This window comes from Lutra lutra, chromosome 5 (assembly GCF_902655055.1).
Source record: "Lutra lutra chromosome 5, mLutLut1.2, whole genome shotgun sequence".
NCBI lineage: Eukaryota > Metazoa > Chordata > Mammalia > Carnivora > Mustelidae > Lutra > Lutra lutra.
Genome location: NC_062282.1, coordinates 8,380,690 through 8,524,536, shown reverse-complemented (window position 1 = coordinate 8,524,536; position 143,847 = coordinate 8,380,690). Strand labels below are relative to the sequence as shown.

The following is a 143,847-nucleotide window of genomic DNA, read 5'->3' as shown; positions in this document are numbered from 1 at the left end:
TATGGCATCTCATCTTTTTTGTGGCATTCTCCTTGTTTGTTAGGTCCAGCTCATGTTCAAAGGGTAGGAATTACACAAGGCCAAGAATACCAGAAGACAGAGATGATGGGGGGTCATCTTAGAAACTGCATAATTAACATAGTTATTGGTCTGGACCCATATACTCTTGCCCAGAAGTGGGGTTATGAGAACTTAGAATTTTGGAGGAGGATCCTTGCAGACCTAAGACCCAGAGGTTGAAGGAAGAAGTGCTACCCAGCTGATATTGGTATCTTGGGGTGACACTGGCATTGGTGGTAGAAAAAGAAACTAGAAGCTAGAACCATTGGATCACTGGGATGATGAACCATTGCCAAAATGATGCTTCAGGAACAGCGAGCAAACAGGAAGCATTTTCTCTCTCCTCCTGCCTTCTATTCTCTGTGAGGCCCCTTTGACAAAAGTTGAAAGATAGCCAGATGGTGGAGGGGAACTGCAGCTTGCAGAAACCCATTGCCAGCATCAGAAACAGAATATGGAAACAGGAGGTTAAAGCCGAAAGCCCATACCTGAATAACCAGCACATATGGCAATAAAAAAATATTCTCCAAGAAAGTGGCAAGACTTGTAGCACTAGGGTGCCTCAATCAATTAAGTGCCTGACTCTTGATTTTGGCTCAGGTCATGATTTCAGGGTTGTGAGACCAAGCCCTGCATCAGGCTAAGCATGGGCTCCATGCTCAGCATGAATCTGCTTGAGATTCTCTGCCTCTCCCTCTGCCCATCCCCCAACAGCATGCAAGCACACTCTCTCTCTCTCAAATAAATAAACAAATAAATAAAAAAATAGAAAGTGGCAAGGCTTATCTCTACCTAGGGATCTGAATGAAAAATAGTATCAAAGTCTCCAATGAAAAATCAAAACAGTAGTTTTGTACATGGCATAGATGTAGGGTCTAAATGTAACCATTTGAATAATACAGGAATCTCAACAAATAACAAAAATCTCAGACAAGTGAACTCCATGGTTACCCATGGGAACAAACTCACGACACTCAGCAGGAGCTCTTCTATAACTCAGGACACTTGGGCCTCCCATGGAAGGAAATAAACCTCCACTAAAGATGAGCTCATTGTCAAAAATTAAAGAACAGAGGAGGACCTGGTTCACCATAATGGTGATTCAGCAATCATGAAAGCAGAAGAAAAGAAAGAAAGAAATCGGAAGTAGCAGAGTCAAGAGCTTGAGAGGTTAGAAAAGTCTTAAAGAGATCATAAAGCACATCTGTTAAAAGGATAAAAGAGAAGACAGATGAAAGATAAAATAATCATAATGAAAAACATAAGAAAACATGGGGGGAGAGAAGTAGAATTTTCTAATAAGTGAAAAGGAAAAAAAAAACACTACCATTAAAATTAAAAAGTTAGTGGTCAGGTTACAGATATAAAACTCAAGATAGAATTTACCAACTGATGCCCCTAGTTCTGTTTTTCTTTTTTCAACATTTCCTTAGCAATTCAGAGTCTCTTCTGATTCCATACAAATTTTAGGATTATTTGCTCCAGCTCTTTGAAAAATGCCAGTGGAATTTTGATCAGAATGGTTTTGAAAGTATAGATTGCTCTAGGCAGTATAGACATTTTAACAATGTTTATTCTTCTGATCCATGAGCATGGAATAGTCTTCCATCTTTTTGTGTCTTCGTCAGTTTCTTTCATGAATGTTCTGTAGTTCCTCGAGTACAGATCCTTTACCTCTTTGGTTAGGTTTATTCCCAGGTATCTTATGGTTCTCGGTGCTATAGTAAATGGAATCAATTCTCTAATTTCCCTTTCTGTATTTTCATTGTTAGTGTATAAGAATGCAACTGATTTCTGTACATTGATTTTGTATCCTGCCACATTACTGAATTGCTGAATGAGTTCTAATAGTTTGGGGGTAGAGTCCATATAAAGTATCATGTCATCTGTGAAGAGAGAGAATGTGACTTCTTCATTGTCAGTTTGAATATCTTTTATTTTTCTTTGTTGTCTGATTGCTGTTGCTAGGACTTCTAATACTATGTGGAACAAGAGTGGTGAGAGTGGGCATCCTTGTCCTGTTCCTGATCTCAAAGGGAAGGCTGTCAGCTTTTTCCTTTTAAGGATGATATTTGCTGTGGGTTTTTCATAGATATTTCAAGCTTTACTACAAAGCTGTGATCACCAAGACAGCATGGTACTGGCATAAAAACAAACACATAGACCAGTGGAACAAAGTAGAGAGCCCAGGTATGGACCCTCAACTCTATGGTCAAATAATCTTCAACAAAGCAGGAAGAAATATACAGTAGAAAAAAGGTAGCCTCTTCAATAAATGGTGCTGGGAAAATTGGACAGCTATGTGTAGAAGAATAAAACTCAACCATTCTCTTACACCATACACAAAGATAAACTTGAAATGGATAAATTATCTCCACATGAGGCAGGAATCCATCAGAATCCTAGAGGAGAACATAGGCAGTAACCTCTTCAACATCAGCCACAGCAACTTCTTTCAAGATATGTCTCCAAAGGCAAAGGAAACAAAAGCAAAAATGAATTTGTGGGACTTCATCAAGATCAAAAGCTTTTCTGCACAGCAAAGGAAACAGTCAACAAAACAAAGAGGCAATCCATGGAATGGGAAAAGATATTTGCAAATGGCAATACAGACAAAGGGCTGATATCCAGGATCTATAAAGAACTCCTCAAACTCAACACACAAAACAGATAACCATGTAGAAAAATGGGCAGAAGACATGAACAGACACTTCTCCAATGAAGACATACAAATGGCTAATAGACACATGAAAAAATGTTCATCATCACTGGCCATCAGGGAGATTCAAATCAAAACCACATTGAGATACCACCTTAGACCAGGTAGAATGGCCAAAATTAACAAGACAGTAAACAACGTGTTTTTGGAGAGGATGTGGAGAAAGGGGAACCCTCTTACACTATTGGTGGGAATGAAAGTTGGTGCAGCCACTTTGGAAAACAGTGTGGAGATTTCCTTAAGAAATTAAAAATAGAGCTACTCTATGACCCTGCAATTGCACTACTGGGTATTTACTCCAAAGATATAGATGTAGTGAAAAGAAGGGCCATCTGTACCCCAGTGTTCATAGCAGCAATGGCCATAGTCGCCAAACTGTGGTAAGAACCAAGATGCCCTTCAATGGACAAATGGATAAGGAAGATGTAGTCCATATACACTATGGAGTATTATGCCTCCATCAGAAAGGATGACTACCCAACTTTTGTATCAACATGGATGGGACTGGAAGAGATTATGCTGAGTGAAATAAGTCAAGCAGAGAGAGTCAATTATCATATGGTTTTGCTTATTTGTGGAGCATAAGAAATAACATGGAGGACATGGGGAGATGGAGAGGAGAAGTGAATTGGGGGAAATCAGAGGGGAAGATGAACCATGAGAGACTGTGGTCTCTTGAGAAACAATCTGAGGGTTTTGAAGGGGCAGGGGATGGGAGGTTGGGTGAGCCTGGTGGTGGGTATTATGGAGGGCACGTATTGCTTGGAGCACTGGGTGTGATGCATAAACAATGAATTCTGGAACACTGAAAAGAAATTTAAAAAAATAAATTAAAAAAAAGAATTTACCAACTGAAAGCTCTAGATCTGGACAAATTATCCAGAATGCAGAAGAGAGATAAAGAGGTCTTTTCCAGAAATGGAGGGGGAGTGGATCGCTAGCTAAAAATGGCAGCTTTAACATAAGCATTTATCACCCCTGCTTCCTGAAAATTCCATTCAAGTGATAGTGGTAAAAGAAAGCAGGAACTCAAAAGGACAAATGCAATGGGAGAGAAGATGCAGTAATAAAATGTGAGTAATGTTGAATCACTAAGTTGTATACCTGAAAGTAATATTACACTGTATGTTAACTAACCAGAATTTTAAATAAAAACTTTTTTAAAAATGTGAGTAATAAACATTTAGCCCAGAGAAAGCTCAAATCTAAGCTAACAGTGGCAAAACCCGAATGCAGGCTGGTTCACACTGTGAAGCCTCTGGTACCTCTGAGAGCAGGGGTGTGTGTAGAATTCAGAATAGAACTGGCAGGAAGAGTGAATCAGAGAAGTTGGGATCCAGTTCCCTCTCATTCCTTAGCAGAAAACTCTCTGGAAAAGTTGAACCAGACAGACTCTGGACTCAGAAAAACCCAGCTCAACCTTGGGCAAAGACCATGCTTAATAAATGGAGTAAGTGAAATTCTGTACACTGCAAGATTGGCCGATGGCCCCTGTCCACATTTGAGTTTGAAAACCGGTAGCCAAGGTCTGACACTCAGAAGGGAAAGTGCAAGATGTGCCCTTTGAGAAACTGAGTAGCCTCAGAGAAAGCAACTACTCTTTTTTATATAAAACACTTTCCTCCATGGGCGCCTGGGTGGCTCAGTGAGTTAAAGCCTCTGCCTTTGCCTCAGGTCATGATCTCAGGGTCCTGGAATCAAGCCCCGCATCGGGCTCTCTGCTCAGCAGGGAGCCTGCTTCCTCCTCTCTCTCTCTCTCTCTCTCTCTCTGTCTGCCTCTCTGCCTACTTATGATCTCTGTCAAATAAGTAAATAAAATATTTTTTAAATGCTTTCTTCCAATAATCTGGTCATTTTGGGCTGGGTTCATATTTAAGACTGATAATTTCAAAGTTAATTGGAAGCTCTGTGTGTCAAAAAGAGGGAAGGAGAGGAAAGGAGAGCAGAGGAAGGAGGGGACGAGTAGGGAAGACTAAGGAAGGGAAGAGAAAAGGAAAACAGTGAGCAGAAGCAGAATAGAAAAAGAAGAAGCAAAGACAAAAAACATAACTATAACTAATATCCTCAGAGCTATAAGAGAAAACAGCACATACATTAAACAAGAATAGGACCCAATCAAAAAGGGAAAAAATAATTTCTTGGAAAATGAAAATATGATAGTAGAAAGAAAAACTTCCATGACAAGTTTGAAAGATAGTAGAAGGAAGAGAAAGACATCAAAGAAATTAATTTTTTTAAAAAAAGAGCTCATTCCCTTCAGTTTAGATATTGTATTATAGCAATACAGAGGCAAATATCAGAAGAAAGAAATAAAAGAGTTAGAAATGCTTGCATTTGGAAGCTGGAAGCTACTGTAAGGCAGGGACTTTTCCCTCTGTTGTCACAAGTCTTATAGAACCACTTGGCTTTAAATAGTGTACATATATTACTTTAACAAAAATGAATTTTTAAAAAATGAATTTTAAACTACATATATATATACACACGTGTGTGTGCACATGTATATAAACACATCATTAGGATTCATGAAGAACAAAATGAGAAAGTCCAACACGTCTAGAAAATAGTTTCAGAGGAAGAAATAGAGAAAACGGGGCAGATATAACATTTTGAAAGATACTGGCTAAGAACTCAGCAGTTCAGACTAAAAAAGCTCTCCAAGACTCCTGCAAGATAAAGTCGAGTGCACCTATTGCAAAAGATCGCTTTCCCTGTGTTCTGCATTTTACTTAATCATGAGCTTATCTCCCATGGAACTCCCACCTTCTCTGGGTTGTGGAAATGTCCCTGCCAAGTGGCTTGTCCTTTGTTTTGCTGAGCATCCTAAAGGTTTGCTGCCCAGGCATCTTTTTTTTTGTTTTTGTTTTTTTGTTGTTTTTTTTTAAAAGATTTTATTTATTTATTTATTTGACAGACAGAGATCACAAGCAGGCAGAGAGGCAGGCAGAGAGAGAGGAGGAAGCAGGCTCCCTGCCGAGCAGAGAGCCCGATGCGGGGCTCGATCCGAGGACCCTGAGATCATGACCTGAGCCGAAGGCAGCGGCTTAACCCACTGAGCCACCCAGGCGCCCCCCAGGCATCTGTTTTAAACTAATCTCTCAGCTTGGATTTCTCAACCATATCAAGAGTGTGTGTTTGGATGCTGTAGTCAGGCCACTTTATGGAAAAGATTTACTTTCTCTTAGGAGGCCTATAATTTTTTCCCATTCCCCACGCAGACGCCCAGGCTGTGTTTCAATGATAAAGGAGTGAGTAACTATGGAAAATATTGTTGACATTTGTGGAAAGGTCAAGTAAGAGGAGTCTTGAGACCATCAGTTTACCAGATTTAGGTTGTTGAACTTAACCAGCAGACGCCTGCACATGCAGAAACTCTAACATGATATAATGTATGATATAATATACAGACGGTTTGAAAGGAAAGGGATGGAAAAGACACACCAAGCTAAAAATAAGGAAAAGGAAGTTGGCATGGCAATGATAATATCAGAAAAGTAGCCTTCTTAAGGCGGACTTCTGTCCGGAAGGCACTGATCACCCAAGAGCCCCAGGAGATGGGAATGCCCTCCATTTATAATCCAGCCAGTGTCTAGGTGGCTGCCTGGCTGGCTGACTAGCCTGCCCCTCACTCCCAGCTGGGTCCCTCTTCCTTCTCCCCTCTGTCCGCAACACTGATACCTGTTTCTGTGTGCACCATTCCCCTGAAGCCCCCCACCAAAGCCTCAGGGCTATTAAATACAACAGCCATTCTTCCTTCCTTGTCTCATTTGTCCTGGAGGCAGGTTTGGCCATCACCTTAAGCCTCTGTCCTGCATGGGCTTTGGCGCCTCCATTCTCCCTGCTTTTCTCCGTAGCTGTGTTCAGTCTACTTCCTTAGACCCTTTCGTCCACTGGCTTCTTCAAGGTGTTGCTCAGAGCCCTTCCCTGGAGCCCTCTGTGCTTGGGCGAGGAATTCCATACAAACCCGGGGCTTCACTGAATGCTGGGTTCTCCCAAAACTGGATGTCTGTCAGGACTCACCAATAAAACGTTCTTCCTGGATGTTTTAGCAAATACTAAAACTGACTACATTGGGTCCCCCAGCCAAGTTCCACATCCTCCTCCCCAGTCCTCTGGGTCCACCCAGTCCCCAAACTGCTCTCCTTTCTGTTCTCTGTTAGGAAATGTCCTACCTTCCTCCTAGGGACAAAGTGAGGAACCTGGTAGTTCCCTGAACTGCTCCTTCATCCACCTATATCCAAGCCATGGGATCAGATCCTTACAATCTACCTACCTATAGCTCTTACAAATAATACATGACACCAATAAAAATATTAAAAATAGAAAATATGAAAGCCCAACAGAATGAGCATTAGTAATTAAATTTTTTAAAGGCGAGGGAGAGGGGCTTTCATTAATAAATATTAAAACATATTTTAAACTATAAACATTGAAAAGCGAGGTATGGTGAAAGAATTAAACAGATGAATGGAAGAGGAGACATAGAGTTTAAACAGATGCTGGAAATAGACAAAGGCCTATCAATTTCTCAATAAGTGGAACTCAAAGAAAATCAGGTACAGAAATCTTCATACTGAAAAGGTTGCTGATGTCCTCAAGAATTACATATGCAAGAGACATGAAACTCAAGAAAGTATGAGAAAAAAAAATGAGTCTGCACAAAGAATCACTGTCTGATCAACAAAAAAGCAATAGAAGAAGCTTCAACAACACGATCCACAGATCTGACATCATAAAAATGTAAACCCAGCATGTCAAGAACTCAAACATATAATTCACACATGAACAATAAACGAGTTTTTAGTAAGTAGGAGCCAAGGACCAAAATACATCCTAGCTCTATGTTGAAAAGACCTGCCTGTGGGCATCTTGCTGTGACAGGAGTGTCCACAGAGTGGCTTGTCTGCCAACTTCTGTCCTTCTCTCTGTCTGTTTGCCCTGGCCCCAGGGGGCCTTAGCATCACAGTTGCTGAAGTAGATGCATTGGCTGCATGAGAGCGAGGCCAGAGCAGAGATTGCCGTAATGACGCCAAGCCAGCTTCCCTTGGGGATGACTCCATCCTTTCACCACTGAAATGTCGAGGAACTTTCACACTGGCTGTTAAACTTCTCAGCCTTAAGAAAAATACAATCAAAATAGCAAACCAGGATCTTCTTTGCTGAAAGCCGGTAGAGTAGCCTTGACCTCCTTCCTCCACCTCGGGCCTCCTGCAGGTAAGATCAGTGGTTCCATAACTGCTCCGGGCTCCCTCCCCACATCATCCCCACCACCCCTGCCTCAATGCTAGTGCCCCCATCTTTGTCCCTGGCTCCACAAACCTTTCTCCTGCCTCTCGAGCCCCATTAATGTGCACTTGACACTATTCCCAAGTTCAGGAACAGCATAGGGATTCAGAGCATAGCCTCCGGAATAGAATGTGAGAGCTCGAATCCTGGATCCACTTCTTACCAGCTGCTACTGAACCCCTGTGCCTCAGTTGGCCCATCTGTGAACCAGGGGAAAAAAGAGTGCCTGCTTGATGAAGTCCTTGTGTGGGTTAAAGGAGCAAATACTTAGGAAGTGCTTAGCCACAGGGTAGCCATCGCTACGTGACATTTGTAAGTCTATGTTAGCCATCACTGATTCATACAGAGCAACGGGAACAACATCAGCCCTCTGGTCCAGTTTAATCTCCCTGGGCTGGCACCTAAGCCTTCACCATCTGCCCTCTCTTCCGGTCCTAACCCTTCAAACTCCCACACGAGTACATCTTCAGCCCCAGTGAACTGCCCAGCCAAGGGCCATGTCCTTGAAAGCAGGTTAGGTTTCAAAAAGCATGTATTCCTAAATCCATCAGTCTCCAGGAGCTGGGTGACCCAAGCGTATGGCTGTCGTGTCTCCAGCTAAAGACCAGAGGAGCAGAGGCATTTTTCTGGATTCAACTTTGTGCACACCATAAAAATTCAAGAGTGGAAAGCTCACACCTGCGGCACCTGAGGGTCGCTGAGGAGATCAAACCCAGACCTCTGTGAGCACTGTGTCCTGACCCACACTGCCATCTCCCCTCACTCAGATAATTCACACGTAGATAATATTCCCATGGCTTATTGTTTATGTTAGCACTTATTATTTGTTTTATGTTATTGTTACCCAATTCAAGCAAAGAGCACATTTTCTAGAAGCTTCCCTAACTCTTCCATTCACTCACTCACTCGCTCACCAGTTCGTGAGATCCTGCGCTAGATCCTGAGGACAGGGAGGGGAAAGACGATTCTCATCTTCCAAGTGTTTCCAGGCTGACTGGGCTGCCCCCTCCCTTCGGGGTTCTGGAAGCAGAATTTGAGTATCCGTCCGCCCTACCAAGCTGTAAGTGCCTTCAGGTGTTGACACGGCGCGACTGGATTTTATCAACAGGCATCAAGTTATCCTAGTTAACAGTTCTTCAGCACCAACACATGACACTTCCTCTGTTTTATGTGCGGTGTTTTATTTAGCCCTCCTGACAATCCTATGCAAGAGGCACTATTACAGTGCTCAATTTACAGATGAGGCAACTAAGTCACAGAGCGCTTAGTTAACCTACTTAGAAGACAGAGAATATAGACCCAGGGTTTGAATGTAAGTCTTTCCAGTTCCAAAGTGAAAAGATCATCAAGACCAGGGTGTCTCAGCCTCAGCACCATTGGCATTTTGAGCTGGCTCCTGCTTTCTTGTGGGGGCCGCCCTGGGCACCGTGGGATATCAAACAGCATTCCTGTCCTTGGACCCCCACATCCAAGGACGCAGGACTATGCAATCATGGCAGAAATGTCTCCAGACATTGCCAATCATCTGCTGAAGGTAAAGGGGGCCAAAATAAAAGCTCCTTGATTGAGAACCACCACTCCGGAGTATTTTCCTATATCCCCAAACTAAAGGCTACAGCTCTGTCCTTGAATCCATGAAAGCGCCATTAGGAGATGGGCTCAGGGGTGAGGACTGCAGTTTTGTGGTCTCCACGGGACTCTGAGCTCTCTCTCTCCACCTCCATCCTGTAGGCTTTGAAAGGAAAGTGGATCAGACATCATCTGATGATTCTACCAACTCTGAAGTCATGTGATGCTCTTAGAACATGGAAATAAGGTGGAGGGTGGAGATCCAGAAGCGGTATGTGTCTCTGAAGTACGAATTGCAGCTGCCTACTCCACCATGCCCCTGGTTTGACAGACTCGTCAAAATGGCCCCATAATGGGAGCCCCTGGAACAAACGGTCAGTGAAGCAGCTTGTTCATCCTCTCATTTGTAACCCAGTGAATGGGCCGGCTACTCCCTAGCACTCTGTCAATTTACTCAATACACGGCAACACCCAGAGGAACAGAAAGCAATAAACAGTATTATAGCACTCAATTATACTCGGAGAAGGCAGAGGATTACTAGAGAATTCTAAAACAGAACCTTTCTCCTTTGCCCGAAAGGATGAGCTATCTCATTTTTTTTTAACAACATGAATTCTTTAAGGAAAAGAAATAGCTTGTTTTCTAAAATAAAATCTGTGTTAAATTTAAGTGTTTTTCCACAGACCTTTGAGGTTCTCAGAGCAGGAACACATAGGACCCTGTTCTGCAGTGTCTATCTAGTATTTGCAGAGCGCTTTTTAATGGGTGACCCTGTTTTGTTACCTACATTTTAACTTCCCAACACTGAGTTGAACAGAAATATCTGAGCTATTATCACTCTTCAATGAAGAGCCTGAGGCCCGGAGAGTGTATTCTCACTGCCTCCCGTCACGTGATAAAACAGTGCCAAGGGGACAGCCATCTCGGGACCCGGACAGAGGCATCCATCACTTGACAAAGAGTGTGCGTTGGCCTGAGAGGGGGTCTTCTCCATGTGCTCCGTGGTGCCCGGGTCTGCATTCATTCGATGCCCTATTTCGAGACTGCTTCTCAATACAGACAGGGTTCGGGGTGTGGGAAGTGGTGGATTCCGGCTGAGTTTGAACAACGGGACCTAACAGAACACCTTAGAAAGAAGAAAGACAGGAAAGATGGGGAAGATAGGCAGAACGCAACTGTCCAGACAAAATCAGAATTAAAGAAAAAATTCTAGCTGCAATGAATATCCCCCAAATATCAACTCTAGACCAGAATGAGAACACTGACATCATGAAAGTTTGCAAATAGGGCCACAGTAAGCCCCGACCCGACTTGTAGATGGTACAGGGTCCTGGGGAGGATTCTCAGGAAGAAGTAGCTGAGGGACAGCTGGTAATTCATTACCCACCACCCTTCCATCCCTGTGAAGGGGCCCACCTTCTGTGCAAAGCTTTGGCAGGGAATGTGGCCCCTGGTGTTCACTTTGCCCTCACGGACATTGGAAACAACATACTGCAGTGAAAAGGGCACAGGACTGCCAATCAAGGTTGCTGCTCTCTGATGTACTTTGCCATTGACCGGCCTGATGACCCTGGGCAAAGCATTAACCTCTGGGGGCACATCATCCTCACTTGTAAAATGACTGTATTGAACCAGCTGGCCTTTAAGGTCACTTTTTGCCTTAAACATCAATAAGGCAGGCCAGGTGAAGAGAAGAGAGCTGGATCCTTGAAGTTTAACCGAGATCCCTACCATCTCTACTTTTTCCTTTCTCCCCCTTTCTGTCCAAGCAGTGCCTTCATTTTCCCCCAAATGATGGATCTGATTACATCATTTGCACCTTGGTGTGACACCTTTTATACCAACCCATGGTCTCCCATTATACTTCAGTAACAAATCTTTGTGTCTACTCTAATCCAGACAAAGGGAGTTTCGGCTGAAGCTAAGAGTGGAGATTTGATGTGCAAAAAGAATATTCTTCCAACACTTGTTAAGCTGTGTCCTTGGACAACCTGGCTAGTCAGTTCAGAAAGTCTGTGTGTTTGGGTCAAAAGAGGGAATGTGGAACATTGCCCTTTTTCCCTACCTCCCTGCCCTCCCTTTCTCTGAATCCACCTTTCTACCCAAAGGCTTGGGAGGATGGGACATGTGGGTGCAGTTCTGGGCATGTGAAGAATCTTGTTGGACCCTGAGCCTGCAAAGTCCACCATCCCTGGGATCCACCCATCTGGGAGACTCGTGTGCTTTTCTATACACCCAGGAGCTAGACACATGTAGAACGTTCCCCTGCAGACAAGTGAATTTGCTGCATGGTAAATCTAATGCACCACACCCATATTTGGGCTTCATGATAACTGGGAATAAACAGTAAGAACTCCACAAGTTTAGTGTATGAGTTTTGGTTATACTGGGGCTTGCTTTGCTGGCTCTCCAGTTACTGTACTCCCAATACCCCCAAACACACTCAGGGGACTTACCTCCATGCAGCAGGCATGTCCTTCTGGAAATCTGCTCCATGAGATAATCCAGGTTCTCAAGGCAAGTCCCACCCTTCACCTGCCCGGATCTCCGGAACTCCTCCACGTCCTCCCTGCCCATCCTCTCGCCTGGAGGGTCCCTCATCACCACCTAAGCCGGAGGCTCCCCCACCAGCTGCGAGTGTGGGCTATGATTACCAGATGAAGATGAAGGAAACAAGGAAGCTCAAGAGAGAGAAGGGAAGACCCCAAACATTCAGAATTCAGAGACACAGGCGGTCTCATTTTCTCTGATCTCTCCAAGGCCATTCCACTTCTCAGTTTATTTTACGTCTCTCACTTTTCTTCTGAATACAGTGGTTAAAAGTAAATGGAGGAAATCTCTAAAACAGAAACACATGAGTAACAAGAGCATGAACTCTAGCATCTGATGATTCCTGTGAACACTGTCCCCAACCGCGATCTCTTCTAGATGCAGTGGTTCAGCCTCGCCATGACGTTTAAAACCCCTCATGTTGGGTATGTTTCCAATGTCCATGAGCACGAGTAGGAAAGAAAAGGGATACAAGTTCACGGCCCAGATCAAGGGAGGTTGATCTGCAGGAAAACCAGTAAGTCAGAAAAAAGAAAAGAGAGAGAAGGAAGCTGGAATTTCAGGAGGAGGTGTTCTTCACGAAAGAATCAAGCAACTGAGCATAGACTCCCTTGTTCTGCCTCATTTCAAGAACTGCAGTAATAAATGAGCCTATGGACACTGCAGGTTGTATGCCCAGAAATCTTACCAATAAACAACCACCAAGGCTTCCTCTAAACAACAGTTTCTCCCTCCTACTAGAAATAGAATGTCCAGGGTCCCCTGTTTTCCAGCAGGAGAGGAGGGAAAGAGAGAGGAAGAGAACATGAATATTCAAGCCACTTGGCCCCCCAGTGGGATGCCATAAAATGCAGCAAAAATATTGACTCCATGTATTAATCAAGGAGAGGAGCAGCCCACATGCAATTTCCCAAATAAGAGGTAGTTATGGTTACTGCGCTCTGGAAAGCAGGAGTGGAGGGGAAGGGTCACTTCAGATAACTGCAGTGTAAGGAAAACAACAGCTTAGTCAAGTGGCAGCAGCTCCCTCACGGTTTAAAAACAGATGGGCTTTGCCACCCTGGAAGGAAGAATTTTTAGCCACGCCGCAATTTGGAGAGTCTGTCATCTCCTTTACTGAATCGTTAAAACTCTGAGAAGCTTCAAGAATGATAAAATTGCGCTCCAGGAACTTGGGTGCTCTATGTCTCATGTGGCCAGTCCTAGAAAACCTTCATCACTTTCAAATCATGATACAGAGAACAGACATTTGTGTATTTGCAAACTTTGAACAGGATTTTGGCTAAAGTATTTTTAGGATCTTTTTTATTTTTTTGTGTGATCCAGCATCTAGGATGCTAACTAGCTGGTTAACATTCCAGGGTTAGACCCTCGAATCTTACATGTGTGCGGGCACGTGTGAATTCCCAGTGCGAAATGTAGATTTCCTTCCCGCCACAGACAGGGCGAGCTGCCAGACCCAGTATGTCGAAAACCTTCCCAGTTTTAGCCCTGGGAAGTTCCAGTTTCCTGGAAAATTTCTCAATGCAAGGCAAACCAGGATGGATAGTTACCCTAGCCACAGGAGCCTTAGGCTCAACCCTTCCAGATGCTGCGATAAGTGGTAGTAGAGTCTTTTTCCAGCTTTATCAAGATACAATTGACGTAAGTATTGATTTGATACATTTATACATGGCAATGTGATTACCACTGCAGGCTTAGCTAACACCTCTATCTTATCACATAATTGCTAGTTCTTTTATGCAGTCAGAACATCTAAGATATACTCTCTTAGCAACTTTCAAATATATAAACACAGTATCCCCATCTATAATCACAATGCTGTGCATTAGATCTTCAGATCTTATGCATCTTCTAACTGAAAATTTGTACTTTTGGCCAACATTTCCCCATTTCCCCCACCCCTGGTAGCCACCATTTCTACTCCCTGTTTCTATAAGTTTGGCTTTTTAAAATTCCATATGTAATTATCTTTCTCTAACATTTCGCTTAGCATAAAGCCATCCATGACCATCTATGTTGCTCTTAAAAAATTAAAAATAGAATGACCATACAATCCAGCAATCCCACATCTGGGCATACCCCAAAGGAAGTGAAGCCAAGATCTTGAAGAAATGTCTACACCTCCATGTCTGTCACACCATCATTCACAATAGAGCCTTTTTTCTTGATAGAAGTCTCTGGCACCTTAAGGAAGCCATGGAAACCCATTTATCCCTGTTCCTGACATAAGAATTTTGCTTACTTTCCATTTGGAGCTGGAAGCCAAACCATTGAAGACAGAATACATAGTCCATAAACCAGTCCCACAAACAAACTTGGAATTAACAAGGCTTCTGCATGTTCCTTCATCACAGGCCCTGTAGGATGTTTAAGAGGCGTGACCATAACATTTTTTTAAAAGGTGGAGGAAGCCCTGACTAGCTCAGAAGACCTAGGTTCTTGTTCTGCTGCTGCTCAGATGCAGCGCCTAACCTTAAGAAACCTTGAAAAACTTCACCTATGTGGTTGACTAGCCAACTGGTTGACCAGCCAACTGATAGGTTGGGTTGGGGTTCTTTTCCCAAGAGTCCAAGTCTTTGTATCATTCCCTCCCAGCTGCATGCTGTTAACCCTGCTCCTCTCTAATAACCTTCATAAGCTTGTGTGTCTCAGATACTGGACAACATGAGTCAATAATCTAGAGCTTCAATAGGACATTTTTCTTCAGGCTAGGGATATGATAAGATTAGTGAACAACAGTTTTCTAGAACATTTACTCCCCGATAGGATTAACTTCGCTGCCCAAACTCTGAAACCCTTTTAGAATTCCTACCGCAGGGAAGTTAAGTTACTAAATGAGACTACACCTTTATGTTAAGTAACTCATGAAAAGAGAACAATACAGCATCATTTAATCAAACTAATAGGTAAGGTGCCTTTACGGGATAGAAGAAACTATGCTACAGTTTTCTTTTTAAGATTTTATTTATTTATTTGAGAGAGGTAAAGAGAGAGAGAGAGCATGAGCTGGGTGAAGGGCAGAGGGAGAAGCCGACTCCCTGCTTATCAGGGAGCCCGATGCAGGACTCAATCCCCTGGCCTCCAGGATCATGACCTGAGCTGAAGGCAGATGTTTAATCGACTGAGCCACCCAGGCGCCCCACTATGTTACAATTTTAACCTGTCTCCTTTAAATAGAGAGATCTCATGTATTTTATCAAAATGTTATGTGCTTCTTCCCATTAATACGTGATTCTCAGTTTTTGGTTGTTACTCCCATGATGGTATTTACTCAAAAAGTAAGATCTTTTCATACCCACACAGCCATAATAAGATAAGACAATACTGCATCCATTGTGGCTCATTATGAAAGTTGCAGAGCCTAACACAGCAAAGCTTTGTCCCAGACTTAAAGGAACAAATTTGTCTCCCTCATCTTCACCTTTTAACCTTGTAAGGCACTGTCAACAAGCCCAATTCTTTATATGCTCACACTTTTTTTGTGTTAAAGGGGGAGTAGGTCAGTAAAAATTAATTAAAAGAGTTGCTTGAGCAGAAAAAAGAAATTTACTGAGCAATTTCCCACTTCTCGGTGAAAAGCTCATCCCAGGCAATAGTGTCTCCTGAGCAAGTGGCTTTATTTCTGATTTAACAGTAGGATATTTCTTAGCTCCCTCATCCCATCTGCATCCATTTCACAATGACTGAACAAATGCAATTAGCTTGCAGTGAGCCAAGTAATGGTTTTCTTAAAGGACTGGGAACACTTTCTTAGACTAATACGTCTAAGGACGTCTGCCACAGCTGCTTCCAGACAGGCTCCCATCAGCAGCAACCACATGTGTTTCTCTAGTGCACCAAGGCAGGCATTTTTTATAAGAAAACAATGCCAGGACATTGAAGAGCCAGATGAGAGTGGGAATGGGGAGATGAGGGCCTCACTGCCATTTCTAGCTTGGGAGCTCTACCTGGAAAGAAAAGCGGCTAACATTCCTGGCATTCCTACTCAGTGCTGGGTAGTGCCCGAAGGTCTTTATGTGCATTACGAAGCATTTACATGCATTCCAGAACTTCAGTTCCGTCACAGTGGAGATGTCATCTGTCTTGCTCACCGCTATATCCCTAGCACACAGGGGAGGCATGCAAAAAATACTTGTTTGGGGAAGCGACCTGATGACCCTGTGGAGTCATCTCTCTCCATCCTTGGGTCCAGTAGAATCCAAAGTATTTTCTCCCTGCTGGGTGGTCCTAGAAACCAACTGGCTTCTCAGGAATCATCATACCTGGGAATCCCCTGGAAACTTGAAGGAAGACTTTCAGAGTTAGGGAAGTATGGAAACGTGTTCATGAGTACATTTCATTCAATACCAAGTCCATAAGCGGATAGTCCATGAAGAACCACTTACAGATAAAAGTATTTGAATGGGACTATCAATCTCCTCTAGAAATGGCCCTCTATTTGAATGGGTTAAATTAGCTAACAGCAATCTCTAGAGTAACCAGTCATCTAGAATTCTTCAGCCATAGCTCTTCAATCTTGGTCTTCAATAACGCATGCTTGAGAGCCTACTGTAGGTGCATAAGACAGTGGGAATTCCAAGCTGAGACAGACACCGCTGCATTTGATCAGCTGGTCGGCATCAAGATTCCCATATTCAAGGGACACCTGGGCGGCTCAGTCGGTTGAGCCTCTGACTCAATTTCAGTTCAGATCCTGATCTCAGGGTCCTGGGACAGAATCCCATGTCAGGCTCCCTGCTCAACAGGGAGTCTGCTTTTCTTTCTCTCCCTTTCCCCCTGCTCCCCCAATTCTCTTTCTTTCTGAAATAAAAAAATAAATGTTTTTTAAAAAGACTCCTGCATTCCAGCCACTGATAACTGTATTTCAACAAATCTAAGAAACATTTATTGTAAGACATAGTCTCATTTCAGAGATGGCATTTTCAACTCTTCCTGCATTTCGTTCCTCTCTGCTCTGTCTTCTATCACTACACTGCCACTGCCACACACAGAGGATCTGGATAGGAAATCTGAAAGAGCTTGCTGGTTCAGGGCAGCCCTGGGGCTGCTCTCACTGGAAAGGATAATGTAGTGCAAACCCCATTAAACCCTTCATCCCAAGCCTCACAATCCTTCTAGTACCACAATCTATTATGTCACTTTCATTTAAATACTCAGTTTGCACAGACACACAATTTAATTTGAATGGGAATTGACAGTAAAAATACATTTTTAATGACAAAGTGAAGTGATATGAGAATTGGAAAAAAACAAATTCTTATGCTTGTATACTCTTTGGTAGATCCACATCTAAATTCAATTGTTACACATTAAAAATTTTAATTTTTTTCATAATAAATGCGAAATTATTTGGCAGACTCAATTCTGCATGCTTCAAGTGTATTTCCAACTAGTTACTATAACACTCATATCTTCAGACTTATTTCAAAATGTGAAGCCAATATTGCTTTTATTTTTGGAGCCAAGAGGAACTTGAACAAACAACTTACTTAAAAAAAAAAAAAAAAAAAAAAAAAAACCTAAGGACGCCTGGGTGGCTCAGTCAGTTAAGTGTCTGCCTTGGCTTAGGTCATGATCCCAGGATTCAGGGACTGAGCCCCAAGTTGGTCTCCCTGCTCAGTGGGGAACCTGCTTCTCCCTCCTCCTCTCCCTCTACCCCTCCCCCTGCTCCTGCTCTCTCTCTCACTCTCTATCAATGAAATAAATAAGAAATCTTTTTTAAAAACTTAAAAGTAATTGTAAAAAATCATTTCTATCTTTTTTGATTTGGGGGAAGAGGAATGAAAATTCACCATTACTAAGTAGATATTTCCATACAAATAAATCAAGACTTCCTGATTGTAATGACTTCTAATGCCAAATCTTGGAGAATTTCTAAGGTATGGAAACTTGATGAGTGAAAAAACCATAGTTCCCTGGAAGACTTCCTGTTTGGTAGACTTACCAGAGCAAAGACACTCAAATAAGGAAGCAAATGGTATAAGTATGAATCCCTTGAACCATCAGCTTCCCAAAGGGAAGGGATGGATACCAGATTTCACAACACTCAGCAAGTAACAGGCTCTTAATAAATGTTTATTCATTGAGGGGCGCCTGGGTGGCTCAGTTGGTTAAGAGGCTGCCTTCAGCTCAGGTTGTGGTCCCAGGGTCCTGGGATCCAGCCCCACATGGGGCTCCCTGCTCAGCGAGAACCTGCTTCTCCCTCTCCCACTCCCCATGCTTGTGTTCCCTCTCTCACTGTGTCTCTCTCTGTCAAATGAATAAATAAAAATCTTTATAAAAATTTTTAAAAATGTTTATTCATCAACTAGACAGAGATATGGATGACCAGATGACTTGCATGACCATGGAAGAAGCTGTTGTGGTAAGCAAAGGACTCCAGGCCTACAGGACATTAAATAACAGCTCTAAGAAACCAGTGTGAAGACCCACTTAAAAGGACACATTATCTGAGAAAAAGTTAGATAAGATGAAGATTATTGTTTGTTTCCAGCAGAGGTCATGGATGTATTCTAATTTGTAAAGCTAGAGAGATTGTGCATGTTTCCACAGAACAGGAAGCAAACTCCACCAGAATCCAGATGGACTTTTTAAACTGGAATATTTTATGAGCTACAGAGCCCAGGTACAATTCTGTTGGCTTCCCATTGTGGACTTCACAAGACCTAAATAGAGCTCCTGTGGGTTACTTAAAAAACTGAATGACTTCCTTAAAAACCTGAATGACTCTATGAATCATTTCTTGGAGATTGGGCCATTTCCAGGCAGAATGCAGGGGCAGCAGACCTCAACCCCTTGCATGCTCAGTCGACACCCAGAGCTGGTTCTCTAAAGCATAATGCTTTCTGGAGTCTCCAGCAGGAAGGCCAGGGGAAGGGCTGACAGATTTATGTCCTGAAAACTACTGGTACAGTGGCCGAAGGCAAACGGAGCAGTCATTTGATCCAGCACCTGCCTTGTCACAGAGCGAGAGGGCAGGTTCTGATACTGAACATCTTTGCCTGCTGTGATGGAAGCTCTTCCCCGCAGCCCCAGTGAAGTGTTGGGAGGCCAAGGCAGCCCAGGGAACTTCTTGCTTTGATTCGTGCTCTGCCCCAGCAGCTCTGTGGCTGCAGAACTGCTGAGCTGGTATTTACTCGGACTCAGGGGTCACTGGCAACGTTGTTGGTTGGGCAGGGGTTGCTGAATCTTCATTCCTGGCAATGAGGTGAGACATAGCAGGTGCACAGCTGGGTTTTCGGGTCACAAGTTGGATTTGCGGAGGCTTAGGCCTGGGAAGTCGGGGAGTCATCTTTTCGTGTACTGAGTAGTCAAGCTGGAAGTCAAAATCTATAAAATCGAAGAGGAAATCCTATATTTTGTCTGTTTCCAGTTCTTAGATGAGGCTCTTCTTTAAAAAAAAAAAAAAAAGGCCATCTTCTTTTAGTGATTATATGAAACAAGTGAGATCCTCCTCCCAAATAAAAATTACTGGATTTAAATAATTTAAATACAAATCTGTCTTCTCTTTATAGCTCTCTATAAACATCATGTGAGTAGAGACCTGTCTTCCACCTCATTTATGTCCCCGAGCAGAATTTATGGGGCCATACACAGGGCAGGAAGTGAAAAAGACTTTTGGAAGGAGTGAAAGGACCCAGACTTAACACCACTTCACCCTCCATCAAGCCAAAATATGCGGGCCTGAAAGGAGGCATAAATGGGACGTTTAGAATAAAATCATAGCAACTAAAATATTTGGAAGGAAATATCCCTGGTAGAGACAGCAAGGACTTCTGAGTGAGAGCAGCTGGTTCCAAGTCCTGGCTCCACCACCTTCTCCCTGTGTGACCGTCAGGAAATTAGCACATTTCTGGGGCCTGAATCACTGACTTTGCACGGAGGTTACAATCCTGTGAAAAACTTAAGTCAGATTAATGTCACCCCTCTGCTCTAAGACCACCCTCCAACAGCTTCCCATCTTGTGCCAAGCAAAAGCCAATGTCCCTATGAGAATATTCTCCCAACTCTGGCCTCAACCTTTCCTTCATGGAGAAGCAGAACGAAGATGGAGCTTGTGTATTTTGTTGACTTATGTCATTTATTTTCTGTCTTCCTCCTACAATGTAAGCTCAGTGAGGACTGAGAATTCACACTTTATCCACAGCAGTTTGGATGGTTCCTGGAACTCAAAAAATATTTGTTAAATGAATGGATGAGTTTCTAGCACAATATCTGGCACGTGGGAGCTGCTTACTAAATGAAGATTTTTCACCATTATTCTTACCATCAAGGATCTGCAGGATAAGCTAAATTATGTACTGTGTGCTCTACATTACACACAAAAAGCAGCCTTTCTAGGAACAAAGCCTTAAACATGTATAGTAAAAAGTTTTCATATAATATTTTTAAGACCTCATTTCCTGGGTGGGAATTTATTTTTTTTATTTAGTCCTAATTACACTCCAGTGTGTTCGTCAATGGAATTATAAAGGAGAAAATGGGGAAAATAAAAGCATAAGACCAAAAGGGAGATTGAGAGAGAACAATAAAAGGAATCAGAGACACGGGCTGAAGAGTAAAGAAGGGCTACGAGAGAAACCTGTAAGGGTTTGTGCAGGAAAAGCATTTCTGGATGCATGTTATTATGTAAGAAAATGGGGTAAAGGACAGAGAGAAGGAAGAGCCATTGGAGAAGAGCCATCAAGGAAGCGGGGGAAAAAAAAACCACATTTCTGCAATGCCCAAGCCAACTTTATAACATCAAGATGCCAGTTTTGAACACTTAAAAAGCTATATTTTCTTTCTTTTCAGATTTTTCCTGGTTGCCAACAAGTTGTGGGAATTATTTTAATTCCATCTACATACTTTGTAAGAGGCGCACTCTCTCAGGAGTTTGGATTTCAAATATTTCCTCAGAGTGGTTAATATAAAAAAAGTTCACTTCATAATTACATATCTGGAAAACTGAAAAGAATCAAAGGAAAAGCTACTGTGACAATTAGAGATTTTGTAAGGTAGTGGTTTTGTTTAATTAACAAAAGAAAATAAATACCCATTACATATAAACAAACACTAGTACGAAGATATAAAAGAAGACCCCATTCAGGATAGCAAAAAGAGAAGAAAATATTTAGGCATAAATCCAGCCAAAGAATGTCTGAAACCCGTGTGAAGAAAACTAGAAAACACTCCTAATAGACACCAAAAAATAGTGTCAAACAAGTGGGAAGACATTCTACATGCTTGGATAGAAGATTTGGCATCAAAAAAGATACCAGTTGTCATTCAAATAATGTATAAATTTAATGTGGTTTAAATATGAAAAATTATCAGATTTTTTTCCTCTGGAGAGAGAAGTTGATTCTAGAATAACGAAGAAGCAAGCAGAACACTCTGAAAAAGAACAGGAATGGGGGAGGGGAGGGTGGGCCTATCCAATATTAAAACACACTATGGGGCGCCTGGGTGGCTCAGTGGGTTAAGCCGCTGCCTTCGGCTCAGGTCATGATCTCAGGGTCCTGGGATCGAGTCCCGCATCGGGTTCTCTGCTCGGCAGAGATCCTGCTTCCCTCTCTCTCTCTCTCTGCCTGCCTCTCCATCTACTTGTGATCTCTCTCTGTCAAATAAATAAATAAAATCTTTAAAAAAAAAATAAAAAATAAAACACACTATGAAGCTTCTATGATTTAACAGCCATTCTAGGGGTGCCTGGGTGGCTCAGTTGGCTGAGGGACCAACTCTTGATTTTGGCTCAGGTCATGATCTTGGGGTCCTGGGATTGAGCCCCGTGTCTGGCTCTGCGCTCAGCTCAGGGTTTCCTTGTCCCTCTCCCTCTGCTCCTCCTCTACTTGCTCTCCCTCTTTTAAATAAGTAAATAAATAATAAATAAAGGCCTTCTATTGGTGCTGGAATAAATATTATGACGCAGGATAGAAAATCCAGCAACGGACACACATGAATATGAAAACTTAGTATATGATAAAGACAACATCTTAAGACAGTAGGAAAAAAATGGGCTTTTTCATAAATGGTGTTGGGATAACTGCAGAGCCATCTGGGGGAGAAAATTCTCTACTTACGCTGTACACCAGGATAAATTGCAAATGGTGTTTATTGAAATGTTAAAAAAATAAAACACAGAACTCTAGAAGAAAAGATGGGTGAATTCCTTTTTAACCTCAGTGTGAATAAAACTTTTTAAATTATGATTTAAAATCCAGAAGCAATAAGTGAACAGACTGATTAATCTGATTATAAAAGGAAAAACTTTTTATGTAAAAAAAAAAAAAGCATAAGCCAAGTGGAAAGACAAATGATACATACAAAGATACATTAGAGAGTCAATAAGTCTAATGCATAAAGAGGTTCTAAAAATAAGTGGAGGGAGGCCAACAACTCTACTAAAAAGTATTCTAGGTGTATAAATAGATAGTTTGTGGAAAAATAAATGTGACTGACTCTTAGACAGATAAAAGGATGTTCAACCTTGCTTATAATAAGGGAAATGCAAATTGAAATTATACTGAAATACCATTGGATTGAAACACATTGGATATGGTTACATCTATATGTTCATAACGACACATACCGGCAAAAAGTCTTCCCTGTTCCTCCCTAGAGGATGCCTGAGAAGCAATTCATTCTGGAAAATACGCAAGCAAAGAGAAAGAATCAAGCATTTATCCTGCCTTTCCTAAATGGACTGTCATTCAGTATAATCAAAGAACTGATCAAGGGAATTTTCTCTTTACAGAACCATCCCAGCTAACACATGAAGAATGATGGAAATGAAATACCACTCTTTTGCAACCCCTAATGAATTAATGTATTGGCAAAATTCCCAAACCGGATAATCTGTGCTTCTCCTTTACCCGACCTATCCCACTTCTAGGATCTAGCCCAATGATACACTGACAAAAATTTGATAACTCTATTCAAAAGGTTATTCATTCCAGCACTATTTGTGAGATTGCTCAAAACTTGGAGGAACTCAATTGTCCATCAGTTAGATGCAAAGTGAATTAACCAGGTAGATCTATAAAACTCTAGGATACTCTGCAGTATTAAAAAAATTTTTTTAAATGAGGAAGATTTCCATTCTGAAGTGATCTCCAGGATGTATGATCAAATGGAAAAAGCAAGGTGGAGAATAGTAAATATGATACTCTAAGAAAAAAGGGTACTATAAATATATATATAGGAATTTGCTTAAAATTTTAAAAAATTTTGGTTGCCTGTAGAAGGAAGAGGACAGACGGGATAGAGATTAACGCTAGACTTCTCTGGCTAAATCTTATTGTTAGACCTAAAAGCATAGTTACAAAATAAAATTAACTTAACAGTTCCTAAGAATCAAATCAAAAATAAAGTGAACCAAATGAACTTAAATGATGCTGGGTAGATAGTATAACCACATAAAGGAACTATTCCATGTGCTGTTAAAACATATTCCCAGCTGTACAATCCAGTGACAACTCTGTAAGGCAAAAATAACTCCAAACAAATCTTAAAGTGTTTTCAGGAAATAAATTGCTCCTGCAAATGCTGATATTGTGATTTGAAATGTGTGTGTGCTATGGGATATTGGTGTCACTGAGATCCTGAATTTTAGCATCGAAGAACAGATCTGAATGTAAGATTGATGAGGCTAATGAAAAACATCATGGTCCTAAACTTTGAATTGGAAGTTTCAGCGTGAACTCTGGATAGAGTTTATCTTAAACAGCAAATAAGCACACAGAATATTTCCTATCTCTGTGTACTGCAAGTCTCAGAATCAGTGACCTGCCCAATAGCAGTAAGAATCTCCAGCACCCAGATTTTGGTCTTGACATCAATTTTCCCTCATAAGAGAATAAGTGCCCCTTGGAAAATGGGCTTTTATAGGTACAGAGCAGAATTGTATGAGATGAGTCCGAACATCTTATCATACCAGGAAAGCAAGGAAGCTATTAAGGACTGCTAAGTTTCTAGCAAAATAACTTGAGGTCCAAGTGGAAACAACCCAAATGTCCATCAAGGGATGAGTGGGTAAATGAAATTGTGTATATCCAGAGAATGAAATATTATTGAGCAATAAAAGGAAACAAAGTATAGAAGCCTGCTACAGCATGAATGAACTTCGAAAACATTTTGCCAAGTAGAAGAGTCCAGGCACAAAAGACCACATATCATATCATTCTGTTTATATGGACTGTCCAGAATAGGCTTATCCATAGAGACAAAAAGTCAAACAGTGGTTGCCTAGATCTGGGGGTGTGAGGGAGGAGGACACAGGTGGAGGGATATTGGGAGTGATTGCCAATGGATACAGGGCTTCCTTCTAGGGATGACAAAAATGTTCTAAACTGGATTGTAACCATGGCTGTGCAATTCTGAATACACTAAAAAACACTGAATTATAACCTTTAAATTGATAACTTGTACAGCATGTGAATTATATATCTCAATAAAGCTATTTTAAAAATTCAGGGACCGGGGCACCTGGGTGGCTCAGTGGTTAAGCCTCTGCCTTCCGCTCAGGTCATGATCTCAGGGTCCTGGGATCGAGTCCCGCATCGGGCTTTCCCCTCTGCAGGGAGCCTGCTTCTTCCTCTCTCTCTCTCTCTCTGCTTGCCTCTCTGCCCGCTTGTGATCTCTCTCTGTCAAATAAATAAAATCTTAAAAAAAAAAAAAATTCAGGGACTAACCTGGTCAAAGACAATCAAATTCAATTTTCAATAAGGACAATCAATACATTGGAATAAAACATGTGAAATGCGGCTAAACCCATCAGTTCATGATGATATTAAAAAACGTGTTGACTGTCTTTGAAAAAAACGTCTAGGAACTCATTATTATTAAAATCAGTAAGTAAAGAGAAAAAAATCAAGCATTTATCCTGCCCTTCCTAAATGAACAGTCCCTCGGGGTTATTAAATCAGTGATAAGGGGTAACTTTTACTTTATAGAAATAATCCAGCTAATGAATGAAGAGTGAAGAGTGAGACCATCACCCTTTCGCAGGCTCTAATAAAGTAATGGGTTTCGTTAATTAAGGGTTGTTTCCAACAGCCCTCCAGCTGTACTTGTTGTCAAAGAAAAAAACACGGAGACTCTCTTCCTCCCCGGTGTCCAGCACCAGAAGGAGCCAGGGAACTTTGCTTACTTCCGGCGCAAAAGAGCTCTCGGACCCAGCACACAAGCGCAAACTTGCCAAATAAACCAAATCCGAATCTGGCCCTCCGCCCTCCTACCACTTCATAGGAAGGACAGCAGACAGAGGGACCTGTTCAATGTCCCAGGGAGGATGAGTCCCCAAACGCCAGACTGCTGGAGAACCTACAGGATAAATGCTCAGTGGCACTGGCGAAGAACTGCAGGGGAACCCTGCGGATGGACACCAACATAGGGGAGATATCGCCCCTGTGCCTTGTTAGCGTCCTGACTGAAACGAACAAGAAACACACATCTGTAATGCATAGGGCGCTGGGCAACTGCAAGGAGCACAACCTAGGAATGTAATGATCCTAAGTCATTCCTGATACAAAGTCATTCCTATTATTTTGTTCAGGCGTGATGATACATGACGTACAATACACACATATATACTTTACCTATTTAAAACACCTAACACGAAGAAGAGTAAATGAAACAAAATGGGATTGGGAGGGAGACAAACCATAAGTGACTCTTAATCTCACAAAACAAACTGAGGGTTGATGGGGGGAGGGGGGCTGAGGGGGGTGGGATTATGGACATTGGGGAGGGTATGTGCTATGGTGAGTGCTGTGAAGTGTGTAAACCTGGCGATTCACAGACCTGTACCCCTGGGGATAAAAATATATTATATGTTTATAAAAAATAAAATTAAAAATATATATATTCCATAAAACACCTAACACATAATTGAAGTTCGGAGACCAGCTCTGTTACAGCTGTGAGCTCCTTTATACCACATCAACCCATCTCCGTTGGTTCCCTGCTGGCCTTTCCTGCACTTGCCCCCACATGCTCCATCCACTACGGTCTCCTTTTCACCAAATAGGAACCGAGAAAGGCCCCCTCAAAGAGAATCTTTTCTCTGCAAGAATCAGACCCCCAAGACTGTCTTCAATCAGAAATGCTGCTCCTTTTTCTCCCGAAAGAAGAGGGAAGCCGTTTCTACCTGATCAACATCAAATAAGGAGCCCGTGAGAATCTGCTTGTGCCCACTGTGCCCAAGAACTTCCCTCAGACCCTCCGAGGTGGCCGTGGTTACTGGTGTCCCATGTTTATGAACTGAGCAAAGCCCATAAGAAAGCTTTAAGCATGGATTCCCATGACGGCTGCCAACATCTTCCTCGGTTACCACCCTGGGATCTGACAAAGACAGAAGCCAGAGGGAGAGCCAGGGTGCAAGCAACGGATGGGACTGGGGAGCTGGGCAGCACTACCCACATAGGGAGAGATCTGGTGCCTTGGTACTTGGAGTCCAGTTGAGGCCAGCCCTCTCCATCCCACTGCTAACGTTGATCCTCAACTTTCCACCTTTTCGTCTCCACAATGACACTGTTTCTCCCCAAACTCAGATTTTCATTGTCCCTTCCCATCAGAGCAGGAACACCAGACTGCTTCATGATCCCCTCAGCTGGCCCGAGGCACCCTGGGGAGTCCGAAAAGCCTTGTCCTGTCCTCCCACCTTTGCCTCCCCCCATCCCCCACCCACCAACCCACACACACGGCCCCACACTTCTTCTTAGTCACCTGGTATCTTTGGAGAGAAAACTACTTTTCCAAACCAAACCCATGCTAAGATATGTGTGTTTAACAGCTGTTAGCGCTTTTTTAGAATCACCCACAGAGGCTGCTGCATTTGCAAAGCAGGTGCCAGGGGGGAACCAGTGGGCACAACTGAAATGACCCAACTCTGGAGCTTGCTTTCCGGGCTCCATGTGGGGTAGGGCCTGGGGGGCCCTGCCCAGATCCTACTTACTGGCAGGTGATACACCCACCCCCTGCTGCTGAAAAAATGCTGGCCAGTGTTTTGTGTTTTTCCCTTTCCTGCAAAAATAGTCCTGTGTTGAACTCCTAACCCCAGGGGTTCATATTGTGACTTTATAGGAAATGGGGTCCTTACAGAGATAATTGAGTTAAAACGACGTCACTAGGGTAGCCCCAATCCCATACGACTGGTGTCCTCTGGAAAGGGGGGATCTTGGCACAGACACACAGAGAGGGAAGAGGACATGAGGAAAAGCAGGGGAAGACAGTCGCATGCAAACCGCGGACAAAAGCCTGGAATAGATCTAGATCCTGCCTCAGTGCCCTCAGAAGAGACCAATCCCGCAGATACCTCGGTTTAGACTCCTGGCCTCCAGAAGCGGGAGACAATAAATGTCTGTTGTTTAAGCCCTCTGGTCTCTTTGATGAAAATGCTAGCAAACAAACAGAGAGAGTAACTCACTCCTGCCCCTTCTCCTGAGGATCCCTGTGGTCCGAGCGGATGTTCCCCACCACTGTCCCCCCTCAGAACTGGTGATCAGTGACCAAAGATGGAAATACGAGATACTGGCCTTCTTGCCTCAAAAGAAGTCAACTGGGAGGCATGACTGAGGCTCTAGAGCCTTCCATGGGATCAGGTTGAAGCTGGCCTCCAGTGGAGGAGGGAGCCTGACTTTACACTTAGCAATGAAGTTCGAGTGTCTGGGTGGGTGGAGATCTTTCTGGCCCCTACCGCAACCTCATACCATCGAGGCAGGTCCAGAATCCACCCCCCCACCCCCCATCTCCTTGTCTCCAGCTTGACTCCCTTCCTCCCAGAAACCTCATGGCTTTGACAGTTGGGACACGGGTGCGCCCCAGACATCCAATACCACTGGGCAAGTTCCAGGAACACGAAGTGCCCCTCCCCCCAACCCATTCCACTGAGCTGCAAAGCAGAGCACCAGGGACATCAGCCCATATGATTCCCCACTGAATTGTCACGCTGCTGCTATCGTCCTTCCCGTGTATTCAGCTCCTGCATGCATTTTAATGTGCACCGTGTCGGGGATGCCTGGGGATCATGGCAGAAGCTGTTCAAGTCCTTGTCTTCAAGTCTCACTAATGGGATGGATGAAGGAAGAAAGCAAAAAAGAAAAGGAAGGGAGAAAAAGTCTTACTGCTTTAAGATTCACTAGGGGAAGACATCCACCCATATTCCCACTAGATTTCTCGTGGCTAACAGCTTCATCTCCCAGTTTTCGCTTGCAACGAGAAGAAGGTATTTTTTTTTCTCACTTTGCCAGTGTCTGGAGCGGGGAGAGGTGGGACTCTCGTGTTTTGGTTTCCTTTTCTTTTTTTTTTTTTTTTTAACATTGATTGGGTTCCTCACTCCAGTAGAGCCCTAATAGCACAGGGGAAGGAGAGATTATATAAATCACTTCACTTTGATCGTGGTTTAGCAGGTCCAGGCAAACCCACGCTTACAATTTATAAATGGTTTCCACATGTTTGCACAGTTGATGGTTGTGAGGGCGTAGGCTCTCTCTTGGAAGCCTGCTTCCCGCTGAATACCACTGTGCACGTTTTAGCAACGCATCTCAAAGGCAAGTCAATTCCAGAGTACAAAGACTCTAGAAGCTCCTCCATCCAGCCAGCTTTCCAAGGCAAAGCTACTGGGGAGTTGTTCCCAGAGATCAAGTGTTTTCCTTTCAGAAAACATTCCAGAATATTCCTCCAAACTTCTATCTTAAGTCGTCTCTGTTTTAAAACACTGCTGCAATATTAGGAGAAGGAACTCAGTCCTTTTACTGTCCGGGTTTCTCTGTGCCAGCATTTCACTTCTTCCTCTGGGTCATCCCCAAATTGACACCATTTTAGTCCATCTTTTTTATTTCCTATTTTTTTTTAATGTACATGGTTTTCATGTTTGTGCCCTAATTTTGATCCAGTTTTTTAATCCGGCCTGTCACTGTAATTCCACTCATACTTGTGAAAATATGCTACTTGTCTAACCATCCTAGATTGGAGACTGAAGATGAGCAGGATGGAGAACCTACACCCAACAATTTTACAGTCAAATATGAGGTAAATCAAAAACCGCCTCAGTAGAATGTGGGGCAGAATACGATGCCACATTTGCTCCCACATTTGCAAAGTGATGTAGGGATGGATAAGAGAGACCCACTGGGGACGCTGAGGCTGGGCTTGAGGAATGGCCATGATTTCAACAGTTAGAAATGGGAGGGACATGGTTGGAAAATACAAACATATTTTCTATGGAGAGACAACCTGTGCAAATAGAGTAGGGGGACACAGGCCGTGTCCACTGCTTGGAAGCCAATCCAGTATGAGCAAAGCATGGGGGATGGATGGATAGTAGTGAAGACAGCCAAGGCAGGTCAGCTCTGGGTCATGAGACCCCTTAAAGGCGTGGGAGAAGAATTTTACTTTAATGTTAAGAAACTAGAAACCATTAAAACACTTTCTGAACAAGTGAGGGATTTGATTATATGTAGCCTGTGCTCCTTTTCTAGGACTTCTGTAGGTTCAAATTACAGAAACTTTCTCACATTCTGGAGGCCTGACGATTAAGCTGTGGGCAGAGTTGGTTTCTCCTGAGGTCTCTCTCCTTGGCCTTTCTCCAGCCACAGATGGACATCTTCTCCTGTGTCTCCTCACATGTTCTTCCCTGTGTGTACCTCTCTGTGTCCTACTCTACTCTTCTCATACGGACACCAGATGTGTCGGATTAAGATCACCCCAACAGCCTCAGTTTAACTTAACCACCTCTTTCAAGGCCTTATTTTCAAACACAGTCACATCCTAAGGACACTAGGGGTTGGGGCTTCAGCATGTGAACGGAGGTGGGGCACAATTCATCCCATGACACAGTCTATGTAAAAAATTCCCTTAAAGAGGATGGAGACAAAACAGAGCACGGAGGCAGTGGAGCACTGGAGGCTGCAAGGAGCTGGCCCAATGTGTCGGTGAGAAACAACGAGTGGACCAAGGGGTAGGACTTGGGGAAGTTCTGTAAAAATCAATTGTTGGGGAGGGTGATAGGAGCCAAAGATAACCCCATGAATCACTATGAGTAGATCTGAACCTGGCATGGACCCTTGCATATAATAGCTCATCAGTAAGTAGGAAGAAAAGAAGGAAGGAGGGAAGGAGAGAAGGAAGGAAGATGGAGGAGGAAGGGAGAGAGGAAAGGATAGAGGGAGGGAGGGTGGTGGAAGGAAGGGAATAGAATAGTGAGAGAGAAGATTTGGGCAAAAACTAGGGTAGAAGGCAAACTTACTTTTAACAATACTTTCGTTTTGTTTGGATTTTATAAAAACTATATGTATCAATCCAAAAACTCAAAAACAAAAATAAAAAAAATCAATAATTGTGAAACTTCAAAGGATTTTCCATTAATTGTGAAACTTCAAAGGATTTCCCATTGTTGGCTGGCTTTCCATATTACCGGACTCTCTCCCCTACATCCAGGCATGTATGTATGCTGAGGATGCCATCCCAGAAAACAACCCAGGGAAGAAATCATAGTGGTGAAAGGTGAGGTCAACTTCCAGAAGAAGAAGTTGAAATTGACCAGAACCACAACAAAACACATTTGGACAGAGCAATGGCTATAAACAAGGTGAATCCTGAGCTCTCCCAAGGAGATTCAGTTACTAAAGGTCCCTCCATCTCTCCCTCCCAAAAAAACTCATTACAAGGGGGCTTTGGGCAGATGGCATGACACCCCTACAGTTGTTAGCCCTCTCCCAGTGTAGAGTAACTGCCAGACACATGTTACTGGTCATTGTAGCACTGACAGCATCCTATCTGTCATGGATTACACTTTGAGGAAACTTGTCCATGGGTCACATGGACCAAAAGGGTATACAGCTCTCCCTGGCTGATGCCCCCAGCAGTTCCTCCCCCCCCCTTACTGGCCATCAGAATCCCAACTGTGTTGAGGAGTTAGAAGGCCCTGTTCTTCTGAGGACCAGGCTCTCTCTCCAGTCCCACGATAAATCTTGATTGGTCTAAGCCAGTCACTACCATTTTATACCCCTTGTAGGTGACTGCTTCAGGTATGGAAGGGATGCAGTCATGGTCAAGTGCCATGAGAGAGGGAATCTGCTGGGAAATACCTGGGAAATTATTCACTGTTCATAAAAAAGGACACAACTGCCATCCATGTGGCATGGCTGGAACTGTAGCAGCCTTCTTTGAACTGTGAAGGAAGCCAGCCTAACAGGACAAGCCAAGCCACCAAGGATAGCAGGGAGAGCAGGTGGGGTGAACTGAGTCCCAGTTGATTGTGTTGTTAGCTTACTCGTGGCTTCCAGCCCAAAGTACCCTAGTCTGTATAACGTCTTTGGTCCATGTGGAAGGGTTTGGCTCCTCTTCACGGGGCGCATCTGTTTCCTTCACCCAGATTAGGAGCAGAGTCTAGAGGTCCCCAGGGCTGGGCTCCATACACCAGCAGTTACCTATCCCGGAAACAGCTTCCTCTTGGAAGAACCTGGGGAAACAAGTATACATTCCTGGTAGCCAAAGCTCACACATTTCATGCTGACTCCCTCCCAAGTTGGGCCTTCTGTTCTGGAGTGACTCCCATTGCTTTTCCCTGGACTCCTTCCAAAGATTTCGGCATCCTAGTGCTCGTGTTTCTAAACCCCAGTGCAGAATTCCAACTGTGGGCTCATCAGCTTTCTCCAGACTATGTTCTTAGTATCTGCCAGGCTTCTTTTCTGATATAAGTCATAATGCTTTTCCTACTTTATCTGCCGATACAGAAGCAATTCAGCCTCTCCACCCTGCAACCCTGGGCTTTCTGCCAGGCTCCCCAGATCCAAGATCCCTGCCAGACCTGAAATAGTCGCCATTGTAACCGTGCCTTACAACGCACAACACAGTTCTTAATAGTTTACAAAGCATTTCCACACGTGTCATCTAATTTAATCCCTGCAGTGAAGGATGACATAAGGAGAGCAGACGGAATTATTCCTAGTTTATGGAAAGAGAAACACGTTTCGAGAGGATGACCGGTTGGCCAAGGTGAACTGGTGGTTAGCTGGCACAGGGAGGACCCAAATCCAGCTAGACTGAGTATCTCTGCGTCTCACTCAACTCTGTTCCACAGATATTACTCAGTCTTCCCTCAACCACGAGGATGGGGATTATGTTCGCGCCACACTTCAAAGACAGGGAAGGAGGTTCAACTGATGCCAAACACCAGTGCTTGGAAACGAGTCACCTTTCACTTTGTATTTTTTACATTTACATGCATTTACATTACATGTAAATGTAATGTGTAATGGGCCTATTTTACATTTACATTACACATAAATGTAATGTGGTCCCAGGAATTTGATATACTCTGCTCTTTCCTCTACTAGGAAGAAGGTCTTTGGTGTGTTTTTTCTTGGGTACTACACAGGGAAATGAAAGGCAGGAAGTGGGGGATGGTCATTGTATATGAAGCTGGTGCTTGGCCCAGAGAGCAGGGGTAAACGGCCACCGGAGAGGAGAGCCACACAGGAAGGAGGGCTCACACGGAGCTCTCGGGACTTCCTTGGTGAGCTGATATGAACTGAAAATATCAGCAACATGTACCAAACACTTATGATCCAAGTGTATCATTAAGTTATTGATGAGTAACAAAATGCTCCCAAAGTCCAGTGCCTTAAAACTACAAAACCATTTATCATTTCTGAGTTAGCTGTGTGGTTCCAGGGATCCGGGGTGAGCTGTTGTCGGCCTGGCATTCTCGTGAGTCTGTGATCAGTGGGTAGGGTGGCTGGGGATGGGCTGCTCTGGGATGGCTTTGGCTGGGACCGTTCTCCAACAGGATAGTCTAGGCATGTCCTTATGGCAAAACAGAGTAACATGAAAGGGAGCAGAAGGACCCAATGTCTCTGTCACCCTGTCACATCCACTGTGTCTCTGGGTGAAGTCACATCACAAGGCAGCCCACACGCAGGGGTGGAGAAATAGATGTCACACCTTGATAAGCAGTCGCTTGACAAAGGGCTTGGGAAAAAGGAGGGGTAAGGATTTGAGGCCCATTCCATGCGTTGAATTTTGAGGGCTGAGATAAAAGCCACTTATAAGTTTGTCTTAATTCTACCATGTGGAAAATAATTAGAGGTTGGTACCATGACCTGTTAATGCACACAGAGTAGGACCACTAGAAAAGCATCATTTGAGACATCGCTGGTGACTACAAGGTCAAGGGGATATTTTTGCATGAGAGAGGAAGGCAGTCCATGCACCTAGAAATTAAAGAGCAGACCAAGATCAATGGCTTTGGTCAAGGTCAGGGCTATCAGCACCTGAGGACAATGGCATTTGGGAGGTTTTGAACACTCACCATATCCAATAGCCTGTGCTCACCATCTGAAGATGGCTTTATACACATTGTTGCATGTAATTCCCACAACATCTAAAAGTAAGAACTATTCTGTGATTTACTGAGTTTTATTCAGCATACTTTTGAGAACTCTGATGGAGAGAGCAGATGTCACGTACATCTGAGATGTGTTGCGCAAGAAAACTTTTTTTCACTGGAGCAAAGAGAAAAGGAAGCTCTCTTCTACACTTTGTGTTCCACAAAGAACATCATTATCTCCAACCAGGCCCCTCAGAGCTATAGAATATTTTAAGGTTTGACATTCCTCTGTTCAAAGCTAAAATCAACCATTAGAAAAATATAATATCTGAAACTTAGTATTCTGAATATATTTTTGTAATTATCTAAATACTGATAGTCAAAATCTTCATGGAATGCTAAAGATCAGACTCATGTGACATCCATTAACAGTAAACAAGTGGGCCAAAAATGGACATCTCTTAATGATAAAAATCAAAAATTTATGAAATTCATAAACTTATAAAATTTTAGCATATTCCCTTTTACTAGCAAGCAGTAAGATGACAGCCATGCTCAAACAAACAGGAAATTCCAGTTAAGAAAAGGAACACAATCGTAGGCCCTATTTGATCCTTGCTAGGGTCAGAGTCATTAGAACAGCATCAAGGATATTGGCTGGTAATTCTCTGCTTCCGGGGAAAAAAGCCAATGAAGGCAGCCGGACCGATGAGCTGTCAAGAATGTTGCTGTACATGCCTGCCTTGCCTTCTTCATCTGTCACCACACATTTGGAGCATCTGCTTTCTGCAGAACGTGGCCTCAGAGGTAGAAATCTCTTGCTGGCCCCTGCCATAGCTGTGTGAAGTCTAGGCTCTCCGAGGAGGACAAGAGGCTCGTGCCCCAGCAGTCACTGGTTTTGATGTCACGTCAACAATGCCTGCATTTACATGGCTTCTGCAGCCCCATTGAGCACCAGGCCATTTCTGCATCTCAGGCATTCCTGTGGTTCTTCTACAGTGATAAACCCCTGTCACCTTGCAAGGGGTTCCATGCACCCACACTCCACCGCCAGCAGAGGTGGAGGTCTGTACTTTCAGGTGGAGGGAATGGTGCAAGGGGAGCCTTTGCTGAGCTGGTGGAGTACATTCTACCTTGGGCAAATCTCTGCACTCCCTTGGCTCTAGTTTCCCCCACAGTAGAACAGGGCCTGGATGGAGGGATGGACACCCTCCTGCAGCTTTGTCTGTCAAGTCTCAACAAGGTGCCGTCTCCCACCAAAGCTGGAGCATGGGGTGGAGCTAGAGGCAAAGGCCACACAGTGAAGCAGAACCTCTGCATAACAAATTCCACATCAAGACCCTCACATTGGCCTGGGAAGGAAGGATTCTGATGGTTGGGCTTGACGTACAAAATGGGTTGAAGGGAGAACCATGTCTAAGATCACAGAAACCTGCAAATAAGCTTAAAAAAAATTGCTTCTGGCCCCCAGACAAAATAGAAATGCGACTTGAACTTTGGCTTTCACCTCTGCTTCTGCTACTTTCTGGCTGTTAGATTTGGGGCAAGTTACTCCACGTCTTGGGACCTCAGTCTGCCCAACAGGGAAATGGGAATATGAGGGACCTACCCCAGTGGATCCCTGTGTAAAAACTGTAGAGCAAAGAGGCAAACCATAAGCACATGGAGGGGCTGGAGCAAGCCAACCTCGGGGCATGGAGAAGCCCCAGCTCCTACCCACATCTCTAACTCTGGGTGGTCACTCAGGCCTAACAGGCTAAACAGTAGCTACAGTGGCCAGAAAACAACCAAGAACTGCACAAGGCCACAGGTCCCTGGGTTCCGTCTTAGTTTCACTGGGGAGGAAGAGGAAGCCCAGATGGAAGGTTCTAGACAAGCCCCAAGGCTCTGACATATGGACAGCCCACAGACTCCCCCTCTTGCCAAGTAAACAGGCAGCATTAGTGCTCCCGCCTCTCCTACCCCACCAACCTCCCCATTGGCCACCATTTCCTGAATGTTAAGTTTAACAGACGGGAAAGAGCAATAGGTAAGAGAAGGGGAAGAATGGGATGGGAGTTGCCCCCATCCCCGATTCTCCCAGAGAGCCATTCCTCACTCCCACAAAGCCATGTACTGCCCTGAGCAGCTATTTGCCTTGGCTAATGAATGTCCAGACCCATCCAATGGGGGATGTTTTGTGAGCTTGCTGGCAGGAGCCTTAGGATACAAGTACACAAACACACACACACACACACACACACACACACACACACACGAATACACACAAGTGCACACACAGGGTCAATCAAACAAACATGCATGAATGCACACACGTGCACACATGCATACACACGGACACACACACACAGGCTCACACACACAGGTATAGCAACAACTTCCAGGTGACTGATGGAGGAGGTGGCAGTAGGAGTGCCCGGCTTACTCATCTGCTGATAAAGCCCAGACCAGTTTCTTCGACAGTGACTTTCTTTCCTGCTTTTCTTTTTAATATAACTCATTTATGATTAGTATCATTGTGACAGAAATATTTCTGAAGGAAGCAAAATATTCCAATCTAAGCCTACAGTTACTAAATTTAAGTAATATTCATTTGAATAACAACTAAAAATTTTTTTTTATTTTTTTGTTTCAACTTTTTATTTAAATTTCAGATAGTTAACATATAGCAGAATGTTAGTTTCAGGAGTCGACTGCAGTGATTCATCACTTACATACAACACCCAGTGCTCATCACAAGTGCCCGCCTGAATGCCCATCACCCATCTAGCCCATCCCCCACCGACCTCCCTCCAGCAACCCTCAGTGTGTTCTCTATGTTAATAGTGTCTCATGGTTTGTTTCCCTTTCTGTTTATGTCTTCTTTTATTTTTCCTTCCCTTCCCTTTGTTCATCTGTTTTGTTTTTTAAATTCTACATATAAGTGAAATCATATGGTATTTGTCTTTCTCTGACTTATTTCACTTAGCATTATACTCTTTAGCTCTGTCCATGTTATTGCAAATGGCAAGATTTCATTCTTTTTTATGACTCAGTAATAGTCCATTGTATATGTACACCACATCTTCTTCATCCATTCATCAGTTGATGGACATTTTAACTCTTTCCTTAATTTGGCTATTGTTGATAATGCTGCTATAAACATCAGGGTGCATGTGCCCCCTTTAAATCATCCAAAGGGGAACCCTCTTATACTGTTGGTGGGAATGCAATCTGGTATAGCTACTCTGGAGAACAGTATGGAGGTTCCTCAAAAAGTTAAAAATAGAGGTACCCTACCACCCAACAATTGTGCTACTAGGTATTTACCCAGAGGATACAAAAATACAGATTTGAAGGGTTACATGCACTGTGATGTTTATAGCAACATTATTTATGAATAGCTAAAGTCTGACTTTTCCTTGCCAAGTTGGATGCCTTTTATTTCTTTTGTTGTCCGATTGCTAAGGCTAGGACTTCCAGTACAATATGAAACAGTAATGGTGAGAGGGGACATTCCTGTCTTGTTCCTAACCATAGAGAAGAAGCTCTCAGTTTTTCCCCATGGAGGAAGATATTAGCTGTGGGTCTTTCATATATGGCCTTTGAGGGATGCTTTCTCTATCGCTACTTTGTTGAGGGTTTTTATCAAGAAATGATGCTGTACTTTGCCAAATGCTTTTTCTGCATCTCTTGAGAGAATCATATGGCTCTTATCCTTTGTTTTACTAATGTGGTTTATCACATTGATTGATTTGTAAATTTTAAACTATACTTGCAGCCCAGGAATAAATTCCGCTTGATTGTGATGAATGATTCTTTTAATGTATTATTGTATTAGATTTGCTAGTATTTTGTTAAGAATTTTTGCATTCATGTTCATCAAGGATATTGGCCTGTAATTCTTTTTAGTGGGGTCTTTATCTGGTTTTGGAATCAAGGTAATGTTGGCCTTGTAGAATGGGTTTGGAAGTTTTCCTTCCATTTCTGTTCTTTTGGAATAGCCTTGAGAATAGATATTAACTCTTCTTTAAATGTTTGGTAGAATCCCTCTGGGAAGCCATCTGGCCCTGGACTTTTGCTTGTTGGGAGATTTTTGATATACTGACTCAATTTCTTTGATGATTATGGGTCTGTTCAAATTTTCTATTTCTTCCTGTTTCAGTTTTGGTAGTTCATGTTTCTAGGAATTTATCCATCTCTTCCAGATCACCCAATTTGTTGGCATATAATTTTTCATAATATTCTCTTATAATTATTTGTATTTCTGTGGTGTTGATTGTGATCACTCCTCTCTCATCTGTAATTTTATTTATCTAGGTTCTTTCTCTTTTTGATGAATCTGGCTAGGAATTTATCAGTTTTATTAATTCTTTCAAAGAACCAGCTCCTAGTTTCATTGATCTATTCTACTGGACAGTTTTTGTTTTGTTTTGTTTTTACATCATTTATTTCTACTCCAAGCTTTATTATTTCCCTTCTTCTGCTGGCTTCAGGCTTCATTTGCTGTTCCTTTTCTATCTCCTTTAGGTGTAAATTTAGATTGTATATTTGAGATTTTTCTTGCTTCTTGAGGTAGGCCCTTATTGCTATATACTTCACTCTTAAGACCACTTTTGCTGCATCCCAAAGGTTTTGGACCATTTTGGTTTTCACCCTCATTTGTTTCCATGTACTTTTTTTAAATTTTTTTCTTTAATTTCCTAGTTAACCCATCCATTCTGTTTTTTTTTTAAGATTGTATTTATTGATTAAGAAAGAGAGAGAGAGAGAGAGCACAAAGTGGGAGGGGCTGGGTGGAGAAGCAGATGCCTGCTGAGCATGGAGCTCGATGTGGGGTTCCATCCCAGGACCCTGAGATCATGACCTGAGCCAAAGTCAGACACTTACCTGACTGAGTCACCCACGCTCCCTTCCCCTCCCCCATTCATTCTTTAGTAGAATATTCTTTAACCTCCATGTATTTGTGGTCTTTCCAAATTTTTTCTTGTGGTTGGCTTCACATTTCATAATGTTGTGGTTGGAAAATACACATAGTATGAACTCAATCTTTTTGCACTCATTGAGACCTGATTTGTGACCCAGTATTGATCTATTCTGGAGAATTTCCCATATGCACTTGAAAAGAATGTGTATTCTGCTCCTTTAGGATGAAATGTTCTGAATATATCTGTTAGGTCCATCTGGCCCTGTGTGTCATTCAAAGCCATTGTTTCCTGGTTGATTATTTCCTTAGATGATCTGTCCTTTTCAGTGAGTGGGGTATTAAAGTCCCCTACTGTTATTGTATTATTATTATTATCAATGAGTTCCTTTATTTTTTGTTTTAATTGTTTTATATATTTGGGTGCTTGCAAGTTAGGGGCATAAATATTTGCAATTGTTAGAGCTTCTTGTTGGATAGTCCTATTTATCATGATACAGTACCCTTCTTCATCTCTTGTTACTGTTTTTGGTTTAAAATCTAGTTCATCTGATGTAAGTATGGCTATTCTGGCTTTTTTTTTGACATCCATTAGCATAATAGGTGGTTCTCCATCCCCTCACTTTCAACCTACAGGTGTCTTTAGGTCTAAAATGAGTCTCTTATAGGCCCGGACAACATTTATAATGTGTCTTCTAGGGTTTGTCACCAAGATTCAATAGCCATAGGCACTGGAGAACCACAAATATTTAAGAATAGGATCTCAGGGTGGGAAAGGAGCAGGGAGAAGGCCCTGGTTTGTAGGATTTGTCAATTTCTGTGGTGTAAATACTTCTTTGAGCCTGGTTTCAAGCTACCAGCATGACATTGCTGAAAGCCAGGTTGGGAGAGACAAGAGTATGAGCAGCTCTTATAGACTCCCGTCAGCCGCTCAGCTGCTAGGGAAGCAACAGTATGAATCACAGGAACAACTTACCTTCCCAAAGACCTTAACACCAAACTCTAAGAAGGAACAGAAACAGATCACATTCCCAACTACTGGCCAAACTTTATTTGTTCATTTGACAATACTTACTCAAGCTAACTTAATACTATGGAGAAATATTAGGGGGAAAAGTAAAAACTTCCTTTTGGCGTTTGGAAAAATGTATAGTTAACAAATGCAGGGCATTTTTCTGTCCAGAGATTAGCAGAATAAATATTACGGGGTAAGCTCCAGGAGCCAACAACTTCTATGGAAATTTTTTTGGTCTGTTTGGGTTTGGTTTAAATAACTTCAAACAGCACATAAAGTCAGAAAAGAAGAACTGACTAGAAATGCATCCCAATCTAAGTGAGGCCAGTGTGGAAGGATCCTCTGCCTTATGTATGTAGTTTTCTTGAGGGATGAGGGGTCCTCAGAATCCTTGGGAATGACGACTGGGGTGAACAGACACAAACGCCCACTTTCCCAAGAAACCTCCAAGTCCTCCTGCAAGGACGCTCTGTGCCATTGTTCTGCAAATCCTCGTCAAACAACTTCTTTTCATTCCTCTGCTTTAGCTCAGTTGTTTGCTGCCCACATTTTTATTCCGTTTTCTGAATGTAAACCTGAGATGACTCCCAATGCAAACAGAGAAGCTTCTGTTACAGTCCATTTGAAAAACTGCCCACTGGAATAGAGAAAGAGAAAACACATTTTCATATTTATCCAAAAGCAATGGAGCCTCAAACAATAAGTTAAGATTATAATATTCTTGAGGGAGGCAAAATTCTCAATGCCAATATAAACTGTACAATTGGTTATCTCTATACCATTAAGGAAGTGTCCCAGTCGAATGAACTAGATACACTCTGGATGGCCAGGATCCTTTACAGAATAGCAATCAGAACAAAGGCAAAAGAGAGATAAAAATAGAACATCTCCCCGTGACAGCAACCTCCAAGCAGAAAGCTCTAAACCTATTAGGAGTGTGAGTTTAATATCTCATGCTCAGGAGTTTATTTTTTTTTTAAAGATTTTATTTAGTTATTTGACAGACAGAGATCACAAGTAGGCAGAGAGGCAGGCAGAGAGAGAGAGGAAGGGAAGCAGGCTCTCCGCTGAGCAGAGAGCCCGATGCGGGGCTCGATCCCAGGACCCTGAGACCGTGACCTGAGCCGAAGGCAGAGGCTTAACCCACTGAGCCACCCAGGTGCCCCCCTCAGGAGTTTATTAATGAATCTGGTGACTATGAGAGCCTGGATCTGTGATGCTTCAAGATAGGACACCAGAAAGGTGAACTTGGAGCCACGTTACCACTGCAGGTATGTGCAGGAGGGAGGACCAGACCCTCATCCTTCTGGCTTCAGGATAAATTCTCCTTCTACGGGATTAGGAGGGCATGGGGAGACTACACAACAAAGCATTCTTTCCATAGCCCCTCTTTAAGAAATAAAATTCCCCTTATGAATTTGAAAAATACAAGCTTCTTGTTTTGCGCCCTCTCTAGGAACTTGTATGCTAAGTGAACTGAGGTGGACCTGCTTTTTGGGGTAACTGGGAGTAGAAAAGAAGCAGAGGAAGATACAGCCTAGTGTTTACCAGAAGGCTGAGGCCTAAGAGCGCTGGAGTTTATCTTTCTTCCAACATTTTGGAGCTCTGCAACCCTGGGCAAGTTACTTAACCTCTGTGAATCTCAGTTGTCCTCATCTAAAAAATGGGGATAAGAAGTATCATTGCATGTAATAGGCATCACCCCATTGAAAGTGTTCAGTGAGATAAACCGGGCATGTGCGAAAGACTCAGAGGTTGTCAGGTATCATTTCTGCTCTTCATTGATCTTCATATGCACATTTTCCCACATTTTAACATTTCTTCATTGCGTCTGACAGTCTACAGCATCCCAGATTGTGTCAGATTTTAATGGCACATCTTACAATCAATGGATTGCTTTGATGAAATATGGCGTTGTAATTATCAATACTATTATCGCCAGAGATTTGACCATAAAATAATAATGAGACTGCTTCCACGAGCTGTGGACAATAAGCAGCCTTATTATTTTATAATAGCATGGCAGATTTCCCAGCTAGAAGACTCTCCTGGGGACAGCTGTACAATGGCTAAGATGGATGAATGTTGCCTTCTAGCAGTAACAGACTTTCAGTAGATCTGTCTGGCTTTTAAGCAAGCTCAAGATATGAAAATCCACCTTTCTATTGAAAAACTAATTAGAAGGTAATACTATAAAATAGAAGAATATGAAAAGTATCCATTGGGACAGTGTTTCTCAACCTTTTTTTTCCATATCCCACAATGAGCCTTTTAAAACATTTTAAAACATTTTTGCCCAAATGCCTCTCCCAGTGAAATTTTAATATTAAAGACATACTGTATATTTATTCATGTATTGAATGTATATCTATGCTTTACACATAAAAATCTACATAAACACTATATAAAGGAGTCTGATTTTCACGCTCTCTTGAGTACAATGTTGCTCCATTGAGAATGCATGCTTTAGAAACAGCTCTTAAAGGACCTTTGAAATCCTGTATGATGGGAAGTTTTCATTTGCACTCAATTTTTCCATGATGCATCAACTCTGGAAAAGAAGAAACACAAGTAGCCTGTTTGATAAAATGTCCACAGCGGGGTTCGTACTCCGCAGTCATTGCTCTCTCGAGTCACTGTCTCTCACGCGGTTCCTTAGACCGTGTTACCCCAATACACCAGGACGCTGGCACACGTATGAGAGAGATTTGACTATTTATAACTAAAGAAAACTTGCCTCCAAGTTAAGTAGACTTTTTTAAATGTACATGAGTTTTTATCTGCCCCGTGACAAACAGGCATGGGCCAGAAGAATTTCATTCAAATAACAGTTAGTGGAATTATCTCTACAAGAGTTCTCAGTATTTTTTTTTTTTCTTATTTCGCATTGTTATTTCTCTAGTAGCTGAAATCAGCGTCCTGGTCAGCAATTTTCCTGAATGTTCTCTACAGGTTAGCCCCAAGGGCAGGATTCTCGGCATCACTCATCTCCTTGCCCCTGGGCAAGCTAAAGTTTCTTGGACCCCAGAGGAAGAACACTTGAAGTAACACAAATAACTGCTTCCTGCTTTCCACTTCCTGCTTCCTGCTTCCCATTTCCTACTTCCTGCTTCCTGCTTTAGTTTTGGCCAGAAGTCCAAAGCAGCAGGAATGATGGACTCCAGGCACCTCTGCCTCAGAGTAGGTGGGAAACCCAGGCAGAGGCCTAAACAGAAGGTTCACAGGCAATGAGCTCTGCAGAGCTGGAACTCTTTACCCAGGGGGAGGGAAGAAAAGGGGCTAAAGGAAAGTTAATAAGGGGAGCCCCAGCTTCTGTGATGGCAACAAAGGGAGGGAGCCAGTGGGGGAAAGCCAGGAAGGAGGTGGCCAGCTCACAGAGCTAGAGCTCCAAGGAAATGGTAGCTTCAGTCCTGGGCTGCAGCAGAGGGAGCCTAGCTGCCCCCAGCCCATGCTTGGGGACGTGTGTGCAGAAACTTGGAGGCAGCAGCAATGGCTCACAAGTGAACCTGACCCCCATCCAGAGGCCACTCAGGAGCAGCCTGGGAGGTTCCTGTGAGGACTGCTCCAACCCAGGGTAAGATTTCAGAGGGACCTGAGGCTGTGCTCAGAGCAACTCCCATACCCTCACCCCACTGCCCAAGAGATAGGCCATTCCGTCTGCTAATGCCTGTTTAAAGAGGCCAGGGCCTTCCACTTCACAAATGAGATCGTTTACCTAAAATGTGGAAGGAGGATGGTAAGGAAGGGAGGGAGGGAAGGAGCGAGGATGAAGAGGGCTCGAAGGGGAAAATGGGCCTCACCGAGGAGATGAAGGGCAGAGAAACAGGAAGGAGGACCCCTTGCTCAATGCCCCGGCTTCTCCAGGCCCCACTTTGCTTCCACTGGCGCTCATGTGACAGAGGTGTTTTCAAACAGGTCATTTCATACCCAGTGTCCACAATCACGCACAACTCAACAAGAAGAACACTGACAAGAACCACTCTTAATTTTCAATTGGCTGAGTGCATATTTCATTACTTCTAATTCCACAATTGGGGTAAATTCAAAATTTACTTTGCACGATCTTTACCTGGCAAATGATGGGAGGTGACATAAGTGACCCAGGGCTGACATAAAGGTGTGTCAAGAGAATGTAGCTCTGCTACTGGCACATAAGCCAGAAACGGGAAAGATTAGTGTTGGAGGAACCTGGGAGGAGGAGGTTCACGTGCACACATGCACACGCAGATACACACTCGTGTACACACACATGCACATGTGCACACATCTTATTGTCCTGTCCACTTTCAACACTGCTGTTATCACAACTGAGCATACTTCATTGGTTTTCTTGCCTGTCACCAGGTGACCCACCATTAGAACGTCCCTGAGAGCAGGAACCTTGTCTGTCTCGTTCAACCCCAGGATCCCCAGGATCTAGAATAATGCCTGGAACCAGAGCCCATCCCTGTCGGTGAGGGAGTGAGGGAGGAAGGGAGGGTTTAGCGGTCAGGCACCTGTCCCATAATAAACAGGGAGACCAGCCAGGCTGTACGGCCACAATCAAACTCAAGCGCCACATGGGAGAGCAGAGGAAACTTGGCTTTATTAATGCCAGCGGGCTCAGTGGGATTCCTTCCCAAAGGCTGAGCACCCAACAGGGTTAGGAGTGAGTTTTTATGGTTACGGGTAATGGGGGATGGTAACGGGGTGTTTTCATGCTTAACCAGTCTCTCAAGGCCGAATGGCCCTTTCATGTGGCCGTATAATGTTTGTGGAGGTGTCTCAGGAGAGTGTTAAATCACCCCCCGGGATGGTTTCTTTTTCTTCTCTTATTCAAACAGGAAGGGCATCTGGTCTTTTTCTTCTGTCTCAGCAGGAGCAATGACTTGTTATCTTATCTTAGCCAAATGGGATGGCGATTTGGTCTTTTCTTGGCCTTAGCAGGAGCAAAGGGGAGCCGGGGCGGAAAGGGGCTGGAGCCGGAGTCTCTGTCCGCCTCATCTTTAGTCGTTCAGAATAGGAAACCACAAGTCTGGGACAATGACCATCTCTCAAACTCTGAAGTTATCTAAAGGGCAACTACATGAGCTAAAGTAAGACAGTAAGATGGAGAAAAGGAAAGTCCTCCCTGGTTTCAGATACACAGGAGACTTGCAGTCATGGAGGGGAGGGAGAAAACCAGCACACCATTGACCAAGCCTCGCTGCTGGCTTGCTCACCATAAGAGGCCTATCTAAGGGGGAGATATTTGATATTGGCACAGCCCCATGAGTTGGAAACGTGGGGAAGGGTCCTAACAGTAGGGCCTTTGCTCTGTCCCGAGCACTAGGGCTTGCGTGCCTTGGTTTCTAACTTTGCCCTGGTCTAGAGAGTGGGAACGTACTCTTTCAGCTGATAGGAAGTGGGCATCGAGTTCTGGCTTACAGTGTGTGCTTCACCTCTATTCCGATACACTTCCACAGAAGGGACAGAAACAGCATGTCATCTGCCTCGATAAGACACTAAACCCACGTAGCTGGGAGATTTTTGTGTACAATGAGCATGAACCAACACTTGGAGTACGACTGTGTCCAAACCCAGTTCCAGTCTACACTGCAGACAACACTTGAAGGTGCATCAGCAAACCGGAGAAGTCGGAGGACATGCAGCCACTGTGGTCAGAGGACTCAGGGTGTGTCACCCAGGAAAGAACAGGGTGTGTACCCTGCAATAGTGAACGCTTGGAAGGGCCTAGAACCCTTCTACAAGCTTCTGACAAAGAAGAGGAATACTGTCAATCTGCCCCCAAAAAAGGACAAAGGAATGAGACCAAGGGGATAGAGGAACAAATACTGGCTCAAAGCAGAGACTTGGGGGTGCCTGGGTGGCTCAGTAGTTTAAGCCTATGCTTTCGGCTCAGGTCATGATCTCAGGGTCCTGGGATCGAGCCCCACATCTGGCTCTCCAGAGAGCCTGCTTCCCCCTCTCTCTGCCTGCTTCTCTGCCTACTTGTGATCTCTCTCTCTGTCAAATAAATAAATAAAATCTTTAAAAAAAAAAAAAAGCAGAGACTTGGGCAACAATTAGAACCTCTGACAACCGAATATACAGCAGAAAAAAAGCATGGAGTTTGGCATCATTCCTCCACTGCCATCTGCTACTGGTGGGGCCTTGGGCAAGTTAGCTAGTTTCCATAAGCCTCAGTTTCATTGTCTCCAAATTGGGAAACATAACAACGTCTTGAAAGTCAGCCATGAAGTTTAAGATTAAATACTGGGTGTTATACACAACTGATAAGTTATTGAACCCTACATCTGAAACTAATGATGGCTAATGAGTATGTTGGCTAATTGAATTTATATAAATAAATAGTATATGTAAAGCACTTAGCATAGATCGTAAGCACCCCAAAACATTAGTTCTGATCGTGATAGTATCATGGGACGCTCACGACATAGTCATCTGTTATGGGAAGGGGTACTGCTATGGGTCGAATTGTGTCTCCTGGGAAAGGATATGTTGGAGCTCTAACCACTGGAATTTCAGACTAGGACTTTATTTGGAGACAGGGTCTTTACAGAAGTCATCTGATTAAACTAAGGTCATGAGGCTGACCAATCAAATACGACCCACGCCCTTATCAAAAGGGAAATGTGGACACAGACACACATAAATGGAAGACGGGCTTGCAGAGACATAGGGAGAAGGCGGCCTTTGACCAGCCACGGAGAGCAGCCTGGAGCAGACTCTCCCTTCAGTCTCCCTTCAGACTTCAGCCTCTGGAACTGGAAGGCAATAAATGTCTGTGGTTTAAGCCCTTGGTCTGCAGTTCTTTGTTACTGAGGGGCTAGGAAACCGAAACAGGTCCCCACTCACCAAACAGGAGAAAGGGAGGGCGGTGAACAGGGGAGGGGGTGTGACATTGTTATACAATATAACAGTATTGTGTTATAAACACACACTCCTGGGCCCTACCACCAGACACTTTGATTCAATTAGATCCAGACAGGACCCCCAAATCTTCATTTTGGAGAATGGGCCCAAGGTACAGTGAGCAGAGGCTTGGTTTAGAGCCTCTGGCTGGACAAGCCTCAAAGTTTTCTTCAGCTCTGTCTGCCATCCACAAGAGACAAAGCGTGACAAGGAAAGGTGTGTGTGCCCACAGGTGTGTGTGTGTCCATGTGTCCACGCCTGTGTCCCAAGCATATGTCCATATTCAGAAAGGAGCCTCATTTCCAGAGTCCACAAATGTAAATGAGAAAAGGTAAAGAATACAAGTCCAATGGATTTGTCTTGCCCACATTGGCTTCCATCCAGACCCAAGTAGCCTCAGCAGCGGTCCTGCCTCTGTCGCGGTCACGGTTCCCTCTGTCAGGCTTCCGGCATCCCCGGACACCGCCGCCACCCGACCCAGAGCAGCCGCGGGGCCCCAGGCCAGCCGCGGAGCAGGATCAGCCCCAGCAGGACCAGCCCGGGCAGCCATAGGCGGTCAGCGCCGGCCGCTCACCCCTCCTCTGCCGGACCGCGACGGGTCCTGGGAGCGGCGGGAGCACCAGGCTGGCCCGCAGCATGCCTACGGGTCCAAGTGCGGATTCTTACCAAGTCCAGATTGTATTTGTGATATGCCATAGGTTCACGTTCAAAGAAGGAACTAGCAGCTCAGTACAAACTGAGACTTTTCTGGCGTCTTGGTTTAGATACATATCGGGCAGTTCGGATACATGGAGACCATTTTCGCTCGGGAGCTATGGCAGCAGCTCTGGGCGTGAAGATCGGTGGACACCCGCCTGCACGGGCTGGCCGGCCCCAGAGCAGCAGGCTAACCTACACCAGGACCCAAAGGCTACTAGATGGGGACATCTGAACTCATGGAAAATAGCAGGACACTTGGAAGGAGCACTCATTTACCTGCTGTATCGCACGGGTGGGGGTATCTGCGACGTGTCCCGCATAACCGACCACCTGACCTGCACGTAGGCAGCCAGGCTAAAGCATGTTGTCCGTGAGACTCGCGCTACAGGAGGGACCTCGGGAGCCCAGTTAGTTGACATTAGCTGGCCTCCAGGTCACGAATGGCCCTTCTGATCTGGATGCCGAGAGCTGTCAATCTCGCCTTCCATCCCCTCCGGCTCCAGCCCAGCCTGGAGGAATGGAATCCGGGAGGGAAGGCAAACACACCTAAACCATCATCTTTGAAGATGTCAAGGTGTGATAACATAGGAATGCAGCTCGCTCCAAATTGCACGTCAGCATACAATTGTTTAACCTCAGACCCAGTCATTTGCAGTATGAAAAAGACCCACACGGAGATGGTCAGGAGACAGTCCGTTGGAAGTGTCCCCTGAGGGGAAGATGTTCCAACCAGGTTCTAAATCGAGACTCTAGCCTGGCTGTCTCTGGTGGGGCGGGGTGGAGGGGGGGTCCCCACAGCTAATGAGAGGCTTCCCCCGGCTTTCCCGGCTGATGAGGTGGGATGCTGTAAGCCCCTGATCTGCTGTAACTCTTAATCTTCACTGCTCACGGTTGCCCTCATCGATGCCAGACTGCCCTTTTCTTCTGTCTCCATGAGATTTTTATAACATCAATAATGTGGTTTTCCTCTTCGAAACTGAGAGTACGGCTGCCGTGAATCTTGTCTTAAGAACACCTGTGTAATGTTTTCCAATTTCATTTAACTTAAATAAAGCAGACGGAAAAAGTTACATCCGCCCAAAGTTGTATCATTTCCTAATTCAGCTCTGGTGTTTCTTTCCTGGTAATAGTTACCTATAGTAATAAGTAATAGTTATCCCCAAAATGTAGTGGCTTCAAACAACAAGGATTTGTTATCTCACTGTCTCTGTGGGTGGGAATCCAAGGTGGCGTAGCTGGGTTCCTGCCACTCAGCGTTTCTCAGGAGGCTACAGGCAAGCTGTGGGACGGGGCTGGGCTCTCGTCTGGGGTGGGGGCCCTGATTCAGCTTCCAGGTCACTCATGTGGTTGTTGGCAGGGCCCAGTCTCTTGCCCATGGGTCTCCTCACAGTACTGCTTCACGGGCCGGCTCTCCCAGAGGTAAGCAAACCAGGGGAGCAAGAGAGAATGAGAAACAGAAGTCACAGTCTTTTCATGAGCTGATCTCAGAAACAACATCCATCCCTTCTGCCACATTCTGTCCTAGAAGCCAGTCATCAGATCCAGCCCACAGTCAAGGGAAGCGTGCTTACACAAGGACATGACTGCAAGGAGGAGGGGATGGGGCATTATCTGGAAGACTACCTCCCATATTCTGACCCAAAGAAGAGTGTCAACATGGCCCCTGGGACAACGTCTTCCTACATTCTACCATAAACTCTTCTTTACAGCTCATATCACCATGTCACAGGTAGGAAAGATGGCACTCTCTCGAAGGATCTGTGTCATATTTCTAAACACAAAAGAAATAAAGGCTTAACATAAATCATGGAAAATCCTAAAGCAGTCCATTATCAAAATATTTACTGGGTGGCAAATCTCTTTGCTTCTACTTTTCTTTCCCCCCTGCACTCTATAGGGTCAGAAAACTTACTGCAAAAGATCAGACAGTAAATATTTTTTGGCTTAGAAGGCCCTATGACCTCTGTCACAGCCACTCAACCTTGCCATTATAGCACAAAAGTAGCATTAAGCAATTTGTAAGCAAACAGGCCAGGCTGTGTTCTGATAAAACTTTATTCACACAACAGACATCAGGCAAAATTTTACTCACAGGTTGTAGTTTGCCAAGTGTGCAGTAGAAAATAGCCTGTGGCCTATTTGAGAACAAAACAGAAATTAGCAACAAAAACGCAGTAGAACTAACATGTTACTATTTCTGACAAAGGCATTCAGGTGACACATGTATGAAATGCTTCATCATAAACACATGCAAATAATATTGAGTCCATACAGGCAATCACCATCCAGGTAGAGAACGTATGACCTGCAAACTCTCTTGTCATCTAGAATATTAGTAGTTGTGCAGCTGTTGAATCAATGGGGTGAGACGGGAAGTTTCTTTAACCATCTTAATGAACTTCTACCTAATCACTGGAACAGCACTTCAATTTATTTCTTTCGTTTAATGACACAACAAAAGAACATGGGGCTGGCCATGAACATCCCATCTGTTAGGCGGATACAGATAATCTAAATGGAAGGAAAAGCTCATAAACATAATTTCTGGCTCTGAAGTGAAGATGGAGAAAGAGCCTTCCTCTTCAAGTCAAGTTCTTCAAGTCTGAGCATCTGGAAACCAAAGCCAGACCAGCTACGAGTTCAAGGCAGTCAGATGACATTTTTTCTGCCTGTAATTGATTCATGTTCCTAGAGAAATGCCGAACAATGGGCTGAGAGCTCCTAGCTCTTACCTTCTATTTCATCATTGTCCCTGCATTTCAGAAATCCCAAACATTTAAACTCCATGTGCCCCCAGCTTAGGGTTTTGTCCTCTTTAGAGGAGGGCGAGAATGGGCAAGAGTCAGCAGCACCACTGGGTATTAGTACCCCAGGGAAGAAGGGGCGGCATCTGCACGCCCTTCTTGGGCCTCGCACAACAGCCGGTCCCCCTGGGATGATAATCGGCATGCATTGCTACCAACAATCAGTCAGCATCTTCTCAACAGTGATCAAAAATTAATTTAAAGAGATTTAATTTTAAAAGGAACATCGATGTGATGTTCATAAATCAATGAGCTAAATATTAGCCCCCTCTAAGTGTTATAAACTCAGTTAATGCTCCTTTGTGCCGTTCTTAATCATAATGCCATTAGATATGGCTTCTGTTAAAATGCCTCAGCCAATGCATCTCAGTGTGCGATGCTCCCTTCTTAAGCGATCCCATGAAAAAATAGGGAAAGATCAGGAATGTGGAAACTGCTGCTGGACTTTGACTACCCGGTAGGTAATGTATGGGTCCTTAAAATCATAGGGGAAAATCATATGTTGGGTGATTCTCAAGCTTTAGCTCAAATCAGGATCCCCTGGGAGGCTCACTAAAACACAGGTTGCTGGGCCCCAGCCAAGTCTCTGCCTGAGTACATTTTGCAGGGGGGCGGGGAGTGTGAACGTGCACTTCCTTACAAGGCTTCGGGGGATGCCAATGCTGCTGGAACAGGGACCACACCTGGGGAACCACTGCTCTAGAGAAGGAGTCTGCAGACCTTCTGAAAGAGCCAAATAATGAATACTGAGGCTTTGCAAGCCAGACCATATCTGAACTTTGCCACTGTAGCAGGAAAGCGGCCATAGATGGGACACAGATGAATGCAGGTGGTTTTGTTTCAGTAAAACTTAATGTACGAAACAGCTGGTGGGCTGGTGTTGGTCTGTTGGCCATAGCTGGCCCATCCCTGCTCCAGAGGATGAAGGACTCCTACCACCAGAGGTGCCCTAGATCCCAGGGCATACACCAATGCCTGAAAGGGGTAAGGGGTATACCAAGACAATCTCTCCCATCCTACGTTTCTTCCTGAAGGATCTTACCCACAGAGTAACAGAGAACCAGAAATGATATGACACCTGAATTTTGTCCTTTAAAATGTGTCCCAAGGACCTCTATGAAATATTTGTTCAGAAATAGTCCAGGATATTGACATTCCAAAGCTTCAGAAACTGGAGAGTTGTTCGGCATTTCAGCCTGTTTTAGAGGAGAACATGGAAGCCTACCTCCGCTGCTTGTCGCTATGCACAATTTCAGCCTCTAATAGACTACAGTGTAAGCTCTGAGAAAGCTGAGACCTTATCTCCAATTTCCAGAAAAGTACCTGGTATCAGGTAGGGCCTCAAAAATGGTTGTTGAGGGGCGCCTGGGTGGCTCAGTGGGTTAAGCCTCTGCCTTTGGCTCAGGTCATGATCCCAGGGTCCTGGGATTGAGCCCCACATCGGGTTCTCTGCTCAGTGGAGAGCCTGCTTCCTTCCCCCTCTCTCTGCCTACTTGTGATCTCTTTCTCTGTGTCAAATAAATAAATAAAATCTTTTAAAAAAATAATTGTTGAGTGAAGTAAAGTCTATAAAAGCAATAAATCACTTCCTAGTCTTGAGATTTCTAGATTGACCCTCAGAGCCTGGTAGCCAACAGTGCTTCCCCTGGGATGGTAGGAACAGGACAGGGACCCGAGGAAGGATATGTCTCCCAGGATCAACACATGCGTTGATGATAAGGACAGGGCTCCTTTCTGTCTCTCAGCTACCTCAGCAGACCCAGCTTGCTCCCTAGAGTCTCAAGGAACGCTCAGTTCTCCAGCCACCTCAGTGAAAGTTGGAGAAGTTGGAAATGAAGCCCAGGGAGACTGGGATAAAAGCAGAGAGCCTAGGGAAGTTGATGGATAGAGCCTACAATGAACGTTAGGTTTGATGAGATGGGACAGACTTTAGTATCAGAGGTAAACAGCAGGATAAAATAAGGGGAGAGGGTGAAGAGCGGGGGAGGGAGAAAGGGATGGAGAGTGAGACTTCTTGTTGTGTAAAGAATCCATTAGAGGCAGTTCTTTGAATTTATGTGCAATTCGTAAGTGTGCAAGGAAGAAACACTAGACCCCAGGGTCTGAGAATCTTCTGACAAGCAAGAGATTTTATGTAAGATACACATATTCTATGGTCATTGGTTAAACTGATACAAGGCCAGTGAGGTCATTTTGCAGCTGGAGTCACTAACAGTAGGCATAATAATGCTAGACCCAGCAAGCGGTAGCTTTAGAACCTGATGTAATTCTTGCTGTTACAGAAGGCATGGGGCTAAAGGGTTACAGTCACAATGAATAAACAATGGAGAACAGGAGTGTTCCTATCTCTTGACATCAAATTCCAGGAAAAACCTGCCAGAGAGGATCAGTAACATTTTACAAGAGGTAGCAGAGCATATTCAAACCTAATGCTACTTAAGTTCTTCTCAGCCTGGTTAGTCAGTTAACAGGGCTCCTCATTTAGCTCGCTGTGTTGGAAATGCTCTATCCCCTTCACCTTATTTAAAAATACCCAGAAAGGTCTTTGAAAACATAGCACCTGAGTTAAAGTAGCTTGAGACCAAAGGATGTTTCTTGTTCTCTGAATCAGGTCTCAAATGGAGATGGAAAATAAAACAGTTGTAGCTCAGGGTATGAGTCAAGGTTCTCCAGAGAAACAGAACTAGTAGGAGGTCTCACTGTCTCTCCATAGATAGATGATAGGTAGATGGATAGATAGATAGATGATAGATCGAGACCGAGAGAAACAGAAAGACAGAGAGGCAGAGATTTATTTTAAGGAAATGGCACGTGCAATCATGGTGGCTGACGAGTCCAAAATCTGTAGGATAGGCCAGCAGGCTAGAGACCCAGGGATGAGTTGCAGTTTGAGTTGGAAGGTGGTATGTTGGCAAAATTCTCTCTTCCTCCTGGGAGATCAGTCTTTTTTCTATTAAAGCTTCGACTAGTTGGATGAGGCCCACCCACATCATGGAGGATGAACTGCTTTACTCAGTTTACTGAGTTAAATGGTAGTCTCCTCTAAAAACCTTCAGGTCACCTGGGTGGGGCAGCTGGTTAACTGTTTGCCTTCAGCTCAGGTCATGATATTGGAGTCCTGGGATCGAGCCCCATGTCGGGCTCCCTGCTCAGCGGGGAGTCTGCTTCTCCCTCTAGCTCTGCCCTTCTCCCCACCCCCACTCGTGTGCGTTCGCTCTCTCTCTCTCTCTCTCTCTCTCTCTGCTCTCTCTCTCAAATAAATAAAATCTTTTTAAAAAGATAAAATAAAATGAAAAACCACCTTCACAGAAACATCTAGAATCACGTTTGACCAAATATCTGGGTGCGGCAGCCTTGCCAATCAACACACAAAATGCACCCTCGCACAGAGTCGTCCTCCAACAGCAGGCCAAAGAGGTTAGCCCTCCGTGGGTCCGGAGGTCCCCTGCTGTGCCTCCTTCCTGAAGCCACTGGCACCCTCTCCTTAATCCCATGAGCTCCACCATATCCCACATGTGTTCCAGTAACTATTCAGACTGGGTTCTCCTGAGGAGAGGAGGGGAGAGTAGAGGGGAGGAAGGGAGAATCACATCCTCAGCTGACGAGGAGCAAAAAGTAAGCCAAACACACCCAAGCCCAGTCCGGCGTGTTACTCTCTGCTATTTGTGGGTGTGACGTCACATCACACTTCACCTTTTCCAGGGACCATCAAGGAATAACCCAAGGGTAGCGTTTCTGTACCCAAACACGCCGTGGCTCTGTTAAGAGGATGAGTAGTTATACTGTAAGTCTTAACCGAGCTACGGAAACTCATATATTTCCTTTTATCTTTTCCATGGTCAAAGGCAGTTTGTTAATTTATGTCAGTAAAAAGGTCTGAATGGTGCCCCAGAGGGTCCCTCCAAGCCAGAAGGATGGACTTGAGATTTGTTCTTATCTGGATTAATCGCAGTTGTATTTCCCAAGCTCGGAGCTTTTCAAAAAAATCGAGCAAGAGCAGAACTGGCTTTTCTGAAAACAGAGGGAGAAGCAGCCCACTGAAATCCTGATTTACAGCCTGCTGCAGCCTGCGAAGTCACACACAGACACTTGAGCCTGAATGAAAGAGTTGATCAATTTTATTAAATCATTTCACTGAGAAGAAAGATGGCTTAAAAAGAAACCCTGGTAATTTCAGCAGGGAAATAGGCTCTAAGAGTATTAGGGAAATTATCTGCCATCTCTAACTTCAGAAGAGTGAGAGAGAATAAAACTCACTCCCTCTCACTAGTGAGCAAGTGAGAGAGAGAGAGAGAGAAGCCACCAAAGGTATCTTCCAGAATCAGGGACCTGCATTTGTTTATTGATACAGGCTCATCACTTGAAGGTTATGATGCAAAAAACTTAGCCCCTGTTCACACTGATTCCTAAGAGCTGAAATCACCAATAAACTAACTTAAAACCATAAAATAACCGTACTAAAGCCCTTTCTATCCACAACGTAATCCGGGTTAACATCAGCTGTGCTAAGTCACATTGATAACACGTGCCTTTGAAATTATGTGACAAAAATGGCACCTCACTTCTACGGTGTTCCTCCTAAAAACCCATAACCTTGATTTAACAATGAGGGAAGCATTAGACAAACATAAATTGAGGGACAGTGTACCTAATGAGGGAGTTCAGAAGAATCCTGATCTATTTTTTTCTGGAAGCCAGATGTCAGACGCCGCACACTCGAAGGCTGACAGGATTATTGAGAAGTGGTGACATGCTTTCTCATTTGGACACTGCTCTGTCATTTAGGTTTTCTAAAGTATATTAATTTTATTTATTTATTTATTTATTTATTTATTTTAGAGATTTTATTTATTTATTTATTTGACAGAGAGAGAGAGACAACAAGAGAGAGAACATACATGGGAGGGACGTGGAGAGGGAGAAGCAGGCTTCCCACGGAGCAGGGAGCCCAGTGCAGGGCTCGATCCAACGACCCTGGGATCATGACCTGAGCCAAAGGCAGACGCTTAATGGCTGAGCCACTGTTAAGCAAAATTAGGCTGCCCCTAGTTTTATTTTTTTTAATGTATTCATAAAAAGTGATTCTCACATGAAAGTCCCCCTTCTACTATGTAGTAGTCAAAACATCTACGCCTGCTGAGGTAAGTCACAACACGCAGCTTTGAAGGGAAAGAAACAGCTACCAGGCTCTTGAGATGGTTTGCCATTCCTCACATAAAAACCTGTCAGTTGTTTTTTCTGTTTCTGTAAGAAATGCCATTTGAATGTTGATGTGGATTGCATTCAATCTATAGATAGCTCTGGATTGTGGGTGGATGCTGGGGGACATTTCGACTATAGTAATTCTTCCAATCTATGAATATGGGCTATCTTTTCATTTGTTTGTGTCCTTAATTCCTTTTTTTTTTTAAGATTTTATTTATTTATTTGCCAGAGAGAGCATGCACAAGCAGGGGGAGCAGGAGAGGGAGAAGCAGGCTCCCCACCAAGCAGGGAGCCTGATGGGGGGCTTGATCCCAGGACCCTGGAATCACAACCTGAGCTGAAGGCAGACACTTAACCAACTGAGCGACCCAGACATCCCGGTGTCTTTCATTTCTTTTGTCAAAGTCTTGTAGTTTTCATTGTACAGAACTTTCACTTCCTTAGTTAGATTTGCTCCGGACAAATCTAATCAAATGGATGTTATTGTGAATGGGGTGGTTCTTGAGGGCATTATGCTATGGGAGATAAATCATCCAAAGACAAACACTGTATGATATCACTTATATGTGGAACCTAAAAGAACTGAATCATAGAAACAGAGAGTAGATTGGTGGTTACTAGGAGCTGGGGGTTGGAGGAATTGGGGAGATGTTTAGGAGTATAAACTTGCAACTAGCAGACAAATACATTCTGGAGAGCTAATGCATAGCACCGCGATTATAGTCAATAATTCTATATTGTAAATCTCATGTTGCTAAGAGACTAGGTCTTAAGTGTTCCCACCGCACACAAAAAAAAGGATAATTATGTGACCTGATAGAGATGTTAGCTAATGCTGAGATGGTGATCATATTGGAATATATAAATGTATCAAATCAACATCATACTGGTACAATGTTATCTGTCTCCGTCTTTTGAAAAGCCGGTGCAAACAGCTTTTTTGAAAACTCGTGTCTATAAGACTATCAACATTCTAAGATTGCTCAAACTGCCTTTTTGAAGGCAAGCGGCACAGCAGGCGGGCTTTGTGGATCTGGAAACAGCTGCGGTAAGCAGGGAAGCCCAGACTGTGGGGGCTCCGTCTGTCATTCAGGAAGCCGATCCCCACCACCTTCCCATCTGACCTGGCTGGCCCAGCACCTGCGAATCAGCCCAGAAGAGGGAACCCCTGAGTGTCCACCTGCTGATCCGGACCACCCCTGGGGGATGCCAGATGGCATTGCAGTCCAAGCCTATTGTAGGTCTGACGTCCCCACTAACGACAGAGTGATGGTTGGCTTTTCTTTTTAACCCAAATGCTTTTTTATCCTTACTCTTAAATCAATATGTGTCTAAACAATGATTTCAAACAGCAAACTTCAACATGTGGACCAGGGACCTCTGGAGGCTCCCTATACCCATTCAGAGGAACTGTGAGATCAAAACTGTTTGGTTTTTTTGGTTTTTTTATGATACTGAAATGCTTTATGCTTTTTTGCAATTTCATTCCCTCTTGAAAGTACAAGGAAGCGTTCCAGAGGCTACAGGATGTGATACTGCAGGAGACTGAATGCAAGAAACAGAGATGAGAATTCCACTGTCTTCTCTTCAGCCAGACCTTAACCCGGAACCTCTCGGTCTTCCATTACCTTCCCATGCCCATCCCGCCCTCAAGTCGGACTGGAGGAATCACTGTTTTGGGCACATGGACCACTGTCTCCCACTGCCAAGCTTCTCCTCTGTTCTTCCTCCATATGGTATGTCCTCCTTCTGCCTCCTGCCCCCTGGAAAGGCATTCTGCTCAACCTGCCAAGATCAACTCCATGTCCCCTATCCCTTGAAACCAGTTCGTTACCACCATTCCTACCCATCCACAAACCAGTAGGAACCTCGTATTGTTCCAGAATATTTCTCCCATCATGTTCTGTCTTGTGTACGTATACCTTGAATATTCATCATGTTCTGTCATGTGTGTTTTGCCGTTTCTCTAAAATCTCTAACAAGTAGGGTAATTTGGGTAGACTTGTATTTAGTTCCTTAAAGTTTACCCAGCAACTCCAACATGCTATCATATACACTTCTTGTAAAACTTCTAGAAAGGTGCATTATTACTCCCATCTTTTAAGAGGAGGGAGGCATCAAGACTCAGAGAGGATGGCATTTCCCCAGTGTCAAACACCGGTGTGATCAGGCTGGGTCTCAAACCTTGGTCTGGTCGCCTGAGTCCAGCCCTCCATCACCAGCAGATTCCCCTTCCCAGGCTGATCCCACGTGGAAAGTCTGAGCAGAGGCTCATGGCTGAAAGGCAGAAGCAGCCCCTCAACGTCCTGTTTGTCCTTCACTTTAGCTTTCTACAAATGACACACTCACCCTTGAAGAAATTTCTAATTTTTTTTAATGGGAAGAGGGTAAAATAATGTCCTAGTACCACTGAATCCTGGATAGATTAAGAAAAAGAAAGAAAGAGAGAGAGAGAGAAAGAAAGAAAGAAAGAAAACTAAGCAAAATATGTCATTCTTCAATTTCAGACTCCCTTGAGATGATTTTATCTTGCTGAAAGCCTCTTCATTCTTGATCTTTGTCATGTTTATTTTTTATATGTAGAGAAATTCATATACCCTTGTAAGAATTTTATATAAGGTGATAAATGTTAAGACTAATATTGAATAACTATTTGAATACCCGAGTAAGATTCATATTATTGCCTCCACTGTGGAACGATAATCCCAGAATGTGGAAGGAGCTTTGCACAAGGGCAAATCATGACTCCATGAAAGAGCCAGAAACGAAATTATCCCTGCCCCCGCCCCATGTCTCTCTGCTAAAACACATTTCTCATAAACAGCTCCTACAGCATCTGTGTTCCATGGGAAATCAGCATTCGTGGCCGTAGCCTTCTCATCTTTTTGCCTTTTCTATCTCTCACTTCCAAATACAGATAAGAAGAATATGTTGCCAAGATTCAGGCTGGTTATTTTTCCTCCAAATATCCTTAGCGAAAAGGTAACCTCCCATGTGACCAAAATTGATCACCATGTCCTTTATTGGCTATTGAATTACTTTTGAAAAATGCCCCCAAAGTGCTTCTAGATTATCCTGTGACTGACTGACAAGTCAAAGCCCAATGAAATCCCAAAGGATTCCCGTGTGTGTGTGTGTGTGTGTGTGTGTGTGTGTGTGTGTGTGTGTGACACATGATATTCTATTATTTTTATTTGTCTCTAGGATATGCATATTCTCCTCAAGTACTGTACATGTATGTGTGGGTGTCACATAAATTATCTTTAAACTAATATTCTTTAAAAAGTCCATAATAGGGACACCTGGGTGGCTCAGTGATTTAAGCCTCTGCCTTCAGCTCAGGTCATGATCTCAGGGTCCTGGGATCGAGCCCCGCATCGGGCTCTCTGCTCAGCGGGAAGGCTGCTTCCCCCCTCTCTCTCTCTGCCTGCCTCTCTGCCTACTTGCGATCACTCTCTCTGTCAAATAAATAAATAAAATCTTTTTTAAAAAAACCCTCCATAATAAAATAAGAAATCTCTTGGATGTTACACAGTCAAGAAGACTGCCCTCCCTTTCTGAGCAAAATCAACAATGGAAGAGCAATTCTGTGTAGTGAGTCATAAAAATCCTCATCCGTCAGACAAAGACTGCAAGAAGACGAAACTTATGGGCCAGTCTGGAATAAGGAGGGAACATTCATCAAACTGATTGACGGGTGGGGTTCTTTCAATACTCCCCAGGACAATTCATGTATTTCCTGAGTGCTAATAAAAACTCCCTTTGCAGTAGTAACACTACATGCAGCAGTATGTTACAGTTTACAGAGCAGGACGGTGACAAGCACAGGGTTCTCTCAGGTCTCCCCACACCCGCCATGTGTCCCTGTGCTTGGCCTTTCACAGGCTGGGCTTCTCCATCAGTGAGGACAGAGAAGCCCTTGGGTCTCAGGATCTTGTGGGCACTTAATGTGACCACAAACAGCGATGCAGCTTATAGGTAGCGCTTAATCCTGAATTCACATCAGGAAAAGGGGACGTGAGAGTTCACATCTCTGATGTGTCCTGCAGATGAGGAGACAGACCCAGAGAGTTTCAGTACTGTGGCTCAGAGTACAACATACATACATGGAGGAGAGGATGTGCACTTTCTGTTCCTTCCTTGAATACTTGTCCCAGTGCTTAAGTGTTCAGATTCAGAAGTATCTCACATTCAGCACCATTGGTAAAAATAAGTGAAACTGCCTTGCTCTCAGAATTAGAGTGAGCTTCAAATAAAATTAGTCACTTGGCAATTCTAATAATACCTGGGTGTGCATGGTGACATGGGAACCTTCCCATGGGTGTTACCTGGCATTTGTCCTCAGCATCTGGGACTGGTGGGCCTTAACACACCCACACGTACACATACACACTCACATACACATGTGCTTCCACAACCATGTGCACGGTGGAAGTAAATGTTAGAAAGGATATGTGGCCATCTGTATTGATGGTACCCTACATATTATGTATATTTTCATTCTCTGCATAGTCCTAATTTGCTGCTCTTCATTTTGGTAACAGCTGTGAGAAATTAAATGTATCCAGGCTCTGGAATTATGGGGGAGAACACACACTGAATGCTTTTTGGTTTTAGATGCTGTCCATGCAGTGGGCAAAGTGGACAAGGTCTCTCCCGTCGTGGGGCTGACGCTCAACCTGTGTTATAGTCAGGAGAGACAGAGAGCTAATGCCCACAAGATGGAAGAGGAATTTTGGATGAGGACAAAGTGCTGTGATCACAAGGGTTGAGAGTCGAGTACCTGGGTTGGCTTCTTCAGATCTGGTGGGCAGGGTAGGCCCTATGGAAAAGCTGACTCCAAATAAGAAGGAGCGAGTTGTGCAAGGATCTTGGAGAGGTGGTTCCTGGTGGAGGGAACAGCTAATGGTAAGATCCCAGAGGGAAGTATTGGCTTGGCACACTAAAGGAGTATCAGAAAGGCCAGGGTGGCCAGAGCGGGCAAGAGACATGAGCTCCTAGAGGCGGGCATGGTCCCCATCATGCAGGGCCTGGGAGACCATGTGTGTTGGGGCTGCATTTGCCTACATCTAAAGACACCAACCAAGGAGACTTGATCTAATAGGGGTTTGTTTTCCACACAACAGAATAGTCTAGAAGTGGGGCCCATTGTTCTGCAGAGCCTCCATGGGACCTCACATCCCACATGCCACATGCCTCTGATCGTCATTTGGCATGCAGAGCTTTACTTGCCTCCTGCTTGCAATGTGATTTCTCTGCCTTCCACGTTCTGTCTGAATTCAAGGCAATATGAACAGGGAAGTCAATGAGAGGAAGGTAGTCTGCATATCAAGCACGCAAAAAAATTTTTTTTAAAGATTTTATTTGTTTTAAGGGGGGCCAGAGAGAGAGAGAGAATCTCAAGCAGACTCTGTGCTGAGTGCATAGTCCCAACCCAGGGCTCGATCCCAAGACCCTGAAATTGTGACCTGAGCCGAAATCAAGAGTTAGACACTCAACCAACTGAACCACCCAGGTGCCCCTCAAGCATGCAAAATGTTGCCAGAAATCTCCCAACAAACTCTCACTTACATTCCAGTGGTAGAATTTGCCCCCAACCCCCAGCTGCAAGGGAGGCTGGGAAGCATGGGTGGTTTTCCCAAGCCAAGTTGCTTACACAACCACACCTTCTTCAATAGCAATGCTATTGATTAGGGAGTTACCCCACACTGTAGTTTGGATGCTATTCTAGGTGGGAAAGTATTGTGCGGTAGGTGAGTGAATCAGGAATTCTGCTTTGAACAAGTAAAACTAGACCTGATGATTATACCAGAGTGTTCCAATCAGTGTAGACCCAGAACAGGCCTTAGGCAAAGAAATGGATCCTCTGACGCCTCAGGGCAGCCCAGCAGGGCCAGCAAGGCCCACGGGTAACTTGACTCCCTCCTCAGAAGGCTCCTTCTTTTACCCAAGGATTCCCTAGGAAGGCCACATGTCACAGGAGAGAAAATGTTATCACTCTCAACGTGCGACTTTATATATCACTAAAGGCAAAAATGATGCCAATTAAACTATAACAAAATGTTTCGAACCTAGAAATGGTATACTTCTTAGAAATGGTTCTTTTAGACTTATTAAAACATGAGTTTTAAATGATACAGCACTCATTACACACATAAAAAAGAAAATATTCACACAATTAATTGGTTAGGTATCCTTAAAGGGCCTTTCCATTCAGAATCCAAATCAGTAGCATCCGTGGATTTTCTCACTCTATTCCACTAAGTGTGTTAGTGATGCAGCAAGTCTTAAAAAGAGTGCTCTGCTATTTATTTCAGATTTTCTTCTAAGCTGCTGACACCTGTGAGTTTTGATGTGAATGGATGTAAGGGAATGACAAGTATATCATGACTGTCATCTGGCCAACAGCTATCTTGCTATTAATGCCGTTGAAACGTGGGGAGAAAGCCTGGGACACAGAAGCAGAACATGCACTTCTATGCATGCTATGATGCGGAGTTGGGCAGTGCTGCATTAGACATCCAGAGGGAGGCAGTCTGAAGCTTAGTGAAGGCCAAGGGTAAAGAAATGGGTTTGCAGATTTGGTATTCATAAGCATATGGGTGATGGTCATACCCATGGGCCTGCAGGGGACCACTGAAGCCAAGTCCAGAGAAGAAAGCTGGTGCTGAGCCTTACAATACCCAAGTGTTTATGATCAAGAAGAGAAGCCAACACACCCCACAGAGTTAGCAGCCAACCACCAGCCAGAACACCCAACGTCAAGGAAAGGATGCGCATCCCTAAAGCTAAGGAGGTGGAGGGTCGTCTAAGTCAAGTACTGCGGAGAGGTCAAGAAGGGTAAGAGTGAAAGAGCGACCACTGGACCAGGCAGCATGGAGGTCGTTAAGTAACCCGGACAAAAGAAAAGTCCCTGTTTGGCGGCAGCCTCTGGGCAGCTGGGGGGATCACTAGATGGATTGGGCTGAGGGATAAGAGCGAATGAGGTGCTCAACCTCTTTGATCAGTTGTATCGTCAACAGTAGATGTAAAGCCAAGAGAGATGGTGGTGTTTCCTTCTCTAAAGACACTGGGCATGTCTGAACGCTAACTTAGCAAGGAGGGATTGATGGTGCGGGAAGGGAGATCTGTTCATTGCAAAGCACTTGAGAAGGCGGGAAGGATGCGAACCAGGGCAAGAGAGAGAAGGATCAGCTTTGGACAGAATCAAGAGATCCATCTCAACAAGAAGACAGCACCCAGGAGGCACGGACGCAACAGTCCAAGAACTCCTGGCTTCACAGCGCTGTCTTTCTCACGGGGGGGGGGGGGGGGGGGGGGGGCGGTGGCGGGGGGGACAGTCCCATTTGCAGCATCTTTTAACAAATCCCTGCTATCTTGAGACTCCTGGTCGGTCCCACCTGGGGTCTCATTTCCGCACGTGATTAGTCGCTCCAAGCGTGAGCCGGACGAAGGCATTTGGCAGACGGGCCGGTCGCCAGATGACCTACATCTGCCCGCGAGGGCGCCCCACCGCCGTCACCGTCCATCAGGCGGGTGGGTGGAGCGCAGCTCAGGGAAGGTGCCACTCTCCTGCTGGGCCATTTCAATCTCCAACAGCAACCCCGTGCCAGCAACAGCCCCGCCTCCTTCACGCACAACCCTCACCCTCCTTCCTCCTTCCGCGCCCCGAGCCACCGCTTCCAACGTGGCGCTGCCCACTGCGCAAGCTCAGCACACGGCAAGCTCAGGGAGCCGGCGGGGCGGGGCCAGGCGCAGTGACGACAACGCGCAGCCGCGGGTGGGCGGGACGCGCCACGTCGGCGCGCGCCGGCCGCGCCCCCTCCCGGCGGCGGCAGTCACCACCTCCGTGCGCGGCTCCGTCGCCTCCCGCGCGCGCCTCCTTGGCAGTCCGGCGCTCCCCCTCGCGCGCTCCTGTCGCCCGGCCCGCTGGCCCGCTGTCTCCGTCGCCGTCCCAGCCCCTCGGACACGCGGTCGCATCATGTCTTCGCCTCCCGAGGGGAAGCTAGAGACGAAAGCCGGACACCCGCCCGCCGGTATTGACTCGTTCCCACTTTCTGTCCTGCCGCGGGGCGCGGGGGCGGGCTCGAACCCGCGGGCGCGGGGCGCGGAGGGGGCAGCGGGTTCTGGGGGCAGCTCGGGGGCTTTGCGGACCAGCTCGGCCCACGCTGCCGAGACCCCGGGCGCGCGGGGTCCGCAGCCTCGCCAGCCTGTGGGAGTTTCATGCAGATCGGAACGACGTGAAGCAGCCGCGTGCCCGACTTCCCCAAAAGTTTGCGCCCAGCGCGCGCTCTGGTTGTCAGATGTCCTGGGGAACGAGCAGCCGGAACGATGAAAAGTCCGTGTTTATAGTGTCGTAGGGATGACGGATTGTGGGCTGACAGCATTTCGTACCGACAAAAGAACCAGAGGCGCAGAAATAATTTTTATCATTAATCACTCCCTGGGACGTTCCCCCTCGCTTGACTTTCTTTCGCATTCAGCTTTCTCTTAAGTGTTTTTTCCGTGAGCTTTATTTTCTTCAAGCCCTAAACTTCTGAGCCAAGGAAGTCAAATCCAGGAAAGAGCCATTTTTCTTAAAAACAAAAATGTATGCGAGTCTAAGCAGGCTTTCTGTCCGGGCCCCCTCCTTTCCGAGCGCGGTTCCGTTGGTTCTTCACTCTGTGCGAGCCCGACGATGTCTGCTCCTCCGCTCCTTTGGCAGGACCGTCCCTCCGCATGGAAGGACCCTGGTGGGGAAGCAGAGGCCACCCGCCGCAGAAATTTAGTCACTCAGTGCGTGGGCTTCTTTCAAGGGTCTTAGTTGCACCGTTAGTGTTACGGTCAGTCTCCCAGTAACAAGCCCTGTGGAAACGGGGCTGCTTTGGGGGCCGTCTGTGCCCCTTCTTGTTACACTGGAGGGCGCGATCTTCCTCTGCCCTCCCCACCATAAGGCTCTAACTCTGCCTCAACAGGGACAACAAAGCAGCTTTTAAATTAGTTGCATTCCAGAGTCGGTGGTATTTTTTCAGGGGTGCGGGAGGCTGTCCGCAGGAGTGAGTGGCACAGGGAAGAAGAATGGCTGACCGGTGTGTAAGGGGCTGGCAGGGCATGGGATTTCCGAAGACAGCTCTGCTGTGCTTTGGGGCCCTTTGCGTTGCTTTAGTTACAAAAAAGGGAGAGAGAAGCTCAGGGATTTCTTTTAAAGATGACTCTGACCTTTAGTTCTACTGCTGTTGATCCACACCCAGCTGCCCGCTGACCTGGGCCGTCCTGCAGGAGGAAACACCTCTAGTCACACTCCACTGCCTTGGACTACGTGGCAGGAGTCTGCCCATGACTCCCCTGTCCCTGGCTGTTGAGTGGCATTAAAGTTGGAGCCATACCAAATCAGAGTCGCCATAATTAAATTGCGTGGAGAGACACATCCATGTGCGATGGATAGATATCCAGATGAGACTTTTAAGATCAGAGGTATAAACTGTACATATTAACTCCCTGGGAGAAACTTCATAAAGAGCTCTGATTGTCTTTGAATTGTAATGGCTAGGCTTTGTGAATTACAGATTAAATAGCTTATTTATGCCCTGAGGATCAAGGAACCACCTTATTTGTGCTGGTGAGCAATGAACTTGGGTTCAAAGTTTTGAGGCCCATCTCTTCGTTAGGGCTCAGTTTTGTTATTCTTTCAAACGGAAGGTTTGGCCCAGCTGACCTTCCTCTGGGAAAGGCTCAGGACCAGCTCCAAAAGGGCATTTAATCCCATAGGTAAACTCCTCAAGTGACTTCAGTACAGGCCCCCTAGCCTTTGGGGCCCTAGTCAAGCAGATGCTACGTAGGGATCTGTCACTGTTATCCTGACAAGACCAGTCACTCTTGGCCAGAGTTGGAGGAAGGGCCTGGCATCCTGGCCCAGGGGTACAGGTTAGAAAGAGGCCCCTTTGCTGCTTGAAGCATTTTGCTTCCCAGCGGTGCCCCTCAGTGCATTTCCATGTGTCACAGAGGCCCCAGCAGGAAAGCTCAGGGTGTCTGTGCCGACTCTGGCACGGCCAGCAAGGAGGCAGTTCTGCGGAGTAGATGTTATTAAAAAATAAACCAAAAAACGACAACCCACTATAATAAAGAATAATCTTTTAAAGGTAGCCAAGAGCACAGTTCATAAATCAAAATAACAGCTTTAAAAACTTCGGGAACCCTTTCATTAAGTGCTTAAGCTGGGCAACAAAGACTCCTGCTTAAATCCTCAATTGGAAACAATAAAATGCTCTCTCATAACCATCTTCATGTCCTTTGATGTTTTCGCCTTCCTGCTGTCTGAGCCAGGTGCCCTCCTGTGCGTTCCCACTGCATCCCATTGCCTTATTATCACACTTAACCTCCGCCTATTTGCCTCTCTTCTCCTTGCTTCCGGGCTGAGTTGTTTTGTTTTTTTTTTTAAGATTTTATTTATTTGAAAGAAAGCACGCACACTCACGGGGCAGGGGGCGGGAGCAGCGGGTAGGAGCAGAGGGAGAGGGACAGGTAGACTCTGCACTCAGAGCCTGCAGGGTCCGCCCCGTCCCTCTACTTCTGAGCCCTGTCCAGTGTGTACTAGTGACGCAAGGGGCTCTCAGCCAGTTCAGGTAGCATGTTCGTGGTGGAAGCAGTGACTAACGGGTGCTGGGTGTTGCAGCGGGCTGGTGTTCCCCTCGACCCTTCTAGACTCATGACAGATTAACCAGAGAAAAACAGAAGTTTAGTAACATGTGGGCCTCCTGTTTTCATGGGAGAGACAGAGGGAAACTGAGTAACCCCCTGACGTGGCCCCGGGCCACCACCTTGAGTACCAGCTTGAGCTAAAGGGGCCGGAGGCTCTCCCTCATCCCGCAGGGCGCTGTCATCAGGGCTCTCAGTAAAAGTCATGACGTCGTAATGACTTGAAACCCCTCCACTGCTCTCCACTACAAAGCATCCTTGGAGAAATGGGCTGAGACGGCTTGTTTTATGAGCGTTATTGCAAATACAGATTAGCAAAGTGAGAATTTGCGAGCAAGGTTCTGTTCCATCAAGTAACGGGACCGGGATGCCTTGGCAGTGTGGGGAACAGAACTGTGAGCCATGCTGTTCCTCATTCCTGCCTGTCTTTGGGAGTTTGTGGTAACGACGTGGATAAAGTCTGTTAAATACATTTTGCTGGCCCCGTTCCCCTCCATTTCCCAGGGTAGCCAAAACCATATGTCAGTAAAGTTCTCCTAAGTCTAATATGTGGTAGCTCTGTGCATTACTAATTTTACATATGGTTCCCTTTCAAAAGTAGACTTTCTGTTCCTTCCAGAACTGAGTCAAGTGGAAATATAAACACGACTGTGTTTAGTTAAAATGAAACGGAAAACAGATTACTTTTTTCAGTAACTTCAGGATCATTAAATTCTGTTATATTAATCATTCAAACTTGAGTTAAGGATCCATTTAAAAGGTTGTGGGTGATAATTCTCCCTAAATCGTCTCCTGCAGGACGGTTTTCAGATTGTCTAGGCCACTCTCTGGCCAGCAGTGGACGACTAATGTGTCTTTTATTGTAGTAACCATTCAGTCACAGATTTGCTAAGCACGGTCCCAGTGCCCTCCATCCAGTCACTGACTAATGCTTACAGAGTATGGGAAAGTCGGCTTTTGCTCCCGACATGCCAAGAAAAAAAGAAAAAAAAAAAAAAAAAAAAGACCCTTCTGGTCACTGCATTTTTTTCAAAAAGTTCCCATCGGGGTGGAATGCAGCATTTCTAAAACATAGTTTAGATTTTTCTTTCTTCCGTACTTGGTGTCGTCCTCCTGCCTGCGCTCTGTCCATTCCACACGATGCCCCGTGCATTCTTTCGTGATTTGGGGAATGCTTTCCGCTTCCCAACGTAGGAAGTCTTCCCGTTTATGTAGGGAGCACTCAACGATTGTGTCGAGTGCTCTGTTGGTTACGGTCTCATCCAAGTACAAAGCACTAGTCACAGTTAGCTGAGTGAGTCCAGTGGGGCTCACTGTTGTTTACAGACGACCAGAACCTCAGGGGCTGGGCTGAACGAGGTCAGGCGTGTTTCCTTTCCCGGGAGCCTTCCTACAAGGAACAATGCGGAGGTCAAGGCCCTGCATGACCTGTGTGCAGGGGACGGTGAGTGGGGGGTTATGGGGACACCTGTGGCCTACATCTGTCACTGCATCGCTTTCCTGTGGCTGCTGTAGGCGCAGCACAAGAAACTTAGAGCCTTAAAATAACACAACTGCCCTATCTCTTCGTCCGGGAGGTGAGACCTGCCAGTAACATGCGGTCGCTCTTCTCCGGTAAGAACGAGGGTGGCACATACCTGCCGGTCATGCGGCGGCTCCGGCAGCCCGTGCTTCAGGGTCAGAAGCTGGGCTTGAGTCGTGAGCAACCCTAGGGGGAGCCTGCTTGTCCCCCGGCCCGACTTGCAGCTGTGGCTCTTTCCAGCCTGCTCCTGAATGCGACAGAGAAAGCTGTCAGTGACCTGCTTACAGCTGGACACCCTGACACCGACGGGATGCCCCAGCCGCAGGAGAACAAGTCAGCTGCCTCCCCAATACTCCTTACCTGGCAAAGGCCGACCAGGCAGGAGGCTTCCTCCCCTCCCTTCGCCCCGTAGGCAGGAAGCCGTCGTGCAGAGCTTTGAATGTCAAACTCCTCTCCCTCTCCTGACGGCCTGCCCTTGGCGGTCACTCTGTGTTTCTCTGAGGGGCGAGGATGCTCTCGGTTTCCCGGAAGGTCCAAGCCAGGAAAGGCCTGCGGGGTGTGACGAAGGGTGCAGGCTGCCAGGGTCCGATCCAGCGCCGGGCTTGCCACTTGTGCGGCTCCGACCTGGTGGCCTGCCCTCTTCACCCCCCGGGATCCTCTCCCTAGAGTCACGTGGTCAGCGGTGAGGAAGGGGCCTGCACGTAGCAGTGCTGTGTCGAAGCATTATCCAGAATCTGTGATTCTCCAGAAGCTTCCATCCTTGGCTGGCGATACACTGACGACAGTCCTAGGGCTGCTTAGCCGACCACGTCAGTGGAGGGCCACCAGGGGAGCAGTCTGCGGGCGTCTCGCTCCCCTCCATCCCCACAGGTCCTTGCTGCCATCCCCGTTTTACATCCGAGGAAACTGTCAAGAGGGACACGAAAGCACCAAGGACACAGACTATGGAGGTCTAAGTCCTAGATGCTAATTGTTAAAACCCATTTAATAAGAGTAGCGAACAGTCGAGAACTTGCCAGGTGCTGGGCCTGGAGGGAAGCGTTGCCCATGTGCTCACTCATTTAGTCCTTGGCACATCCCTGGCGGGGAGAGCGCGGTCACCCTTTCTTCACAGATGGAGCACCGGAGGCACCGAGGGCACCAGCAACGTGCCCAGCCGTACACACGTGCGCACACACACACACACCCACAGCCACACATGCACATGCGCGGGCAGAGCTAGGATTTGAGCCCGGGAGTCTGCCTCCGGGACCCGCGTCCCTGTCGTCTGCAGAGCATTTCTGCAAATACTAGATCCGGCGTTTGGTATCCTTTTCAGTTCAGAGCTCTTCTTTGAGTAACGACCACTACACCAACAATCCGAGTTCTTCTTTTTTTTTTTTTGCTAATGTCTCATAGAAATACTTATATTTGCAAGTCATTCTGCAAAGATTTTTGCAGAAATAACTCTGCCTTTGTATTTTTCACAAGCGAGAGTCCCTCCTCTGACGGGTAAAACAGTCACGATAAATATGTTGCCGTCATACATTTTGGCAGTATTGCAAGTCCAAATGAACCTGTCTCGGCGTTGAGTTATTACTAATATTGCCACTTTAAATTGCAGCATTAATCACCACACACTGTGAGGGATTGATGAAGTTAATTGTTTTTATAAGCCGAATTAAATGAAGCACTAATGGGGGGGGGTGACCGAGCCTTGACATGTGTAGTCAGTCGGGGGGCGGGTGCTGGGCTCCAGGCTTACTTCAAATGTCACTTGACCTTCATCATCGGTCTTCTTTGTAGTTAGTGACGCAGCTCTTTTTCCCTTCAGCCCCTTTACAGAGCATGTCTGTGAGTTGTTTTAGAGTTTGAGGTCTGCCAAGTTGAGATGATTCAGACATCCTCTTTTATTTTTTTTTTAAGATTTTATTTATTTATTTGATAGAGAAAGATCACAAGTAGGCAGAGAGGCAGGCAGAGAGAGAGGTGGGGGAAGCAGGCTCCCCGCTGAGCAGAGATCTGGATGCGGGGCTCCATCCCAGGACCCTGGGATCATGACCTGAGCTGAAGACAGAGGCTTTAACCCTCAGCCACCCGGGTGCCCCTGGACATCCTCTTTTAAAGGATATTCGTCTGCTCTGGCTGCTGTAACAAAGTCCGCCGGCTGGGAGGCTTAAACCACAGAAATCTGCAGTTCTAGAGGCTGGGGGACTAAGATCAGGGTACCCACAGGTCCGGTTTCTCCTCTGTCTGCAAATACAGTCACAGTCTGAGGTTATAGGGGTGAGGGCTTCAACCCATGAGTTTTTGGAACACAACTCAGCCCATAGCAGTGCCTCTAACCAGTTCTTAATGGGTGTGCGCTAAGGGTGGGAGGGATGGGAGGAAATGAATTTCTAAAAAAAAGTGTAAGGGACAATTCTTCCAGACCCCTCCTTTGGCCAGAGACACACTTACATTTCAAAAGAGTAGAAAATTATCTTAACATAGCTACAGAATTTTATTTCCGTTTCTGTTTCTTGAGGTTTGACTGACTACCCAACCGGAAATACCTTGATAAACCACCTGCAATGGTGTTTTTGTTTTCTTTCCTTTTGAAAAACATCTGAGCCCAGAGGGAGGGAAATCCCTAGGAACCACACCGGAAGAAACTGCAATTCAGTACTGTTAGCATAGATCGTAGGCCCACACAAGGCAGGGAGTGACCTGGTTTCTCTTCCTCCTCATGTAAAGACACCAGTATATTGGGTTAGGGCCCACCCCAACTGGCTTCATTTAACCGAAGACCCCATGGTGCAGCGTGGGGCTCAGAGGCCAAGCCTCTGGAGCGAGGCCGAGCATCTGCGCCCAGCAACACAGTGGGATGACGGGGCTCTGATCTCTTTCCACCTGGGCTCTAGGCAGCGGGACAAGAAAGTTTCCCTAAGACTTTGTCAACGCAGGCCTCCCTTTACGTGGGCTGTGGGTTCAAATATATACTGTTTCTCAGGTCCTGTTCTGAGAAATCGGACATAAAAAGGATTTCCAGGTGCCTCTACTCCTGGTTTGACAGAAGGATGTCGAGCATCTTTCCAAAGGGAGGCTGCGCACACTCCCGGCGCCAGAGGATCCCCGCAGAGAGAACCTTACCAAAGAAAAGCTCAGAATCTGCAGTCACCACCACGAGAGGGAGACTCAGCAGACAGAAGCAAGCAGTGGAATTAGACTCCCAGGGACCTCAGATCATAAAATAATCAAATGTACAACTACAAAACAAGTATGCCTAAAATGATTAAATATGGAAAAGAATTAAAACCATGAGGAATGACTAAGACCCTATCCAATAAAGATGGGGTGAATCTGACAGGGAAATAAAAGCTCTAGAAATGGAAAATAAAATGGTGTAAAATAAAAATCAATAGATGGGATAAAAAGCAGATTTGGGGAAGAATTAACCAAACAGGATTATATTTCCTTCTTTCCGAAGCAGAATGTCCCCTTCAAAAGGATTAGTGGTGGCAACAGATACATGGTTTTCCAGAGTCCTCTTCGTCACCTGTCCTCTGCCTTGGATCTTTGCAGCAGCCCGCCGCTAGCAACCATTAGCCACGCAACGGGCACCACCCACTTCCTGAAGGCAGGGGCCCGCAGACCCTCCCTGGGAAATTGAAAAACTGACAACCTCGAATTGTGTGAGCCTCGGGGTGTTATTCACCTTCTCCCTCCTTTTGCATCAGAAGGAGACTCGTCCTGGACTTTTCTTAATGCGGCAGGGTCCAACCCCATTTGTCACAGCAGAGGACGTGGCCTGACAGGCTGGCTGGCGGTCTGTGTGATTGGAGCTGTGCTGTGGCACCTGGGGGGATAGGTGACCCGAGGAGGGAGGATGCCACGAACCGGGGGGCCAGTGAATGCAGTTCACGCAGCTCTGCTTGCTCACCTGTGCCCAGAAGCTTCCAACACCTCTGTCTTAGTCCCTATAACACAGTACCACAGACTGGTGGTTTGTAAAGAACAGAGATTTCTCATACTTCTGGAGGGTAGAAGTCCAAGGTCAAGGCACCAGCAGATTTGGTGCCTCGTGAGGGCCCACTGCCTGGTTCATAGCTGTCTTTTTTCCACGTCCTTACATGGGAGAGAGGACAAGGTGCCCCTGGGGGGCCGGGGGTGCGGAGGGAGGGTTCTCTTTTACAAGGGCCCTAATCCCATTCAGGAGGGCTCTACCCTCATGACCTAATCACCTTCCAAAGGCCTCACCTCCAAATACCATCAGGGGGAGGGTTTCAACAGCTTCTCTTATTTAAAGATCTTAGGATGGGGCTCTTAACCCTTTCTGTGGATGAAGCAGCAAGGCTTTGAGGGACTGAACGTTCTGAGACCTATAGCTGAGGACGTGTTGTAGCTGACTGAGCCCAAAGCCCATGCTGGTGACAGTCACATGAAGCTGGCTTTTTGATACAAGGCCAGCATTTCCAAACTCTCTTCTATGGAACACTGAAGTCGTAAAGAATAATAACCAGCATTCCTGGGGTGGGGGGAGTTGTGGGGTCAGATGAGTTTGGGAAAGATGGTATGCTCTGTGTCCCCCATAAAGCTCACGAGGCATGCTAGAGGCCAAGGAAATATGTCTTGAGGAAACCCATATAATGTGTTCAACTGCGCATTTCCAACACCAAGAGGTCCTTGAATCCCCATTTTTGGGGGGGGTGGGGGTTGGTTAGTTTTCTTGCAAAGCAGTATTAACATATTAGCCATCAAGAAAACACAAATCAAACCACAGTAAGATAATATCCCATTCCCACTACAGTGGCCATAATTTGAAAGTCGGACAACAGCTAACATTGGCAAGCATGGGGAAAAATTGGAATGCTCAGATGGATTGGAATGTAAAATGATCCTGTGGCTTTGGAAAGGCATTGGGCAGCTCCCCAGAAGGATAGAGAGTTACCGTGTAGCCCAGCTCCTCCACTCGTAGGTCTGTACCTAAGGAAATGAACGTGTATGTCCATGTATCCACATAAAAACTCGTACACAAGTTCTTCACAGCTACCTTATGCATAATAGTCGAAAGGTGGAAACAGCCTAAATGTCCGTCCACAGATGAAGGGATAAATAAAGTGTGGTCGGTCCGTGCAGTAGACTGTGATTGTGCAACGAGAAGGAATGTTTGAAGGCCTGACCCAGGCTGCCTCCTGGGTAAACCTTGGAAACATGCAGAGTGAAAGAAGGGGGTCGAATACACAGAACGGGGCACCTGGGTGGCTCAGTGGGTTAAAGCCTCTGCCTTCGGCTCAGGTCATGATCCCAGGGTCCTGGGATCGAGCCCCGCATCAGGCTCTCTGCTCAGCAGGGAGTCCGCTTCCCCTTCTCTCTCTGCCTGCGTCTCTGCCTACTTGTCTGTCAAATAAATAAATAAAATTTTTAAAAAATGAATACGCAGAATAGGCAAACCCGGAGGAGGGGTTGCCAGGAGCTGGGGGAGGGGCTGGGGGAGCGACCGTTCATGGGGATGGGGTTTCTGTCTGGGCTCATGGCAGTGGGCTCGAACTGATTGTGGTGATGGTTGTGGTGACGGTTGCACAGCCCCGAGTACGTTCAGAGCCCTAGCACTGCACTCCCTAAATGAGTGACTCATATTGTATGTGAATTACATGTCCCTAAGGCCATGTTTAAAAGTTAACACATGCCAACACTGAGGCTTCCCAACACAGTTTGGGAAAGGCTGCCACAGACGTCCCTGGCTGCCGCCTGAATGGGCTCTGGGACTGTCCCATGTCCCCCAGGGGCTGTATTGCCCCATCAGAAGCATCATCGGTGTTTGAGAAAAGGTCACAGGGCGGGGATTAAGGGGGACCCCGTTGTATCGAAAACCTAAAGCAAGCAGCCACTTTCTCCACATGGTTGGTACTGCTCTTAGGAAGTCCTTGTAAGAAACAAACAGAGCCCGCAGGAGCCCCACGAGGTTTGTAAGTGGGTCTGGAGTAAAAGTTCACGTCGACTGCCACGTCCTACCGAATGTCCCTCAACAGCAGGAACCTCTGTGGCTCATCCCTGTTGCTGCCGGCTTATCTGGACCAGCTCGTGGCTCCGGGTCCGCTGAAAGCTTTCGGGGTTGTTCCCCTGGTCCCCTGCCAGGTCCATCACACCCCCCTCTGTTTTCGTTTTAGTGAAAGCTGGCGGAATGCGCATTGTGCAGAAACACCCGCATTCAGGAGACACCAAAGAAGAGAAAGACAAGGACGACCAGGAGTGGGAAAGCCCCAGGTGAGAATGCGGGCGCGCTCGGGTTTGTTCCCCAGACAGCCATGACTTGGTTAAACATTAACGTTTGTTCTTTTCTCTGGGCTTCTGATAACCTCTCGCATCGTGGGGCCCTGCACTGTGTGTTTTTCCTTTCCTAATCAGTGAGGCTCTGTCCCCCCAGACGGGAGACACCAGGCTCCTGGAGCACCTGCCGTCCCTCTGTGTGCAGTGGCCTCGACTTCCACGACATTACTGAAATCACCTTGAGACCTTCGAACATGCCATTCTAGTTGATTCTCTGGGGTGGGCATGGCATCTTGCAGCAAGAGAGGGAACTATTGGTTTAAAACCGTGCACACACGTCTGGACTCTTCCATTCGGCAGCCAAATCCAAACCAGGGAGGCCATGCCCTTATGAGTGCCCAGGTGTCCTTAAATGACATCTCTGTCCCTGGCTCCCCTGGTCCCCAACAGCTTGTCTGTCTGACGTGCCCCCGGCTCAGTTTACTCCCTGTTATCCTCAGAGCTTCTGGTGCCGGGTTTGGGTCCAGAACCTCCGTACACATCCATTTCCTTCCACCCAACGTAGGTAAATGCGTACCCCTCTGTCTGAGCTTGCCACGGAGAAGAAGGTGAACACTGAGCTCTCTGCCTTACACCTTGTCCCGAGAGTGTCTCCACCAGAGGAGGAAGCTAAGTGCGGGAAGGGTGTGGAAACCAGCTAACCTGTGTTTCTGTGGGCCAGGTGCATTATTTTGCATTATTTTGCTTCAGTCCAATAGCCCTGAACAGTAGGTAGTGTTCTCCCCAACTTTTGCAAGGGAAACTGAGTCCGCAGGGGCTATACACTTGCTCACACCAAGTGCCTTGCGAGTGAAGGGATCGGGAAATTAAACCAGGGTCTAACAGGGTCCAAAGAGGCCCGGCTTCCAAGAAAGAGTAGCTCCCAAGAATGTGCATCCCGTAAAAGGACATGAGCATCCCTGAGTGTGTGTACCACTGAGTGTTTTCTGTAGAATCTTATAGGATGTAAGTTCTAGTGCGGTCACCTGAGGGGCAAGCAAAATTGGGGACAAAGTCTTTTCTGAGTGATTATTGCCCATTTAAAATCACGAGATCCTCACTGTGGTTTTGCCCAAGTTCTGCTTTGAAAAGAAGGCGGCATTTAAGAGAAAATTCTAGAATTCCCTTTCTCACTGGCTGTTTTCACACAGCATCTATACAGAACAGAGCAGCATCTGTAGCTCTCCTAGAGGTCCACAGTCCCATACCTGAAAACCTTGGGACCCAGTTTATTTTAGATATGGGACATTTGGGGGAAGGGGGCTTATGAGAATTAAAGGGCGCGCATTCCATCCAGCGCCCATAGTGGGCCCTCGGGCATCTTACTCGATCTGTGTGTGATGTTCACAGCAAGGGAGGTAAGGTCTTCACTCTTATAGGCGTGGGCCAGTTCAGGTTGACTTTCGCCTCCATACAGGTTGTAAGGAAGTTTTCCGTTTTTAGAAAATTCTTGATCTCAGTATCAAGCATAAGAGAGTATGGGCCTGTGTCATTCCCCCTGCTGGAGAACCTGGGAGGGCCCGTCTGCGGATCCCGTGCTTCCATGGGGAGAAAGAGAACGAGAGAGAGAGAGAGAGCAAGAGAGAGAGAGCCTTGCCTGGGGAGTTAACGGAACACACTCGTCTGCGTGAGTTTAAGTGGAGTAAGGTACGGCGAGCTCTTTCCCTGTGAAACACAGTGTCAGTACAGTGAGAGTAGATAATTTATTAGCGTGTTTAGAAATAAAGACAAAACCGCCCACTCGTTTTCTTTCTATTGATTTCTTTTCATGAGGTGAAATACAGCCTTTATCCGAGACATGCAATTTGAATAAATATTTCAGAGGATGAGCGATTGCAAGACAAAGGAGCAAGCTCCCCAGCTCTCCAGATCTCGGCATCTTCTCACCTCTAAAGATCTGTTCTCTGTGGAACCAGGAACTCTATAGCAGGCTGACTGCAGGGTAGGGTTTGCGTAACACACGAGTAGGGGGTTTTTCCCTGCAGCCGAATGGCTGTAATGTGTTCCTTGTGAGTGTGTCAGCGGCTGTCTCGTGACTTTAGCTTTGCTCTTGATCGCTGTGGGTTGGACCACTGGACATGCCGTAGACAGATGGGGTGAGCCTCTGAGCACTCCGAAGCTGTGGACAGGTGTGGCCAGCGTATCTCCTTCCACACCTGCACCGGGCCAGTACTCTGTGTGAGAGATCACCCCCTCCACGATGGCCTCCTCGTCCGTCTGGCGGGCGGGCTGGATCAGTCTAGCTAACTGTCCTCGCCGGTCTTCGGAGTGTGGTACCTCTGGCCTCGTTCCCTATGGTCTGTCCGTATCAGCTCACCGAGTACTTGTACCCTCTCTGTTTGCTGCCCACGCTCTCTCAGGTTATTGATTATGATCCCCACTCCACATTACTGCTCCCTCTTCAGCAGCTCAGAAAGGTTCAGTGACTTTTCCAAGGTCACACAGCCAGTGAGTGGCAGGGCCAGCACTCCAGCAGAGCCCAGAGTCCTCCCTCAAATCAAGGGAGCACTTGATTTGCAGCGGGCGCTTACTGAGTTTTTCACGTCAGGTTCAGAGCTCACGCCACCACAGGTCGGTATCACTGTGCCCGTTATTGAGATGAAGAAACCAGAGTTTAGGGAGGTTGCCTGGCCCCATGATATGTAGCTGGTTAGTGAGAAGGCCGGCGTTCAGCCCCCATCTCGTCTTGACTCAGAGACTTGTGCCCCTACTAGGCTACGGGCTCCCCTGACGTGACACAAAATGCATCGCATATTGATAGGCGTAGCATGTCAATCCAGATCCCTTTATGAATTAAACTTGTTGACTCTGGATCACCCGTAACCTTTTCCATATCCTCAGGCCTGTGAGTCTGTCCGCGCGGCTTTGCTGTCAGTAGATGGTATGAGCATCGTTGTACAAGGTCTTGGAGGATGGGGATGTCTTTACATATAAAATGGCCTATTTCTTTGCAGAATTTGCCACACATTTAATTACTCGCTTGGAAATGTCATGGGATGTGACTTCACCATCTACATTACCCTAATCCTAAAGTTTTACTACTATTTTTCATGTTTTGATCCAAGTGTCCTCTGGATAAATGTAAAGTCTCAGATGCCAGTTTCCTCCTGGTCCGCATTTGCAAGACTCTTTGCTTTCCTTCCCAGATTTCTAGAACTGGCTTTACGTTCACTGACTCATCTCTGGTGACTTCCTTCCTCATTAGTCTAAAAATCAAATCCTGATTACAGAGAAAATGAACAGCTAGAGCCTTACTACGTGACAAAACAAAAAAACACAACCTTTACTCTTAATGATTTTTTCCCTGCAAATATTTGTGCTACTTAATTTTCCAGAGATTTACAATTCATCTCCTAGGCTGCCAAATTGTTTTGGAGATGCTACATTTTAAAAAGGAGGGAGAAAAGGAAGTAGAAGAAATTTTAAAATGTTACCTAAGAATTCCCGTCGAGCTGAGCGGTAGTCCGATGGCTCTTCATCTCCAAGAAGAGGACTGGGCTTCATTATTATTCGCCAGTACTTTCCTGAGTGGCTGCTGGATGGTGTGCACTGGGGCTGGTGGGAAAGCAGTGGAAGCAACGGGGAGATAGGGATGACAAGGTACAGAGTATGCAGTCCTTCTAGAGTGTGGCTCTCTTTTCAGCTCTGACTTAGAATCTCATGTACCAGGGCACCTGGATGGCTCAGTAGTTAAGCGTCTGCCTTCCCCTTCTGCTCAGGTCCTAGCAGGCTCAGTGGGGAGCCTGCTTCTCCCTCGCCCTCCATCCCTCCCCCGGCTTGTGCACTCTCTTTCTCTCTCTCTCTCTTGCTCACACTCTTTCAAATAAATAAATAAAATCTTTGAAAAAAAGAAGAAGGACCGCATGTACCCAAAAAATGAACAATTCATATTATCCAGTATGTGGGAGAAACCCAAAATGGACTCCGAATGGTAACAGACGAGCTTAATTATAATACAGATGATTACTATAACCCATTGCAAGGACTCGGGGAGAAAACACCTTACCCAAATAATTTTTGAAAACTGTGTTGACCGGATACTCTAAGACTAATGGCAAAAGACTGTCCCAAAATGCTGTATACTCCGGTTAGCCGATGTGTTTCTTACAGGGGCTTGGGTTAGCAATTCTGAAATGACTTTGTGTTTATAATGGGTTCAACAAGTATGTGAATGGGTGGTGAGTAATGAGACCCAAGTTTCTCGTGGCCCAAGAGCGGTTACAGCTAGAAAGGAGGAAGACCGGAACGGGCTTCGTGGTGCTGGGTCAGAATTGGTATTTGTCTGAACTCAGCTTTAAGTGGTGGATGGATGGAGAGTAGATACATGCAGACGTGTAAGTCCGTGCAGGGATAAGGTGGATGGGGCGGCTGGCGCACATACCAGGATGCGCTTGCTGTGTTCACCGAAAGAGCCGAAACACCCGTGAGGACCCGTGTAAGTTACCTGTAACCCATGTGAGTTACCGTGTAAGCATGAGCATCCCTAGAGCCCAGATCCTTGTTTCTAAACACTTTTCTCCCCATCGAAGGAACCAGGATTTCTTGGAGAAGCGGCAAATTCCAGGGCTGGGACAGGAGAAATTTAGATGAGCCTGGGTCAGCTCGTCGTGCCAAACATGAGGAAATGTGCTGTAAAGGTTGGGGCTTGTCCGAACAACAGAGAAGCCGAGCCGTAGGAGCTCCAAACGGCCAACGCCAGAGCAGTTTGCAACGAGATGATAGTATTGGATTATAACTCATAAAGTAAACATTCATGAGTGCATCCTGATATAAGCAATTGAATGTATGAATGAGGAGAAGGGGCAGCTCTTTGCAGAAGAATTTTAATTAATAGGGGCACCAGGGTGGCACAGATGGTTAAGTGTCTGCCTTTGGCTCAGGTCGTGATCCTGGGGTCCTGGGATGGAGCCCTGTGTCGGGGTCCTGGGATGGAGCCCTGTGTCAGGCTCCCTGCTCAGCGGGGAGTCTGCTTGTCTCTCGCCCTCTGCCCTTCCACTCCCCTCCCACTCATTCTCTCTCTTTCTCTCTCTCTCAAATAAATAAAATCTTAAAAGAGAGAGGGAGAAATGGAATATCACCCACAGGCAAACAGCTCGGTAACTTTTGCAAACAAGATCTCCCAAGTTCCTCCCCCCGTATCTTTATTAATTAAACAAGGAGTATCTGTACAGTGGAGACCCTGAAAAGGATGCTTGTTTGCAGTGTAAAAGCTGAAATAAGAAAGCCAAGCACCATCGTGTTCGACCTCCTGTGGGAGCCGGACCAGTTTTCCGCCGCTCTGCGCACATCTGGGGACCAGCACACAGACGCTGCGAGCCCCTGCTTCTCGTTGGGTCTCCACCACTGCTTTCACCATTCGCCCATAGCCCTTGCCTGAAACAGCCACTGCCTGTGGACACTCTGTTATTACAGGGCTGCCGTGACAACACAAACTGGGGGTCTGAGATACCGCACATGTAGTTCCTCACCGTGCTGGAGGCTAAAAGTCCAAGGTCAAGGTGTCACCAAGGTTGGTTCCCCCTGATGCTGCGAGGGAGGATCTGTTCCAGGCTCCCTCCTGGCTTCCGGCAGTTTGGTGGCAACCTTTGGCGTTCCCTGGCTCCTAGATGCCTCACCTCGCTCTGTCCCCATGGTGCTGCCCTGTGTCTGTTCACATCATCTCTCTCTGTGTCCAAGATGCCCTTTTTGTGGGGTATCAGTCATTGGGTTAGGGCTCACCCGATTGACTTCATTTAACTCAGTTACTTCTAGAAAGACCCTGTTTCCTACAGAGGTCAATTCTGAGGTCCAGGGGGTGAGGATTTTACATATCCTTTTGGGGGAAAGCAATTCAATCCTGACAGACACCAAATGGCTGTGTTTAATGGTTCTCTCAGTTGAAACGAATTCTTACAAAATAAAAATTTAAGGGACGCCTGGGTGCTTCGTCAGTTGGGTGTCTGCTTTTGGCTCAGGTTGTCGGGGTCCTGGGATTGAGTTGTGCATCAGGCTCCCTGCTGAGCAGGGAGCCTGCTTCTCCCTCTCCTGCTCCCCCTGCTTCTGCTCTCTCTCTCTGTCAAATAAATAAATAAAATCTTTAAAAAAAAAAAAAATAAAAATTTAAAACTCTGAAGTTAAGAGATGGCACAACCTATATACCTAGGGGTTTTTTCTGTAAGCCATTATCAGTGTTCTTAAACTTCAGTAAAACCATGTGATGAACCAATTTCAACACCATCCTTGCTCTCCAAGATCATCTTTTCTGTCCAGACTACTTGCTGGTTTGGAACAGATGTGTCCTTTCCCATGAGATGTGTGGAGATGCCAGTGGGCTAGGGGTGCTGAGCACCCACCAACCCCCAGCACCTCTTCTGGTCTGGGCGCCCTTGTTGGTTGGGCAGGGCCCATGACCCAGACATTGGGCTGCAGCAGGCCACAGACCCCTGCCCCGGGCCCAAGGCCGAGTGTTGATGTGGTGGGGCATCCAGTGATGTGGAATGTCCTTGGGAAGGGGCTAAGTGGTTGTCACCTGCTTATGGACAGATGCCTCCTCCAGGGAGAGGCAGTTCTGAAGGTGCCGTCAGAGCCTGGAGCAGAAAGCCTGAGAGGCACGATGCTGTGGTGGAGGGAATAGTGGAAAACGGCCCTGACTGCCCTGGGGAGGGAAACGGGAGATTCTAGGCGCCGTCGGCCACCTCTCACTGTCGGGTTTGCCCCCATGAGACTCGTAGCTCCGTGTTCTCTGTCTGCAGGCAGGATGGGGCACTGATGAAGGGCTTGCGTTCATACACCAGCAAGGGAGTGATGAAAGGGATTGTTCTGCCAGAGGCAGCTAGGGCAGCAGAAAGGTGGCAGAGAGGGGGCCGGTCCCCACATCCCTGTGTTCACAGAGCCTGCAGCCTGTCCCGATGTCTGCTCTCTTCCCTCCCTCCCTCCGTGAAGGCTCGAAAGAGCCCACGCTCACGTCCCCCAGGTTAGAGCAGGCAAACACCTGTGGGCTGGCTGCCTCCCGTAAGAGGCAGGGCGTTCATTTCCTAGGACTGCCAGAACCAAGTCCCACAAACAGAAACAGTCTCTCGCAGTTCTAGAGGCCAACGTTCGAGAGGAAGGTGTCAGCAGGGCCGTGCTCCCTCTGAAGCAACAGGGAAGGATGGATCCCAGGCCTCTGACCCAGCACCTGGTGCTCCTTACTGGGAACAGCGTGACAGCGATCTTCGTGTGGCCTTCCCCCTGTGTCCCCGTCTTATGAGAACACCAGTCCTGTTGGATCAGGGACCCATCCTACTCCAGGGCGACCTCATCTTAACTAATTACACCTGCAATAACCCCATTTCCAAATAAGAGCACATTTTGAGGTACTGAGGGTCAGGACTTTAAGTTAGAAATTTGGGGGGACACAGTTCAACCCATAATAAACAGACAGCATGTCGTGCCGTAGGCTTCGGTTGACAGTGCCCAGCTTCACCAACAACGTACCAACAATAACGGCGGCGTACTAATTTATTAAGCATGACAGTTACAAGGCGAGGGTCTCTTTTTTCCGTGCCAGCCTGCACCGTTGCCCGGGTTGAGCACTGCAGCAGTATTCCTGCCCAGCTGGGCAGACACTCTGACCCAGAGATGTGGAGCCCATACGTTGGTCACACGACCCATCAATTTAAAGACTGTTTTGGGCCTGCACCCGCAGTATGTGTCTATTCATTTTTAAATGTATACATGGGTACTCTACTAATGTTTTATAAATTATAAACTGGATCCAAAATGAGTATTTGTGTATTAGATAAATAAGCAATAGGTTCAATGTCTTGCTATCACTGTGACTTTGTATTAATATAAGCTAGTATCCAAGGTCCAAATACCCTTCAGGTGAGCTTTCTCATTAGTGATTCAGGATATAAATCTAACTTTCTAATGGCTTTCTTGGTGATTTTGGGTTTTGTAGGGGAGGGCTGCATCTTGTCACATCTGATCAGACCGTTGGTGTTTGTAACGTGGCTCATGAGGCCTTTACACGAGGAGGAGAAGGGTGAGCCCTTCTCCGTTATTACTGTTCACTTGGGCTTCTGTGGGTAGGGACTCCGCCACTGGAATTCTTCTGTGGGGAGCTTTTTAAGCCATCACATTAAGTTCATTTTGTAAAAGTTAGGTTAAATTCATTCCTAATACATTTGAGCACAGTTCTGGGTGTCGATATATCGAGGATGACACTAGAGAATTGAACTCGTTACCCCGTTAGCTGGTGTCCTGTATGTTGGAAGATGCTAGAAGCCGCTGAAGAGGCACAGGGTATTTGGGAGGGGCCCCCGCTCCTTCCTCCGGAGCCCTGAGGACTGTGAGGCCCAACAGAGCAGCCACACAGTAAACAGTGCGAAAGCGTAATTCATTTTGTTTGGGGTTTTTTTCAGATAAAAAATAAACATAAATAGAAGAGATGTGTGTGCTTATCACATTTTCCTGACAACACTGAGGCCCTGTGTTAAGCACAAAGGATGGCCTTTGTCGCTGATGGATTAGGAGCGGCCCCCTGTACCGGTTTTGCTGTTACGTGTGGTATGAATGAAACATTCCTTCCAAAAGCTGCAACTTCATGTGCGTTAGGGCGATCCACAGGAAGGCAGCTACGTACACGAGGAAGTTCGCGGAATCACCGGACGGACCCAGAGTGTGATGTGTGTGACCCAGACACTTTGTGTCCTAGAGCTCCCGGGCATCAGCCTCACCAGAAACTCGGTCTCTGAGTCCTCTTTTCACGTGGACAGGCACTAGTAGAACGCCTGAGTCTGGCAGGTCGTGAATCAAAGGCTCCCTGCTCTACCGAGGGACGGAGCATATGGGCGTCCATATGTCACGGGAGCTTGGCTGGACTCCTGCAGTTTGGGGATGAGAAGGAAGGTGCTAAAGGCCCGGCTTTCCTCCAGCGCCTGGTGCTGCCAGTGATGCGCTCGTGGGCAATGCTTCCACAGTGTCCGGTTCTCCGGCCCGTGCAGAAACCAGGTGTGATAGATTAGCTTCCGAATGCCCCGTTCCTGCTCCCTCTCCCTCCACGCGCCTCCAGCTCCTTACAAGGCTGTCACGATCCCCTCCACGCTGGAGGAGCGCTTCTTATCAGATGGAAGGAGGGAAGCAAGGAAATGGAGCTATCAGTTTCCCCTCCAGACACCGCTCCGTGCATCAGCACCGGAGTCAGCCTCTCGGAACGGATGACTCTCTTGTTTTTATGGTGTTACTCAAAGGGTTGCACTGTTTATCAGGAGTGTTTTCTTATTACATAAACATATGAACTGGATTTAAATCAACTCTCCAGTGCTTGGGTTCTATAGGATGAGAGATATAACAATAACTTCATAGAATAAGGTTACACATAAGAATAAGTATATAGAAACAAGAGCTCTTTATTGAGTTTATTACGTTACAATGATTACGCTTAAAATTCTTAAGCATTTACATCAACTCTGTTGACTTCAACTCTCTCAAACGCATAGCACTCAGAAAATACGTCAGTGAATCAGTAAGAAACAGCTTAGACTTTGATTCTTAAAGGCAAAGAGTTAACCAACTTTATTAACTTAATTACTTCTTACTTCCCAGCTAGAGAAAGAGGTCAGTGAGGTAAGGTCAGCGCAGAGGAAGAAAATTCTTTATACTTGTGGACATCTTCTGATTTACTTTGGTTTTTGGCTGTGTACACCCTCTAAGGCATTAGTGTAAAATGAATGTGGACTGGAATCATAGGGATGGTGTTCTAATACGGAAATTCTCAGAATTGTCAGAGTTAGAGCTGGACATGACCTGATAGGTCACCTAATCTAGGGAAGATGTCAGATTTGAGTAAAGATCTACAAGGGTCTAGATACCAAAAGCAAAACATCTGTGGGATAGAGACTCATAAAGTTTTTTATGTTAAAAAGAAGCCCATGCCATCTTCTGGGTGTATCTCCAAAAAAGTTGAAAACAAGGTCTCAAAGAGATGTTTGCACACCCAGGTTCACAACAGGACTATTCCTAATATCCAGCAAGTGAAAGCGACCCAAATGTCCATCGACGGATGAATGGAGAAACAGAATGTGGTCTGTCCGTACAGTGGATTACTACGCAACCTTAAAAAGGGACAGAAGTCCTGTCCCACACTACAACACGGAGGAACCTGGAGGGCATAATGCTAAGTGAAATAAACCAGCCACAAAAACAAAACTGCATAGATGAAACTGTGTGTGGTTCCATACACCACGCGGTGTCTAATGCAGGCAGATGCACAGAGATGGTAAAGACAACAGAGTTGCAGGGTCGGGGGGAAGAGGAAAAAGGGAGTTGCTGTTCAATGGGCATAGAGTTTTGGTTCTGGAAGATGAAAAGGTTGTGGAGATTTGTTTCACAGAAGTATAGATATTCTGAACACCGTTGAACTGTGCATCTAAGAATGGTGAAGACGGTCAGTTTTATCATGTATGTTTTTTACCACAGTAACGTAAACAATGAATCTTGGAACACTGCATCAAAAACTAATGATGTCTTTTATGGTGACTAACATAACACAATTAAAAAAAAATAAAGAACAAACAAAACATTTAGACCTCGGTGCTGTGGAAAGCAGTCTGGTGGCCCCTCAGAAGATTAAATATGGCCATGACATTTGACCCGGCAGTTCTCCCCAGGAGAACTGAAACAGGTGTTCACATGGAAGTGAGTACATGAACGTTCATCACATCATTATTTACCACAGTCAAAGAGTAGAAACAACCCAGATGTCTGCCAGGTGAGGAATGAATAAAGGAAACATGGCCTGGCCATACTGTGGAATATTATTCAGCCGTAAAGAAGAGCAAAGTGCTGACACATGTTACAACACCGAGTGAACCTTGGAAGTGAGTGAAAGAAGACAGACACGAAAGACCACAGATTCTGTGATTCCATCCATTTCTATGGAATGTCCAGAATAAGCAGATCCCAAGAGACAGAAGCAGATCCCTGGTGGCCAGGGGCTGGGGAGCGGAGGGGGCAGAAGGGAGTGCCTGCCTAATGGGTATGGGCTTTCTTTAGGGGATGGTAAACGTGTTCTGAAATTAGAAAGGAATAATGGCATGACATAGTCAGTGGATCAGACAAACCACTGAATTGTACATCAAAATGGTTAAAATGGTGAATTTTGTAATATGTGAATGTTGTCTCACATACAGAAAAAAAAATAGTCCCCACGCAAGAAAGGTTGGGAACCAGGACTGTAATCCAACTCCCACGTTTTTGTAGCTGGGAATGTGGAGAAGTGATGAGTCAAGGAGCCCTCAGGGGTCCATGCCTGTGATATTTGTGGGACACCCGGATGCTTCTGGGGGAGCTGGGGAGGGAGGCATTATGGGATGCTTTCCTGCAAACAGCAGCAGCAAATCCAGCTCAGACCGGATTGGGCAGCTAGAACACACGTGATCTCCTGTGAAGAGAGCCCGGATGGGGTTGGCTGCAGGTTGGGGAGAGGGCCCCCCGGGCTCTTCTATGCCCCATCTCGTTGCTCCACCTTCCTCCTGGAACAGCATCCCCCATGGGAGCGGGGAGATGTCTGCACATCCAGATGTGAATGCTGGACCTGCTGTGGCCAGCACGCAGGCAAACAGGTGCCCCAGGAGGGAAGGCCAGGGAAGCTGGCAGAACCTGAGGTCAGGACCTCAGCCTAGAGCCTGGAGGACAAGGCAGCAGGGTCCTAGGCCAACAAGGCTGGTGGCAGGAGGTCAGAGCTAGGACCAGGGTCTGAGTGAGGAGTGGCACCCAGCCAGTCCCAAGAGCTGTCAGTAGAGCCCCCTCTTATAGCCACATCCAGTCCCAAGAGCTCGTGTCTTTGAACCTGGAAGTTGGCACAAGTCGTGGATATACACATTTAGAATAAAACCTGAGGGATTTGTGAATAATCTAGAGGCGCCATCCAGACTACCAGAGGACACTGGCTAAATTACTAGAGTCGCACTGGCCCCCCATTCTTGTAGCAGATTTCTGTGAGACAGAGGATTTGTGTGCAGCCGTTTTTCAGAATGGCAGCCGTGAGCTGGTTTCCCAATACACAACGCATCCAAGTAGTGTACTTTCCCGCCAGCAGCATCCATTTGTGCACTGGATACCTGTAAGTTCCTGCTGTGTGCCAGGTTGGGATACCTCAGTGAACAAGGCGAAACCCTCTTCTCACAGAGCTCACATTCGAGTGGGAGTGCCAGACGATTTGTACACACACAGTTGAGCAGAAACTGTAGCAGGTGGAGTCATCAGTGCTAGGAAGAAAAAGCAGGAGGGCCTCAAGGGTCCTTCATCCCTTAGAAAAATTGCATGGAGGACAGCTCAGGGGATGTTCTCAGCCACCATTAGTGGCAGCCAGAGCCCTCTCAGAATCAGTGTGCTTGAGGTGTTCACAGAGAGGAGAGAGGACGTGGAGAGCAACACTGTATCACTGTCCCAGGACCTGGCTGCTCAGACTGTCCCTGTGAGCTCATGAGTGGGTCTGAGCTCGCTCAGTCCCCTGCTCATTGCCAAGATACCAGGCACTGTTGACATGGCATTTCTTGAAGGATGAGTTTTCTCCTAAGGGGAGGCCAGAGCAGGATCTTGATGGAAATTGCTTCAAGAATTATGGTCAAAAGGAAGCAAGGGCAAAAATGAACTGTTGGGATTTCATCAAGATCAAAAGTTTTTGCACAGCAAAGGAAACAGTTAACAAAACCAAAAGACAACTGACAGAATGGGAGAAGATATTTGCAAATGATATATCTGACAAAGGGCTGGTATCCAAAATCTATAAAGAGCTTAGCAAACTCAACACCCAAAGAACAAATAATCCAATCAAGAAATGGGCAGAGGACATGAACAGACATTTCTGCAAAGAAGACATCCAGATGGCCAACAGACACATGAAAAAATGCTCCACATCACTCGGCATCAGGGAAATACAAATCAAAACCACAATCAGATACCACCTCACAGCAGTCAGAAAGGCTAAAATTAACAAGTCAGGAAATGACAGAAGCTGGCGAGGATGCAGAGAAAGGGGAACCCTCCTACACTGTTGGTGGGAATGCAAGCTGGTGCAACCACTCTGGAAAACAGCATGGAGGATCCTCAAAAAGTTGAAAATAAAGCTACCCTATGACCCAGGAATTGTACTACTGGGGATTTACCCTAAAGATACAAACGTAGTGATCCGAAGGGGCACGTGCACCCGAATGTTTATAGCAGCAATGTCCACAATAGCCAGACTATGGAAAGAACCTAGATGTCCATCAACAGATAAATGGATAAAGAAGATGTGGTATAGATACCCAATGGAATACTATGCAGCCATCAAAAGAAATGAAATCTTGTCATTTGCAACGACATGGATGGAACTAGAGGGTATTATGCTTAGCAAAATAAGTCAATTGGAGAAAGAGAACTATCATATGATCTTCCTGATATGAGAAAGTGGAGATGCAACGTGGGGGCTTGGGGGGTAGGAAGGGAGGGAGCCAAACCATAAGAGACTCTTAATCTCACAAAACAAACTGAGTGTTGCTGGCGGGGGGGAGGGTGGTGGGGTAATGGACATTGGGGAGGGTATGTGCTATGGTGAGTGCTGTGAAGTGTGTAAACCTGGCGATTCACAGACCTATACCCCTGGGGCTAATAATACATTATATGTTTATAAAAATTTAAAAAAAAAAATTTTTTAAAGAATTATGGTCAAACTTGAGGTTAAGGATTTTGCAAATAAGGCACAGTGGTGGGTTGTTAGGTGTGCTGGTTGAGAGGTGATGTTCTGTGGCCTCCCTGGCTTTCTGCAAAGTACACCCTTCCCCAGGACAACTCCATAGCACTGGAGAAAAGAGTGTGTCTGGGGTAGTCCCAGAATGTGTCCAAAAGCGAGACTGCCACCACTGACTTATTCTAGATGACTTTGAATACGAATGTCAGGACGAAAGCTGAGAACTGGGTGAGCGAAGACGATAAATGACATCTGTTAAGGTTCCTTCATAGAGCAGGTTCTCGAAGCACGATGACAGTGGAATCTAGAGCGTCTTCGGCCAGTCTGACTAAATTTAGAGGAGTAATTGCTGTTTTCTTTTTCAGGGGGTGTCGTGGGAGGTGGGAAATGAAGGGAAGGACAGCTAGGATGACAGAGTAGAAACACGACGTTCTGACGTGGGCGCCTCCTTCCCAAGATGACAGTTGAGCGTGAAGTGGAAGTTTGGTTCTAGAAGTACTAATCCGTTCCACTGATGGAGCAACAGCCCTTCCTCCAGCGTAGCTTGACCCCTGCAGCTGAGCTCAGCTCTCAGCACACGCGGATTCTGGAGGAAGTGGACACGATGGGGTATCTGGGACCTTCGAAGCCTCCCCTCTTTGCGGGGAAAGGGTGTTTGCTCCCCTGCAATACTGGGTCACTCTGCAAGTTGACAGAAAAACTAGGACTGTTAACAACATGCATGCTGTTAATTAACGTGCTGTTCAATTAACAGGGAAGAGATGATATTCTTTGAACTAGAAGCACATACAGAAATGTGATAAGCAGAAATACGGGGAGTCTGAGTCAGGGGGACGATGTAAATGAGCATTTGGAGAAAGGTAAAGGAAGTGGTGAGATGGCCGATGCTGGAGGGAGGGCTGTGCTGGCTCGCTTGCTCTCGCCCCTGCCTCGTCCTCTCAGCATCCTTCTCTCAAGCAAGTACCTTGGCACAAGGGCTCCATCTCCCTAAGGCAGCGTCAAGGCGTGCCAGGGCGCGCATGCCCAGTGCTGTGGGCCACGGCCCCAGACTCCTGTCTTCGGGCAAGATATGTTCCTCCCGAGTTGCCGCTAATTTGAACCTGGGGGTGTGGTGGTGATACCCATTTACCTGGGCTTAGCGGCAGGTCAGGGAAACCTTGAACATTTGTAGATCAGTAAGATTATACACCAGTGTCACTGTTTCAATTTCTTGACCGCAGAATCTTCCACTCTGTACATCATCTCTTTCTATCTCGTGTCCCTGAGGTGCTGGAAAACAAGGCAAAGCTCTTCATTGTCTTTTTTGCCAGTCCCTTGAGCTAAGTCTGAATTTGCTCCCTGGCGTTTTAAGGGTGTGGGAGGGGGTGGATTTCTGGACTCATGATTCTGTCCCATTGGTCTGTGTACGTTCTTAATGTTGGTACCATACTGTTCTGATGACCGTAGCTTTGTAATGTGGCTTGAAGTCAGGAAGGGCAATGGCTCCAGCTTTGTTCTTCCTTAGGTCACTTTCGCTCCTTGGGGTCTCTGTGGGTCCATGCCAAGTTTAGGATCATGTTTTTCTGTTCCTGCGAAAAGTGCCATTGGAATTTCAATAAGGATTGCATTGAACCTGTGGATTGCTCTGAGCAGTCTGGACATTTTAACAGTATTAATTCTTCCAATCCATGGACACAGGCTATCTTTCCATTTATTTGCATCTTCACTTTCTTTCATCAACTTTTCATAGTTTTCTGTGTAAAGATCTTTAACCTCCTTGGCTAAATGTATTCCTAAGTATTTTATTTTTGATGCTGTTGTAAGGGGGATTTTTAAAAAGTTTCTTTTTGAGCTAGTTTGCTGTTTGTGTCTAGAAAGGTCATCCCTTTCTGCATGTTGATTTCATATCCTGCAACCTTACTGAATTTGTTTATTAGTTCCAACAGTTTTTGGTAGAGCCTTTCATATTTCTTAAGATCGTATCATCTGTATACATCCTTGCTGACTTACATGTCTGTTATTTGTGTTTCGTGACTAATTACTTGCTCTGGCTAGGACTTCCAGTACTGTTGACTAGGAATTTTGAGAGTGGGCGTCCTTGTCTTGCTTCTGATCTTAGCAGGAAAGCTTTTAGTCTTTTGCTATTGAATATTATGTTAGCTGTGGAATTATCCCAGACGTCTGTGTCTGGTGCGGGGGCATGGATGCACACGCACGTATGTGTACACACACACACACACACACACACACACAGTGGCAGGCTACCTGGTTAAATGACAGGTAAGATAAAAGCTCTGACCCTTTCCAGTTCCTGATTTAACAGGGGGATGGAAGGGAGAAGTACGTAAAGTGATGTGATTGCCCAGTGGCGCTCTGCTAAGCAGAAGTGGCAGGGGCTGAGTAGCAGTCAGCAAGATCCTGGTCTCCCAAGGCCCCAGCCAGTCCCACAGCCTGTCTCCTGTGAGTGCCCAAGGAGTGAGCAGAGCCCCTCCAGCTTCAGTGTGTTTGCAGATCACCCAGGGGCCGGCGGGGCGGGGGGGGGGGGCGGGCGCAGCTGAGACTCCCATTTCTCAGAGGCTCCCAGGGCTTGGCACTGCTTGCTCCTACCACACTGAGTACAGAGACTCTGTCCCAGGCTCTATAATGCTAATAACATCCATGTGCTTTTCAGAAATGTATCACTACTATGTAAAATGTAGAGAATGTTATATGAATAATTTACCCTTTAGCTCTCTATAAACTTAACTTCCTAATTGACCCCCATATTTGTCAGTACTCCAGGGAGGAGAAGGGAGACTGTAAATGTGAGACCTGTGTATAGGACTTTTTATGGGACTTTAATCTACTTGGAATGTGAGCGTCATTCCGCCTGTTGAGTCTCTGATCTGTCTCATCCTAATTGGGCCTTGGGGAGTAAGATGCTCAGGTGATTGGCCCGGCTGCCAAACAATGATCAGCATCATTCAGAAAGTCTACTGCCAGATAAAGTCTAACAGCCGGATAATGACAGGTGCAAGCCACCGTTAGACCAGGTGCTTTATATACTTAGTCTTACTTTGTCTTCACCACCTACAAAGGGAGGCAGTGGTCCCTCATTTTAAGCATGAGGAAGTCTGCCAAGAAAGGCTGATGCCATGCCTGGGGTCCTTCCCGTAGGAAGTGACACAAGGAAGATTTGAACCCAAATCTGTCTGATTCCAAAGACTGGCCACTCTGTGGCCCACTGCTTACATTGTAGCAACCAGCCCTCTATTCCCAAAGAGTTTGAGAGGGAGTGACAGCCTAAAATGTTACTTTGAATTTTAAAGTTCAAAGATGTAAATTGTAGCCTGAGGGTTATCTTGCTGGACACTGGTTTCTATCCAAGCTCCTTTAAGATGGAAGAGTTCTTATCATTTCTTTTTTCTTCGAGCCCCATTGTCAGCTCAGGCTTTGCTCTTGTCCAAGCCCAGTGCTGGGGTGGCTCGGGCTGCCCACGAGGGCGTCCCCCACTCCCTCAGGTGGCATGATGGTGGCTCTGCTCCTGCAAGTGCTGACATCTCTGTGACGGGAGCCACAGAGCCGGGAGCCTGACCACTGGCCTTGGAACGGAGACACGGACGAGGATTGGGTCCACCTTGATGTCACAGGCCATAGATTGCAGATTCCTAAAGTCAGCAAAGAGAGGAAATCAGACCCGAAAAGCTCAAATCAGAGGAAGTTGGCATGGAGGTAAAACCTATGACTCATGGCTACTGAATTCATTATGACTTTAAGTGGAAAAAAGAAATAAAAAGTCTTAAATGGGTGGTGCCGCATGGGCCCAGAAAAAAAATACTGCTAAAGAATGGGAGGGTCTGTTTTCATCTTGCCAGAAGTCTGGAATGTGATTATAGATAGAAACGAAGGCAAACCCTTTCCAGCTCTGGCACGGCTGAGCCTGTGGGGTGGATTTCCACGAGAAATGCCTTCATTGCCTCTGTTGGGTCTGCGGGGACCCTGAAGCCGATAGTCTGGGGGGAAGGAGGCTCAGGGCAGCAAGAGTCCAACGACCCTCCAGCATCTTCTGGGCACCGGGAGCTCAAGACTTTGCCGGTCTGGCTGTGGTCCCTGAATGGGAGGTGTTGGAAACCCACACCCACTGGGGCAGGGAGGGGGTGAGCGGTGAGCATGAGGGCTCCTCCCTCTGAGTCACTGAGTCACTGAGCCGGCCTCCCTTAGGGGACAACAGAATCAGGAAAGAGAAATGTTTCCACTTGAAGCTTGAGCTTGATCCAACTCAGCCGGGCTTTTTATCTGTTAGTTTATCTGTTGGCCTTGGTAGCTTTCTTTTTTAATCTTAGGCCATATTTAGGACTGTGACACCAAACAGTATAGGGACATGGAGTCCCCTAGGCTCAGCCTTCCACTGTCTCCATGAAATGGACATGAAGCAGCTTGGCCAGGAAAAGCCTCATGCTGGGGATGGAGCTGGGGCTCCCCGAGTCCTGGCCCAGAGCTCCTGGTGGTCCCAGGCATGGCACTCACCTTCGGGACCTGACTCTTCATCTGTAGCATGACATTTATAGATAAGTCTTTTCTCTAATGGGACCTTGATGATGAAAACGGAATGAGGGAGAATGAGTATCTGTAGGCTTTGAAGATAATGAAAAGCACACGTGAATTGATAACAGTCGTGGGGTCTTGGTGATCACAGCTTTGTAGTAAAGCTTAAAATCAGGTAACGTGATGCCCCCAGTTTTATTTTTGTTTTTCAACATTTCTTAGGAGATTCCTCAAGATATTAAAAATAGAACTTCCGGGGCGCCTGGGTGGCTCAGTGGGTTAAGCCGCTGCCTTCGGCTCAGGTCATGATCTCGGAGTCCTGGGATCGAGCCCCGCATCGGGCTCTCTGCTCTCTCGGGGAGCCTGCTTCCTCCTCTCTCTCTGCCTGCCTCTCTGCCTACTTGTGATCTCTCTGTCAAATTAAAAAAAAAAAAAACCTAGCCAAAAAAAAAAAAAAAAAATAGAACTTCCCTATGACCCTGCAATTGCACTACTGGGTATTTACCGCAAAGATACAGATGTAGTGAAAAGAAGGGCCATCTGTACCCCAATGTTCATAGCAACAATGGCCACGGTCGCCAAACTGTGGAAAGAACCAGGATGCCCTTCAACGGACGAATGGATAAGGAAGATGTGGTCCATATACACTATGGAGTATTATGCCTCCATCAGAAAGGAGGAATACCCAACTTTTGTAGCAACATGGACAGGACTGGAAGAGATGATGCTGAGTGAAATAAGTCAAGCAGAGAGAGTCAAGTATCATATGGTTTCACTCATTTGTGGAGCATAACAAATAGCATGGAGGACAAGGGGAGTTAGAGGGGAGAAGGGAGTTGGGGGAAATTGGAAGGGGAGGTGAACCATGAGAGACTATGGACTCTGAAAAACAATCTGAAGGGTTTGTAGAGGTGGGGGGGTGGGAGGTTGGGGGAGCCAGGTGGTGGGTATTAGAGAGGGCACGGATTTCATGGAGCACTGGGTGTGGTACAAAAAACAATGAATATTGTTGTGCTGAAAATAAATTTTAAAAAATGATTTAAAAAATTTGACAGAAAAAAAAAATAACAGTCGTGCGTTTATGGAATTCCTGTTACGTGGCTGGGACTTCACTGGACAATGGAGGAGACACAAGTCAGCCCTTGAGACCCCCTAGGCAGGTGGACCGGCCCTTGTCTGCATTGTGTTGGTGGTAGAGTGGCTCCTGGGTAGGTAATGACTCATTTCAGACTTAAACAGGATTAAAGGTGCTGCGCCTGTAAATCTTTTTAGAGTTTTTACTAAGAATTATTGTATGACATTTTTAGGACAGCACAAGGAAATGGACTGCTGGTGCGCTATGGTTCGTGGAAAAAAAATCTCTTGGGTTTTCTTTTGTATTCTCTGGGTTTTTTTCCTGCACCCAAACAATGCATCCTTTGTATTTCAGTATTTGCTTCAATAATCTTCCAAATGAACACCCTGGAAATGCACTCAGATAACACACAGTCCCGACAAAGATGCAGAGCAAGAGGGACGAGTCTCCTTTTCATATTTCCTTGGGAGCTCTGTCACTGCTGAAGGTGTCACAGTATAATGAGGAGAAAGATAATGGCATACAATAAAATGTATGGCCAACTCAGACCAAGATTTTTAATGAGGAAGGAGCTTGGTTTCACACATTCTTTACCTTAGTGTCTGGCCCAGAGCCTGCCATATAAGCTCTCCTCGTGAAGAGCCGTGTGTTAATTAGGGACTGTAGCATGCTGTGTTTTTCTTTACTAAAATTGCTTGAGAACTGCTTTGTTTTATTTCTTGCCTGGGTATTCTTAATGATCATTCCTATATGTGCCTCCATTCGTCATCTGTTCGTTCTTCCCAAGAGTCCCCAGGACATGGACTTAACAGGACTCACGTTAGGAGGCCCCAGAGGCACTGAGTATCATTTCCAGCGTTCGGTAGCCACGGGGTTGTTCTTACGCAACACCAGGATGCGTGAGAAGGACCCAGGCGGGAGACCTGAGCTGGGCCAGCTGCACCGCTCCCTAGCTGAGCGAGCTTCGCAACTCAAATTGTATCTCTAGGAGAGGGGATCCATACATATGTAGAAGGGTGACTGGATTCTTCTTCATAGTTTTTAACATTTTTGTCTTCTGTTTGCATCTAATGGGCTATTAATACTGTATCTTCCCTCCCCTCTCGGCTTGAGAGTTTGTGTCCATAAGTGCTGTTTTCGAGGGACTGAGAGTTTAGCTTGCTTTCTTTCGTAAACTGCTTACCCTTTCGAGGGGACCGTGGCGGCGGAGGCGGCGAGGCTGCAGGTATGTACGGTGTATCTGTCTGTGTGTCTTGGGCATTGACGTTTGATCAAGGGACGTGGCTGTGAAGAATTACCATGTCTTCTAATGGCCAGGACTTTGTCGCCCCAATTGCCAGAAGCATGAAGATATGCAAAGAGGATTTTTCGGAACGTTGATGATTGGGTGTCTTGCCACGCAGCTTGTGATGGCTCCTCAGTTCTGTGGGCTCCTTTCTATCCGCAGTGTAAAGGGTGGGGGGGGATAGTCACTGCAGGAAAGAATCACCATGAGCATTAGCTGCTGGGTGGCGGCTGGGAGCACGGTACCGCTGTCTGGGGCTAAGCGTCACCATGTCGACGTCGACGTCGACATCTTCCCAGTGGCTTTCCCTAGGGTGACTGGTGCGCCCTCATGGCCACTGGGCCTGGTGGGGTGTGGCAGCCAGCAGCCGGTGCCCTGGCAGCAGGGCCCAGGTTTAGAGCTGACAGCTGCTTGTGGGAGGGATGGGGGAGGGAGGAGAAAAGATTTCCTGTCACTATCCGGGGACATACAGGCTTCAGAAGGAGTTTACTTGGCACAGTTGATGTGTTCTGAAACATTCATCATAAATCCCCGTTTCTCTTAATCAAACTTGATTTCCCTGTCGACATGACTTCAGGACTCTTTGAGCCCCATTTGCCCTGACTCTCCGCTGATGGCACTCGCTTTCTCCTGCTCCCGTTCACGCTGTCGTCTCTGAAAACTGAATGGCCAGTAAGCACGCCGGGAGGCCGTGCTTCCGAAAACTGGCCACAGCTGTCGGGCAGAGGGGCACGGTCACTGTGGGGTGGGCGCTGAGTCGAGCGGGATGGAAATGACTGAGAGCAACCCCGGTCCGTCTCGCATCCTCTGCTGGAGAAATGAACAGCCGTGCTCATCTCTGCTGAATCCAGGCCCGCTGCGTCCGCAAGAGCATTCCTGTCGGGTCCGATTTGGGATCACGCAGTTAATTGTTGCATGCGACACACTGACGTGTAAGGTGATCAGCACCTGGGTGCAGCCTCACGGTTAGAATTCGCGGGAGTTTCCGCGGCCGGCCGGGGGCTCGGAGGATGGACGGGACGGTGAGAGCTCCCCTCCTCCAGCAGCCTGCCCTGTTCCTTTTCCCAGCCTGTTTGCCGGGAAACCTTCGTTAACCCATCTACCTCCTGGCGGGTGTGTAAATTCCCCGCATTTTCCTTCTGCCCGCTCCCCAGATGAACTCTGCGGAGTTGCTCCGGAGGGGCGCCCTCCCCTGCCACTCTCCCAAGCATCCCTACCCCCACGAGGTTTTAAGACCTGAAGTAAAAGTCAGCTTGATCTCACCAAGATCCTTCTGTCACCTGTGAACCCCTTAGCAGACACCCGTGACTCAGAGCTACAGCCCCTGAGTCTGACAAAGTCCGGCAGCTGACACTTGTTTGCCGGACTTGAGGGCTGTCTGACACGCAGCGCCCGAGGACCAGCGTATACAGCAGGTGCCGGGTGAAGGGCGCCCCTCCGGAGCAAGGAGCGGGATGTGGGACTCGATCCCAAGACGCTGGGATCATGACCTGAGCCGAAGGCAGCCGCTTAACCAACTGAACCACCCAGGCGTCCCCGTTCAGAGGATTTTTTAGAGGATTTCATGTCCTAGAGGCTGGGGAAAGGGTTCCACGTGGTGCTGGCCAGTCGCAGCACTCGGAAATACCAACGTGCTTTGCTCCCCCTAAGACCTCTGACTGAATTGTCCTAGATGGGCATGGGGGGTTGTTTTTGCACTGTGTGTGTGTGTGTGTGTGTGAATGTAGATTAAAACCTGTTTCCTTGCCTGTCCGAATCGCCTCAGCATATGGTCCTGAGTTTTCCCTAGGTTGTTTCTGAAGGCGGACGTGAGCAGGCCTCCGGGCCTCCCACACCCCTCCCACCTTCAGGCACAGCCTTGAGTCCTGCCAGCACCTCTTGGGGGAGGGGGTTGAGACTCAGCTCGCCAGCATGTCCCCCCTCCAGGTTCAGATTGAGTAGGTCTGGGTGGGCCCCGAGAGCGTGCGTTTCCGGTCATCGCTCAGACAAACCAGCGCCTCTGGGTAGGGACCACACTTGGAACCGGCCTCCAGAATGCCAGCAGCACGTCTGTGCACTGTCTGGAGACACCACTCTTCCCCTTTGAGGGCCTCACCTGGGACTTGTCACAAGTAGTTAAATGTCAGCTGATGTCGTCAGCCACGTTGTCAGTGGCAGTGTGAGCCATGGGAACAGTGCAGGTGGCATTGTTCAAAGCCTGCTTCCTAGCATGCCCGTCCTGTAAATACTCCGATCATGAGTCCCATGGTCAGAGAGGTCAGGCTGTCATCCTCCTGTGGTCCCCAACTGGGAACCTATGACCTGGCTGGAGAGACCCACGTGACCCCACATGCTCCCCTGTGCACCATGCCGTGGCCCGTCTGTGAAGACGACTGGCCTGCGGGATGGGAGAGGAAACCTTCCCCAATGGTGGGATTTCTCGAGCACGTTAGCTCTTTACCCCTTCCTCTCTGGGCGTACATTCTGTGTGGGTCTTCACCTCGAGCAGCCGTCACTCTGTCTTAACCAGACTGTTATGGGAGCTCATGAAACTAGGCTTTGGTCATCGGTCCTCCCCCGTGATTTGCTTGACTTCGTAGGCACGTGTGTGCACAGTCTGAGTAGCAAAACTAAGGAAACTCACCCGTTTGTGTTAATTCTAGCAAGTGGTCATGTGATAGTTTTTTAAATTTCCAAATTATAAAACATTTATTTAAAAAAACAGGGTATTGTTACTTTCCTCATCATCCCATAACTCGGATGTGTCTAATTAGTGCTGCCAGTAAATTCTCATCGCAGAGACATGACTTAATGCCTAAGTGAGATTATTTGCAACAAACATATCAATTATTGGTGTATAAGTTTTCACTGTACGGTGTTTTGGGTTTCTTCCCAAAATCTTATTTGCTTAAGGGGTTAATATTCTTCCTGCCATCTCGTCTCTGTTGCCTGTGTGTCTGCCCCTTTCTTCTGATGAACACAGATGTCACATGAGTGAAGCCCAGCTACTGGGAAAACCACTCACACAAACACACACAAGCAGCCCCAGCGCCCACCAGCCGCTGCCCTGCATATCTGGTCTGAGGACCTGTGACTGTGGTCAGAGCCTTAGCTGTTTGTCTCGAAACCCCGTTCCTTCAGCTGACCCGTAACACAAGGGCAGCCTGTGTGAGCCTGCTGTGCCTTTCACTCATTGGTTACGGTTACAGGGAAAAAATGGAAGCATGGGAGGCTTTATCTTTTAATGCATTTCATCAGAGAAAACTGTTTTCCAAACTGTGGGTGAATCATGAAATCAGGTCAGTAGGTGGAGACCAGCATTTTTTTTTTTTTAATGGACTAGGCTTGAGCAGAGAAGATCGGAGTGCGTTCCAGGCTGTAAGCATCAGACTCTGTGTTTTATGTATGTGTGTCTGTCCATGCACTGGGTCACAGCGTTATAAGACGCAAGTTTTTATTGTGGATCATGGTCAAAATACAGGACAGCCGTTTGAAAGAACACAGTTCAAGCCGTTCCGGATAGAGGAGGGTGACTAACGTAAGATGACACTTGTCCTCCTCAATGTCACACTGGGGCCCCCACGCCCTGCATCCTCTCTGGGCTTTGGCGGTGCCACGCCTTGTGACCCACCTGCTAAAAGAGCTCCAGCAGCTCCAAGTTGGTGCCGTGCGTGGAATTCCTTCCCACCGTGGAAGGTTGATTCGTGCTTTGGGGCAGCGTCCAGCTCTCAGGACCCTAGAAGACAGAGCCGCCTGCAATCCTCTTTCCCTGCCCCGCCACCTCGTGTGTGGTGCTCACCTGGACCTAGGCCCCCTCACTGCGGAAATGTCACTGTCTTCCAAACCAGCGCCCCCTGCTGTTCACATTCCTTGTCCTTCCCCCGCCCGCTCTGCCTGAATGAATGTAGGCCTTCAAGTCCACGTTGTCTGCTCCGCGTTGGCCCCCACCTTCCTCAGAAGACGTGTGCAGCCTGGCCCACTGCTCAGTCCGATCGCTGGCTTCTCTTTAAAGCCCCCTTTGACTTCTCTGTGTAGGTTTCGGACTTAGCCTACCCCTTTGCATCTTACAGTTGTGGGAATCCCGATGAGGGAAAGAGAAATCATGTGGTCGAGGTTCCGTGGTTAGGGGAAGATGGGGTGGTTTGCACCCCGTTGTTCCCGAAGAAAGACTAGAATACCGTCAGTGCGTGGGGGTTCCTGACCTCGCGGTGCTTTTCCCCACACCGGCTCTGTGACCTTCAGTGTGGGGCTGATGTGCACACAGCTGGCCGCCTCTTAGACGCAATTCAATGTATTAAATTCGGAAAAGTACCTCATGCTCTTGGCTGCTGTTCTCAGGTTAGAAAAAATACTTTTACTTTTTTCTGGATAAAATTCTCTTATGGTTTTGTCTCACAAACTATTAAATTCTCCTTGGAAAAAATGTTTCTTATCTGCCTAGGCATTGATTAGTAAAGTCAGTCTTAACCAGCCTGTCTGACTTTCTTGTAAACCCAGCAGCGTTTGGGTGAATTCACACAGTTGCCTTCGCCACAAAAGGCCTCCAGGGAGTTCAGGGTTTCGGCTCCGAAGGGCACCGGCTGCCGTTAGGGGCCCAGGCTCCTGAGCTGGGATCCAGGCTCCCCCTCTTACTGGCTGTGTCGCCTTGGGCAGCTTGCTAACCCTCCCTGTGCCTTGGTGTCCTCACCTGTAAATTGCGAGTGATGACAGCACTTACCTGAGCGGGCTGTCGTGAAGATGACTTCAGTCGTTGCGTTGACGGCACCTGCAGGCGTAGAGCAAGAGAGAAATACTAGCACTCACCAGTAGTAGTGCGTTATGACTCAGTCTCTCATTTTACAGTCAAAACCCTGGAACTAAGGTAACCTCACCGGCTGTAAGTGGCTAGAATGGTGGAGGCCCAGCGTGTCTGGAAGGTTCATGCAGTTGCTGATGCCGAGCTCCAGCTCCCAGTGCAACATCTGGGATGACTGTGGCTACTCCCTCGTCCCCCCTCACGATGCACGTCTCAGAAATGCTTTGTTTTCAGGGAGCTCACGTGATGTCAAGGTCAGTCGTTGCCCAAACTATGTCACTTGGGGCTGGCTCCCGAAACTGATCTGCCACCAAGGGCACTAAGGCCAGCTCGCTCTCCCACCTGACCAAGGATTTCAGAACTTCTGGAATTTCCTAACATGTGCGTCTGTTGAAGAACTGCAGGGGGGAGTCAGAGCGCAGAGGTATGACGTCCCCTGACTTTTAAGTCTGCCTTCCCATCCCCTTGCTCATAAAAAGCTGTACTGAGTTGGACAGGAAAATCGGAGGAGAGCAGAAAGCGTTTTTAGACCGAAGCTGAGTTCTCCTTACTTCACTAAGAATGCCCGCTGTCCACCAGGTTTTGCACAGACCGTGCAGGCCGGCAAGGGCATCGGCCCTGGAGGTGACGCTCTTGTCCCACCACAGATGACAAGGTGCCAGGCCCGCTCTCAAGACAGCAGCGGCGTGCGCTCAGGCTCGTCCATCCAGGGATCCCATGGCCCGTGGCTCGGAGGGAGCCGGCGGTGGTGGTGGAGGAAAGGGAGGAGGACGGAGAACTAGGTTCCTCGGACGGGGTCTCCTGATCATCCCGATGGATTCCGTTGCAGCCTTTGAGGTAAAACACTCTCCCAAATGGATAAGCTGCTCTCGACTCTGCGTCAAATCTAAATTCAACAGCAGAACGGGCCTTTGATCAGTGTTCCCAAGTGTGCTAGTCTGCCCTCAAAGGGTTCCAGACTCGAATGCTTCTAGGAAACACAGGTTCAGTGAAGTTAATCCTCTTTCTGTAAGTTGTCTCCAGGCCCTAGTATCTCAAGGGCATCTAATTCCCAGGAAGAGAAATGATGGAGCCAGAACCCGGTCAACCAAGGTCACATAAATAATGCTGCAGGACTGGAGATGGGCTGATGAGACGCGGGACCACAGTCCTGAGGTCTGTGCATGTGGCAGGTGTCAGGGCAATAGTTTGCCGGAGAATTTGAGGACCCAGGTTCTTGTCCCAGCTCCCCAGCCCCCTGACCATGGGGGGACGTGACCGCCTCCACCTCTCTGCTACTTTCTCATGTGAAATCAGGAGGCCAGTGTTTCCCCTGTGCCGGCTGCCCTGCACACCCCGCAGTAGAGACGCTGGGACGCGGGCAGAATGGGTTCTGTGATCAGCAAAAGGCCTGCAGACGGAAGTCGGAGTGTTCGTACACCATTCCCTCCGCCAGGAAAGCCCTGGAGGGAGCTGACCCACCACTGTGGGGAAGTCTCTGCTTGCATTTGTTTTCTGCCTGGCGGAAGGTTTTGCTTCTGCGCGTGGATCGTGCTTGCTCTGTAGAGATAAATTACCGAGCTGCCCACAGCTGCTCCGTGCCATCCGGAGTAAGGCCGGTAATGTTTCTTACCCGTTGACAGATGCGCTGTCTCATTTCTTCCAAATCCATTTCTCTTTCTTGGTGATGGAAGGAGCGGTAACCAGAGCTTGGTGGGAAGCCCTCATCAGAAAGTGGCCAGGTGTCCCCAGGACAGGCAAAGTGCACAGTCCAGAGGCCTCGGGAAACTGCGAAGGTTTTCTGTCTTCATGCTAAAACTCCTACGGTGGCAAAAATTGAAGTGACAAGAGGCTATTTATAGTCCTTATTTATCCTACTTCATGTAACATGCATACATTTTGCTGTAGAAGATATTAACAGGTTTAAATACGGGTGTTGCCTCAGAGCCCTCTGGGAGTGGTCATTATACAGGGTCTCTGTAACATGTTGTCTTTATAAAATTTGCGGGGGGAGTCTGAATTCTGAAACCTGTCTGGCCCCAAGGGTTCTAGGTAAGAGGTCAGGGGCTGTCATGGAAACTGAGGCACAGAAGCACATTGGAAGACGAATGGCACTCTCGCTGGCCACGGGTTTGAGGGGCAGGTCACACGGTTGCTGGTTGGAGGCGACAGGCAGCCACACCCGAAGGAATGCCCGTCACCATCATAGCCCCGGCGAGATGCCTCCCTCCTCCCTCCTGTGGCTTCCCTCTTGAAGCCGTAGACCAGGTGGTGCCAGGCCTTGGAACGGGGTGGTGGGGACCCAGCTCTCCTCCATCAGGGCCACCGGGAAGAAGCCTCCTTGGGACCTGCTCACCCAGGCTGTTCAGTAAAGAAGCAGTTGGCACACGCCCTGGGAAGCTAGCTACCGCCAAAGGCCAGTGGTATTTCCCGAGCCCCAGAAATCTCGCTGCACCCGTCCATTATAAATTATTGAATTAACACTGCATATTTATAGCAGCTTCTTGATAGTTGAATAATTTACTCATCCCTTATGGAGACTTTGGTAGATTTCTTTTAATTGGTGGGAAAGAGAATCCTCTTAGAGCTGACTTCACTGGGCTCCTCCCTTGGCGATGCTTCTGGAACACAGCAGATCGCCCCGACCACCTGGAGGGCGGCACTTACCTCCTTTTGCCTGCCCCCGGCCTTCTGCTGCCACACTGCAGAAGCCGGCCAGCCGGGCTCCTCCCAGTGCTGAGACGCGGGTCACTGGCATTGAGCGTCCAACACTTGGGTTACGTGGTTACAAGGATGTGACATCACGAATACTGTTTCTAAGGGGAAAAAAATTCTTCCCATGTGCAAAGACATGCCCACTCTGCACATGAAGCCCTCTCCTTCGTGAGGTGCGAGCTGCTGCCCTACAGTGGGCAGAGCCCCCATTCCCCTTATGCCCATCAGTGCTTGGTGATGACAGGAAGTCAGTAGAAGCCGGCTGTGTGTCCTAATACAGACTCACGGGTGAGAAAACCTGGTCACTGGGGGACAGCAGTAGGGAAGGGAGAAGGCCCTGGGTCCTCCAGGCATTGGAGAACCCAGCTGTGGAGGCAGAGTCGGCCAGACTGTCCGTGTGGAGGGGAAGGATGGTGGCCACACATCTTTATCTTCTCCAAGCTCCTGAGACAGCGCCTGGGACAGCAGAGTCTCTATGTCATGGAGCTGGGCTTTTGCCAGGAGTGAAGTCACACTTCATAAAGAAGACGCTGGTTTCTTTCCACGGTCCGCTGCCTTGGAGCCTGGGCCACAGTCTCGTCACGTGCTCATTCTGAACCATTCTTGATTTTTAGGGAAGTATGGCAGGAGTCCTGCAAAGAAATCGAGGCTTTGTTGCCAGGAGTCACCGTATAGAAAGATGGTGGGCATTTTCTGATAATTTCTTAGTTCAGACTCCCAAAAACGGACGGACCCTGTAAGGAGGACGTACACTCCCTCCTCCTCATCCTGCCCCAGCACACTGATGGTTGAAGATTCAGCAGATGGTCCCATCCCCGTTCTCAGGTCTGGCGTGCGGTGATCTGAAGAAGTGCCTCTTGGCCCGAGCACTTTCTTACTAGGGAGAAAACCATGTACAAGCTCGAGATTAGTCTGGCCCACTTGGTCAGGAACCCCAGGTTTCCGACCTATCAGCTGCTGGTCTGATGCAGCTACCTTGGGAGGTAACAAAAATAAAGCCACCTGCTCTCTAATCGCTCCCTTGCGAGCCTTGGAGGCTCTCCCTGCACCAGGAGCTCTGTGCATTTCCAAGACTGGAGCAGCCAACAGCCCCAGTTAATCCGCCTGGTTCACGTGCTCCTGCAGACCTGGCCGGCCACACGTGGGGCACGAACGGTATCCGCCGGGCTCTGTGTGCACCGGACACTGCAGGCGCTGCGATCAACAAAGTCCACCACCGTCCTCGACCTCGAAGGGGAGCTGGGCATGCGAGAGCCTGGGCTGCACAGAGCAGTGGGCAGTCTTTGTGGGAACACAGCTGAGAACCCGCTACGGCCAGTGGATCATGGAGGGCAAAGGAGAGAGAACGTGGGAGCAGGCCCTTGAGGCAGTATTAACCAGCAGGCTCAGTGTCAAGATCATACAGGCAGGGGCGGCTGGGCGGCTCGGTTGGTAGGATCCCAGGATCCCAGGATCGAGTCCTGTGTTGGGCTCCCTGCCCAGTGGGAAGCCTGCTTCTCCTTCTCCCTCTGCCTGCCACTTGCCCTGCTAGTGATTTCTCTCTCTTTCTCTCTCTCTCAAATAAATTTTAAAATCTTTTTTAAAAAATTATTTTTAATTTGACAGAAAGAGACACAGTGAGAGAGGGAACACAAGCAGGGGGAGTGAGAGGGGGAGAAGCAGGCTTCCTGCTGAGCAGGGAGGCCTATTCCGGGCTTGAACCTGGGACCTTGGGATCATGACCTCAGCTGAAGGCAAGATGCTTAACGACTGAGCCACCCAGGTGCCCCAAAAAATCTTTAAAAAGGAAAAAAAAAAGTGACGATACAGCATGTTTGGATGGGTGTTTTGAGGGTGCGAGGTGGGGCTCCCTGTAATTACATTAGGACGGGGGTGGAGCCAGACAGCCAGCCCAGAAGTAGGGACACACGCACACGCACTCACACACGAGCATCCCAGTGATAACCGAGGTGATTCCACCTCCCCTCTAGTGGTCAAGAAGGAGACAGCAGGCGGTTAGCTGCCCTTTTTTTTTTTTCCTAGAAAAGGATAGGAAGGCAAACATCATGCCATCTGCCTTTGTATCATTTTTGAAGACTGCATTGCAGAAAATGTTTGTACTTATGTCGCCGAGAGTGGTTCAGGACTGTCTCACAGCCGTGTTACTGCACCATAAAGATGCTGTCTTTTCCTTTCCACCCAGCTCAGCACTCTTTCGAGGCAAATGCTGAGGGAAAGGGACAAACTATATCTTGAGCTGGAGAAGAACTCGCCTTTGCAGTTCTTTATGCCTGATGGAACTTCCTTCTTTAAGGTGGTGCTCCGAGTTAGTGCTCCCACTCCCTCTGCACCTGCCTTTGTAAAACAGGCACCATCGATGCAAACGGTTTTGATCTGGGTGCTTCGCTCATGGCCACGTATCTCATTTAAAATACTGCACCTTTGTTTCCTTGGCTGCTTTAGGTCCCTGCCATGCCTCCACTCACCCGAGCGGGCTCCCTGCTCTGCCTGGGTGTCACCTTTCCTTGGGGTTCTTCCCTTTGGTTTCTAGGGTGACGGCTTGATCATCAGATGCTTCCCTGAGGCCCTGGAGCAGTGCGAACACACAGGATTTCCACCCACTACCCCAAGGGCCACAGAGTTTCTGGAATAGTCCTGCTTTCAAATATTCTCTCCCACTGTCCACACGAGGATTTCCATTCATCAGGCAGTGTGTTCTGGTTTTGGATAACAAAATGCAAAGCAAGTGGGTTATCCTGCCTGTAGGGTAAGGGCCCTGGGTTCACTGGCAAAGAGGTCAAGTCTGGAGTTGCAGTCCACTGTGCAGACCTGGAGGCCCTCATGCGTTTGGGCCCCATCTGTGTCTGAGTACCCAGCCCTGTGGCTGGCACCAGTGGTTGCTCAGAAAATGGTTCTTCAGTGCAGGGGCCCAGGCATGGCAGGGGCATGGAGAGACCCACAGGTACAGACCCGCCATGCCCCTGGCCTCTGCGTGGTCTCTGACCCCAGCTGCGTCCAGCTGAGCTCCCCAGACAGAACCGACTCTTCAACTGAAATGTCCACCTCTCTCAACCCTAACAAACTCCCCTTCCTGCGGGGCCAGCAGGGTTAGAGGAAAAAGAGAAAAAGGCCCCACCTTCCTTTTCCCAGCCTCGTTTGCGTTGCATTCTAGACCTTTTATGTTTGTTGTGATTCGCCGCTGTCAGTGACCCCCACTGTCATTCCCCCCGGAAGTGCTTATGCTGCTGTGAACCGGAACCAAGCTGCTCCTACATTCTGCCTCACTCCCTCAGCAGAGGTGGGCCTTAGGTGTGGATTTACTTGCCCGACCGTGGTGGGAGAAGTCAGGCTCTGGTATGAGGCTCTGTTCGGGCCTGCCATCTCCCAAGTGAGCTTATAAACTCTAAGTTCCCCTTTGGTCCCCCTGCACTTACCTCTACCCCCTCGAAACATGTCACATCCAGCCTGCCAAGAGGTCAACCAGGGTGTCTCGGTGGGGGCCTCCCTCTTTGTGGCTGTGGCCATGGCACAGTGTCTCCTTGGTCCCCATCCTGACCCCGCCTGGCCACATCCACACCGTGGTCCTCGAGCACAGCCTCGGCTTGCCAGGAGCCGTCCTCCAGGCACCGGGATTGCTCCTCTGCTCTTGGTTTTACACGTGGGATGGCAGCCACCCTGGCCTCCGTCCCCGCTGTCACGTGACCTAGATAGACCTGCTTGGGTCCCCACACTAATCTAGTAACGGCTCGCTCCTTGAGGCACTCCTTGTGTGTACAGTGTGCCTACCACGGGAAGCTCACTTGACCTTCCCCAAATTCCCATGAGCTCCGGAGGGGGTAATTAGCCCCTTATTTCTGGTAAGGAAACTGAGTCTCAGGTGCCTGCTGCCCCCTGGCTGTCAGTTCGGATGTGTGCTTTCCCTCTGCCACCCGGTTCTCTCTCTGCCCCTTGGAGCCGCCTCGCCATCCAGTCACCTGCTTCACTTTTTACGACGAGGCACAGTGAGCGCGCCATTGGTGGGGAAAGCACGTTATCTGGCTGTCTCCGTGGAAGGAAAGGAAGCAGGGGCTCAGAGGAAGCATTTGGGAGGAGGAGGTGGTAAGGGGAGCTTTGGGCAGGGGGCCCAGGGCAGCACGCGTTGGCCGCTGGCTCTGTCTCGGGCCCCAGCTCTTCCTTTTGCCGCCTGAAGTCCTTATTCGCCAAGTTCAGGGAGTTTCTCTGATTCTCCTCGCATCCCCGGGAGCAGCCCCAGGGGCCTTGGCATCCTTGACGGAGATCAGCCCGTGGAAGTTCTTCCCATCGTTAAGGACAAGGATGCGCTCTGTTTTCTTCTGGTTGCCACAGAGACCCACCACCCTGAAACAGGGATGACTCGTTTCTGGAAAATCACTATGATCTGTGTCCCACTTTAGCTTCTGACAAACCTCACAGGCGTGCCCTGTGGGCCTCTTGATGACATTCAGGGGGCCCCTGGGTCCAGCGCTTTGTCGTCTTTCATCTCTAGCCAGACCCTAGCGCGGAGTTCTGGACAATAGATGAGCCCCAAACTCTCGTTAGTGGAAAAGAGATGGTGACGGGGAGCGGCGGCGAGCCCCGTGTCTCCCCGGGCTACTGGACAGCAGGAAGCGGGAGGTGTGCCAGATATAAAACTCGACGCTGCCTCATTTTGAGGCATGCCTGGTGCTTTCAGACATCTGTCTGTTGCGGGAGTAAACAGGTGATACCGACAGATAAACAAACCACAGATAAACCTTAGGGCCCCGAATCTATTAATTTTCCCAGGTAGGGATCTGTTTGCCAACACCAGAGCGCCATGACTCTTCAGTGTCAGGGAATGCATGAGGACTTGAGTCACGGCCCAGAGTGCTTTTCTCCCGCCCGGAAGGGACTCTGTGTTGGTCCATAGCACTGTCTATCCCTGTTGCGCGGCCGAGCCGGTTGGGTATTTCTGGAGCATCTGCTCTGAACAGATGCATGAGGGTGGGGTTCTTGGATTGGACGCACTCGCTCTCTCCCTGGCTTGTAAGAGTAAAGCCGAATTAGAGGTGGGTTTAGGTTTCTGTGCACTTGACCTTGCTCCTCTTTATCTGTTAATTCCTGAAAATGCACGAGCGCGTGCTGCGACCCAAAGAGGGTCCAAGAGCTGGTGTGTTCCGCGCTGCCGTTGCAGATCTGGAGACCTTTGAAGGCGGCAGCTTATCGCGTCTGCCCGGCTGGCGGGGCTGGGACTGCCGCTCGCGGCTTACCAAATCCCTCCCTGCCAGGAGTTTGGAGGGTGGATTAAGGATATAATTACAGGCGAATCCAGCAGCAGAGCAATCCAAAAGCTCTTGTCCATCATGCCGTGTACTTGACTTTAACCTAAGCCGTGCTCAGTCCTCCCACGGCGTGTTTTGACTTTTGCTAGATGCAAAGCTCTCATGGCCGAAAGTCTCCCGAGAGCAAGTGAAATCTGGCATCTCTCCTCTTTTATTGTTGGGTTCTCCACGAAAAACCGCCTGGCGCTGGCTGGCCCCGTGCGGGGTCGACCACCTGTGCATCTGGAGATGGAAGGAGACCCGGGCCAGATGTGTTATTGGTGCCTGTATTTATCGTCCGTGTTACTTCATTCTGATGGAAGTTCTGTTAGCAGTTGTCAGATTTTCTTCTTACACAGTCATTTTCCTATTTAAAGCTATAGCCGCTCTAGAAAATACGTACTTTGTGCTTTGAACCACGGACACCCTCCTCCCAAGCTGATATCATCGTAAACATGACCCGTGACCCTGAAACAGCGGACTAGATCTGATTTGAAACTACAGGTGGTAAGTGCTTTAGCTCGAGCACCACCCACTCTGTACTGACTGTCCCTGTCCTTGATTTCTCATATTTACAAGTGATGGGTCACCCCCTGCAGACCCCACCCGACAGTGTAGCTCTGGAGCTAACCCACAGACAAACCTTGTTTTCCAGCATCCCTTACATTACCACGTGGTAAAACAGATTTTTTTTTTTTAATTTTAAAACCTAGCCGTTGCCTTTAATGGTAATCTACATTCTTCCTAAGAAGTATCTTCCCTAGAACGTTTAGTAACATGAAGGAGTCAGTCTTACTGTTTTTTGTTTTGTTTTTTCCCCCTTCCCTGTGTTGTTTGAACAACACAGGGTGCTGGGAGTGGGGCTGGCAGGGGCTCAAATTCTTCGGCACTGGGACCTTTTCTCTCTGTAAAAACCCTCCAGTCCTACCCCCCACGGCACCGTATGTGCTCAGAACAAGGAATGAGAAAACAAGGTTCAAAGAAGCTCTGAGAAACCCTGGAACTCTCTATTACGGGGGGTGGGGGATGGGGCAGGGGAGGGAGAAGGAAAGAATTTTTAAATGACAACTTTAGAAAACAAAATAGCAACTAGGAGGCCCGTCTTTATATAGGAAATCAGTTCAGTGTCTTTTGCCACTAAACGTAATTTTGTCGGTGGAGATGGCACCCTGAGCACAGTGTATGTACGTTATTCTGCTCCAAGTAGCAGCTGTTCTGGGAAGTAGCGTTGTTCCTATGACATGGGTGGACACGGAGGCTCAGAGAGGCTGCTCATCTCAGGTGAGATTGGAACCCAGAGCTGTTTGTCTCCAAAGCCCAGGGGCCCCCAGATGCTCCAGGACACCCTGCTCTCATTGCTTCTGGATCTTCCCCGAGCTCTATGCAGACACGAGGTGGGCTTTCTCCACCGTGCAGGTGCCCAGCACCGGGCAGCGCCCGTGCACACCCGGCAGGAAGCGTGGCCCGGGTTTCTGCATCCAGTGTGGTTGCCCCTCTGTTGCCATGAACGCAGAGACCGTCTCTGGCCAGGACGACCCCTGTGTGTTAAGTGTGTAAGATGCGAGCTAATAGAGTAGCTGCTGCCTCTGCCTGCAGGGAAGAGGGCCAAGGGGGAAGGACGAAGGGAAGAGAAGGGAAGGTCATAAGCCACACCAGGAGGTCTCTGTATGGAACGAGCCCTAAGCTTAGAGGAGCTTTCTGGAAATACAGGTCTGGGGGCGAGTGGCGTTCCCGGGCGCTGGGTAAACCGCCCACAGCTCTCGCCAGGGCCCTGCGCGTCGGCGGGACACGTCGTTTATGCAGAAGCCGCACTGGCCCTGCTCTTGGGATTTGGGGGGTCCCCACCTCCTCACACTAGACTAACAGCAGGGCAGAGTGTGGCATCTGGGCCAGCGGTGAGCCCCGTGTGGGTGGGTGCCCGCTGGAGAAGCCTGGTGAGAAGCCCTCCCACATGGGGACCGGACCCCACTCGTCTCCAGGACAGACTCTGAGGAGCAGGCCAGGCACAGGGCCTGTCCCAAGGTCTGAACCAGGAGCGGAGAGGACCCCATTGCTGACCCCGAGCCTCCGTCCTTCCCTGAAAGTGAGGAGACCGGTTAAGGACCTTTGCTCAGGCCCTTTGAAGATGATTTTACAAACTCCATATACCACACTGGGGAGGAACTGGCTTCCAGATGATTTTCTCTCAGATTGAGCATTTTATTGAAAGCACAGGGGTTGTGTTTTATTTGCCCTTAGTCAGGCTCACAGGACGGGGGGACACACCTGTCCTGAGGTGCCAGTGACCCCAGCCCACCAGGGACACCCAGCCTCCAGCTGTCCTGTGCACTGGGCACCTGCCAAAGCTCCACCGCCCGACAGCCAGCAGCTGAGAGGACCCGCAGCGCCATCTTGTGGGAATGTTCTCGGCCCCGCGCTCCGGCTGTGGTAGCCAACAAGTCTGTGAGGAACAACGTGACAAAGAAATGTCTGGGTGCAGTCAAGTGAGCTGTTTCCCTGCGGTCACCAGCCACGCTAATTGTTACTTTGGTGTCTAGAAAATTAATAACCCAAATAAATTAACAGCCAGCCAGGAAGATATGTCAAGAAAAAGTAGCTAGGGAAGATTTGTTTTCCGTCTGTTTACAGGACATACATACACATCACTGCAGGTGGGAATCTGTTTTTCTGTAAACTCCGTGAAAACACGAATCCGTGGATTTAGAGCAAAGTCAAAAGACAGTGGCAGAATCTGCTTCCAGATGGCTGAAGAGCTCTACCGTCTCACCAGGAGGGCCTGTCCTGTGAGCTGGGCTGCACCCCACATCACCCCACCTCCGTCGTTGCAGAAGACCAAGAAGAGGGCCCCCTTGGACCTCACCCACTTTGTGACTTCGTGCCGGCAAAAGCAAATCGAACTGTGCCCCTTCTTTTTGCTCACTGCGGCCCAGCACGTATCCTTCCCATCACACCTGCGGGCCTCAACTTAAACATCACCTTGGCAGGGTCTACGTTGACTACCCCCGCACCCCACCTGCCCTTTGAAGAGACCCTGTTTGATGTTCTCCCGGAGCTGGCCACCAGGTCTAATTCTGGGCTTGCACCCGGCCTCCTGGGCTGGGTCACCCCCTGAGGGTGCAGCCGTGTTCTCTCTCTGGCCTCAGGCAGGGCTCAGTGAAGCCCTCACAGCCCGTGTTTCCATTTGCAGGGCTGCGTTTGGAGAGATCCTGCCTCTTCCTCCCCCTCGGACCACGCACGACACCCCTGAAAGGCTTTGTGGTCTGGGACCAGCTCGGTGCCCCTTGTGATGGGCGGCAGGTTAAATGGGAAAGTGCTTCTGTCACATGGCCTCATGGGGAGGGAGGCCTCGTGGAAATGTTGGCTGCTTATGGGAAAATGAAATCGAGACTTTGACACGGGCTTTTGGGCCCAAGAGTTTATGTGAGCACCGCTCGCTGACTCACCAGATGATCTGAGAGTTAGGGAGATTGGGAGGGTGCGGGGAATCCCCTCCTGAGCACACACTTGCTTTCTTACCAGGAAGGGTGGGAGTGTCACCCGATGACACCCTCCCAGGTCCTGATGGCGCCTTTTCCTTTTCTGGTTGGTGGCCTGCCTCCACCCACCCCTGCCCGTGTCCCAGCCAGGCCTCCCTCCACCCTCGCCTCCTGGGCTGGGACCAGGAGCTGTGGGTACAGGAGGGGCTGGTGGCCCCAGTACAAGCACTTGGAACCCCTTCCTCCCCAGCCTTGTCCCTCAGAGATGCCAGCCTCCGCTGTAATTGCCAGCGGCCCCATCATAGTCCCTGGCCGCAGCGGGCTGAGAAGCTAAACAACCTGTCCAGGTCATGTCAGCGCAGAAACGGGATAGATGAAGGGCAGAACGAGAGGGTTGTGTTTCTCTAGAGAAACTAGAGAGTTTTTCTCCAAGTCCAGCGTATGGGCTCGGGATGTCTGATTTATCACAGGCCATTCCGCTCACTTCGGAAGCCCTCACGTCCCAGACAAGGGCAGTGTTCTTCTACGTGGCGGATGAAATAGAATTGAACCAGGTGTGACTTGGCAGTGGGAACCAAAGGCAGGGTTTAGAGGGAGGGGGGAGTAAGGGGTAGGGATGTGTCACTATCTCAACACGTGACATTGGCAGAGAGTCTGAGCGCCGTGTGTACGTACAGTCACCTGATGGGGTAGGGTCCGCAGCCATCCCATGGTTCAGAGGAGGACACTAAACCCAGAGCCCTCAGACACCATCCATCAAACCGGTCATGGGCAGAGCCAGGAGGCGAACATGGACATCGGGGTTCAGAACCCATGCTTGGCTGGGCCCACCTGCCCCCTCTCCTCCTGGCCGCCTTCTTGGACCATGTCAGCTGTGTTCTGGCTTGAGAGTTTGAAACCTTCACTGGGGCAGAGCCAGCAATGACCCAGCAAAGAGCATGGAGCTAAGAGCTAGGGGGCCCACGCCCCTCCCGGCTCTGCCTCTGGGACCACAAACAAATTTCAGCCTGTTGCATCTGCCATTGCTTCACCCGTAGAATAAAGACGACCCCTACAGAAGAGAATCGGATGAGTTCATTTATGGGGACGTGCTCTGTACCCTAGTGAGGGGCTATAGACAAAAATGATAGTTTTCAAGGAAAATAAAAATCCATTATCAACTCAGAAAGTAAATGCTGAGGCAGATGTGAATCTATTCAAATCTGTCTGGTTAAGTAAGGGACTCTCTGACTACAGTTAGCTTACTTACTTTAAAAATCTGCATCTCTAAATTGTACATAAAAGTCTGAAAATAGAGGCCACCAAGTGACCCACTTCTCAGCCCTAAAAGGAGGGCACTAGGCTAGTTCTGTGGCCTGCCCTTGTTCCAAGTCTGGCTCTGAGCACTTCTTTGCTGGGCAAACTTCAGGCAAATTACTTACCCTCTCTGATTTACCATTCCTTCATTTATAAAGTGGACATAATCCTACTTCACAAGTTAGGTACAATAATTCTAGATAAAGCACTCAACTCAGTGCCTGGCCCCTGGTAAGTGATGCGTATACAGAGGACTGTTATCATCTGAGGCCATTCCCATCCTTTTGAGAAATTAAGAAACAATGCATTAAAGGCCGCATGGCCCCATCTCTGTATGAACACCTCCCTCTGATATTTTCAGAGTGCATTTTCGTGAAGAGGAGAAAGTATTAGCAGAGGGTAATTTGGTGGACTTCCTGGAACTCAGATCAAAAGCACTCACATGAAAATGATTCTGTTAACTAGAACTTTCCAGTAATGTCTTTGCTGCCATTTTGACTACTTGCAGTGGGATGGGGTGACTTGACTGGATTCCCAGTCCTACTGATCACTGTGTGTGTGTGTGTGTGTGTGTGTGTGTGTGTGTGTCCATCCCAGCATGCTCCTACACAGCAGCTCAGAACCCTGATCTCTGTGAGACGCTCAGGAAGGCAGAGGCTCACGGCTCCTGTGGCCTTGAACTCCTCCTCCCATTCCTAGAAGCCTGTTTTTGGATGAGAGTGGAACAGCCCCCCCCCCCCCCCCCCCGAGGTAAAAGCAGGAAGAGAAAGGACCCCATAGAACTAGCTGGGAAAGCAGGGTTGATACAAACACACGCTGACCCTGTTTCCTGTTGCTAGCAGTCCTGGGAAGGTGAGCATTTCGGTCCCTGCCAGTGAACCCAGAATCCTGTCCCCAGGCTTAGCTTTGAGCAAGAGCAGTCTTCACCTTCCTGGACCAGGTCAGCATGCTTCACAGCCCTGGGCTGCTGGGGCACATGTGGACAGTGTGTGCCGTTCTGGGCAAAACTCTAGAAACTACACTGGAATCGGGGTGGGAAGAGGGCCCCAGAAAGTGAGCGAATTTGCGGTCAGGTTCTGGAGTCCAGGAAGGGGGTGTCCCGGAGGCCTGTGGTAGCTTCTGCAAACATCACAGTCCTGTCCCACAAGAGGGACTTAGAAGAGGCTGTCGTCTTGGGTTGGAGCCCCTGGGCAAAATGCCAGGGGTCGGAGACAGCGCAGAGGCCACCCTGAGGGCCCTGGAGGTCCTCGCCTGCTGGGGCCACCACGGCACAGGCCAGGGCGGCCATCCCCGTGGAGAGAAACTGGACCGAGTCATGGCTAGGCTCCTTCACAGCCCAGCGGCCGAGTTGCACCCCCCAGAGCTGGGCAGAAAATGGCCCGTCGTTGGGGACCTGCACTGTGACAGTCCAGGTAGGGAAACCTCAGGACATCAAGTGACCTCGATGGTTTTTCTGTTGATCCCATGTTGGCCTACTAGTCACTTGGGTAGGTTGAGTTAAATTAAAAACATCGATATTTATTTCACTAGTTGCTATTTTCAATTTGAGAAGAGTTTTAAAAACGTGAATTGTTTTCTCAGCCCTGGGGACTTTTTTTTTTTTTTTAAGATGAGATCAGCAGGGCTCCTGGGTGGCTCAGTCTGTTGAGCGTCCAACTCTTGGTTTCGGTTCAGTCATGATCTTGGGGTCGTGAGTTCGAGTCCCTAGTCGGGCTCGGCGCCCATCAGGGAGTCTGCTTGAGATTCCTTCCCTCTGCCTCTACTCCTGTTCTCACTCTCGATCTCTATAATAAATAAATCTTTTAAAAAATAAAGGAAATAAAGATGAGACCAGCAAACCCAGTCCCGAGAGCCGTCTCCATTCCACTGGCTCACTCATTCCCTAAGCATTTGATCCTGTCTGTCTGGAATGCCAGGAAAGCATAAACGTTATCCATCAAGGAAACTTACAAAATAAATACTAAGAAAATGTAGGTCGGGTGAGACGACCCTGCTGCGACTGTGAGGTCCCGAACAGGGGAGCCCTGGAGCGCTCCACGCCTCAGACACTCGGCCGCTGCCTGGGGCAGGTGTGACAGGTGCGGGGCTGCGGATGTGTGAAGAAGCCGTTGCTGGGGCACTAATCCCCACTGATTCTGCCTCGCTGCAGTCCCTTGAAGTTTAGAGAAGTGCGGGTTTTAGAAACTGGAAAAGCCTGAGGAAGTGGGGAGGGCAGGACTGGTGTTTTCCCCGTCTCTGTTTCCTGAGAGAAAGGAGTGTTGGATCTTCAACACAACATCTGTCAGAGCAATTTCCATCGGAATAATTAAATCCTCAAAGCCACGATCACAGTTTATAGAATCTTGGAAATGTAGGTTATGCTTTGCGCGGAACCCTAATGCAGTCTAAAATCTGTGTGTTTCTGCAAACACAGCTTGGTAAGCAGACTCGTCGCCGGGGTTCTCGTTTGAGTTTCTGTCGCGGCTGCTGAGCTCGAGGAGTTCGGGCAGGGTTTCGGCTCCACAGACGTATCAGACGGTTCCCAGCGTGAGGGGCTGTGCACGGCAGGTGGAGAAGGGCACGGAACGAGGGGCGCTTCGGCCAAGCCTGATGAAAACCCACACCCCCACGCGGCCTGGGCCAAACAAGAGCTCCGTGCAGATCCGTGTCTCTCTGAGACGAGAGGTCAGCCTTCCGTCACCTTGTCACTGGCGGCTCCCTTGATGTCCTTGCAGCCGATGATAGGCTTTTCCCTTTCAGAGGGGAGAGCACTTGCGGGGTGGGGGGGGGGATGTGGTGTCCTAAAGACCGTGGCCGATGATCAGTGCACACTGATACGTTTTATTCCCTGCTGCAAGGAAGCTCTTTTTTCCCCCCAAGATTTAATTTATTTATTTGAGAGAGAGAGAGAGAGTTCATAAGTACAGGAGCAGTGGGGAGGGAGGGGGGTGGGAAGCAGACCCCCCACTGAGCAGGGATCCGGATGTGGGGCTCCATCCCAGGACCCTAGGACCATGACCTGAGCCAAAGGCAGACGCTTCACTGACTAAGCCACCCAGGCGCCCCAAGGAACCTTATTCTTAAACTTCAGTTGCTAAGTCTAAACAATGACGATATAGCACATTTCACACTTCGAGATGCCTGCTATCAAAAAGCCCCGGACGATGATAAGAATGGGCAACGTGCAGAAATGGGACCCCGCGCTTTGCTGATGGGAATCTCAAATGGTGGAGCTTCCGTGGCAGACCGTTTGGTGGTTCCTCAGACTTGAATGTGGGATTACCGACCACAGGACCCAGGGGTCCCCTTGTGAGTGAATACATGAGAGACTTGACAGCAGGGACGCAAACAGGTCCTGTGACATCAGTGTCCACCGTGTCGTTTGTCACAGCACCCAAAAGGTGGAAAGAACCCATGTGTCCATCAGCGACAAGTGGATAAAAAGAATGTGGCCTACCCATACAATGGCACATAATTCAACCTGAGAAAGAAGGGAATTCTTTTTTTTTTTTGCAAAGATTTTTTTTTTAATTTATTTATTTGTCAGAGAGTGAGCACAAGTAGGCAGAGAGGCAGGCAGAGGGAGAAGCAGGCTCCCCACGGAGAAAGGAGCCCGAAGTGGGACTCCATCCCAGGATCCTGGGACTATGACCTTAGCCGAAGGCAGATGCTCAACCGACTGAGCCACCAGGTGCCCCAAAAGAAGGGAATTCTAACGTAGCTACAACGTGGGTGAACCTTATGTTTTAAAGAAAATAAGCAAGATTCCATTCATCTGAGGTCTGAGGTGCCCAAGCAGTTCAGTTATTAGGACAGAAGGTAGAACGGCAGTTGCCAGCGGCTGAGGAGAGGACTGGGGGCTGGGGGAGAGGCTGGAGGAGGGGGTCTTGGAGGCACTGGGGTTGCTGTGTAATTGTTTCTCCTAAGGTTGCTGAAAAGTTCTGCAAACGGACAACGGCGATGGCTGAATAACATTGTGCGTGTGCTTGCTGCCGTCAGGCGTACAGCCGAGCAGTTAAACATCCCTGAAGTGGTGATGGTGCGGTCAGGCCGCCGACTCTCGGTTTCAGCTCAAGGCCCGATCTCAGGGTCATGAGATCAAGCCCCACGTTGGGCTCCGAGCTCAGTGCAGAGTGGGCTTGAGACTCCCTCTCCCCCTCCCTGCTCATGCTTGCTTGCTCTCTCTCTCTAAAGTAGACAAAAATCTTTAAAAAATAAATAAATAAAAACGGTTAAAATGGTCAAGAATTTTTTTAATTAGTTGCTGAGCTAGCTAGGGTTTTAAAGCAGACCTGGCAAGGAGGGGAGAAGGCACTCCAATCTTAGGGGCACTGTTTACTTGGAGCTGACGGGAGGAGCTAGCAGACACCCGGTTCTCCTCTCCGGGCCAGCTAAGAGCTTGCACGTGCCACACAATCCTTGAATGCTTTCTGTGTTTTTAATACTTTTTCTCCAAATTTTTATTTAAATTCTAATTGACATATAGAGTTATATTGGTTTCTCAGAGGTAGAATTCAGTGGTTCGGCACTTCTGTGTAACAGCCAGCGCCCATCACAAGCACCTTCCTAAATGCCCAGCACCCACCTAGCCCATCCCGCACCCACCTCCCCTCCAGCAACCCTCCGTTTGTTCCCTACCATTAAGAGTCTTTTACGGTTTGCTTTCTTCTTTCTTTCCCTTTCCTCTATGTTCATCTGTTTTGTTTCCTAAATTCCACATACGAGTGAAATCATGTGGTATTTGTCTTTCTCTGACTTATTTCACTTAACATAATACGCTCTGGCTCTAGCCACATCACTGCAAATGGCAAGACTTCATTCTTTTTTATGGCTAAGTAATTTTCCATTATACACACATGCGCGCACACACGCGCACACACATACACACACACCACATCTTCTTTGTCCATTCATCATTCAGTGGACACTTGGGCTCTTTCCATAGTTTGGCTGTTGTGGTAATATTGCTACAAACAGCGCATCAGGATGCATGTACCCCCTTCAAATTTGTATTTTTGTATCCTCTGGGTAAATACCTACTCATGCAATTGCTGAATTGTAGGGTAGCTCTATTTTTAACTTTCTGAGGAACCTGCATGCTGTTCTCCAGAGTGGCTGCACCAGCTTGCATTCCAACCAACTGTGGAAACAGGTTCCCCTTTCTCTGCATCCCTGCCAACATCTTTTGTTTTCTGTGTGGTTAATATTAGCCGTTCTGAGAGGTGTGAGATGGTATCTTATTGTGGTTTTGATTTGCATTTCCCTGATGATGAGTCATGTTCAGTATCTTTTCATGTGACTGTTAGTCATCTGGAGGTCTTCTTTGGGAAAATGACTATTCATGTCTTCTGCCCATTTCTTAACTCGATTATTTGAGTTTTGGGTGTTGACTTTGGTAAGTTCTTTATAGATTTTGGATACTAACCCTTTATCAGATATGTCATTTGCAAATATCTTCTCCCATTCCTCAAACTGCCTTTTAGTTTTGCCAACTGTTTCCTTTGCTACGCAGAAGCTTTTTATCTTGATGAAGTCCCCATGGTTCCTTTTTGCCTTTGTGTCCCTTGCCCCCATTGACATGTCTAGGAAGAAGCTGCTGTGGCTAAGGTCAGAGAGGTTGCTGCCTGTGTTCTCCTCTAGGATTTTGATGGTTTCTTGTCTCACATTTAGGTCCTTCCTCCATTTTGAATTTATTTTTGTGTATGCTGTGAGGAAGCGGTCTAGTTTCATTCTTCATGTGGCCATCCATTTTCCCAACTCCATTTGTTGAAGTAACTGTCTTTTTTCCATTGGGTATTCTTTCCTGCTTTGTCAAAGATTAGAGACCTCTATATTTGTGGGTCCATTTCTGGGTTTTCTACTCTGTTACATTGGTCTGTTTGTCTGGTTTTGAGACAGTACCGTACTGTCTTGGTGACTGCAGCTTTGTCATAGAGCTTAAAATCCAGAATCATGATGTATCCAGCTCTGCTTTTCTTTTTCAGGATGCTTTGGCTATTGGGGTCTTTTGTGGTTCCATACAAATTTTAGGATTGTTTGTTCTAGCTCTGTGAAAAATGCTGATGGTATTTTGATAAGGATTGCTTTAAATGTGTAGATTGCTTTGGGTAGTATTGACATTTTAACACTGTTTATTCTTCCAGTCCATTTCTTTGTGTTCTCTCCAATTTCTTTCATAAATGTTGTATAGTTTTCAGAGTACAGATCTTTTACTTCTTTGGTTAGGTTTACTACTAGGTATCTTACTGGTTTCGGTACAGTTGTAAGTGGGATTGATTCTTGATTTCTTTTTCTGCTCCTCCATTATTGGTGTATAGAAACGCAACAGGTTCCTGTACGTTGATTTTAAATCTTACAACTTTGCTAAATTCCTGTATTAGTTACAGCAATTTTAGTCTTTAAGGTTTTCTATGTAGAATATCATGTCATCTGGAAATAATGGAAGTTTGACTTCTTCCTTGCTGATCTGGATTCCTTTTATTTCTTTCTGTTGTCTCATTGATGAGGCTAGGACTTCCAGTACTACGTTAAATAGTACTGGTGAGCATGGACATCCCTGTCTTGTTCCTGATCTTGGCGGACAGGCTCTCAGTTTTTCCCCATTGAGGATGTTGTCAATTATGGGTCTTTCGTGTATGACCCTTATGATGTTTAGATATGTTCCCTCTATCCCTATGTTGTTGAGGGTTTTTATCAAAAATGGGTGCTGTAATTTGTCAGATGCTTTTTCTGCATCTCTTGGGAGGATCATGTGGTTCTTCTCCTTGCCTTTATTAATGTGGTGTATCATGTTGATTGATTTGTGAATATTAAACCACCCCGGGAGCCCAGGAATAAATCCCACTTGATCTGAAATTTTTTTTTTTTTAATTAGAAAGTGCAATCTTAAAGCAAGAACCTCCCCCCAAAATGTGTTGAATCTACAGGGCCTTATCCTTACTCCTTTCAGTGCCATATTTGTTTTTTGTGGACTTTTTTTGTTTTATTTTGTTTTGTTGCCTGCACCTATAGATGGAGGCCCTGGAGAACAGGGATGCAGGTCAAGTCCTTGAGATCTTTACCGCTGCTTCCATCCCCCAGCCTAACTGGACAGCATATGCATTGTTTTGGTTGGGTCCTGAAGTCTGCTGTCACCTGAAGCGTGCTTACTGCCCCTGCTCCTGGGTCCAGAATCGGCCCTCTGCAGTACGCAAAGGGCTGCTTTGTGTCCCTTTGACCAAGGATGAGTCACAAACCCCATACCTGGTAGCGGGGATGGGGCCTGCCATGGCCAAGAAATGGGGTTGGTGTGGCCTCGGTGGCTCCCTGGGCTGCACCCCCATCCCTGCACAGGTCCCTCGATGCCCCAGTGGCCCAGCATCTTAGTAAGGGTCCAGCTGTGCGCCCATCCATGAACATGTGGTATGAGTAGGCACCGATAAAGCACTATGTACTTTTTAATACAACATCAAAAACAAAGATTTGCTAAGAGGTTATTTGGACTTTTAATCCCTATTTAGTATTTATTTATTTTTTAATACTTATATTAATACGATATTTTAGTACTTACTTCTGTCATTTCTATTATTTCCCACATCTGTATTCCTTTTCCGAGGGACCGTGGGATACACGCGCCCTGTGCATATATCTGCAGGATTTGCCCCAGGAGCTTTGCCATGTGTCCCTCTTCTCACTGCTAACCAAGAAGTGGTTCATGAATTCCAGGAGAATTTGTGAGAAACTTCCTCCACCACCATCTCAAACCTAAGGAGCCCCTTTGGACAGAATACATGGGCCATGAAACATCTGGTTCAGAGCCCCAGCACCCAGCTTTCCACCACCTGCCACCCCAGCGGGTGTCAGAGCATATGTCTGTACTCTGAACCCAACTTGCTTTTCACCGACACACTTTTCCATTATGAGCAGGATCCAGCAAGCTGTGAAAACCCGAAAGCTTAAGGCTTGTGTGTCAAAGCGTAGGTTCCTCAGGAAGACAGGGTCAGTGAGGAGAGGGCCATCTTGTAGCCCTGTCCCTGGGGGGGAGCCTTAAGTTCTGCACCCAGAGTCCCCGGACACCCCTCAGGGAATGAGCCGGGCCGGGAGGGAGCATTCTTATCTTAGCGTCTCCTTCAGTCCCCAGAGTCTCCATGGCTGCCCCAGCAGTCGTGTGGTGAGGTGTCCTTGAGAGGTGTCCTTGAGAGAGTTGGATTCTAGTGGCCGTCCCCCTGCACATGCATTCTGTGACCTGGGGCTGGACCCGGGTCAGTAATGGCCTCTAATCATGACCATTTGCACACATTTCCCAAGACCTTCTGAAAGCGAGGCCTGGAACCCACATTCATGTTAATGTGGGAGAGGCCCAGGGCCTAACCTGGACGGAAATAGCCAGGCTTTGAAGGGTCACCTGTGAGGAGGAGGCGGCGGCCACGGGCCGGAAGCGTGGGACCCGATGGGGCTCCGGGGGTCTGGAAACCCTTCCTCCCTGCACGCGGAGGGGAGCAGGTGCTGCCAGCAGCCCCCTGAGAACCAGATTCCTGGAAATCAGGAGCAGGGGCAGGGACCGGCGGGGGCTAGGCGCACCGGGGAGCGGCAGGAAGGGCGCTGGGGGCCCGAGGGGTTCAGGACACAGGGACCCCCCGGCAGGCTGGCCTCTGCTCCGCCCTGCCTGCTGTCGGCCGCCTCCTTTCTCCAGAGCCCGACGCTGCCTCTCCCAGGTGCACTCGCTCTCTGCCGGTTGGGCCGCCGTATTCCCACAGTCCAGTTCTCCATGAAAAATGTGCGTTTGTGTGCTTCTTACACACAGCCATATAGCGATTTTAACGTAGTTTTTGCTTGTCTGCTTTTCAGCAATGAAGGTGGACATACGTGTATAAGAGACACCAGGAGGGGAAGCGAGCGTGCGTGTTTTACATATATAATGGCTCAGGCTTCCTGGGACACCTTTTGGGGTTCCCTTTGGGCAGGGAGTCACTCGACTGATTTATTTTGACTAGATTCACTCTCTGTGGGTGACTTTCTCATCAAGTACTTGCTGGGGGCGGTGGGGGTGGGGGGGCTGTCTTTACTGCCTTTGAACGCCTTGACTCCGGTTACAAAACTAAAAACAGTGGACATGATCCAAGCAATCATGCCGTCTGGGCACAAAACGATGGCCTGTAAGGAGATGCTACGTATTCAGTCCACAAACAGAGCCCTCCCTACTTCAGGCTTTTCCCAGATTTTTAAAGGAATGTGCAAAATGCAAGAAAGTCCTGGGGTACCAGTTCCACAGTCCCCTCTAAAACATTCGTGAAATGCTAGAATCTGGAACACGGTTCCGCAGCTTGGGATGCAAAACCCTTGGCCGTGAGCACCCTGGGGGCCCACCCTGTGGGTGGGCGGGAGCCCTCTCAGCAGGAAGTGTCTGGATTGCAAAGGCTTCCAAATCTACCACATGGGGGACTTACCCTCGAGCTGAACCTACTCCTCTCTGGCCGGCTGTTGCGCTATTGATCTTGTAGCCAAATCATATTTGTAATCGAAGAAAAAAAATCCAACCCAGTTCACCGCGTGACAAAAACAAAAATAAAATCAGTCATGTAGGGACATCTCTCTACTGCTTAGTAAGACTTGAAGTTTCTTAATCTCCCAGAGTAACAGAAATCACTTGGGAGAATTTTGGGTATTTTAGCGAAACTGGTGGGGAGATAAACAGTGAACTTAGTGAATCCTGGGACGTTTGCCCAGAGCAAAACAAAGCTAAGACAAGTGGTTTCCCTCCCTGATGCCCAGCAGCAGAGCAGGTGGGAGGGGGCTGGGCAGCAGCGGGGATGGATTCCCCGCCCCCAATCTGTCCAGCAAGACTGGCCTTGACCACAACCTTCTGCCTCCTGGAGCTGCCCCCTACCCCCCGTGGCCCTCTCCCTGCCAGGCTGGCCTTGTATTATTCACCTGTCATTCCCAGGTCCCCTTAGCTCTGGTGGGGGCGTTTCACAGGGGTGTGCGTCTGCATACCCCCCGGATCAGTGTTCTGATGTTCTTATAAAACGGTGCACACGCAGCCATTTGAAAACACACAGAGGAGAGCGTGTGCTAACACAGGAGTGTGTACACGAACGTGAAAGTGTGCTCAGCATCTCCTAAATGCAGAAAACAGTATGACTCTACTGTAAGAGAAAAGTTTGATGTGAAAACAAGTGCGTCCGTCTATCCAGAGATAGGCTGGACAGAGAACCACGTATTAACTGATTATTTCCATGTGGTACGATGACAACTGATTTGAACATGTTTGCACTTCTGTGCTTTTTGGCAAGGGACGTGTGTTACTTTGGTCCTTTCTCCCACCTCCCGGGGAATATTGACATGTGGGTAGCTCAGTAGGATTTCAGGTGTTAAGAAATGACAGTAGCTTCACAAGGACCCTACATTTTTAATACCTGGGTCTCCTAAGGGCCAGGAGCTTTGTCCTGACCCAGGGCTTTCCCCCTATTAGAAGCTGCCGGAAGCCATGGCAAGGGCGGGGAGGAGAATCCCTCCTCGGTGGGAGTCCACGTTCCGCCCAGTGCGACCACACGTCTTCCCTGCTTCAAGAGGCATCCTTGTCCATAATCTCGTGAAACAAAAACTGCTCAAACAGCCACTGTTTGAGGATGACACCCCTTCCCCCACCAAAAACACAAAGAAAACACATGACTCACCTGGTGCCTGCTAGTCCCTGGCCCCTGCCTGAACTCACCGCAGGAGGTGGACCCCAGCTGGTCCAGGGGAGAAGAAATAATTCAGAAGAGAAGGTTTGCTCCCCTTCCTCCGTCCTCCTCCGTCCCTGTCTGTTACACTCCCCCAGACCTGCCTCCCCCACGCTCCCTCTGCCTGCCTCCTTGCCCTTCTGGTCCCTGACGTCGCCTTTTCCCTTCTCGTCTTGCAGCCCGCCCAAGCCGACCGTGTTCATCTCTGGTGTCATCGCCCGGGTAAGAGCCGTTCTGTCAAACCCTTGGCATGGGGTCAGATTCCTCCTGTCCTTGTTAAACCCCCGTGTCGGGGACCCGGGGGCCCCTGTGCTGTGTCGTGTCTGTCACAAGCACCGTGTGGAACGGTGACCGCATGGCGTTCACCCAGGAGCCGGAGCTGCCGGGCACCCCCAAGCCCGCAGTTTCTGGGTGACCTGTGAGCTGAGCATGTTTCTTCGTCTTTAAATGGTTGAAAACTCAAAATAAGAAGTATAGGTTGTGACACGTGAAAATTACATGAAATTCACATCCCGGTGTCCACAGGTGAGGTCTTGGCGCACCCAGCCACGGCTGCTCGGGCGCGTGCGTCTGTGGCTGCTCTCCTGCCACAGTGGCAGAGAGTGACCCGCAGAGCCATATTTGCTACCCGGCCCATCACAGAAAATGCTCGCTAACCCCTGGACTAAACTCACGGGTATTTGTCATGCCCTTTACCTTTCAGAAGCCCCTTTTCTGGTGAGACCCAACTTCTTTTTTTTTTCCCAAGATTTATTTATTTATGTATTTAGAGAGCGCACGCGAGCACAACGAGAAGGGCAGGCAGAGAGAGACTCTCAAGCCAACTCTGCCGAGTGCGGAGCCCGAGGTGGGGCTCGGTCTCACGACCCTGAGATCAGGACCTGCCAAAACCAAGATTCAGATGCTTGGCCGACTGCACCACCCAGGCACCCCCCACAACATATTTTTTTTTTAAGATTTTATTTATTTATTTGATAGATATCACAAGTAGGCAGAGAGAGAGAAGTGGGGGAAGCAGGCTCCCTGCTGAGCAGAGAGCCCGATGTGGGGCTCGATCCCAGGACCCTGAGATCATGAACTGAGCCAAAGGCAGAGGCTTAACCCACTGAGCCACCCAGGCGCCCCCCACAACATATTTTTTTTAGCGACCCGTCAGCAAACATGCGTTTGAAGGAGGCCCCTGGTGCGTCCGCCCACAGCCCTGGGGCTCTCGGTACAATCGCGCCCTCAGCGTGTGATGAGTTAGACCCTGCGGTTGCTCAGAACAGCTCGCCCCAGTGCCCCAGGGCCCCGGGGACAGACGGGTGGCACACCTGCTACGTGAGAGAAAACTGCTTGGCAGCCCGAGTCCAAAGTCAGCCCAGGGCCGCTTGACTTGGCCGCAGCACGCCCAGCCAGCTCGCGGCGGCCCGGCCCGGGCACCACCACACTTGCATGGTGGCACTAGAAGGCACTTCTCCTGCACATCCCGGCGCCGCCTTTGCGACTGGGGGACTTGGCTCTGGCGTCACTTCCCAGCTTTCCGCCCCACCGTGGGTGTCTCCTTCCCCGGTGCCCTGACTCGGCTGTGACAGCAAATTAGAATCGAAGACTGGAGTTGGATCTGTCTTGCCCCAGTTGGAAGGGTCACGAGGTCAGCTCCAGCAGAGGAAGGCCACCCAAGCCCAGCTTAGTTCTGAGGGAGCCCCATAGTGACCTGAGCTCATGACGAGGGGGCAGAGACCATGAGCCTTCTCCGCCTCAGGGTGGTACCCGGGCCTCGGTGCCCGCTTCCGCTCCCCAGAGAGCTTCCGGACCCCTGAAGTGCCAGGAGACCGCCTACTGTCTGCCAGCAGGTCCCCCTGTCATCAGCAGCCCTGCAGGGAAGCCGGTAGACGTGGCATTGGGGGCCTCACTGTCACCCCGCCCCACTGTCCGCTCTGGGTGAGTGCGTGCCTTCTGTATCCTGACAGGGCGACAAGGACTTCCCTCCGGCGGCCGCGCAGGTGGCTCACCAGAAGCCCCACGCCTCCATAGACAAGCACACGTCCCCGAGAACCCAGCACATCCAGCAGCCTCGCAAGTGAGCAGCAGGACCCAGCGCCTCCAGCAGCAGTGCCTCAGTTTCCCAATCTTTCGTGTTTCCTCAGCAGAGAAAACCAGCATTTTCTTCAAAAATACTGCTCCCCTGGGAAATCTAAGACCAAGCCAAGTGCCCCTGCCTTTGCCTTAAATTTCTGTATCTGAAACTACAAAGGATCTGACCCCCCAGCCTTGTGTCCACAGAGGCCCTGATTGGTGGCCTTTGAGGAACGTGGTTTCCCTGTAAGGGCCCGAAGCCGAACTTGCCCAGACCTCAGGGAAGTTTCCAGAGCTCAGCTTTACGTCTCTGTCAGCAGTCATTGAAGGCCCTACGTGTGGTCCCAAAAACAAGAGGGCGCACATTTTGGGAGGATGGGATAGATAAAGGCCAGAGGAAACGTCACCCACATCATGCTGTTCAGTAACAGGACACTGTGCCTTCACAGCTAGGGGAGAACCGGACATTAATTAGGGTTGGGTTGCATGAAGGCAGGGCAGGGAAGGTTTTTGGTGGAAGTGACACCAGCATCCCTGGATTCCCCTCCCCGTGACAGGGGTCACTGCACGGGGCGGGGGTGGGGGTGTACCAGGTGGTCCCGGGAAGCGAAAGAGAGGCGCCCATCATTGAAAGGCTCTTGAGTCTCAGGAGCCGCCTCCTGGAAAATTAGAATCTAGGCACTCTGCCTGGAAGAAGCATCTCCGGGAGGAGATCGCAGTGTGCGTCCGGAGTCTGGCACTGCATCCTGACGCAGACAGCCTCCAGCGGGGCCATCAGGCAGACCGCGGGGTTCAGAATCCCATCTAGAGCTGCTCCTGAGTTCTAGAAGTGACCACTGAACAGACACAAGGCTAGTTCTGGAACACTAAAGCAAGGGCATTTGCTCAGCGAAAGACCAGACGAGAACCTGTCCGTTGTCTCCGCCGAGAAAGGTGGAAACCCCGTGTTCCGTTTCAGCTAGGAAAACCCTGTCCATCCAGCTGCCCCGAAATCCTTCTGCGCAAGCACAGGTCTGCCCGGGTCCGCAACCACCTGGGCAAGTCCGATTGTCCTACGCTTTCAGCCTGTCTTTCCTGCCCGGAGCTGCCCTAGACTGCCCCCCGGCTCACGGCTGGAGAGTGCTTTTACTTTTCTGAAAAGCCAAAGGGCTGTCCTCCTCAGACGTAGCCGTCTTCCAGAGCAGGTGCTTCTGGAGCAGGCGGGGCTCCGATGTCCCACTGGCCAACAGCCCGACCTGCTGCGGGTCAGCAGCGTGAGTCCCGCCGGCCCGCCTCACGTCCTGATCAAAGCAGCGTCTGCCCACCGGTAAAAACGATGCAGACCTCATCATAGCCACCTCTGGCCCTTCCCCGAGGGAGCAGCACAGCGCTGCTTCACATGCTAAAGGCAGTGTTTGGTTTGCCTTCTCATCGATTCGCTGGGAGCAGGGTCGAACCATCAAGGCACCCTGTGGTCACACCTGGGATTCCTTAAATGGGGAGATGTTGGTATAACTTGCCTTGCAGAGATGCAAACTGGGGGTCGGGGAACAGCGTGCCCTGGGAGCACAGCAAGCCAGCAGCCGCCCCCAGCTACCTCCTGGAGCTAGGTCAGGCCTGTGCGGACCACCATACCTTCCCCTACGAAATTCAGAAATTCAGATGCATCCTTGCTACTTTCTGGTTTTGCAACCCAGAGCTCTGCGGTGTTTCCCAAGGTACATGGTTCACATCCTTTTGCTACTTCTGACATGTGTCCCTGGGCTCTAAATCCTTACGTGCACAATATTTTCCTGAATGAGTTCATCTGTTGTGAACCTCGAGAATAATAATGATTGTAATAAAACTTGCATTTCTTCTTGTGGTGTGTGTTTTCTTATATTTCAGAGATTTTTCTTTTACATTTTACAAAGGTTCCCAGGTGGTTCAGTAGAGTCACAAACATGCCTGTGTGATGGATATTTTCACAAATTGTTGCCCAGCCACAAAGTCGAGCTGCTGGACACCTGACACTTTGAGTCTCATCATCTACTTTAAAATGTCTTAAAATGGAAGAGCTTAATGCGGCTGATTAAAACATATTACTTGTGCCCAGCAGCTGGCCCTACGCTAGGTAGGTGCTTTGGGACAGACTTAAGAAGGAATTAGTAGTAAGCCCAGGAGCGGTTGCAAGCAGGTTTTGATGGAAAAAGCACATTTGCTTTTATCCAAAGCTGTCCAGGAACCCTAGGGCTGGGAGGAGAAGGTGAGTACAACTGCCTGACCTAGAGATCCAGCCAGATTGTAGGCTCGGACTGGGAGGGTCCCTTGAGGTTTCCCCCACAGGGACTCTTGGTCGACTGAGGACCTGGGTATCACCGGGGCGGGGGGGAACAAGGGGGGGTGACAAGCCAGAGTCAGCATTTCCCAACAGACCTGGCCATTCCTCGTCCCTGGTGTCCTCTCTGGGGCCGCTGTTTATGCGAGTACATTGGCGGTACTCAGCGGAGACCTAAACGAGGGTCTGTCATATTTAGTATCACTGGGTGGAGAGTCAGTTTCCATAAATAACTGCTGGTGGCCAGAAATGCCAAACACACAACCAACGTGAAAAAGAATTGCCCCAAGAGCTTTATTATTTATATGATGGTCACCTGCATTGTTCCCCCACTGTTGCCATAATAAAGGACCCCAAAGCGGCCAGCTTAAACCAGTGGAAACGTATCCTTTCATGGTTCTGGAGTCTAGAGGCTTGCAATCAAAGTATCAGCAGGGTCCTGCTTCCTAGGAAGGCTCTGGATGAGGCTCACACCCTTCTTCTGATGGCTTCTGGCATTCCTCAGTGTTTACTGATGGCTGCAAGATAAATCCAACAACTGTCTTTGCATGCATCTGTGTCCACCTCCCCTTCTTCATCTAAGGACACCCTCACTGGACTAGTGCTCACGCTAATCCCCTGTGACCTCACGTTAAGGAATTAGATCTACCAAGACCCTATTTCCAAATAAGGTTCACGTTCACAGAGAGCAGGGATTAGGACCTGATGTGTCATTTGGGGAAATGTAATTCAACCCAGAGCACCAACCACGTGCTGAAAAGCCAAGAACCTCTTTCCCTGCTCACCCTGTTTCACTCACTGTTTGTTCTGTAAGTCGTTTTTCTGAATAAACCTGGCTGTAAGAATGCTTTTCTGGCTGCAGATTAGCGGGAATGGTCACAGCCTTGCAGGAGACGGGGAGAAATGTGGGAGGGATTTGTGCATGCCTGGGGCCTCCAGCCAGGTGTCTGTCCCCTGTCACTGCAGCTTGTGAGGCTGCAGCTCTCAGCCGTACCTGTTCTCATCCAGAGTCACACATTTCTAGACCCCACCTTTCGGTAAGAATTTCCCCTCGGTGACAGTGGTCCCATTTTACAGATGGAAAGACTGAAACCAAGTGCCCGGTGGCAGAAGTTGCTGTCAGCAGACGTTTGTCCAAGGGGATCTACAGGTAGCCCATAAGCACGTGAAAAGATGCTCGGTATCCTCAGTCACCAGAGAAATGCCAATCACAGTCACTTCCCACCCACTACGGTGGCTAAAATCAGAAAGTCAGATAATAACAAGTGTTGGCAGAGATGCGGAGAAATCAGAACCCCCACATGGTGCTATGGGGAGTGTAAAATGGGGGGCAGCCACGGAGAGCAATGAAAACACATGTCGACACAAAAACTCACACGCAGTCCTTTGTAGCAGCGGCACGCACAGCGGCCCGAAGATGCAGGAAATCTAAATGTCCATCAGCTGAAGGACGGCTGGACTAAGTGTAGTGTATCTGTCCAGGGGTGTATTAGGTGACCCTAAAAAGGAGTGAAGCTCTAACCTCAGGCACAAGACAGACGAACCTTGAACACATTATGCTCAGTGAAAGACGCCAGGCACAAAAGTCCACGTAGAATAAGTTTCTGTTCCTGGGAAATGTCCGAACCCAGACTATCCAGAGACAGCGGCTGCTCAGGCTGGTCGGGGGAAGGGAGGATAGGAACCGGATTTCTTCCGAGGCCAAGGCGTGGATTGGTGTTGGGGCCGGAGGGGGCAGCCTACACCCATCTGCGGGGGTGGGGGTGGACATGATGGTGGGGCTCGGGAGGCAGAGAGTGTGGGGCCCTTGGGGACACACTGAAGACGGGAACCCAGGGTGCCAGGCCAAGGGGACAGAGGCAGCAAGCAAACCAGACGCTGCACGGGCATGGGTTCCTGAGAGTTCTGCTGACAGGACCCAGAGACTGGGGAGGACCAGGAGCTACATGAGGAGGGGACAGATTCTATCACCCTCGGGGACCTGAGAGCAGGGGTTTCTGGGAAGTGGAGAGACGAGCCAGAATTCCCAGGAGTCAGAGTGGAGCAGCCTGCTAAGACCCTAGCCCTCGGGGAGCGTGGGTTTGAAGGAGACCGAGCTGGTGGGGCCGCCGCAGAGCACTGAGGACAGGAGGAGTCCTGAGGGCTGGTGGCAAAGGTGCTGGAGCCCAGGTTCGGGGGGCCGTGAGCCAGAGCGGGAACTCCCGCTCAGAGGATGGAACAGAATCGATGTGGGCCCAGGACGATCACACCGAGGTCAGGAGGACAGCGGACGCACGTGGCACACGCAGGTGCTCAGCCTCCCGCGAGCCTGTTGGCTGCAGATCGGGGCGGTGAAGAGCCGAGGTGGTGGTCATCCGGGCCGGTAAAGGGGGTCGCAGCTGCTGCGGAGCCTCAGAAAGGACGGCTGAGACACCCAGAGAGAGGCCGGGGTCTGCAGTGGGATTACTCCATCACATCCAGGGGCTTCCGCCAGCCCTGATGGGAGGAGTTGGGGAAGGAAGAGGTTACCCTGCACTGAGCACAGGGATGGGCGGTGGGACCGGGCGCGGGGACTCGGGACGGGGCGCAGCTGCAGCGTGAGCTAGCGGAGACGGGGGCCGCCCCGGGAAGGTCGCCGCCACCCCTGCTGCGTGTTCGTGCTGGGCCAGGCGTCCGTCCGTCCCTGCGCTGAGCGCCGTCCATGCACTGTCCACCAGAAGCCTCTCGACCATCCCCAGAGAGCGGAGACGGCTCACTGCCTCATAACACCCGCTCACAAGGCCAGGGAGACTCGGGGCACTTGGACTCACAGGCAGGCTGTCTGGCTACAGAGTGCGAGTTCAGCGAGACGCCCCACGGCCTGCTAGCTTGGAAGGGCAATGCCGTGGGGGGCACCCATGGGGCTTGGGAGATGGCCCGAGGTTTGGGCAGGCCGAGGAATTCGGGGAAGCCAGGCAGCAGGATGGCAAAGATCAAGTGAGAGGAGGCGAGGAGACGAGATGGCCTGGAAGGGGCAGTCCAGATGCTGAGACCCCAAGGATTATGACTTGGATGCTGAAGTCCTGGGGGAGACAGGGAGTCCCAGGGGTGGCCGGATGTCAGCAGTTTGGGTAGGCACAGGGTGAGGGTAAGCAGAAGGCACAAAGCACAGAGAAAGAAGCTCTGTGACGAGGACCAGTGCTGATCTGAAAACCTCACAGGGACTAAAAGCTCCGCTTAGCGGCTACCTTTGAAAGGAGAGGGCAGGGCAGGCGTGGGCTGGGCTGTCCTGGGCGAAGCTGAGCCTTAAGCAGAAGCCGGGGCTTGAGCAGACACGCCCAGACATGCCCCGTGACGGGGAGATGGTGAGGGGGCCTTGCGGCAAGGCATGGGCAGGGGGCCGTGCACTGGGGATGGGAGACCGGCTTACCCAGCTGGTTCCAACCTCGCCCCTGCTGAGGCTGGTTCTTCAATTAGCATCTCTGGTCCTCTGTTCTCCACCTGCCTGACTGGGCCATTATGTATGCAGAGAAAGGGGGTTTGCAAGGATGGAAATAATTGTGCATATTAACTTCCTGGTTGATACCAGTTTCAAAAGAACAGAGCTCTCAACATGGGCGGTGGCACAGGTAGGGAGCAGAGATCCCGTGGGATAGCAGGGACTGAAGAGTGCGGACAGGGAGGCCCGGATGGATGCCAGTCCAGGCTGTGTCCTGGAACAACACGGGACTGGAGAGGAGCCCAGAGGGGCCCAGCCAAAGATCAGCAGAGCAGGGATAGGCAGATCCTTAGGACCCTGGGGAGCCAAGGGGCCCCCAGGACAGAAGTCACCCAGAGGACAACAAGGCTTCTCTTCACCCCTGGCTTCTGCATGCTGTGAACTGGGGGTCCTGTTGCCCCAGTACAAAGCTCAGCCCCTTGACTGATTTCACCAAGAAACCCCCTGGTAACATTTACAAGTGTTACTGGGTTGTTGGGAGACTTGGGCAGTTATGGGGAGGCACATGTGGTCTTCCTGCCACCTCATCCAGCTGCTGCCCATGGAGCCAGAGCCCTGTGCTCTGCCCTGGGGTAGACTGAGAAGCAGACCCCCTCTCCAGGCTGGATCAGCTGTGAGGACCACCGCCACCCTGGCCTGGTCTGGGGACACTGGGTCCCCACGCTCAACAAGTCTCCACCTGGGCCATTCCTTCCCTGGGTCCGGGAGAAAGACAGGGGCCATATGACCAAGCCCTCCTGGTCCTCAGGTCCACACCTGTGGCACCCATGCCCACCCACCACAGGAGACGGCCTCAGCTCCACTCTTCAAGCCAGGGTCAGCCCCTGATGGAGCTGTGTCAGCCGCCATCAGAGCCCAGAGCCAGGGCAGGCCCTCCAAGGTCACGGTCCACTGTTCACTTAGAACCTGCAGAGCCGGACACCTAGCTTTTCTCCTCTGGGCCTCTGCTTTCTCACTGCCGAAAGGAACCTTCCTGAACTTTCCAGGGGCCGGGGGATGGCTATGTGTGTGCTGCAGCGGTGAGCATTCAGTCTATCTTAATTTATCTTCATCATCGTGATGGTCGTTAATTTATGATGCAAGACCAGAGACACCATGAGATTCTGCCCGATTCAAGCAAACACAGGGCAAAGGCAGTGGGGCGCCAGCAACGGGCCTTTCGAGCACCCTCAGGCACTGGGATCTCAAAGCCTGACTCCAGGGCACCCAAGCAATGCCCAAACCCAGACAATATGGGTCCCCATCCTTGGTCCTGATGCTTCCAGAGGCTAGGGAGGGAGGCAGAGAGCCAGTGTGTACCCACAGCTTCTCCAAAACCAGCCGGAAATGGTGGGAACCCCCGGAGACCGTGGAGTGACCACCAGTGAAGTGGACGGCACGGCCCCTCCTGGGTGGGGGCACCCCAAGAAGGCACAGGGCTGGAGGGAGGACCTGGAAGGAAAGGAAAGATATTGCCAGACCCAGCAGATTTTTAATTAATGAATTATTTTTAAGACATCTGTCTCCTGCCTCGGTGGCCTGTGCTGTTCTGCCATTCTGCAGTTTTTTCTAACTTCACAGCTGCTGTGCTGGCTAAATGCTTCTTTTTACAAACCCCAAAGTAAAGTTTTTTCCCCCAAGACTTGGTATCCTGCTGGCTCTGCAGCAGAAAAACAAAAACGAAACAAAACTTTTTTTTTTTTTTTTCGCATTTCATAACCATCCCAGGAAGCATCTACAGCCATATGCTTCTGGAGTGGACCGGGGCTGAGTGGGTGGTGCTGGGTCACCGTGAAATCGAGTATTTGAAATGTCCTCAAGCATTGCACTAGCCAGAGTTCTCCGGAGAAGCCCAACTGACAGGAGGCGAGGGTGGCTGACAATCGGTATGGATAGTCGATCGCTAACTGGAGAAATACAGATTTATTTTAAAGAATCAGCTCCCCCGTTTACGGAGGCTGACGAAATCTACAGGGTGGGCCGGCAGGTGCGACACCCAGAGAAGAGTTCAAGCCCAAGTTCAAGCCCCGAGGCTGTCCGCTGGCCAAACTCCCTCTTGCTGGGGGAGGTCCGTCTTCCGTTCTCTTCAGGCCTTCGCGCGACCGGGTGAGGGGCACTGCGGCACGGAGGGCGCCTGCTTCCTTCGAAGTCCACCAGCTTCGAGGTAAATCTCATCCAGAGCCTCATAGAAGCATCCAGAATCATGTTCGGCCAAATGTGTCGGCCCCGTGGACCCGCCAAGGGGACACGTAAAATGAACCATCCTGACCGTTCACCTCTCTGCCTCTCTGCTTGCTTGTGATCTCTGTCTGTCAAATAAATAAATAAAATCTTTAAAAAAACAACAACAAAAAAACATCCTGACCGTTCATTGCTGCTCACTGTCCTGGGGGTCCTCGCAGCATCTCGAACCTGTTTCCACCTTGGCCACGCGGAAGCATCTGCATCTCTTCGCAACGTGTCAAACAGCTGAGCGGCCCTTCTGAACAGACTGTCTGAAATGCATGTAAGGGCCTCCAGGACAAGAGAAAACGATTTCTCCCTCACCCTCCCCTTTAATTCTAAATATTCTCACAAATGTAACCGCTACGCTTCCAAAAAAAAAAAAAAAAAATCAGATTTGTCAACTGAAAAAGACCCAACATGATGGGATCTAATGAACTGGTTTGTGAGGAAGATTCAGGACTTAGCCCCAGAAGCCCGGAATGAGGCTTTGGACCACCCTTCAGCACCGGCGTCCCATGCTGCTAAGGGTCCCCTGAAAGAGAGAGTCCAACAAGTTGCACAAGGCTCCGTTTCCATGCGATTGACCAGAAACCTGTTTGCGTCGTTCTTCAAATGGAGATGTGTCGAGAGCATGGAATGTATTTGGAGTGTCGATGCAATCGTCATTTTCTCTGGGACCGTGGTTTTCACCTGGGGGCGGTTTTATCCCCAGAGAATGTTTGGCAATATCTGGAGGCATTTTTAGTTGTCCCAGCTGGGGTTTGGGGAGAAATGGAGAGGAGCTAGTGGTAGCATCAGGTGAGGGGAGGCCAGGGGTGCAACCAAAAATCCCACAATGCCCAGCACAGCCCTGACAATGAGGAATGATCCAGACCAAGTGTCAACAATAGCAAAGCTGAGAAGCCATATGGTCCTGTTCTAGAACTCCATGCCGTCTGGCCAAACAACTACATCATTAGGGATGAATTTCCTGCATCCTAGAATCTTGAAAAAAATGGTACCTGTGTTTCAGTGACGAGGGCACATTAGGTGTGAGCAGCTAGAGTAGCTCGAACTTGGGTACGCGCTTCAGTCCCCACAGCAGCAAACAGCAAATTGCCCAGATGCAGCTCAGCTCCGGGCTGGGATGGAAAATTTTAGAGAAAGCAAGCCTTTCCTTCAGGGAGAGCATGCAATGCTTCTCTAGCGTAAGAGTGACCTCCCCGGTCACCGATGCAAGGAGGAGAGGAGATAAATGTCCCCTCTGTGGCTTCCCCAGCACACTCACTGGGACAGACAGGACAGCACCCAGGCTTTTGACTCAGCTATTTCCTATTCTCCTAGGAAGATCTAGAAACCTCTTTCCCAATGACTGCATCCTGTTTTCCAAAAGGGACCGTGTACATCTCAAGCTGATTAACCCTGGAGCTAGTGCATGTAGGAGAAGGGTGAAGAGTGAAATGGGAAAATGGGCATCTCTGTGCCACAGCGAGCAGCCAGGCATGATGAGGGGGGAGGAGAAAGCTGTGTGGGTAGAGATCTCCTTCAGGCAGGGACTTTGGCAGCATCTTGTACCCCTGTGTCCTGGCAGAGTCCCCAGCCCCCCAGCAACAGCCCCTCCACAAACGCTGCTTTCAGCCACAGATGGACTAAGGTCATCTGTGACCTTTTGGAGGAGGTGGCCGCTTCTGACATGCAACACTTCCTACCTGGGTGTCACACTGGGAGAGGTGACATCCTCTCCACCCCTCCACGACGAGGACGTCCAATGAGCTCTACGTGGAGCAGCAACGCGTACAACTAGACCACACTCCAAGGTATGCAGGAACCACATTTCAGGGCACGAGACGGAACAGAAGTTTGCCGAAGTCCCGTGCTTCATCACAGAATTCTCCCCCGTCAAGGCCGATGAGGCCTCGACCTCTGTACGTCAGTTGGCTAGAAACTTTCGGGTTCGGTCATTTCTAGAAACACTGTGTGTCAGGGTGTCATCACTCACCGGGGAAGCCCCGCGTGACTACGGGAGTCGTTGGGTACAAAGGAGTAGCCCTTGAGCTAATTCTGGCCCCTGGAATTGCCAAACATGAGAGGCGATGTCAGGCCTGAGCCAGGAAAGCAGTGCCCAGGCCTCCGGTGCCCACCACAACAGAGCGCCGTGGGCGAGTCCCCGTCCTCGCCTGCGGGACCCATGTGAGAAACCCACATCCTGGCGTGCGTCACCTCTCCGTGGGCCTGAGAAGGGAGATTTTTGGTAGAAAGGACCTCTGAACAGAAGTTACAGCCAAAACAAACCAACCAACCTAAGCAACGGGGTTTGGAGCCACGGTAAGTCAGATTTCCTTCAAGCAAAATCGCGAAACCCCCTCAGAGACGGCTACTGTCCCATCACATACGTTTCCCAGCCCTAGCACGATGCTAAGCCCGTCCAGCCAGTTAAGATAACGGATGGAATCCTCCGCAGATCGGTTGTTTGCCTCCATAGCTAAAGCTTTTTCCTGCCTTACAATAAGGAATGTTGTTTTCAACTTCACAGGTGATTCTACTCTCTTCATCGAGGCTCTTAGAATATTAAAAGGAGCCCCCAAAAACGTTATCCTAGGAAACAACAACAAAACCGAAGGGGTATTGCGGGCACAAAGCCCTGCACTGTCTAAGGAAGAGAATCTGCATCAGCGTGATAAACGAGCGTTGTCTTCGAGGACAAGTAGGTGACCTGGAACATAATAAGAAAAGGATAAATGGGCACTTATTAAGTAGTGCTTTGTTTCAACCATGCAAGCTTACCAGACTTACAGTTTTCCAAGAATCCCGAAGGCATCCAAGTAGATGTATTTCCCACCCCCTCACCAGCATCTTCATCATCATCACCACCATTCTCCTCTTCCTCACATTTACTGAGCATTTACTTAAAACATGTCTGTCCTCACCCCCACTGCAAGTCATTATTATACTGACCTACCTCCCACTGGGAACCACAAGGGTTCTTGAGAGACATTCCTGATCAATTGGAGGTCACGGAGGCAGAGAAGAGATGGAGAACCCCTGAGGACTATCAACCAAGGTAATCAACAAAGAGTCTATGTTCAGAGTGGCCCCCCAGCACTCTGTCCAGGAACGGCAGCAGGCAGGGTGTGCAGAGTTCATTCAGATACTCATTCTCTTAGGAAATGATGAGCCCTGCCAGGATCAAAAGGAAAACAGGGAGCAAAGCCAGGACTAGACCCCTGTCTGTCTGTCTCCAAAGACCTTTCCCCACACAGCCTAGAATATGTACATTGTCATTTTGCTTAATTAAGCAAGCCAAGCATTTTCTTTCCCATATGCTTTTCTGGGAGAAAAGCCAGGTTGAATCTAATAAGGCAGGGTGCTTCGCACACTGCTGTTTCTGCCAAGCCGATTGAGCTAGTTTCAACTGTCATTTAACATTGCTTTTGTCGAACACTGGTGCTCTCTCATCAACACGGCCCGATCGACAGTGTCCCAAGAGGCATTTGGTCCCCAGAGAAGCGCCACTGCCCCGTCGGCCACGGGCAAGTCCGTTCTTTCCCTCCGCCTGGGCAGGTGAAGGGAGGAAGGTGGTGAAGGGAGGAAGGTGGTGAAGGGAGGAAGGTGGTGAAGGGAAGAAGGTGGCCCCTCCAGCTCCCGCTCACCTCCCGGGCACAGAGCGCAGGCCCAATGAATGACCCCAGGAGATGCATACAGAGAGCAGCTGAGATGGGGAAGGGAGCCACAAGAGCCACAAGACCCCAAAAGACCCACAGTCAGAAGCTCCAGCTCAGCCCTCGAGGCTGTCCCAGGACCAGGAACAGAGAGGGAAGTGATGCCCCTTTCCTCTTGTTCCTGCCTCTGTGGGATGGAGGGACTTTTGTCTGGGGGATGCCAAGGGCATTTGGTGCAGGTGCCCGCTGTGACCACTCTTTGGGCATTGGGATAAAAAGGAGCTTTCCGAGCCAGCAGGAAGAGAGCAGGTGTAAGTGGGAGATGGTGCGGGGGAAGGTGGGGGTTAGAGCTGCACTCCCCGCCTGGGAGTCTGGTCTAAAGTTAGAAAGCAGCTGTCCCTGTGACTGTCCTTAGGTTTTAGTCTGGAGTACAGCAAAAAAGAAAGGGAAAGAAACGAAAAGGAGAGGGAGAGAAAGGGAGGAAACAACTTTTTAGTGGCTGCCATCTCTGTGTCAACCTCGTTAAAGATCTCGGTACAGTTTCTGTGTCCATTAATTGGATCTTCACGAAAACCCTGCAAACCAGAAAAAGCCCCACTTTATTTACTTTATTTTATTTTATTTTTAAGAGAGAGAGAGTGGATTGTGGGGGGGTCGCAGAGGGAGAAGGAGAGAGGGAATCTCAAGCACGGTCTGCACAGGCATTAGATCTCATGACCCTGAGACCACGACCTGACCAAAATCAAGAGTCGGACGCCTAACCGACTGAGCCACCCAGGTGACCCCACTTTACACACCAGGGCCCCCGAAGCATGAGATTAGGTTACTTGCCCAGAGCTCGACAGCTAGAGTTGGGCAGAGCGGACCCAGCATCTGTGCTCTCCCGGCTCCTCTGTGCTGTCTCCCAGAGGACGGAGCAGGACTCTGCCCACTCCCCATGCTCAAGGGCCTCAGTCCCAAGTCAGGAAGCCCACGTGCAGCCCCCCAGCCCCCCAGCCCGCAGATACCACCAGAACGACAGCCGGGAGCCAAGCCCTGTTCCAGATGCTGGAAGATGACCGTGAACCACAAAGACAAGGCCTCTACACTCGTGGCCTTCAGGGCTGGAGCGAGGAGAAGGGGCTGGTGACACTAGTGGCCAGCAAGGTGGGGGAGCTGGACAGTGAGTGTGGGGAAAGGGTCTCATGGGCGTGCAGGGTTTAGGGGGGCAGCGTTCCCGGGCTCCCAGCATCTCTGCCTCCGTGGTCTGGGGTGGTGTGTGTTGAATCGTGTCTCCCAGCAAGATCTGTTGAAGTCCTAAGCCCAGATGCCTGTGAATGTGACCTCACTTGGAAATAAGATCGTGGCTCATATAATTAAGACAAGGTCATCCTGGAGGAGGGGGGTGCTACCCCAACGACTCGTGGACTCATGAAAAAGAGATGTGTGGACACAGAAGCTGGAAGAGGCAGGGAGGGACCCTGCCCCCCCCCACCCCGCCCAGAACTTTCAGTGGGGTACAGCCTTGCTGACGTGCTGATCAAATGCCTGGGCCCAGACCTGGCAGGGAACACATTCCTGGGTGCCGAAGCCATCCAAGTTAGTTCCGATTGTCACCGCAACCACAGGCAACTAATACGGGTGGGGCCAAGATGTATTGCTGACCATTTTCCAAGTGACACTGAGGCTGCTGGTCCTACACATGCGGGTTCCTTGAAGAGCCACTGGTTTATGTGGCTGTGGAGGTCAGTCCATGGATTCAGGGAGAACACGAGCATGGCCATGGCATCTCCAGGGTGCCTGGCCTGAGTGCGGGACTGGGACAAGTCAGTAGAAGTCAGGAGACACAGGTGGGAGCTAGCGTGGGAGGGGACTTGCACCCAGCTCCTGCACAGCAGTGGGAGAGAAAGGAGGCCAAGGAATGCTTTTCCCATCCAACCCATGATTTTTCCCCTCCAGCCCCAGAGGGCATCATGTACTTCAACCAAGGGAGTAGGGCCGTCCCGAAGGGGTTTGGTGAGGAAGGACACCATGCCTGGCCCTGGCAATGACCACTCAGGACAGTTAATACGCCATTCTCCCCTTCCCCAGGAGGAGCCCAGGGACGGGGGTGATGGGGCAGTGGGACGGCGACGGCAAAGGGCTCCCAGCCAACAGACTCCTTTGCCCAGGGAGTAAAGACACTGTGCAACCTTGTCCACTGCAAGATAACTTCCCCACCACGCCCCACCCCAAACCCTCCTGCTCTCCGTGGCCCACAGAAAGCCACCCAGTCCAGCTTCTCGTGTAGGTTCATGGCACTAATAATAAAGCTGTTTTTTTCAATAAGAGCTAAAGAAAAGTTGAAATCCTACCCTTGCAACTAATTTCTTGAGTTTTTTTAAAGAACACTTTTGAAATATCAAGGTCAATTAGAGCTGATTTATACATTTTATTTATTTATTTATTTATTTATTTATTTATAGCCAGGAAGATGTATTAACGTTCTGTTAAGTTGTTTTTTTTTTATTTTTTTAGTGAGAGCCATACTACTGGGTATTTACCCCAAAGATACATAGTGAAAAAAAGGGCCATCTGTACCCCAATGTTCATAGCAGCAATGACTACAGTCGCCAAACTGTGGAAAGAGCCAAGATGCCCTTCAACGGACGAATGGATAAGGAAGATGTGGTCCATATACACTATGGAGTATGATGCCTCCATCAGAAAGGATGAATCCCCAACTTTTGTAGCAACATGGACGGGACTGGAAGAGATGATGCTGAGTGAAATAAGTCAAGCAGAGAGAGTCAATTATCAGATGGTTTCACTTATTTGTGGAGCATAAGGAATAACACGGAGGACATGGGGAGATGGAGAGAAGTGAGTTGGGGGAAATTGGAGGGGAAGATGAACCATGAGAGACTGTGGACTCTGAGAAACAAACTGAGGGTTTGGAGGGGGAGGGGGGTGGGGGGGGGGTGAGCCTGGTGGTGGGTATTAAGGAGGGCACGGATTGCTTGGAGCACAGGGTGTGGTGCACAAACAATGAATCTTGGAACACTGAAAAAATTATTAAATTAAAAAAAAATAGAAAATAAAGTGAGAGCCATAATGAGCTCAAACACTGAAAAAATAAAATTAAATTTTGAAAAATACTAAATAAATAAATAAAGTGAGAGCCATAATGAGCTTGGGCAGAACAACAGGTCTTGGGGTAGGCAGTGCAAGGTGACCCGATGCTGCCGGTCCATGAGCCCTGGGACGGGGAGCTGCTGGCCATCTGCACATTGGAGTTTGTTTCATCAGGAAACCGGAGGCTTTTAGGACTCCTGAGCCACCTTCCCTGTCCCCGGCTGCAAACCGGTCATCAAGAGAGATGGCAGGAGAGACCATAGAGAGCCAGCAAGCAGGGCTGCACGCAGGCAAGGGTCCTGAGGTCCAGGGGGCTGACATTCTCGACCACAGGGCTGCCCGGTGTGGAGAAACGCTGCTCCCGAGCCTGAGGGACAGAGTGGGCAGTGCGGGAATGCACCTGCCTGGGGCCAATCCCACCTAGCCCTCTGCTGCAGTGGGCGGGAGCGTGGAGCCTCACCGCATCCCAAGCAGACTCAGTGATGGAAACAAACCGGACGAGACCACGCCCCTGTCCCCCCTCTGCGCCCCACCCTGCACGTCCGGGTTTTCACTTGTTTTAAGGACAATCCCTTGCATGTGTTCCTATTTCCTAATATGTATATCCAACACACACACACACACACACCTTTGTCACAAAAAAGACAAATCTCCAATCACAATTGTGGCCGAGAAACTTTTATTTAGAATTTGACTTCCTACTTAGGTCCTTCCTTAATAATTATGATTTTTGGGGAGTAGAATGACGATCTTTTAATGGGTCAGACTTCAGACTTCCTAAAGGCAGAGGGGAATTTCCAAAATAAATAGCTATTTTCAGTCTCATCGAAAATAACCTGGGGGCAGTTAGGCACCCATCTAGGGTCGGTGGAGCGTGCGACTCCGGATCTCCAAGCCCTGAGTTCAAGCCCCACGCTAGGGTAGAGGTTGTTTTTTAAGAAATAATGAAAAATCTTAAAAAAAAAAAAAAAAAAGGACAGGGCGCCTGGGTGGCTTCGGTTCAGGTCATGATCCCAGAGTCCTGGGATCCCAGAGTCCTGGGATCCCAGAGTCCTGCTCAGCAGAGCCTGCTTCCTCCTCTCTCTCTGCCTGCCTCTCTGCCTACTTGTGATCTCTGTCAAATAAATAAATAAAATCTTAAAATTAAAAAAAAAGACAAATGCAAATATTTTAAAAAAAGAACTACGTTTGGCTCAATCATTATTTCACACTTTCATATAAGACACCTTGAAGATATGTGATAAAATGGGAGAGAAAACCCCACAATATGTGTCAAAGAACTATGATCTAAAATTTATAGCAAAATCCTACAAATCGGCAAAAGTGACACCAAAAAGTACAATCAAAACCACGAGAAACATACAAATAAGGAATCTGTCAAACAGGAGATAAAAATAGTCAAAGACATACGAAAAGATGCTCTACCACACCAGTAACTGGAGAACTGAAAATTAAAATGCGATACAGCTTTAACCATCAGACCAGCAAAGGGCAACAAGGTAACAGCAGGTGTTGCTGCGGGAGGGACAGGCCTCTGGTCCACTGGGCGGGAGGGTGAAGATCGCTCCGGAGCCTTTGGAAAGAACCTAGCTGCCCTGACTGTTGAAATTAAAATCTGCCTTCCCGTCAGCCCGGCCAGTCCCTTCTACACGCCAGGCCTAGAGAAACATTCCCTGTGCACACCAGCAGGTCAGGTCAAGGCTCTTCGTTGCTCCTAAGTAGTAGGGACTGAAAAATCCTGCAATAACCCAGACCAGGAAATGGTTCAGGGAACCAGGGTGCTTCTCTGGGGAGGAATACCGGAGAGGACCTGTATAAACAAAGGGGCCAAACATACTCTCCCCAAAACAGGAGTGAAAGCGACCGTGCGTACAGCGGGATCTCGTTTGTACAACACACAAAGGGAAGAAATCATTTAAAAGCTATTTCTAGGGGCACCTGGGTGGCTCAGTGGGTTAAAGCCTCTGCCTTTGGCTCAGGTCATGATCTCAAGGTCCTGGGATCAAGCCCGGAATCCGGCTCTCTGCTCAGTGGGGAGCGTGCTTCCCCCACTCTCTCTCTGCCTGCCTCTCTGCCTACTTGTGGTCTCTGTCAAATAAATAAATAAAATCTTTAAAAAAAAAAACAAAACTATTTCTAGGAGGATGCATAAATAATTGGTCGGAGGGACTGCCCAAGGGGAGGGTTAGTTGCTTTTCATCTGAGACCCTTTTCACAGTGTTTGGTTTATTTTTTCTGAGTGTATGCATTACTTTTTTAGCAAGAAAATAAAATTAATTTTAGAGTTCTTTGATAAGCTTTTCAAGGACATGTTTTCAATAAAGAAACCCTAGAATAACATTTACATTGTATCACTTTGGTAAAAGAATACATACAGAGTTGCCTGGGTGACTAAGTAGGTTAAGCATCTGCCTTCCACTCAGGTCATGATCTCAAGGTCCTGGGATCAGGTCCCGCAAAGGGCTCCCCACAGTGCGGGGGAGTCTGCTTCTCCCTCTGCCTGCTGGTCCCCCTGCATGTGCTCCCCGCTCTGTCAAATACACAAAGAAAATCTAAACACACACGCACACACAACCGGATGCCCCCCACCCCAGAAGAGGAGGAGAGCAACAGAATTATTTTAACATAAGTGAAAATATTCCTTGGTAAATCATTAGTTTAAAATCTTACCGTCGAAAAGTAGTGTATTGGAAGAAGAAAGTGCCCATCTATTTCAAGCAAAGCAACTGACATTAAAAATACGGACATATTTAATTGTCTCCTTTTCTAATTTATACACACTTTGGTTCATTCCACTACCACACCATTGTACCATGAGAATGTTTATTCCACAGGTGATTTTTTAATCCTGTAGCCACAATCCCCCCATACTTTTACATCATTTTTTCTATACTTTTTAAATATGAGATACAGAATTTGTCGGAGGTTAAAAGGGACAGACACATTCTTTCTGCTGAAAAACGTATCATATTTAACTTAAAGATTATTGTTAACCTTTTGGATAGTAAGAATTTGAAGCTGCTGGGAGTCACGTGTATTTGTAGGTCCCAAAGTAGCCCTGAGGTCTAACTAGGAAAATAGCTTTTATAAACTGTAACAAAACTCACCTCAAAATAAAAACCTATGAAATGTACACAGTTCTATCCAGAGTCAACGTTTTTATAACATCCATTTTCAGAAATGACCATGAAAAACAGCCTCACGTTCAGGAAACAGCTTCTATATCGAGATGGCCTAACTTGCGATCAGACAGCCCATGCTCAAGTCTGTCCAGTCCTCCCAGTATTAAAAACACCCATCCTCGGGCGCTCTAGCAAACACCAGGCGGGACAATGATTTAACGAAGGGAATTCCAAGGAGAGCTGTTTTTGTTCCTCTGACCAGAGGATCCCATTCTCATTCCTCAGGATGTCCCCAAGGCTCCCAAGGTTTATGGGGTCCTTCTATAGTTAGCATCCAGTTTTCCAAAGTTGTACAGTTCCAAACCAGTTTCTAGAACGTCTGCTCAAAAACTGGCATTACAGTACTTCAATGCAATCTCTCAAAACGTTATCATCAGGTCAACACAGGTCACTGCTCTCCCTGGAATAACCAGCTTCATTTTTGTTTCTCGCCTACATTTCCTTCTAAAACGAGACAAAGGTGTAACAGGAGGATGAATCAATTTCTCTCAAAACTCCAACTGTGTCTGCTTTCCTTAGACTACCTAATACTTGGGCAGACTTGGGAAAATCCTAGTGCCTCCTCAGGGAAAGATGTTGATGATTCTACAGCTAACCTGGCACCAAATTTCAAGAAACTCAGTCCCCACCCCATGGCTACTGCAGAATGGCTGATGGAGCTTGGGGACAAGCAGAGTTGTCCTGGCTTCCGGTTTCTGCCTCTCAGTGCAAAGGGTGAACGTCAAAGGCAAAGAGATGTCCCAGATGGGCTACTGGACATGGCCGAGGAGCTCCTGCAGGAGGCGTCTGGGCCAACACTACCTCACAGTAAGATCTAGGATATGACACGCTGGCTGTGTTGTGTGTCCCATTGGATGAAGGGCTTCCAGTGAGTCTCAGGCTGTCCATCGAAGCAGGTCACCTCTGATGCTCCCTGGGAGCCACAGCAGAGGTCACCTTGGCGAGCACAATGCCTGGTCTCCCTCCAGTTCACCTGTGTGCACACCCACACTTGTGGGCATGCTCACACCTTAGCACGCACTTTCCACTCTGGCACGGCTGGCGACTGAGGGCCATCGGAGCCCTGCAGGGGTCGCGCCTGTCACAGAAGTCCTGTATCAGACTGGCTCACAGTGAGAAGATCGTGTGCACAGCACAGGCATTCAACGGAGTCACTCGGAAATTAGCTGAATCAGTTCAGGTAGTGGTGGGTTTGTGTTTTTGCTTTTTTTTTTTTTTTTTAATTCTTCCCCCCCCCGCCCCGCCCCCCCCCCAAATCTCCGGAAGAATCTTTTTTTAACCTCTTCTTTTAAATGTCATTGAAGAAACTTGTGAATTCAAGGTCCCAGAAATGAACAGCTGACTCCAGAGTCACCCAGACAAGTTTAAACGCACGGAGGTGTGAAACGGGGAAAGCAGCCATCAGCCTTTTAGGAAAAACTGTTCTACCTTCTCTGCCGGTAATAGCCTCCCACTGGGATTATCCACCCAGTTCCCATTGCTGCAACAGACCCTCGGTCTTCCCTCCTCTACAGCAAGGTGGTCCGGGAACCGAGGACCCTGCGGCCAGGGGCCTCGGTCTGCGGAAAGTCCACAGCCAGTAGAGCCTCCAGTTCTCCGCACGGGCCGTAAAGGGCCCCGAGCAAATACTGGGGTACCGAGAACAATGTCATCACTTAAAAGCTTGTGACCAGCAGCTTTACA

At 48.1% G+C, this 143,847-nt stretch overlaps 1 protein-coding gene and 1 long non-coding RNA gene across 2 annotated transcripts; one reads left to right on the top strand and one right to left on the bottom strand.

Annotated features, from left to right (window-relative positions):
• Positions 1-39,450: 39,450 nt before the first annotated feature.
• LOC125100549 (uncharacterized) lies at positions 39,451-41,969 on the bottom strand. Its single transcript, XR_007127586.1, has 3 exons — positions 41,905-41,969; positions 40,965-41,072; positions 39,451-40,053 (listed from the first exon to the last, which is right to left on the bottom strand). It is a non-coding gene; the product is annotated as an uncharacterized LOC125100549 (long non-coding RNA).
• A 20,881-nt stretch (positions 41,970-62,850) lies between these two features.
• Positions 62,851-126,132, top strand: DAP (death associated protein). Its single transcript, XM_047730218.1, has 4 exons — positions 62,851-63,054; positions 73,343-73,439; positions 122,415-122,457; positions 124,188-126,132. Exons 1-4 carry the CDS (start codon positions 63,000-63,002, stop codon positions 124,299-124,301), a joined length of 309 nt encoding a protein of 102 aa, XP_047586174.1. The 5' UTR covers positions 62,851-62,999; the 3' UTR covers positions 124,302-126,132.
• The last annotated feature ends 17,715 nt before the right edge of the window (positions 126,133-143,847 follow it).

Excerpts from the sequence above, each read along its gene's own strand:
- DAP (XM_047730218.1), top strand. The coding sequence starts at position 63,000 with ATGTCTTCGCCTCCCGAGGGGAAGCTAGAGACGAAAGCCGGACACCCG. Across the intron at positions 63,055-73,342 it reads AGCCGGACACCCGCCCGCCG|TGAAAGCTGGCGGAATGCGC; the intron begins GTATTGACTCGT and ends TTTTCGTTTTAG. Across the intron at positions 122,458-124,187 it reads TCTCTGGTGTCATCGCCCGG|GGCGACAAGGACTTCCCTCC; the intron begins GTAAGAGCCGTT and ends GTATCCTGACAG.